Here is a 121,896-nt window from a genome sequence, read left to right on the forward strand (position 1 = left end):
GCATCCCGAATGCAAAATTAAATCCATGATGGATACAATAGACCACCTCCTTAACAGCTTCTGATGTTGACTAAGTCTTTGACCCTACCTTGCAAACACAAGAACTTCTGCAGAATGAGCAAGAATACACTGTGCTCAGTTACATTTTGCCTCTTGAACAGTATGATTGCATAATATATTCTGACGGTTCAGCTCAGCCTGCCATAGGCAAAAGCAACGGTGCTCTGTGGCTTGTGCCACTGTTCAAGGATTCATGAAAAATGGAGAATTCCATCAACAAAAGCAACAATGCTCTGTGGCTTTTGCCATGACTGTTCACGGAATCATGAAAAATGGGGAATTCCATCAACAAAACGTGTTTAGACAATACTTAGGAAGTTAGCTTATTTTTCTCACCTGAAAAATACGGATCCTAAATACCACACACTTATAGTGTGTGATTCATAATATTGTGTTAAATCCTTTAATGGACATTTACATTATTGAAGCTTGAATACATTCAAAGATTCGAAAGGAAAAACCATCAATAATAAATTGCTTTGGGCAAGGTGAGATATCTGAAAGAACGTTTGCCATGGGCTCATGTAATTCATACATATAGACACCAGCATGTTGGAATAGATGTTGTAGGAAATTCACTGGAAAATGAAGCTGCTAAGTCAGCAGTTAGGCCTGCTGTTGTTGCAATTACTAGTTCTGATGTGAGTGTGGATGAAGACATCATGGCTGCTGTTGGAAATTGTTTTATTAGTAGTGATAAGTAGGGACCTACCACTTGGTAACTGGCTGTAAGCAGGTAGACTTAACTTAGGAGACAGGTGTGTAAAGTATTTTTAAAAAACAATCCATCAAATAAGTAAGACACAACACACAATAAATATCCAACACCAGTTCATTAACAAGAACCGGAGCTATGAATTTTTAAAGCATAAACACTTTCTAGTGCTCAAAAACCAAAAGCGAAAACTTTGGATATCTAGTCACGCTTGATCGGGACAAAGTCAAAGTCTGAGGCTGACCGCCATGGAGCCCACTTAGGATACACCGAGTGGGAGGCCTTAGCTAAAATGTTACCTACTCACTTAGAAACGTTTTTGGATCTTTTTCTCTTGCCAATGAGCGAGTCTCCTCATCAGGCTGGACTTGCATCAACCTCATCGGCTTGGTCCAGCACAAGCCCTTGGTCAACTCCTGGAAGTCTTGAGCTCTAGAGCATTCATTGAGACACATTTGAAATCTAGGCCAGGTCGTGCTTTGTCGCCAGCAGCTTGTCTCTTGATGATGAGTCGATCACCTTATGAAACTTTTTAACAAAGTTGCTCTAAACTTCTGGAATTTCTTCCTAAAGTTCCTCTTGTGAGTTCAAAGTGTCCAAAACACCAATCCAAGGGTCTAGAAGCTCTGAGATTGTCCTTGTGATATTGGGAATATGTTTTGACAATGCACCTTGCCAAATCCTTAAGATACCACAGGACGCACTTCAGATGTGTTCTTCTTGATGGAGGTGATGCAGGTGGGGATCATTTAACCTGTTGTTCTCAGGGAGTCCATCTTTCCACTTTTGCAGCAAAGCAAAGTCCTTAGGTCTGTAGTTCCAAGTCTGCAACAGGCACAGTCATCCAGCGTGCAATCTTTGGGTACAGGCTAGGGTTCCAGCAGGGCAGTCCTTCTTTTTCTGCAGTGTCAGGCAGGAAACTCTTGGATCTTTTTTGTACCTGTTAGTTTCAGGAAGTCCATCCTTAATCCTTTTTAAGCAAGGCAAAGTCATCAGGGCTGTAGCGCCAATGAGTGCAGCAGGTGCAGTCCTTATGAGTGCAGTCCTCTTGGGGTGCAAACCAGGGCTTCCAGAAAGGCAGTCCTTCTTCTCTCGATTATTTCAAGCAGGGGTCTGATTTGCTATGCAGCTCTCCCATATGTATCCATTGTTCCTGAGTGACAAGCAGGTGGGCATCCCTGATCAATGGGGTACAGGGTGACACCGCAACATATGACTACTTCCTCCAAAGTGTGACATATTCTTATCCCAGAAAGCACCATTCTTTCAAAATCCAAAATGGAGAAACTTTCTCCTGGAGGTTAAGATCTGGCTAAGCCATACCACAAGTGTGGCTAAGTTGCCCTAACATTCTCCTTCCAGCCCCTCTGCTAATATAATTAGAAAGGTTCCTGTCTGGTTGGGGGTGTATGATGTGCGGGTGAGCCTGTGCTGCCCTTTGAAAAACAATTTGGCCACTCCACCCAATCCTGCTTTTTGTTCTGCAGCTTGCAGTTCTCTTTCAACAGGAAATCCCTTGTCTCTAGTCAGGTCACTTCACACCTCATTAAGACAGATTCGCTGAGCCTAGCAGAGGCAAGCCAATCAGAGAAGGGCTCCTGGAAGAATGGATTTGGCTCACAGAAAAGAAAGAAATATATTGTTTTTTCTGTTATAGTTATAACAGATTTAAATGTGGCAAGTTGTTGGATATATCATAACTTTTCTTGTAGGTCCTTGAAATATATTTGTGGCTCAATCCTTTAAATAGATGTACTTTAATAAAGTATTCCCATGTTAACCGATGGAGCCATTGTGCTACAATGTGGAAAAACTAAATTGGCTGTTTATCCCTCACTGGGGCATATGAAACATATTTTATAGTGTCCCTGCTTATAGTTACAAAGTACTTTATCCTTGGGGCACCTAGGGAAGACCTTAGGGGTGAGTTATAGTTAAAAATAAGGTAGTTTGAGACTTTTGGAAGAACCTTTAATTCCAAAGACGAACTCGCATATAAGTTAAGGTTAAAAGCAGCCTGTAAGGCAGGGTTGATTTTAAAATGACAGGAGGAACCACAGTAGTGCACACTTGAGTGCGTTAAATCTACTGGGCCTCTAAACCTACATTCAATACCATATACTAGGGACTCATTTGCAGGTTGTCTGTACCAATTGTAATCATATCCAATTACCATGTACTTTGAATCAGTGCCCTAGGTCTGGTCAGCAGAGCCCAGGGCACAGAGTCTGAAAACCAGCATTTAGTAGTAAAAATGGGGGCAAACAGTAGGGGGACACTGCAAACGGGTCCTGGTTTGTAACAGGTGCTGTCATGTCTATTCAATGGCACTCCATCACCTAAAGATTTTCCAGCAAATTACTCCTACCTACTGAGTACCCAAAACAATCTTTTTGCTCACATTCCTGAGGTGGGTGATTAAGTGATACCCATCCAGGACCGCGGGCTTGAATTAATCATAGCTGCTCATGAAGGTTTAGCATCTGCCCATGCAGGTGTGGCAGATACAGTATATTTGATCTAGAAACGCTACTGGTGGCATGGTCTAGACAGACAGACTAAACAATATGCCCTCAGCTGCAACATTTATCAGCAAATTAGTAGTGCCACAGCAGCTCGCCCATCGGAGTCACCCGCTCATATTTTATCAAAACCTCTTGCCTGTGTATATTTAGATCATATTGGACATCTAAATTCAGATGATGCGTTAAAGTGTATTCTTTTGGCTGTAGATTCATGTTCTAGATTTCTATGTGTGTGGTCACAATGATCAGTTGATGCTCAACCTGGTATTAGGGGCTTCCAAGTCTACAGTGGCAGCATTCCACTTGGACCAAGGCCCTGCGGTTGCCTCTATGGCATACCAGTATGTCATGGGAACCTTGGGTCCTGCTGTGTATTATTCCTCCACTACCATCCTGAGGGAAATTTGATAGTGGAAAGGAAAAACCATGAATTAAAGCAGTCTATAACAGCTAGAGAACTAGGTTCAGGTAATAGTTAGATCCATCATTTAGATGGAGTCCATAGAGCTTTATATAATGTGCCTAGATGAGGCCTGTGTGATCAGACTCCCTATGAATGCCTCTTTGGGGTCCAGATATATGTTTCAGATCTCAACAAACCTGGAGCTGTGGTAGCAGATACGCCTTTTGACATCAATGAACCTTTCACTGTCTAACAGGAACTATAAGACTTCTGAGATGAGCGCTCAAATTAATTTTCCAAATGTTCTGACACCAATGAAGTGAAAGAGCAACCAGAAACTCCTGGCTGGATTCCTAAAGATAGGGATCTAGTATGAGTAAAGATAACAGACCAAAAAGAATTTGGACCATCATACAGAGCACCGGTGCCATTCAATGTACCAGAATTGTTATTTTGCCACCACTTGCTGGCTGTAGAAATAAACGGTCTGTCTTAATTGATTGCATCAAACATCACCATGTGTCAAATCCTGTACAGTTTGCCACGAGGTCTCCTTGGTAGTTACCTGTCTCATCTCTCTACCACACAGGAATTGCCTCTGCAAGCTTTTAAAAATACAACTATTGTTTCTTCCTGGTTGGGGACTTCAGATGCTGAAATGTAACTACTTCCTGTTACTATTATTGATACAGGATGCACATCAGAAGTGAGCTTACAGTTTTCTACTGCTACTCCTAAGAGCAAAGTTTTTTTTAAACAACTTTGGAGGTGTCAACCAGTTCGCCTTCATCACATGCGGTTTCTGTTTTTTCACAGACTGCCTCTGGCTACTTTGTCGACTGATGATTTTTCTTCTGATTCTTCCCACACACAACTACATAGTGCAAGTGCTTTTCTTCTTTAGCTGATATGGACTTATCTGATTTCTCCTTGGTTTTCCACTTCACAGCTTTTCCTTTTCATGTAGATTGGAATTGTTACAGTATTTTCTTGCTTTTAAATGGAAATTACCTCCCAGCAAACTCTGCTGCAGAACTGGTAGTTGAGATATTGAAGCCACATTCTTTTTCACATCAAGTGCAAGGCGAACTGTCCCTTGTGAACACTTCTTCATTTGCTGTCTCCAATGGAATTGTGTGGGATAAGGTCCCATTTGATGATTTTTATCATACAGAAACACTGCAAATTCCTTATGTATTCAAGGTTTCTATGGATGAAGTCCTATGGATGGACGCTGTAAAAAGTAAGCTTTCTGAACTAGAATCTTACACAGTATTCGAAGCTGAAAATGTATACATAGAGCTAGTACTACCACATCCAGTTTATAATTACATACAATGGGAACATTGCCCAATACCACCAGTGGGTTTTCTAAACACAAATTTGAAAAAATGCACATATTTTCTGATCACGATCCTTTAGACCTAGTTTCTAATTATTTAAAGCTTACCCCTACTCCAGCAAAGAAAAGTATGCTGACCAACACAACATGTATCTATTGAGATTAATTAATTTCCCCTTTGGCCATGCGAGGCTATGACTATTGGACCACAAACATTGATTTGAAATCAATTTGGGGAACAAGACACTGGCTAGTACAGGGCATTGACACCTTATTAGAGCTTGTCTAATCTCTAGACAAATGATTTTTCTAAGCAAGACAGTGCAGCAAACCACCTGCCTAGGTTTGGCTAAAATTGAAAATGTGACCACACCTAGCTTTCCTCTATTGCACGTTTTGACAATTGGTAACATCTTGTACATTTTAAAGAAGATCAACTAAATACTATGGTTCAGAATAGTACATATAATTCTTTGGCAGGTTCAAGCAGTTGGTTAGTGTGGCCAATGGACTAATGGTTGTAACGCCCATTTTGAAAAACCCGCCAGGGGGTTTAGTGCATGCAAACCAGGCCCCTTACAGACACAACATTCAGGGGTAGCTGCTACTTATAGCTTAGGAAAGCTATGCCAGCAATGCTGGCAGCATTCCACTCTTTCTTCAGGAAAAGAACATCTTGCTCTCTTTTCTGAAGACATGGATTTACAAGATATTTGGTTGGGACCTAAGTAGCACGTTTGAAATATTTCATTAATGCCACTTCTAATGAGGTGTGGAAAACTTCTCAGCAGAAAGCTGCTAAACATTTAAGACAAATTGATAGGATTACATTGGAAAAGGCTTTGGCTGTTGTGGACAACGGCAAGATTACATTATTGACTCAAATGTATTCTTTGAATAATATTGTGTCATCTGCATTCGATATAAAGCAGAATGACATGTCTCTTCTACAGCATGGGCAAAGTCAGCTGAGATTGATTGTGCAAATGAGTTGAACATTGCAGCTTTTAAAATCAAACCGTGTGCATTGGAAAACCTTGACCTCAACAGAATTGCTTTTACCATAAACTTAACACTTACAGAGAAACGTTTGGAAAAACAAATTTCTCACATACTCTATGCGCAACATTGAGCATTTAGAGAAATTGCCTTTTGCAGAAGCAGAGAACCATCAGCTGTATGACTTATCCATGACTTTATCACACTACCAAGGTCAACGTTTTGTTTCACATCTTGTCTGATGCATTTTTGAATGGGAAGATATTAGGTGTTAGGTTAAAGTTTTGTTCATGAATACTGGATTTTACCTTTCGATTCGAAATATTTGAATTTCGGAAACTGATGTGTTCATTAGTAGAAATGGAAGTCAAACTTCTTTCAGCCATTCATTACTCTGTAAAGTGATGACACTTCATAGAATGTGCAATCTATCCATAGCCAATTTGGCATGTTATCTGAAGGGCGTCCCTGTTCCTTGATTCCGCCAGTGTTCAGGTTGCTTTTAATGGAAGCTACTTGATCTTCAATGACCAAAGTTATGAGATGAAACCGGGTGTGCCGTATGTGGTGATGGTTTCCAGGATCATTACTTGCTGTAACAACATGCTATTTCCTCCAATGCACAAGATTAGAGAAGTTACGGTATGGGCTTCTATTCAAATGTTTTATATGAACTTTTTTTTTTTTTTTTGTTTGTAAATCTTTTTATTAACATTTTCACTTCCAACCTTTACTGCATTACCATATCGTGTTTCACAACGTACATTACATCTTTTGCGATTACATGTGTATTCTACATTAAGGACCCCTGTCAGGTTCTTCATTATCTTGACACCTGTCTCCGTCAACACTCCCCCATCTCCCTCCCCCGATCTCTCTGCACGCTCCCCTACTAGTCGGTAGTGTCTAATTGTGAGTCGTCCTGCGGGTGATCGCAGATGTTGCCCCGATATACATTCCACTTCCCCCATATCTTGTTCCATTTTTTGGGGCAGCCTCTATGTACGTATACTGCTCTTTCGGTGACCATCAGTTCATTCATACCACTGCACCATTTTCGGAGTGTCGGGGCTTGCCTGGCTCCCCACTGCTGCGCTATATCCCTTTTTGCTAAGGCCACCCCTAGTGCTACCCATGTTTGTACTGTCTGAGTAATGTCAGCTGCCTACCAGACATTCAGGATGCAGCCCCGCGGTTCGGGAACCAGGGTTACTCCCGTCACCTACGCCATTGTGCGCACTGTTGCTTTCCAATAGTTCTGGATGGCGACACATTCCCATAGTATGTGCCAGAACGTGCCCTGTTCCCCGCACTGTCTAACGCAAAGCGGCGTATCGGCTCTGTGTAATTTGTGTAGTAGCGTCCTTGTGTAGTAGGTGCGATGCAGTATCTTTAGTTGTATCAGTTTAAATCGGGCCGAAATCGCCACCTCCCTGGGGGACGCTAGCACTTCCTGCCAATCCGCCTCATCCAACTCCCCCACGTCAGTCTCCCATCTAACTTTTAGAGTTTGCGTAGGGTCTGGCTGGTTATTTATGATTTTTTTGTAAGTGAGTGATATGGCTTTCTTAGCCATATGGTCAGTAAGGAGCCTGTCCTCGAGGGGAGAGGATTCAGGTAATTTTGTGCCTTGGGGTATGAGTGCTGTCAATGCATGCCTTATCTGTAAGTATCTGAACTTCTCCGAGTCCGCCAGGCCATAGCTCTCCTGCAGCTGCGTGAATGTGATGATCTCCCCCTTTTTCCATAGGTCCCCCACCCTCGAAATACCGATCAGGTCCCATTGTCGGAAGCCCTTCGTGTTCTTTAGCCTCCCTAGTTTGTTGGTATCCCAGAGCGGTGTAGCCCGCGTGATGACTCCTTCCCACCCCAGAACCCTCTGAGCTTCATGCCAGATCCTGACTGTGTGAGCTGTTGGTCCTATGAGATGTTTGTGTTGATTGGTGTTGTATAGTATCCCCATGAGATTGTCCGCCCCCAGCAAATGTCTATCCATGCGATAGGCCGGGTCTGCCTGGTCCGCGTGGAGCCATTGGTTAATTACCGACAGGTGTGCGGCCCAGTAATAGACCCTAAGGTTGGGGAGCCCTATTCCTCCATCATACCAACCCTTCACTAGTTTGTGCATCGCGATGCGTGTTGCCTTTCCATCCCAGAGCAGCTTGTTAAGCTCATTATTTACCTCTCTGAAGTACGATGGGAGTATCGGAAAGGGTGTGTTTTGCAGGGCGTATAGGAATCTCGGGAGTGCCATCATTTTAAAGAGGGCCGCCCTGCCCAAGAGGGTAAGCGGCAGTGCACGCCAGCCCTGCACATCTCTGCGGAACCGCTCCAGAGGTTTCTTAAGATTTTCAGCTATGAAGTGGGAGTCATGCGCCGTGATATATATGCCCAAATACTTAAACCCATCTGACACTATCTTGGCCGCACAGTTTCGCGGGAGTCGAGGCTGGTCCCCTGAGAGTACGTAAATGAGCGATTTCGTCCAGTTTATTGTGTATCCTGACACCCGGCCGAACACCGCGCAGATATCCATAAGACAGTTGAGCGAACGGGTCGGTGAGGCCAGATAGAGGAGCATGTCGTCTGCATCGAGCGATACTCTGTCCTCCCAGCCCGGCGCCCACTTGAGCCCACGGATCATTTGATCTTGGCGTATCCACGCCACCAAGGGTTCCAGCACAAGTGCGAAGAGAAGCGGCGACAGCGGACATCCCTGCCGCGTCCCCCTGGCCAGGGGAAAAATGCCTGAGATTCTCCCATTGGCCACCACCTGTGCCATAGGTTTCGTATATAGTAGTTCCACCCATTTTATGAAGTTTGGTCCAAACCCCAAGTGGTGAAGTACCGCGAATAAAAATGGCCATTCCACCATATCGAACGCCATTTGTGCGTCCAGGGACAGGATTATAGTATCTTCTTGAATTAGTGATTTGCGTGCCATGACACTATGCACTCGCCGCAGGTTCAGCGCCGTATTCCGGTGCGGCATGAACCCTGATTGATCCGGGTGGACCACCGCCCCCAAATAAGGCTGAAGCCGCATTGCCAGCACCTTGGGTAGGATCTTTGCTTCCGCATTGTTTTATGTTAACTTTGATAAGTTAAGCAGATTGAAAGCATTATTGTTTCAAAAGGACGTTGTCTTAACATCTGCTCAAGATTCGTTTAAAACTCCAAGCGACAAGGTCTTCTTCTGAAGTACAATCACTATTGTGAACAAACCTGCCTGAGCATTTTGGTGTGTAGACAGAATATTTAATTCTTCAAATGCCACAGGTTTGATACACTTTTTTAAAGCGATTGGGTCTGGCTTCCACACTGTATTCCGAGTGGTTCTGTCCTTTTTACACTGGTTGGATTCCAGTGTATTTAGAGGCATACTGCTTCTGTTATTCTTGATCATTGGGGTTTTGGTCTTTATTTTTTGCTGCTCCACAATGGATGTTCCACATCCAGGCCAAATAGTGAAAGACTTACCATAGGTCCTACTGTGTCATGAATGCATGATGCAGTACTTTGGGGTGCACTTACTCCAGGAACTGAACAACAACTGGTCTTTGCCCTTTCAACCTGTGTGGTTCTGCTGCATAATCATAACTCTTGTCAGGGTATACCCTCAAAATCATTAAAAAAAATAGGGAATATTTAAATGAACAAAATGTCACCAAAAAGCGCAAAGGACCAAAGGTAGTCAACAGTTGCAGAAGAACAAGACCTAGGAGAGATTTGAGGACAACCATGTTTGATCCCTGGGCGGATACACCAAGTGGAGTAGTCCTAGTGAAAGTCTTGAAGTCAAAAATTTGAAAAGGTTTAAAGGTCCTCATCCAAAAAGGGACTATGTTATTTTTTTAAGAAAAAGCTGTCTACCCAGTGGACAAAACTAATATTGTAGTCCCCACTGCTAGTCAGATACATGCCTCAGGCTGGTCCTACCTAGGCTCTGGAGCTTTGAGGTTTTTGCTTGACAAATAGAAAATGGCTTTTGTTATTTTTTTAGTGATGCTGGAGACTTTCAGAGGGACATATCTGAAATTCAATTTTATGTTGTGGAACTGCCAGTCAGGTAATTTTAGTTGCAGTTCAACTTGGAACTGGAGCTCTACAGAAAACATTTAGAAAAGTGACCACACTTTTTCCTGGTTCCAGGTAATCACAGGAACACAATTTTAAGCCCCATACATCCTCCGGATTGTGCGTGTGTGTAGGGGTGTGTGTAATAGGACTCTCAGAGTGCCAGGCACAGGCACCAACAAAGTCAAATCCAAATACCTGATGCCTCTAGTCAGCTGGGAATTGTAGAGATAAGGCCATTTGCAGCTGTGTGTGTCCCTGTAGCCACACAGGAGGCAGTCATTGGAGTTCTTTGTTCTGGGTACACGAGGGAGCAGGTCCAGTCCTTGAAAACTCACCACAGGTCACAAAGAGCAAGTCTAGTCCACTTCTCTTCTTCTGTAGGAACACAAAGGTTTCCATCAAGGTACCTTGGGGTGCCATATTTATGCCTGGCATCAGCTAGAGAATGGGGTGACTCCTGGATACTCCCTATCCAATGGAGTAAACGTTTCCAGGGCCAACCCTATGTACATGCTCTCTAATTTTTGCCTCACTACATGCAGGTCCTTTATGTCACATCTCCGGGCATTTTCAAGATGGTGAAAGTCTTCAGTCACACTAAATATGGTTTAATAGGTTGTGCGTGTGTAGGAGAGTGCACTATGGTAACCAATAGTGTCCTTCCAAATCCAATGCAAAAATGCAGTTTGAAGCAGGCACTATACCCACAACAAATCCAGAAATGGTAGTCTGGTAGGGCATAGGAAGGTCCCTTATCAACCATTCCGGTGATACACAAAAATAGTCCTGGTAACCTATTCTCTCCCTTTCAAGTGCATCAGAGTTTTTCATGTCGCTCAACAGATCGGACAGACAGGATACATCACTGAGGCGTAAAACAAGTGCCCTTGGATCCCACCCTCCATATATTATTGAGCTCCAAGAAGTCATCTCTGCCTATTGTTGGATCCTGGGAGGAATTTCACACCTCTTTCTCTTCTCTTGGGCGGTGAAGAGTCTGAGAGTTGCTGGACAATTAATGCAAATTAGACTCCCCGAACTTCAGACAGGGAAACAAAGACAATCTAAAAGTTACTTTTTTAATAGTATTAAAAATTAGACTTCACAGTTGAAAGATTTTTATTACCTATTAAAAATAGTTGTTCAATTATTTTTCTATCTAGTCCTATCCCGGAGGTACAGTATTAATACTTTGATCTGTAGTCTGATTTTTTGCAAAGGACAGCTACGTCCTTGTCTATATGGAGAGTATAAACTGGGGTGGCATTGTGAGCAAAAGAACAATTGATTTAACCCAGATCTCTTGACTGAGGGTGAATGTTTGATTTGGTTCACATTCTGTCCCTCATCTGTGTGTCTTTTGCTTTCTTCCCCTAAGTGCGCTGTGTATGCCCAGGTGGGTCCCGGGCTCACAGTGACACTGGATTGAAGCTAGCCTGGCTGATGAGGGGTGATGCCCCGAAACCGATCTGAGGATGCTTGTTTCTGGTCCAGGGAGGACCTGGCTTGGCAGTTCGTGCCGGACTGTTTCCAAGAGGAGCAGGGTCAAGAAGACTGATTTGCATATGACTGGGTCTAAACTGAGGTGGCATGGTGAGCCAACGAACAATGGATTTAACCCAGATCTCTTGACAGGGAGTGAATGTGTTATTTGTTCTGCATTTCATCCATCATGTGTGTATTTTGCTTTCATGGCCTAAGTGCACCGGGTATGCCCAAATGTGGGCCCCAGGCTCACTGTGCCACTTTATTCAAGCTATCCTGGCTGATGAGGGAGAATACCCCGAAACCAGACCCATGATCCTTGTTTCTGGTCCAGGTAGGACCTGGCTTGGCAGTTCAGGCTGCACTGTTCCTATGAGGAGCAGGGTCAAGACTGATTTGCATATGGCTGAATGTAAACTAGGAGCAAAAGAACAATGGATTTAACCCAGATCTCTTGACTGGGGGTGAACGTTTGATATGTGTCGCATTCCGTTGTTCATTTGTGTGTTTTTTGCTTTCATGCCCTAAGTAAGGAAGGCATGCCCAGCCATGGGCCCTGGACTCATTGTGATACTGGATTCAAGCTAGCCTGGCTAATATGGGGTGATACCCCAAAACCAGTCCCAGGATGCATGTTTCTGGTCCTGGAAGGGCCTGGCTTGACAGTTTGGGCTGGACTGTTCCCATGAGGAGCAGGGTCAAGACTGATTTGCAACTGGCTGGATCTAAACTGGAGTGGCATGGTGAGCAAAAGCACAATGGATATAACCCAGATCTCTTGACTGGGGGTGAATGTTTGATTTTTTCCACTTTGTGGCCATTATTTGTGTGTCTTTTGCTAGATGGAACATAGGTCATGACCAATATGTAATATGCCACATACCAGCATGTATGGCATCCATCTGAGTGCAATGTACTGAATATGGATAGATGTTGGGTGCAATGGGCAATGAATCTAGTTTGTGTTGACAAGCATATACAATTATTAGTAAATAGGTAGCGCACAGATTGTGAAATGAAAATATATCATTATTATGTATTCTAAACTCCTCTCTGGCTGCTCTTTCATGAATATCATTCTTCTAATTTTTTTCAGTCTCTATGAAATTTTTTCCATGTTTTTTTCTCACCCGAACATGACATCGCTTTTACTTTGAAATAATTATCATATTAGTCTCTCTCCTAGCTCCATCTTGTCCTACTTACATCTCTCCCCACCTTTTCTCTATTATCATGCTCTTCTCTATTTCTGCTCACCTTTCGTTCCTCAATATGCCAAATCTTTTGCGGATGCAAATACGGATTTGTGCAGGGATTGCAAAATAAGGAGGCAATCTAAATCGAGGTCTGAATGATGTAAAAAGTCGAGTTTTACTGCTAGGAACCACTTGCTCCTTAAAAATGCAAAGGTCTGAGTTGGGTCTGCAAAACTGAAGCCTAAAATGAAAGTAAAGACACTGGGGATCATATTTGGCAATGAAAGCTATGGATAAACCAATACTCCCGTATCATCCACTAATTACCACTTAAAAATATTGAGATCCAACAGGCTACATCAGGACAAAGAGAGAGCTACAGCAGCCATGATGACCATGAACTTCCCTACTTCTTGTAGCATGGGCAAGTGCAGATCTTACAAAATGCACCAGCAAAGGCAGCAGAAGGGACTGTGATGCCAAACATCAGAGATATACCCTGGCTTCTGTCAAGAACAAGTTTAATTTACTGTCTGTCCGAAAGCATTTGGTTTGGAAATGCTTCAAGCCATCTTTAAACTGATTTCAGCCCTACACACCAGCTAGGACATTGAGTCTGGCACTCACAAGCACGCGACAGATGTCTATTGTACTCAGTGTGAGTTAGAACCCACAGAAGAACTGTTAATCTGGAATGAACTCATAATTCGTATGAGACTAGAAAATGATCTGCCTCGATTCAAGGCAGCCCTAATTATCTACTTAAATAGAATTAGAGTTGAGTCTTTTTTATGTTTTAATGCTCGGATGCCTAAGGGGCTGGAGTGCTTTACAAAAGAGTTCCGTTATTTTTTGTGGCAAAAAAGTGTTGATTGATTTTTTTTACTTACTATCCCTGTGATTCACACGATGGATACAACTCCAATTCTGAAATAGCATAATGCGAGTGAATATAAACATATTAATCTCCATATGCAACTGGTTGGTTCATAGTATGTGCTCGACATAGAGCGTTTACTTGTCTTGGAGATATTTTGTCAATCAGAACTAATATTTTTTTCTGGATGTATTTTGCTGCCAAGTCTCACACAGTGAGTCAGACTCGCCGAGCAGTGGTGCCATTCAACCTTCGCTTGCCCAATTTTTATGTGAGTGTTTTTTGCAACGGGGTTACATAATTCAGGGAATTCTGGCCTATGTAGGCCTCCTTTCTAGGAGGTCTCTTCCAGTGTGGGCCCTGGTTGAAAGCAACAGCACCTCTGTATTCTCTGGTATGGTATGTTATATTGAATTGTGTAGCGCACTAATCACCCGAGGGGATATTCAGGCGCTTGGGCAGGTGTGTAGGTTCGTGGTCCCTGAGGTGCCTATACGATGGTTACACCCCTGAGCACCTGGTGAGGCTTGCTTGTCCAGATGGCTTTACTTGGTTGGAGTTACCTCTCTCAGACTTTGGGCTCCAGATGTGGTGCAAACCCCTTTGAAGCCGGTCTAAATACTGCCTCAGTCGTAATGCATTGCTGATGCTTGTTTATTAACCAGGCTGGGAGCCAGCTTAGGGGGTTTCCTCACTGGCTGCCCTAGGATCACCTATAAGGGAACACATTTTCTGGTTTAAGAAACCAGTGACATACATTTTCTCCAACAACAATGGTGTTCGTCATCTTACTTCATTGGATCCTCATTTGTTTATTTTACACACTTGTGTGAAAGAATGTGGGATGTCAGGCTATTGGAATCTTAGTGGCATGCATGCTGTGTTCTAGCAAGAGAGCTGGGAATCCCAACAACACCCTCAAATATTTCCAATCACCTGCTAGCTCTGATATGTTAATAGAAGGTCTGTCCTTTTTCGGAATGTGTTAGTTAATTCAACCATTAACTTGCTTCATCTCCTACATTTTAAGTCAGAATGCAAAAGCAAACATTTTGTAAGAACAGTGGGGTCAGTAATTGAGTGGTTACGCTTATAAACGAGCTTTTCGCTTAAAGGGGTCTGCCCCCACAAATGGCAGGATGACTTTGACCAGAATGCCCTTGCTCTCGGCAGGACCAATAGAATATCATGTGCTTCTTATTGTTTTTGCAAGAAGCTGTGTAGGCCACCTGGTCGCTGCCCTGACACTCATCCACATTTACGTTTTAAGTGCACTTTGGAAAGAATGTTCGATAAATAACTTGAATTGAGCTTTTGTAGATGGGAGCTGGCATGCTACCACCACGCCAGCACTTGGCCACTGTATTCATCAAACGTAAAGGGGAGGGGGATTCACACAAGTCAACGTCCATCAAAATCCCTGCAGCATGAACCGTGAATGTTTTTCCACAGTGACTTCAGTCTTAGCCGATGATGCTTCCATCTTTGCTGCTGATGCTTCCATAATTGCTGCTGATGCTTCGATCTTTGCTGCTGATGCTTCCATCTTTGCTGCTGATGCATCCGTTTTTGCTGCTGATGCTTCCATCTTTGCTGGTATTGCTTTCCTCTTTGCTACTGATGCTTCTATCTTTGCTGCTGTTGCTTCCATCTTTGCTGCTGATGCTTCCATAATTGCTGCTGATGCTTCGATCTTTGCTGCTGATGCTTCCATCCTTGCTGCTGATGCATCCGTTTTTGCTGCTGATGCTTCCATCTTTGCTGGTATTGCTTTCCTCTTTGATACTGATGCTTCTATCTTTGCTGCTGTTGCTTCCATCTTTGCTGCTGATGCTTTCACTAGAGTGAGCAGACGTCCAGTGTGGTCCTTTGCTTTGTGATAACATTTTGCAGGGTTTGTCATACGGGTCAAATGTGACACAAGCTTAGGACATCTGCTTCTCCACAAGGTACTGCTCTATTAACTGTCCATAGCTCTGGACAGTGCCAGGTTCCAACTTAGTAGGAAACTAAGGGTGAGTGACAGATGCTTCCTGAACCATTATCTAGCCTGCACCCTCTACTTACCCTTAATTAGAGCCATGTCCCGTCTCTTTGTTTCCACTCAGTCATCTCAGACACATACAACAGCCCCCCATATTCATCCACTAATCTGTGGTCAACCATGTTGTTTGTGATAAAAAATAAATAAAGATAGTAAAGATAATTTTAACTGGTGCTCTCAAGAGGAGACTCTTTCTCCCAATTCATCCAGGAAAATGGTCTGCTGGATCACTCTCAGTTTGGCTTCCGTCACGAGCACAGTAGGGAAGCGGCACTCATCAAAGCCACTGAGTAGATCAGGGCGGTGATGGATAGAGGGGGCGCAGCCGCCCTTGTCCTCCTCAACTTATCAGCTACATTTGATACCGTTGATCACATTCTCCTGCAGCAGTGGCTGGAGACACTGGGGGTCAAGGGAGCGGCACTAGCCCTGCTTTCCTCTTTTCTGAATGATAGGAGACTAACAGTAACGGTAGATAGGTATCAATCAGAGCCATATGTCCTCCCGTGCAGAGTTTCTCAGGGATCCTCCCTGAGCCCATCTCTTTTTAATGTCTTTGTCTCTGAACTTACCCCTTAGATCCATGAATTTGGGTTTAGCCTGACGTCTTACGCCGACGATACCCAGATAGTAGTAGTTGCATACCGAAGTCAGGCCTCTCCCGCTCTACAGTTTCAGAACTGTATGAGAGACATAAATAGATGGATGGGAACACATTGTCTTAAACTCAACTCCGAAAAGACCGAGGACATAATCTTCAGTAACCTGCAACCCAGTTGGGACAACCTCTGGTGGAGGGTGGAGATGGGTGACCCACCAAAACCGGCGCAAAAGGCAAAAAATTTGGGAGTGTGGATTGACAACAAACTCGCCCTCTCACACCAGACAAATGCCATCATCTCTGCTTCCCACTTTCTCATAAAGAAAATAAAGAAGATCCTACCTTACATCCCTCCTGACACTAGAAAGATGGTGGTAACAACGCTAATCCAGTCAAAGCTGGATTATTGTAATGGGCTGTACCTGAGCATACGTAAGCAATATCTAAAAAAGCTTCAGACTGTTGAAAACACAGCTGCTCGGCTGTTGGTAAACATTCCTAAGTACAAATCAATTTCCAAAGAGATTCATAGTCTTCACTGGAATAGCACAAAGGATCAAATGTAAAGCCCTATGTTTAGCATACAAGGCACTGAGCCACACAGGACCTTCCTTTCTCAGAAATCTCTTTGTTAGACCTGGCAGCCCTAGGGTGGTCTTTCCCTGTGTTTTTGCCCATGCCTCATTTTTTCCACCCTCTTTTTAGTTGGCCTTAGGTCTCCGAGCGCCTTTCCATTGCTAATCCATGCTAAGGTGCAGGTGCTCTCTTCTCCCAACATGGCTGCCACCGGCCCCTGCTACTGCAGAGTGGTCTTTTTAGTAGCACCCTAATCGCCAGGAGCTGGCTGGGTCCCTACAACATTGTTGCCACACCAGCCGCCATGTTTCCCCATAGTTAGAGTAGGGAAGCTCCTGGAACCTTCTAGAACAAGGGCGGGTTCTGGTTTTGCCACCTTAGAGAGTGGTCACCTGACCTGGGCATACATTAGGGAAGGAGGGAAACTTTTTAGTCAGTTGGGGCGACGCTGACCTGGGGGAACCTACGCAGGAGACTTAGGGGGTAGGGCCTAGTCAGGGACCTATACCACTGGGAGTGACAGGGCTTAGGTGCTGCCTTCCAAGCTGTGTGAGGAATACTGGACTAGCCCACTGATCTGGCCCGGCGGGAGGGGAACCCAGGGACGACCTGCAGAGACTGACTAACCTGCCTTCAGTCACCAACTCAACCCCCCCCCCTCAAGAAACCTTCTACCAAGGGCGCAGGAACCAGCAAGCGCCGAGAAGACCCCATAATTTTCCTCAGGACTGCTGGGGGATCGACCAGGTATTAGCGCTGTGTCACCCCTGCGCTCCCTGACTCTACCTGGGGCCCCCTGAATTGATCTGCCACCAGCGTGTGTGGCCTGTCCTGCCTGGCCTGCCGTGCTATCCTGAGGCGCTGCGAGCCAACTCACCGCCGCAGTCCGGCGCTGCCGACATCTCCAGGGCCTCTTAGGGGTCCGGGGCCCCGGGATCGCCGTCGCAACTGGGGCCCCCCCCCCTGACGTGGACCTCGTGGCTGGTTGTCCCCTGCGACGGCCCTCAGTGAGGAGAGGGCCGCCGGAATCACGAGTAGGCCGCGCTGGGCCCTGAGGCCGTTGCCTGCATCACGTGACGGGGGCGGTCTTCTGGACTCCGCCCCCGCCGCTTGCCGAGTGGATCCTGAGGCCGCGCTGCTGCTGGCGGCTGCGGGCGCGCCTCGACTGTGGCACTTACAATCAGTCCCCGGGCCCCAGGAGCCATCGGAGGGCCTGGGACCGGGCCCTTGTTAGCGCGGGGCTCCCCCAGCTGCCCCCAGGCCCGCCGGAGGCCCCACGAAGCCCTGCTCGTCGCGGGCCCCGCCAGGAAGCCCCCCTCGCAGCCCGGACATTGCCGGGAAGCGCACACGGCTGGCTGGAGGGGCTCTGAGGAGAGCAAGCCCCGTGCCCTGCCTGAAACCGCCGCAAGGGCCCCGAGGAGGCTGAATGAACTGGTAACCCCCGGGGAGGAGGGCGGAAGGCCAGAGAGAGGCCCGGAGCTCGCCCCTCCCCCGGGGAAGGCTATCATTGGGCACTGTTGGCCCCCACATGCACCAGGACCGGGATATTGCTGGCCGAATGAAATACTGTTTGTCCCTGCCACCCAGGCTGCGGGAGAGGTGTATTCTTGCCTGACAGACAGTTAATTCTTACGTAAGGAAATGATGATCAATTGATGCAATGCCATGTTCACCCTTAATGAAACGCTGATCCTTGCTTCATGATCTGCTCATTCTTGCCTCAGGGGATATTGTTGCTAATGCTTAACAGTTGATTAGTTGCTATGTTTAGCGCTCTAGTGAAAATGCCATGTTTAGCGCTCTAATGAAAATGCCATGTTTAGCGCTCTAATGAAATGCCATGTTTAGCGCTCTAATGAAATGCCAGGTTTAATGCTCTAATGAAATGCCATGTTTAGCGCTCTAATGAAATGCCATGTTGAACGCTCTAAGGAAATGCCATGTTTATTTCTAATGAAATGCCATCTTTATTTCTTATGGAATGCTTTGATGAATACCGGGATTGTTGATTACCCTGACTCTGATCTAGATAAAAGCTATTTGATTTTTACTCAAACTCCCTGGTGTGGTGTCAGTCATTGCATGCGTTTCCTGTCTCAGTGGATATGTGTGCTGTATGGTCACTTTACACCTAAGCTTTCGGGTGCCTACCTGCTCGCGCCAAGCTACCCCCCTGGGGAGCTGGTGACCCCAGTTCCTACATTGGTGGCAGCGGTGCGATCAGGACCTGTGGCTATACAGCACCCTCCAGGGAGACGGTGGGCGCCGCAATTGGACGCCTATTGTGTATGCGAGCTGTATCAATTGATCCCCCCACTGTCTAAATTGAGTGTGCGGAGTCCGGTTTTAACCCGATACTGTTGCCTACGTCCTAGTGTCTTTCCCTTTGATATCTGGGTCCTCACCTGTCAAAATAGAGTTCCAGCTAGCCAACCTTGAAGAGTATACAGTGAGGCAACTGAGAGAATTCTGTCAGGAGACGGGGGTGCCTGGTGGGCGGTGAGCCAAAGGAGAGGAGCTCCGTGCAGCCTTGAGGGCATGGGTAGAGGCCCACTCAGAGGGGAGAGGGGAGAGGGGATGGGGGACAGGAGGGGCAGGGCACACCGCAGGAGGCGGGCGCACAGCAAGAGATAGACCTACTGCATATTGATGTTACTGAAAACTTGCTACCAGGGAGACGTTCCGGGGCAGGCAGTAGTGTAGGGTCTAGGAGGAGTGCGTCGACAGAAGAACATGAGGACAGGAGGGAGGAGAGGCAATTGAAGTAGGAGCTTGCCAAGCTGGGCCACGAAAAGTGATCTGGACGGCTGCTTGCCAAGAGGCATTCCAGACCCTGAAGCACGCGATGGGCACCGCTCCGGTGCTTGCAACACCTGACTTCACAAAGGAATTAATTGTGCAGACGGACGCCTCTGTGCAGGGCATAGGCGCTGTGCTCTCGCAACTGAACAATGACGGCCAAGACCAACCTGTGGCCTTTATCTCTAGAAGACTCCTCCCTCGGGAACAACAGTGGAGTACCATCGAGCGAGAAGCCTTCGCTGTGGTCTGGGCTCTGAAGAAGTTGAGGCCATACCTTTTTGGCTCTCACTTCCTGATTCAGACAGACCACCGACCCCTTCGCTGGCTCATGCAGATGAGAGGCGAAAATCCCAAGTTGCTAAGGTGGTCCATTTCCCTACAGGGGATGGACTTTCGGGTGGAACATCGGCCCAGAGTTGACCACGCCAATGCTGACGGTCTCTCCCGGTATTTCCGCCTTAGCGACGAGAACTCCCTAGAGGTTGGGTAGCTCTCCCCACTTTCGGCTGGGGGGGACGTGTGTTAAACCTGTCAGCCCTAGGGTGGTCTTTCCCTGTGTTTTTGCCCATGCCTCATTTTTTCCACCCTCTTTTTAGTTGGCCTTAGGTCTCCGAGCGCTTTCCCATTGCTAATCCATGCTAAGGTGCAGGTGCCCTCTTCTCCCAACTTGGCTGCCACAGGCCCCTGCTACTGCAGAGTGGTCTTTTTAGTAGCACCCTAGTCGCCAGGACCTGGCTGGGTCCCTACAACATTGTTGCCACACCAGCCGCCTTGTTTCCCCATAGGTAGAGTAGGGAAGCTCCTGGAACCTTCTAGAACAAGGGAGGGGTCTGGTTTTGCCACCTTAGAGAGTGGTCACCTGACCTGGGCATACATAAGGGAAGGAGGGAAACTTTTTAGTCAGTTGGGGCGACGCTGACCTGGGGGAACCTACGCAGGAGACTTAGGCGGTAGGGCCTAGTCAGGGACCTATACCACTGGGAGTGACAGGGCTTAGGTGCTGCCTTCCAAGCTGTGTGAGGAACACTGGACTACCCCACTGAACCAGCAAGCGCCGAGAAGACCCCGTAATTTTCCTCAGGGCTGCTGGGGGATCGACCAGGTATTAGCGCTGTGTCACCCCTGCGCTCCCTGACTCTACCTGGGGCCCCCTGAACTGATCTGCCACCAGCGTGTGTGGCCTGTCCTGCCTAACTTGCCCTGCTATCCTGAGGCGCTGCGAGCCAACTCACTGCCGCAGCCCGGCGCCGCCGACATCTCCAGGGCCTCTGAGGGGTCCTGGGCCCCGCGATCGCTGTCGCGACTGGGGCGCCCCCCCCCGACGTGGGCCTCGTGGCTGGTTGTCCGCTGCGACGGCCCTCGGTGAGGAGAGGGCCGCCGGAATCACGAGTAGGCCGCGCTGGTCCCTGAGGCCGTTGCCTGCATCACGTGACGGGGTGGTCTCCTGGACTCCGCCCCCGCTGCTTGCCGAGTGGATCCTGAGGCGGCGCCCCGCAGGCCGCGCTGCTGCTGGCGGCTGTGGGCGTGCCTCGACAGTGGCCCTTACAATCGGTCCCCGGGCCCCAGGAGCCATCGGAGGGTCCGGGACCGGGCCCTTGTTAGCGCGGGGCTCCCCCGGCCGCCCCCAGGCCCACCGGAGGCCCCACGAAGCCCTGCTCGTCGCGGGCCCCGCCAGGAAGCCCCCCTCGCAGCCGGGACATCGCCGGGAAGCGCACACGGCTGGCGGGAGGGGCTCCGAGGAGAGTGAGCACCCCGCCCTGCCTGAAACTGCCGCAATGGAATGTAATTTTATATGCATCTTTTATGGTTCTAAATGAATCGAAATAAAGAATTTTTTTATTTGATATGGGGCGGGGCCCAAGGACAGCTGTGAGATAAGGTGCAGAGGAGAGGGATAGTAGAAAAGTGGATAATCGGCCCTGGCCTGTTGGGATTTGAGAGTTTGCACTGAGGTCGAGACATTGCTCTTACTTTCAAATAACTCCCCACATGCTCTGTATACACACAAAATTGATCCGTTGTATCATGGTGACTATTTGCAAGTAGATATGATGTAATCTAGGGCTTGTGGGCTACTACAAGAAGCGACAAATTGGGCCCGCAGTGGCCCACCCAAATGCTCACTTGGCCCACCCAAATAATAATTCCTGGAGCCGGGCATGCCCCCATCTCTCATGCACGGGAGCACAGTTCCTGCCCAGTTTCACCTTAGAATTTGCACTTCACATCGCACGGGTTTTAGCTTCGATACATTTTTTTGGGGGGGGGGAGTATTTAAGGTAGATGTATTGTTCTCCGGAAAGCCCTTTTTCATCTCTGCAAAACGGAGAGAAATTCCAAAAACGTTTAAATGCTCTCGTGTTTGTCCTGTGCATGAACAGACGAAAAAGCAGCGAACATGAAAATGATGCCTGGAATTAGTCTGTCCACAGTGTCACTATAATAAATGCCTGAAATAAATGTGGACTACCCTGCCAAGGGAATAAAGTCATTTTTGGATTAATGTATCGAATCTTTTTGCAAATAAAGGTAATAAACGAGGGAAGGTGCATTAAAGAGTTATTCATCAAAATAAAAAACATTCGGGAAAGCTTTGTCTCCCATTGTTTTCAACACCATCAACTCTCTTGGATTACCTCTCGACAGATTAGTTCCAGAGATTCTCGTACATGTTTCTTTTCATTCCTCGTCCGTGTAGAGTAGTTTTGAAAGACATGAGCTCTAAGTTTAAAATGGACACTGTTGGGATTTCAGCCTGGCTGGCAAGATGCCCACGTTTTCTACATTTAGTTAAGGTGCAGGTAACTGTTTACCAGACCACATCTGTATCCTATTTGGGGAGTCTTCTGTGCTACTGGAATTCACTTAAAACAGCAGCTTGGCTTCGGAGTCTTAGTCTGTAATCACTTGTGTGGAAATTCCTAGGAAAGTAGGACATATTTGCCTTTGGGGGACATGATGAAGAATTCTCCCCAAAGACGATGCCACGAAGCCACTTTGAAAGGGGCAGATGGGGCACCCTTTACCCGTCACATGTTCTGTAGGTGTGTTATAATTGGTTTGTGTAAGCTATAAAATTTTGTCCAAATCCCAGATGTGGTAGGAAGATAAACAAAAGTTTACCAGATATACTGACAAAGGCCTTCTCAGGGGCTATTAACATGAGCACTAGTGGCGACTGCAGTGATTAGCCATTGCCGTGGTGTTGTATACTCTCCTAATTCTGGGCCCGATTCACAGAACTAACTTAAGACAAAATCCTAAACTTACTACCATTTTCGTATTCACAGAAGGCACTTACTCATTTTGGTATTCACAGAAGACACTTACTCACTTCGGTATTCACAGAAGTTAGGAGTCCTAACTTTAGGACTCCTAAATGCCTTCTGTGAATCGCGAAAGTCTTAAAATTAGGATTTTTCTCAGTTAGGAGTCCTAAAGTTAGGACTCCTAACTTTACTATTACTAAACTGAGAAAAATCATGATTTTAAGGCTTTCGGTATTCACAGAAGGCATTTAGGAGTCCTAAAGTTAGGAGTCCTAACTTCTGTGAATACCGAAAAGAGTAAGTGCCTTCTGTGAATACTAAAATGAGTAAGTTCCATTCTGTGAATACCAAAATGGTAGTAAGTTTAGGATTTTGTCTTAAGTTAGTTCTGTGAATCGGGCCCGCTGTGTCTAGCAGATCTATTAGGCATGAATCCACTTTCGTCTATACTTATGAGGACTGGTATTATTTTGATTTGTCTGTAAGCGAGAACTTTGGGCAGCAGTGTTTTGGTTTCACTATCAATAAGGAAATGGTTCACTAGGAGGTGCATTGGTCTGCAGGTTTCTCCAGCTTCTGGGTCGGTAATGTGTGCGTCTCTTCTAGGCTCATAGGGAGTTTCCCATATTTTTTTGCCATTGTAAGTAAGTCAGGGACGTGTTGTGTTAGAAGTGTTGAAAAGGCCTTGAAGAAATCAATTGGAAGGCCCATTGGGCCTGACATTTTGCAAAATGTCCACCCTTGTTTTATCTATGGCAAGGGCGCCTTGAGGTTATTGCATTGTTGCACAGTAAGACTCCAGGGGTGAGCCTTGTTGAGGTAATGAAGAACACCCACCCCAGTGAAAATGTTAATGTTAATGTTGTAGACTTGTAAAGCGCACAGCTACCCCAGCAACGGGGCGTCCCGGCGCTGTAGACTGCTGGGGAACCCGTCCTGGCTATCCCTGTGAGATGGTCCCTTTCTGGGTATCTCCAAGGTGAAACCAGGCATCCCCGGCGTCTCTGGGGGGCCGTTGTAGAGATGAGGCAAGCTTAATGCCCAGAGTCGCCGAGTGGGTTCCTGGTTAGAGTAGGTACCGAGGCGAGAATTATCGAGTCCGTTTTGACCCTGGTCCACGACCCTGCCGCGTCGGGAATTGAACCCTGGTCCCTGGCCGATTCTCTGCTTACGGGTCTGCCGCCTCTAACCAGTGAGCCACACCTCTCCAAGGGGGCAGTTAGTGTGCAGGGATTCATACTAGTGTGCAAAAGCATTGGTGCCATCTATAGCGAGCATGTAGGCATCACCTGCATGATCTCTAATACATGGTGTGTGACGATGTTCCTCTTCTGTCTGTCTCTGCCATTGGATTAAGTATGAATGAAGGAAAACAACCAATGTCGTAGAAATCTTTCTGGATCTCTTCCTTCACCACCCTTTGGTAAACCAACAAATGTGAAGTATGTTCGCAATGGACCCTCTGAGTCTTCTGCAAACTGAATGAACTCTTTGGAGGGTGTCATCAGCTGGATCATAATGGATAGGAGTTTTTAATTGCATTCTCCAGCTCTGAGAGGTGCCCTTCTGCTTCAGTGACCCTCTCAAACTGTTTTATAGGTCTTTTCTGTAAGAGTCACGTCCGCTCCCACAGTCTGGGCTTCAAGGGCTGTTTTGGAATTTTGTATAGTAGGCTTAGGCCTTTAGAAGTAGACAAATGATCTTGTCTCCATATGGTCCAAGGCTGTAAACATTGCTATATTTTCCTTGTTTCTGTGTTGGATTGGTCTTGTCTTTAGCCATGATTCTATTGGCAGATCTGATATTCATTTTCGTAGCTGGCAAAATTATTAGGTCTCAGTGTTCAGGCTTTGTGTTCTATCATCTGTCAGTCCTGGGAAAGGTAGATCTGTCCCTGGCGTCGTTATGGTCGGTTCGCCCACCCGATTGTCCTCTATCTGGTAAGGTGTGACCAGGGGGTTTGAGGAAGAAACATGGAAGAGGGGGCTACAGCTACATGTGTATAACTCTGGGGTACAAGGATGGGCCTTTGCTGGAGCAGAGTTTTCTGTTGAAAATCTATTGGGTTTTTAAGCTCCGGTTTGTCTATATGTCGAAAATTTAAAAAATATTAATTTGTAACGTTAATTATTTGTTTTGTGTGAACATTCTGATTAATCAACACGAACTAACAAGAGAAAACTACACGTGGGGATGCATTCATGTTGCTTAATAATAATGTGCATGTTTAATTAAATGGATGTTGCTAAGTGCTGTTTGTTTAAAGCACAAAACGCTTTTGAAATAATGTGTACTAATGCTTTACTGTGTTGCAAAGGCTAGATAATTACATACACATAAGGGTATTAGTGGGGTTAACACTGTTAATCACTATGCTGTGGTAACGTTGTTTTTGTCTCTTTTAATTAAGATGGTCTGTTTTGGCCTATCGTAAAAAGGCTGCCGTTTAAAGCCTGCGCTCGAGTGATCGAATTTTGATGAGAGGGCCTTGCTGAACATGGTCGAGAGTCATCTGACCACAGTCTTCGCCTGGTTTAAAAGTTTTCCGTGAGGACAGCAGCTCTGGGCGAGAGTCCAAGTGTCCTTGGAGGACAAGGGAGCCACAATGAACTTTGTGATTACAATGCTGGTTCTGAGGAAATGTGAACGTGAAAGAAACATTTGCAAAACTCGAGTTTCCTTCTTCCGTCTTTTTATTTTTGTGATTTTTCTGAGCGGAGATTTTTCCAAATGTAGCGATGCTACATCCTTTCCTGCTCGCTCTGCTCAGCGGTTCAGCGGATATTTAGAACATTTTATGTTTCTTTAATTTGCAAGATTTACTATAAGTATTGTTAGCCTAGAGAGGGTCTAAGGCCTCTTCTTCCCAAACCTGCGTTGGTGAGGATCGATGCTGTGAGGACGGCGACTTGGGAGACTTCTACTGAGAGACCTGTCCTGACCCATTTATGACATTTAGCTAGAATAGGTAATTATGAGAATAATGATTTACTTTGATTGAATTTCTTTGAACTAATTTTAGATAAAGTACCATTATTTTAAATACAGTGTTGGTGGTTATTTCTTGTCAATTATTGAGTACTCTATTTTGATTATTGTTGTTTAGATTGTTTAGATCATGACTCAGGACAGTATCAAACTGATCCTATTGGCCTCAGTGTAGATACAGGGTGTTTAGGAGTTTTCTCTCCACAGGTTCAGTGCTAATAGAGTAATTGAGTATATGTTAGTGAAATGGGCCCAAGTGTATGATGAGTGCATGTGCGTGTATCTGTGAAATTACTCTATCCGTGGAAGTAGGGAGAATTTGTATGCCCTGATCTGCACCAATTTCCTGGTAGCAGAATTTGATGGTTTTGATTATTGTCTTGATCTGATTAGATTGCTTGTACATTGGCTTTTTGATTATTGATTATTGATTGATGTTGGTATATGTACTAATACTATATGTTGGAGTCGTCGTATTGAGTTATATGTAGTGCTTCTGGAACTTGGGAGCTAGTAGCAGTTCCGTAGTAGGGCAGAGGGAAGTATATACTGCTCTCGGGAAAGACGGGATTGTTGGTCCTGTATGTATGCAGGAAAAACGTGTGACAATTGAAGTTGCGCGTCACATTGTCTGGGTTCGGAATCAGTGACATTGTTGTGTGTTACTAGTAGAAATATATTTCTGGTATAAAAGGAGTGCGTATGGTAGCGAAGGTTATCTGTGAAACTCTGGTCTTAAGTCCCAGGGATCCGTAAGGTTCACCGTTAAAGCTTATCGCGGGAGAAGTAATAGGTATTCTCTGAGCTTGTTTGAAGGACAGGGCAGAGGTAAGCTGCTTGGTTAACGTGTGTTATAATTCTGTAGCGGGACAGATTGTTCGCTGTTCTCGGGAAGGATTCTGTGTGTATGTATTACATTTTTCTTGTATGAATGTGCGTGAATGTATGAGCATTTAGTTGATTGTAAGACTCTTTGGAGTAGTCCTAGAGGAAACAGTTAATGAATGCATGATAGAAGGGCAGAGTAGAGGGATGTGCTACTGTGTCAACGAGAGTATTAATTCCGTACTGGAACAGAAGTGAGTGAAAGACGGGATTCTTGTGAAAATAGATTTTCTTTACTATTCTTTGGTTAGCGAAGCAGACAATGGAGATGTTTATATGTTGTAACTAATAGATTTTGTAGAATTTGACATGAAGTCTACTGAGAAGTTTTGTAAAGGAGGGGTAGACGAGTGACAGGAGACAAGAGTAGGAGCGACTGCAGCGACTGCTGACGTCAAACAGACCGCGCTCTGATTGGATATTGGATTAGAACAGTGTTCGCGCTGGGATTGGTGCGTTGGCGTGAGCCGCGCAAGGATTGGAAGGGGTACAGGGTGACGTAGACGCTCCAGGATTGGTGCGTTGGTGTGAGTCGCGCTGTTATTGGATGAAAAATCGTACTGTACAGTTGTATTACGGAAGGGATTAGAAAGTTTTGGTAAACGTTAAAATGTATTACCAAGAAGAGAAAAAGAAAAAATCATTGTTTGGAAAAATAAAACGATGGTTTGACAAGGATAAAGATGTTAAAACAAGAGAAGGTGAATTGTTACCTCCAACGAAAACGCCTGCATCCTTCATGGCTGCGAGATATGGGTATCATACCTGTATATGGTTGGAGAATTGGGTTAGGTATACTAAGGAAGATGGTGTCCTAGCATTCCCAGAACATGGTTCATTTAATCTGGCCGTGTTGAGAAATTTACGGGAAAAGATGTTGTGTCTTGACCCAAGACCAAGGCCGACACAGTTTGAGGCTTTAGTGGAATGGGAAGAGGAAGTACATGAGCGAGAAAAACAGAGGTCTGGAGGCAACTACAGATACATGTTTGGGAGGAAACATGATCGTGAAACTCATCATGATCGAATGAAGAGATGGCGAGATGCTAGCATGTCAGAGGGATTATATCCTATGAGAACAGTTGACCAGAGAGAAGAAAAGAAGGGTGCGGAAAGGGTTCCTGAGGCAGAAGTGAAAAGATATGGAGTTAATGAGTATGAGGATGAGGTCTTGAATGACATGATTTACAAGAGACCACCTCCATATAGACCAGAACCAGAAGAGAGCACACCAGTTGTTTCTCCGATAAGAGACACATTGCGTATCATTGAGACAGAAATTGTGACACCTGAGTTAAGAAGTGGTAATCCTTTCAGGGAGAGAGAGAATCGATGTGGTGACGAGAATACGAGAGAATTAGCCAGAACTACATCAGAGCTGACTGAAAAGATTAGAGAACTGACAAAGAATCTAGAAGCTGTTACGGTGCCTGTAACCATAGGTCCGGTTATGCCGATTTTTGATAAGCAGAGGACAGGTGAAAATGGTTTGGTGGTTCCATATGTTGGGAATAGGATAACAAGTTTGGCTGGTCCCTCAGGAGACTCAGGAAAAAGGACAGAAAATAGTGATCTGAGACAATCCAGACATGACACATGTAGTGAAGGATTAGAGGTACAGTCTAATTCGAGATTGGATGCTAGTGAAGCTAGTTGTTCAGGGATGCCAATTTTAGAACCACAGAAGAAAGTGGTTCCAGTGAGAAAAACTACTGAAATAACAGCTGAAGATTTGAATGATTGGATGAGAGTCCTTCAAAAGAGGGATAAAGATTCACAGGCAATTGATGTGGCCAGGTTACGTGTAGAATTAGAGGAGCTTGTTGCAGGAACAATTCCTACAGAAATTCTAAAAAACCATCATGATGGCGAACTATTATTTATGTGCAAAAACATCACCTGGAGAGCAAGAAATACACATGACAGGTTAAGAGCAGTAGCGAATGAGCAGGGAGTTGACATTGATAAGGTGAAAGCCTTGCAGAAGTCTTACAGGATGGATTTCATAGACAAAGATATTGAAAATCTGAATGGTGCTGGTAGAACAGGACAGATTAAGGAAATGGTGGCATTGTTGCGAAAATGGGGTGATGTAGAGAAGTGGAAGGATAGGTGGTACAAGAAAAGGGAAGAATCAGTGGACAGGACTTATTCAGCATTTCCTGTGAGAGAAAAAGAGAAAACAGTGGATGCTTATCCTATCAGAGAAATACCTGGAGGAGGATATGTAAATGTTCCATGGACCAGACAGGATATTTTATCATTTACGATTGATTTCCCTCGACTGAGAGAAAAGCCCGTCGAGTGGTATAGGCAGGTAGACAGGTTTGTGAAATTGTCAAAAGTGCTGTGGATTGACCTGAATAGTCTGTTTGATATAATTGTTCCAGCAGACTTGTGGGCTGAGTGTAAAATAGTTGTAAGTTGGCCTACTGAGGAATATCCAAGAGATCAGAGAACAGGAGCACCAGATCCAGAGATAATGAGGAAGTATGATCAGGTGATTGTATACCTGAAAAGTAAAGTACCTCCAAAAGAGACAGACTGGGTTAAGATAGATCGAACACATCAGGAAGCAAAAGAATCAGTTCATGCTTTTTACGAGAGGCTGATACTGGCTTTTAAACAATTCAGCGGGGATGAGCACCTGGGTGACAAAGATTTGAGTCATTTTGTATACAGATTTGTATATGGCCTGAGACCTGAGATTAGTGAGAGAATTCGTGAGCATACAGTGGACTGGCAGAGTAAGAAAATAGATGAGATTCTGAGACATGCAAAATACTTCAGTGATGAAATTGAAGCAAAACAAAGAAAGCTGAACGAAAAGGCAATGTAGGCACAAGTGAAAGTTGCGGAAAGACAAGAAGCACAGATGGTGGAACAGGCAAATAATGCAGGGAATAATGCAGGGAATAGGCCCAGATATGCAGGAAAAGGAAAGGGGAATCTTGAGGAAGCAAAAAAGAAGTTTCCTTGTCACAATTGTGGCCAACTGGGACATTGGAGATCTGAATGTACCAATCCACCATTAGCGAATAATGAGAGTAAAACCTTAAATCAACAGGTGCAGAACGAGGGGAATATTCAACAGCAGCAACAACAGAAGGTTGTGAGACAGCAGAGCCAAGAGCCAAAACCGCCCTTGCCGCAGAATAGAGGGTCACAAAAGTACAATCAGGATTCAGGATTCTACAATGATGAGCAGGTAAACAAACGAAGGCGTTCTAACCAGGTACAACAGTATTTGTTAAAGAATGAAGGGAGTGAGTCTGAAGGTGACTATTGACGGTGCCGAAGAGAGGAGGAAGAGTGCATACTTGGTGCAACTCTAGAAATAGACCAGGCAGGACCATTTGTAGATGGGAAAATAAATGAAGAAAGTGTTACTTTTTTAGTAGACACAGGTGCGACAAGATCAACTGTCAGGTCAGCAGATGTTAAAAATCTTCCTCTCTCGGATGAAGCAATCCAAGTAGTTGGTGTAGCAAATACACAAATCAAGACACGTCTTACCGAACCAGTAAGGGTAAGAATAGGGAAATTTTCAGACATGCACAGATTTATTGTCTGTGACACTAGTCCAGTGAACTTGTTAGGCTGGGACCTGCTATGTAAAATGAACTGTACAATTTTTTGTACGCCGGATGGAATAGCTTTTGAGACACCAGATGAGGATGTTTTGTACCGAATGACTCTAGGAAATAGAGAGAGTGAAATGGTTGTTGCATATGCTGTGTTTAATCCGGAGGATTTGCCTCAAGAGCTGAGAGACACAGTGAAAAGGACAGTTTGGGATTTTACCGGAGAGGATGTGGGATTGATGAATAATGTAGATCCTGTGAAAATTTCAGTGAAAGAGGGAATTACTTATCCTAACATTCCTAAATACAAAATGACACCAGAAATAATTGAAGGAATAACTCCTATAATTGAGAAAATGATTCAGCAGGAGTTTTGAGAGAACTACTGAGTAGCCCGTGTAACTCACCGATAATGGGGCTAAAGAAGCCTAATGGGAAGTTCAGGATTGTACAAGATTTGAGAAAAGTTAACAAAATTGTGGTGGCATGTTGTCCCATTGTGCCAAATCCGTCAGTGATTTTGTATCAGATTCCACATGATGCTGAGTGGTACACAGTGATTGATTTGTGTCATGCTTTCTTTTCAATTCCATTGCATCATGACAGCCAGCCGATTTTTGCATTTAGGTTTGGCCAGCGTATTTTAGCATGGTGTCGAATCCCACAGGGATATACAGAGAGTCCTTCGATATTCAAACAGTTATTGAAAAAATCATTGGAGAGTTTGATCATGCCTGAAAACTCAGTACTAGTGCAGTATATTGATGACCTACTTGTGGCATCAAAGACACGTGAAGCTTGTGAAGTAGATACCATAGCTTTACTGAATCATCTGGCAGATGGAGGGTTAAAAGTATCTCCAGCCAAATTGCAATTTTGCAAGAAAGAGGTGCATTATCTTGGACACAATATTGAAAAGGGTCTGAGAAAGGTGACTGATGACAGGATCAAAATTATCAGGGGAATGAAGGCCCCAAGGACCCAGAGGGAAGTGAGAATGTTCCTGGGGATGGTAGGTTATTGTCGTCAGTGGATTAGTAACTTCTCTCTGATAGCAAGACCACTGATTAAGCTGACAAAGAGTGAGGTAAAAGACCCATTGGAACTAGATGGAGAACAAATGGCAGCATTTGAAGAGCTGAAGAGCAGAATGTGTGAAGCACCTGCTTTGGGTATGCCAGACTATGAAAAAGAGTTTGAGTTGTACTGCAGTGAGAGAAATGGATGTGCACTTTCAGTGTTAATTCAGAAGCATGGACAGCTGAGGAGGCCTATTGCGTACTTCTCATCGACACTTGACCCTGTAGCTGTAGGTTTACCAGGTTGTGGCTGCAACATGCAGAAGTCTGGAACAGAGTGAGGGAATCATAATGGGATATCCTGTAAGGGTATTCGTACCTCATAATGTGGCAATTCTTTTGACAAGAAGCAGAACCCAGTATATGTCACATAGTCGGCTGACTAAATATGAGAAAGTCATTCTGGGCGCATCAAATGTGACTCTTGAGAGATGTGTGAATGTGAATCCAGCAACATTGTTACCAGATATTGAAAATGTGGGTGTGAAGACAGAAGATGATCAAAATTGTTTGGATGTGCTTGATTACTGTACAAAACCGAGACCAGACATAAGAGATCTTCCATTGCTTGAGAGTGATCATGTGTTGTTTGTGGATGGATCATGTCTGAGGAATGATGAAGGTGTGCTGAGTGCAGCATATGCAGTGTGCAAGGTTTCAGAAGTTATGGAAGCATCACCATTGAAAGGAGTGAAATCTGCTCAAGTTGCTGAATTGGTGGCATTGACAAAAGCTTGCAAAATTGGAGAGAATCTGAGAGTGACTGTGATGACTGATAGTCAGTATGGATTTGGAGTTGTGCATGATTTTGGCCAGCTTTGGCTACAGAGAGGTTTCTTGACGTCGAGTGGGACTCCAATAAAGAATGCTGAAGTGATTTGAAAATTACTTGAGGCGATACAGCTGCCTAAAGAATTAGCAGTTGTGAAATGTGCTGCTCCTGGACAAGGAGATGATTTTGTAACACTTGGAAACAGGTTTGCAAATGACATTGCACAGTATTGTGCGAAAAATAATCACTCGATTAATAGGGAACGAGAAGGGGAAATGTCTTTTTGTTCTGTGATGTTTACTAATGTCCTAGAGACGTGGGATGAGGTGAAACAGTTGCAGGATGAGACAGGAAAGGAAGAAAAGAAAGACTGGATCAAGGCAGGTTGTGCCCCTAGAGAAACAGACCATGTTTGGGTCTATAGAGATGGTAGACCAGTCATGCCTAACTCTATGTTGTCAACAATGGCAAGGATGTATCATGGCCAGGGACATTTGGGAAGGGATGCGATGATCAGGTCTTTTAAGCAGACTTGGTACAATGCAAAGTTCAGGACAATTGCAGAGAGCATCTGTCAGAGATGTTTGATTTGCCAACAATTTAACACTGGGAAAAAGACAGTGGTGAGTCTGGGAACGATAGGCAGAGAAGGTGGTCCTTTCACAAGAATGCAGATTGATTTCATTGAAATGCCCCAAGTGAACAGATTGAGGTATGTTCTAGTGGTAGTCTGCTTGTTCTCAAGATGGGTGGAGGCTTATCCGACTAGGAGAAATGATGGAGTAACGGTGGCAAAGTTACTGTTAAGGGAGTTGATTCCTAGGTACGGGTTTCCAGTAACGATTGAGTCTGATAGAGGTGGACACTTCTATAATGAGCTCATGAGTTTGATTTGTGAAGCATTGAGCATACAGCAGAAGCTACATTGTGCATACAGGCCAGAGGCTTCTGGTGTGGTGGAGCAGATGAACGGCACGATCAAGAACAGGATTGGTAAGATGTGTTTAGCCACTGGAATGAAATGGCCTGATGTCTTGCCTCTAGTGCTAATGACTATTAGATCTACTCCAGATAGAACTACTGGTTTGAGTCCACATGAGATTTTGATGGGACGTGCAATGCGTCATGCATTTGTACCTGTCAATAAGTTGATGACAATAACTGATGACATGATTTTGGATTACTGTAAAGGCCTGGCTGACACAGTTCATTCTGTGTTTCACCAGGTTGGAGAAGACGCTACCACACTTGAGAAGAAGCAAGCTCATGATCTGAGTCCAGGGAAATGGGTGAGGATTAAAGTACACAGAAGAAGAAATTGCTTGGTTCCAAGGTGGCGAAGGCCAAGACAAGTCATTCTGACTACGACAACTGCAGTGAAGTGTGCTGGTGTGAAAAACTGGTTACATGCAAGTCATACTCTGAGAGTTCCTGGTAAGGAGTATTTTGAAGAGTCAGATTCCAGTGATGATGAAGACACAGAACCAGTGAGGAAAAATCGAAGTTCAGAAAGAGAATCAGGGGAGGCTTCAAGAGAACCATTGAGAGTCTCAGAAGGGAGATCAGATTCTGTAAGAGAGCCTGAAGTTCCAAAAAGCAGTGGAGGAAAAAGAAGAGAAAAGAGCAATCCCACAGAGACTACTCCTGAATCAGAAGAGGAGATTGAAGAACCACTTCAGATTATACCTGAAGAAGCAGGGTCAGAAGAAGATAGAGAGGGACAGATTGCGGAAGACCCCCGAGGAGGTGTAGGGAACATTCTTGATAAGCTAGGTGAAGGGACAAGTAGACAGCAAGAAGATTGCGTGTCGGAGACCCGAGGAGGGACAGAAATAGGGAAGTCTCAAACAGTGGTGGAAAAGACTGTGGAGCGAAAGAAAACTGCTGAAGAACAAGAGGCATTTGAAACAGAATCGGATGAAAGTGAAAATGAGAAATCAGAGGGTCGAGTTCTGAGAAAGAGAACTTGGATTGGAGAAAGAAATAATAAAGAAACAAGACCAAAAAAGGTTATAAGAGGAGATCTTTGGCCTAACAACAGAATAAAGAGGCTGAGATACAGACTAATACGAGCAAATACCTCGAAAGCTGAACAAGTGAATGAGGTGTCGAGTCAGAATCCAGCAAAAGGTGAAAAGCGAAAAGAGTCGAAAGAACCAGAGGAGATCAAAAGGATAAGAAAACCTAACCAGAAGTATAGGTCGCCGGAATGGACGTACGTGGCACTGTCTGAAGGTGAAGAGGCAGAAAGTCAAGGAAATCCAGAGGAGACCGTACGAGAGGTGGTTGAGGAAGATACAGGTGAAATCCTGAAAGTTATCTTGACTGACATTGATGAAAAGTCGGATACTGAGGATATTGTTGGAGATTTAATACAATTTGATGTTGAAGAAGATGAAGTAAAGAGTGATGAGTATCCAAACTGAGTGAACAGAAGAAATCACTTGGAGAAAAGTGAAAAGAAGAAAGACTGAAAATTAGTTGTTTGAAATAATCCAGAGTTTTAGAAATTCCAGTAGTGGAGTAGTAGAGTAGTAGAGGCTAAGTCAAAAGACACGGTCAAAGTAGTAAAATGGCTAACATAGAGAATAACCAAAGTAGATGTGCCTTCTTAAAAAGATGGTGTAAAATGTGCTGCTGCTGTACTGGATTATTAATGCTACTATGGGGTGTATTAGCTTTATTAGTTACTTTTAGAGTTACAATAGGTACATTTGAGATACATACTGAGAATGTGACTAATGCAGAGAAGAGTTCACAAAAAGTAGTTCCAATTAGAATTAGTAATACTTACATACATAAAGATAGGTCAATTAATGATTTTTCTAGCAATGTTTTTTCAAAGTTGTTGTACGAATATGTGAAGACAATGGAAGTTAGGGATTGCTACGTATGTATGCAGTTACCTGCATCCGTTTCAGAGGGTGTTACTTATCACCATTTACCAGCTACGTATGGAATTTCTTGTAGTGTGTTAAGTAGTGTTTTTTATTTGTTAGGGAAAATAGATTATGAGATGTCTAACAAAGATAACATTTTTGGGCAATTGCCTATGAACAAAAAGCTGAATCCAGCTAAAGAAGCTAACATTTTTGGTGAGATTTTTATTGAAAAAGAAGAATTAACATTAGATTACATTTTTAAGAACAATTTAACTTGCAGTTTGAAAGAAGAGGAGAGGGCTTTCCTAAACATGGTGGAGGAAAGGAGAATGAGCATGCATGAAAAGGCAGGGAAATATAAAGTGAGTGAGACAATTTGGGACATTGAGATGGGAAAAGAATTGAGAAGTGGGGCTAGTCCAACTTTAGCTCTAGATGCACCACAGAAGGGTAAGCTGTGCATTACAAGAAGGAAATCCCAATATGATACATATTTTGTTGGGACTAGTGAGTGTCATGATACATACTTCATTGCAACAGGATGGGGATTCAAGGGAGGAGAAGATCCAGTTTTCCCAGGAGTGTATTATGTTTGTGGGAACAAGGCTTATTACAGGTTGCCTGACCATTGGTATGGCACGTGTTATGTGGGCCTGGTCTTTCCAAAGATCTTTCATATAGATAGAATAGAAGATGTAGAACATACTAATTTACTAACACGTTTTAAGAGAGAAACTTGGTCTGAAATTGTAGGTGATATTTTTGGAGCTTTAATTCCAGCAGTGGGAATTTCTTTGAATGCTTATGGAATTCGGAAACTGTCAACAGTGGTGGATCGCTTATCGACAAATACCGCTGGAGGGTTTCTTTTGGTGAATACGGAGATGATTGCCGTACGTGCCATGTCTATGCAAAATCGACTTGCCCTTGATATTCTATTGGCCAAGGAGGGTGGAGTCTGTGGAATGCTGAAAGTTCAACATTGTTGCACTTACATTCCAGACGAAAGCAAAGACCTGAAGGTCTATATCAAAAATATTACTGATTTGCATGAAGAATTAGTACCACTAGAAGCTGAAAGTATTTGGACCAAAATAGCTAATAAAATAGTTGCTGTTAAGAGTTTTATTGCAAAAATAGGTAGTACTATTATAGGTAAGATATTATTTCCTTTGACTTGTATAATTGTTGCTTTATTGATACTAAGATTGGTGTGTTTGTGTTGTAAAAACAGTGGAGGGAAAAAGAAATTAATCAAAAGAAATATTGAAAAGAGAAATAAAAGGTCAAAAAGAGAACCACAAGAAATAGAATTAGAAGAATTGAGGGAGAGTGTTTACTTGGAAACAAAGAGGGATGATGAAAGGGAGTCTGGTGTGTAGTGTTGTGTAAGGAGAAAAAGACATTTCCAATTTCTCCTAAAATGGGACTAAATTTTTACTAAATTTTTTTTTGGGGTTGTTTATTTGGTGATAATATCACCAAAGGGGGGATTGCTGGAGCAGAGTTTTCTGTTGAAAATCTATTGGGTTTTTAAGCTCCGGTTTGTCTATATGTCGAAAATTTAAAAAATATCAATTTGTAACGTTAATTATTTGTTTTGTGTGAACATTCTGATTAATCAACACGAACTAACAAGAGAAAACTACACGTGGGGATGCATTCATGTTGCTTAATAATAATGTGCATGTTTAATTAAATGGATGTTGCTAAGTGCTGTTTGTTTAAAGCACAAAACGCTTTTGAAATAACGTGTACTAATGCTTTACTGTGTTGCAAAGGCTAGATAATTACATACACATAAGGGTATTAGTGGGGTTAACACTGTTTAATCACTATGCTGTGGTAACGTTGTTTTTGTCTCTTTTAATTAAGATGGTCTGTTTTGGCCTATCGTAAAATGGCTGCCGTTTAAAGCCTGCGCTCGAGTGATCGAATTTTGATGAGAGGGCCTTGCTGAACATGGTCGAGAGTCATCTGACCACAGTCTTCGCCTGGTTTAAAAGTTTTCCGTGAGGACAGCAGCTCTGGGCGAGAGTCCAAGTATCCTTGGAGGACAAGGGAGCCACAATGAACTTTGTGATTACAATGCTGGTTCTGAGGAAATGTGAACGTGAAAGAAACATTTGCAAAACTCGAGTTTCCTTCTTCCGTCTTTTTATTTTTGTGATTTTTCTGAGCGGAGATTTTTCCAAATGTAGCGATGCTACATCCTTTCCTGCTCGCTCTGCTCAGCGGTTCAGCGGATATTTAGAACATTTTATGTTTCTTTAATTTGCAAGATTTACTATAAGTATTGTTAGCCTAGAGAGGGTCTAAGGCCACTTCTTCCCAAACCTGCGTTGGTGAGGATCGATGCTGTGAGGACGGCGACTTGGGAGACTTCTACTGAGAGACCTGTCCTGACCCATTTATGACATTTAGCTAGAATAGGTAATTATGAGAATAATGATTTACTTTGATTGAATTTCTTTGAACTAATTTTAGATAAAGTACCATTATTTTAAATACAGTGTTGGTTGTTATTTCTTGTCAATTATTGAGTACTCTATTTTGATTATTGTTGTTTAGATTGTTTAGATCATGACTCAGGACAGTATCAAACTGATCCTATTGGCCTCAGTGTAGATACAGGGTGTTTAGGAGTTTTCTCTCCACAGGTTCAGTGCTGATAGAGTAATTGAGCATATGTTAGTGAAATGGGCCCAAGTGTATGATGAGTGCATGTGCGTGTATCTGTGAAATTACTCTATCCGTGGAAGTAGGGAGAATTTGTATGCCCTGATCTGCACCACCTTCACCCACAATAATCTTTCAGCCTTTCTTCACGGGGTCGATCTCCAGTTTGCCAGGCCTGGGTTCACAGGGAGGCAAGCAGTCATGGACTGCCTCCAGGAGATGAGGAGTCTCTCCGAATCGCTCCTACACAGTGACCCAACTCTAAACAGGCACCCTACCAATCCCCCCCAAACCCCCTCCCCTCCCACAGGTAGGCCTCTTCTGAGGACGTGACCTGTCCAGCCCGTATCAGTCGAGATTTGTACCCCCGCATGGAGCGGTATCCCTCTGCTTCGCTTGGGCTGCTTGCCCAGCCTCTACGGCTTGAGCTCTGTGGTGGGGCAGCATGAGTGGGGGCCAAGAATCTCCTATGTTGTGGGGCTTGGTGAGGCTTCGCATATCAGCAGGTTTGTGGAAGACTTCCCCCACAGGATCAGCACTGTTCGACCAAGGTGCCCTGTAATTATTGTCTGGCCGATAACATCTACTACACAGGGGTGGGATGAGCCACCCCCACCACAGATGGATTGGTGTACTGTTCCCAGTCTGGTCACATTCCCTGCATACAGGCACTGTACAGCTGCGTCAGTCCTACCCGTGTGCTCACTTGGCTGATGCTCTCCCATGGCAGTCTTTGTGGGTGCAGGCCCTGTCCCCAGCAGCCGGACAGGCTTCCCCTCCTCCTCTATGGTTCCCAAGTGAGCCACACCGCACACTTCAGACACCAAGTATTTTAGGGCCTCGTCGTTGGCTGCCATCTTCGGAGCCCTGGTGGGGATCATCACGGGCCTCGCTGATGTCCCTCGCTTATTTGTTCGTTTGAAGAGGCTTACTGCCATTAAAGTCGCTCAGACAATGTGCCCCCACCCTCCGGGAGCTGAGCTCTTCATGCCCCATCCCTGCCCACCATATTGTCTTTCTAACACCTCTGCACTGTACTTGTCGCTGCATCCCAGGCACCAGTCTCGAGCAGAGTCCAAATGGTTAATGAGTCTAGAAACCAAGTCTTATCAGTAATACATAGTCTCTCAGCAACCGGGAGATAACCCTGCCTCACCCACGGGTGTCTCAACCGCGCCCCTCCCTTCCTACTGTCTCCTCGGGTATCCCTACCTCCTTCCTCCTTTATATTCCGCCGCACCCATAGGTGCTCTCAGAGACTGCTCTTATGAGACTGTTCTGTGGACTAGTGAGATTTTACCCATTTTCTGTGGATGTTCGTATTTGTGGAGACGTGTGTGGGTGATTGAAGATTCATGAGTAATCTGTGTCCGTGTGTCTGTGTGTGTGTGTGTGGATAGCAGAATATGTGCATGGGGGTTGTGCTCTGTATGTGGGAGGTTGCGTGTGCATTGAGAGCATTTGCATATGAGAGGGAATTCGATTTATGCTTTTTTGCATAAATACTTGTGGATTCTAAGAGTCTCGATGGTCTCTGGATTGAGGCCAGTGTTGCCACCATGATGGGCCTCCAGCAGACTGCCCGCCAGCGGAGAGGCAAGTGTGGACTATCAACACTTGTACGGTCCATGCCGCAGATGACCAGGACGCACCTCAACAAGGGCAACGGTGGGTTAGAATTGCTTGGCATATTGCAGTTTTCTTTCAGGACTTGAACAGATCTCCTGATATTTGAAATAAGTCCCTCAATAGCTTGTAATTAGTATGTTTTTCAGGCAATCTGTGTAACACTAGTGCCTTGACTCAAGTGTTTAATGGGTAACCTTGAGCTTCATCATGCTTACAAAACGGAAGGGTACTTGGTCCTTCAGGCTGTTTATGGGTGAAATGCCCCTAATACTTTTTTTGAAAGGAAACTGACCCTGTGATTGGCCCATGTGCGGTGACGACACTTATGTGTAGCAGCATGTGGCTCTTCCATTGGCTGCGATTGTCTTATAAGGAGCTTAATGGTTAGGTAGACATCTTTGTGTGCAGTGGTGTTTGCTGTGTGTTGGTGAATAGGTATATCTGTGTGTTGGCTGAAAGATATCCAGGCTGTGGTTACTTGGTGGCAGAGTTTTGTATTATGGCCTGATGTTTTGGGTGGTAGTAACCAAGTTGTTTTTCATTTCTCTAGCGGTGTAATCGGCAGTGATCTGTGTGTCTTCTCACGCTTTCCGATCTTGGACACGTTTCAGTACCGCTTCTCTCAACGGGTAACCTTACATGGTGAGTATGTAGCAAAGCTTAGGATGTGATATGCACTTAAAAACTTGGGTCCTCTACTCATGGAAAGTTCCAACTGGGCTCTGAAACAGAACATCGCTTCCAATGAAGTGTCTCCCATTTCTAGTTCATTTGATTTAGCTCTCTTTTCCACTTCCATTTCATTGGCTCTTTCCTCTGCTGCCTTCCCATCTCTCTTTGTCATGCACTGACTCCCATAGCTGTTCTCCCCATTCTCCTCTCTTGCCTTCGCTTCTTCTTCAACTCTTTCCTTATCTCTTTCTTCTAAAAATCAAAACTGGCCTCTCTATGCCACCCTTTTACTGTTCTTGCTTCTTTACCTCTGTAACTCCTTTCTCTTTCATTCTCTCTTGTTCTCTTCCTTGATATATCTTCCTCTGCATCCCGTTCACCATGGAAACCTTTCTGATTAATTGAAGGACTAAACCTTTAGCTATTCTACATTGTCCCCCACTTTCTGTACCTCTCTGTTTCACGTTTATTTTGTGTATCGCGTACACTTTAAAACATGGTTGCTTCTAAGCACTCGAGCATGGAATCAGCATACATAATAAAAGTAATTACATTTGATTGGCACTCAACTGTTCAGTTTTAGTTACATTGGCTTTGTCTATTTGTCTCAACATGACAGTCCTACATATGGACAGGCCAGGTTATATGGTCAGTTTAGATATGGATGGATTAATGGTGTTAGAAAGGTTTGTCTTAAGTGTTGCTCTGAATTGCATTATTGATTGGGCCTTGCTAGTACTTTGTTTTTCTTTCCTTTGTTGCTTTCTCCCCCTCCTTCTCTTGCTCTCATACCTTCACTACGATTCTTCCACTTGTGCCTTTCTTTTTCCTGGAGTTTCTGGTCACTCTATCTCACTGCCATCTCTTTTTCTCTTCCTGTACTGTAGATCCAACATGGCGACTGGTTCTGTGGTAAATCGGTTGGACTGGTCTCTCTAAGCATCAGTGGAGTTCTCTGCATTGTCTATATGACACATGTGAGTTACCTCAAGGCCTTGTTGAACAGAGAGAGCAAGGAGAGTGTCCAGGTGTGTAAACACAGACGGAGTCCATCCCAGGACACTAATTAGGGTCGCTGCCGTTTGTTAAAGCCAGATGCATGCAGGGCTACTTTGAGACAAAAAACATGTATACCCTTACAGAGCATTATAGGTTCTGTGTGGCTTCAACAAATATGTATTTGTACATGAACACAACATAGTTTATAAATGGTAGGCCGTCCCCCTGTCCTGAACAGATCACCCAAACCCAATCTGTTCTGATCAGCCAACCTGCGAACGGGTTAGAGAGACCAGGCGTGAGCTCAGTGAAAAATGCCCTTTCACAGGAGTCCTCATTAAACCTCTTATGTGTTCTTCCGAGAATGCATAACAGAGATGTCTTGTGCCTCTATGCTAATAGCCAAAGCAGAGCATGGAGCATCAGTTCCTGCTTCCTTTACCAAGATGGGACCCTCCTTTCACACAGTGATGTCAGGGTCTGGCACCGCTCCCTGCAGCCTTTGGTCAACAACCAAGTTACCAGCGTTGACGGTGACGCAGAAAAAGACCCATCAGATGACAGTCTGAGGAGGCGATTCTTGCTTTTACTCAGGGCAGATACGAATATTAACTCTTTTCTTTGCCCAGTGCACAGGTCACGCTGTTTCCCTTTTACCTCCCTAGAGCCATTCTTAAGCTATAGCTTGCACGCGCTGTCCTTATTCCATTGCGACCCAGCAGAATCATTTTGAATATAATGTACTTATATTTTCTATTCAACAGAGTGACATCTTCATTAAGATTTGAATTGAGCTGCTGCACATATAAGCCCTTTCTTTCCTGGAGACCCTCACATCAGCCTATTGAACTCTATGCTCTCCTTTTGTTAGAGGGCTCTGCATGACCTCTTTTAAAACATTTTTTTTTAATTTAAGTTTTAAATCCGAACTTGGAAAAACAAATATTGACATTACATCAAACAATGTTATAACCGTAGGGGCACAGTATTCATTAATGACGGTCAACCTTTGTATCGCATGCAGAAATCGCAGGAGCCATATGGCACACGATATACATCACAGGAAAGTCCAAGCTCAACCCTGCTACCAGAACATTAGTATAGGGCGCATAACGGTGTGGGTTCATTATCAAACTTCACGCTAAGATCACTGGCTTTTGAAAGTACAGGTAAATATGTTCCTGTAAGCTCATTGCTGCCACTACCATCCATACTCTCTATCCATGACAGTTCCTTCAATCCCCCCCTCCCCCGCAGAGAGTGAGTGAATGGGTTGCCCCACCACGCTGTATCATCTGGTGCCGCCTCATCTTTTTTTTTATTTTATTGAATTTTGCAATAAACATACATAATGGTCGTCTCATTCAGGACAGCTGCCGCCTCATCTTTATTGAGATCTTTATGTCGTTCCTCTGAGGCCGCCTTGATGACAGCCAGTGAGTTGCAATTCTTCACTTACTCACCGATAAACCCACGGTGACAACTTATGAGACATTCTGTTTCGCTTGGGTGTGGGGGAATAATACCTCACACATGTTTTAATGAAACATCAATATTCATTTCAGTCACTCTCTGCAGTATCGCAACCATGCCTTCCCAGTAGCGTAATATAGACCTATATTCCCACAATATACACAAGAGCGTTGCATTGCTCTATGTGCATCTGGGGCACGCAGTGGCTTTATTGTTAAGTATCTTGTGGGGTCTCATAGGGGTAAGGTAAGTGGGGTGCTGGGAGTGAAAATGCAACAGAATAAATTGGCATTACTGCCTTTCAGCTGTCCCTGACCTCATGGTGTTGCCCAGGCATTGCCCGAGAGGGGTTTCTGGAGCTCAGTTGATCGTTGCTGTCTGACCATAAGGGGGTTGGCGGTTCAACCTGTCTTTCTGAAGGGCTTTATATAAGCGCAGTATCAGTTTCCTCCCGAGTCCTTTCTCCAACAGCACCTCAAGCGTAGCAGACACAGGTGGTATCGCAAGGAAGTCTGTCCATATCTCTCTAAAAGTATTGGTTGGTTTTGCCAATTGAAGTAAGTGTTCATGACTACCCACCAACGTGTTGCGTGCCTATTCAAATGTAATGAATTCCTCAGCCGGATACAGGTAGCCCATCTCAGTACATCCTCCGTCTTTCCATTGTGACATAGACATGTTTAATGTCATGTTGCAGAATGGTTTCAAACACCATATCAACAATGACCTTGAAAAAGGGGGACGTTATAGGGTACATTTTATAGTCCATTCCCATCGAGATGCCGCAGATCGCACCATAAACGCAGAATACGATGGTGCTGGGAACTGGGATGTATTAAGGGTGTCCTGCAGCAAATCCTTTCCCCAGTTACTACCGTCTTTACACCACTGGGCTTCCTGTTGAAGCTGAGCAGCTGTATAATACGGGTCCCAGTCTGGCAATCCTAGGCCTCAATTCTATCGCTCTTCAAATGAGCCAACTGTACCCTGCTCCTCTTCCCAGCCCACACCAGCGAAATCAACAGCCTATGCAGTGCCTTCAATGTCGACCACATAGATTTCTGTAGGGTGCACAAGCTGTGTGGGGGAATCCCCATATTGGCCAGGGCACCCCTACCCATCACTGAGAATGGCAGGGTGTTCCAAAACTGCACTGAGGTGCGCAGCCCAGAGGATCCGCCCCATGTTGTAATTGTATAGTTTGTCAGCAGTGTGGGCGATCTGCCTACCAAAGTAGCAACATTTCTGTTTCCCATTAAATACCCAAGTTAGGTAAAGCGTAAGGCAGCAGTCTCACATGCTCAGCCGGTGGAAACAGAGCTGTTTTATGTTTCTTTATAGACAGGCCTGAAATATTATCAGGTTTAGTTACTGTCTCAAACAATATGGTTATCTGAAGTTGTTTTAGGAATAGCAAAGTATCATCGGCATACATTGATACGACATGTGTTGTGTTCCCTATGGAAATCCCCCAATCCTTTCAGGTACTCATGAAGGTGTACTGCTATGGGTTCCACCTCCAGGGCAAACAACAAGGGTGAGAGTGGGCATTCATACCTTGCAACCCAGCTATTTGAAATCAGGCCACCCAGCACACCCTTGCAGACAGTTTCATATACAGGAGCATGACCCAGCTTAGGTCAGAACCCAATTTTTTCTGACGGTCATATATTTCAAATCCAACATGTCAAATGCTTTTTCTGTGTCCAGGGCCACCTTGGGGCCCTCCAAATTCTACTGAGCCATCATATGTTGCACATGGTTCATGCGTCTCAAGTTCATAAACGTTTTAAGGCCGGGAATAAAGCTGCATTGGTTGGGGAGTATCAACTTAGCAATCCATGACAACAGTCTGTTGGCTAGAATTTTAGCCAGGTGTTTGGCATCGGTGCTAATCATGGACAGGGGTCTGTAAGACCTCAGCGGCTCTGGGTCTCAGTCTGGCTTCAACATCGCGAGGAAAGTGACCTCCCTCATAATATTAGACAGTCCACCCAGTCGTCGGTATTCCTCATAAACTTCCAAGAGTTGTATACCAAATGTCCCCGAATCATTTCCATAGGCAGACCATCTACCCCTGGGGTCTTTCCCGCAGGTGTGTCCTTGATTTCCACCAGTAACTAATCTTTGCTTTGGTCTCGTTCCAGAATAACTATCTGATCTTGAGTGAGTTGCGCTAGCTGAAGGTTCACCAGGAACCAAGAACCACCGTCTCTGACAGCAGAGACGTTCAAGCATACATCATTGCTGAATATTGTGATAACTTCTTATTTATGGTTGTTTAGGTCACTAAGTTATTACATCCCAGAGTTCTTAATGATAATATAATGAGAAGAGGCCGCTCTAGCGTAAGTAACCATGGTAACATTTTGCTTGATTTGTCGCCCTCACTATGTCATTTTTAGGTCTCGCCTGACCCAGCACTTGCGCTGGTCTGGCGAGACCTTAAGTAAGGGCTTCAAAAAATGCTACCGCCGGCTACAGCTTGCAGTGCATGTGCGCGGGCTTGAGCAGAGGCACCATATGGCATTCCTCATGCTCATCAAGCGCATTGCTCGCCGAGCGCTTGATCGCAATCACTTTCACTTTAGCGTCGCGCAACGGCCGCACGCGCACCACTCCCTTTCTACTCTTTCTAGTTTAGAACAGCACCAAATAAAATATTAGCAAATGCTGTAGAAAGAATACAACTGAAGCAGCACTCCATTTCCAGTACATTATGTGAGCAGCTTACCCAACTGCAAATGCAGCAGTTCCACTACGCTCACCACAGCCCATATTTATATTTACCACATCATGCTTTGGCATAGAAAGGGCGTTTCATGGTGTTAATTAAGCCTAACATAAAAATAAAGTTCCCTTTCATCAGAAAGACGACTCTGCATGTTTGACTCGCTCGGGTTGCAATCGTTGTTCATTGATCAGAAGGTTCATTTTGCGAGAACTGGCAAAGTATAAATCAATAAATAGGGGAAATGGCAAGTGACCCATGTTTCTCAGAATCTCACTATCTGCAGGGAGCTGCGTTGTTTTCAAGAGGTCCTTTTAAAAACAGCTGAACGGAAAGAATTTGCACTTTCGCAGCAGCCTTTCGTCAGTAAGCCTGCTGGGTGCCGAGCGCGCGCTCCGTCACCTCCTCGCGCAGGGAGCGCGTTTCGTATATGTAACCCATTTGTTTGAAGCCATGGCTTCCCTAATTAGCCTTCCACGTATTGGAAGTGCACTGCGGGAGTTATTGACCACGTCCTTGTTCTTTCCAGTGCTGTCAGTGCCCTTTGTACCTTTCGCAAATTGGCAGCCATGCCAGTTCTATAAAATGTTTCCTTCCAGGTGGCTTGCTTACCACATTTATTTCTCGTCAGAAACCTTTAGCGGTTGATTCAACGTGGCCGGCTAGCATCTCACACGCGGGCTGCTTGTTTGTCAACCTACATCATGGTTTTTCCCCCAACTACTAGATATACATTTTTTTTTTATTGATAATCCAATTGGATACGTGAGAACAGCAGCCTCGCCTTTACATTTGTTTTTCTTTTATTAAGTCCTATGGGTGCCCTGGCTACTTAATGGTGGCAGCTCTGCTCTAAAGAGTTATGTTGGGAAACCGAAAATGCTATTTGGGAGTGCTTCTCTCTGCAAACTATCGTGAGATCTTGAAAAACAAGCATTGGCATAGCCAATAGGTCTTGCATTTGGGACCTTATAAGTGTTTAGCCATGCAACAGTTAATGTTGTTGCAGTAAGGATATTGTGCTGCATAACTAAACACTTATAAGGTCCCAAAAGCGAGACATATTGGCTATGCCAATGCTTGTTGTCTATAGTGTCTATGGCTGAATTTATCAAGTGCATCCCAGTTTTCACCATGTCTACATTTTGCAATAGTTAGGGAATTAATTAGTCCTGGGAAGGCCATGCAGAATGTGAACCTCCATCCGAGTCAGCTCCCTTTCTGCCTGTTTTAAGTTATGCTGGAATAGTTGCCTGATTCCGTGTTGCATACATTTCCCGCACACACGACTTTCAATGCCTCCGAATCATTAGCTACAAACTGCATTGACTCGTAGTTGTGTTCAAAGTACATGCTAATTGTGGAGTCAATCCCCATTTTAAATGTGATGCTGAGAGCTTCCAGGCTTAAGCGACACTTTAGTACTAGCACCTGGTGTTTCTCTGTTATACCCTATCAGGAGTGGGGAGTGATCAGACTGCGTGTAACTAATATATGGCCTAATCTGCTGTGTGTGTGCCACGTTATAATAATAATATTCTCTATAGTTAGCAAGCAATATTCTCCTTACGTTGACAGTCCAGATTATAAATGTAGTCTATTAGCGCCTCGGTCATGCCCAGTTAAGTGAGGAGCCTTGATGGACGTCATCCTGAACACAGTTAGTCCCCTGCCTAAATTATTGGGCTATCTGTATATGGTGTAATTGTGTCATACAATGTGCAGAAAAATGTCTGTCATCCATATTAGGGGCATATGTGTTCATCAGGCACTTTTCTGTGCCATCCAGCAGCCCATACACCGGTATGGACCTGCACTCTATATCAGAGCTTGAATAACGATGCTGGAATCCAACCCCCCAGGCCACCCATATCATTACTCTTTCGGAATATGAGGATTACGTTGTGGCAGACACCTGTCCCCTCCATTTCTTTTACAGCCTAAGGACCTCCTCCTCCATTAAGGCGTTTCTTGAAGAAATGCAAACTGAGCCGAGTGGCATTTAATGAAGGTGGACTCTGTATCATTTAATGTAGCCTGTAACGCCACAAACATTTCATGGAAGGAGTTTCACACTTGTTCCGGTTGCCATCTTTGGTACGTAAATGGGACTAAGGGATTCTGGGGTAGTTGGGCCTAAAAGTGGTCTATGCACATACTCATCCCCATCTTTCTTGACTTGTGCTGTGACAAGACCGTCGGTGCTGCGATACATTCGGCCAATTTGATGGAATACCTGTGACACTGCGTATAGAAAAACAATGTTCCCCAAACCCCCTGGTAAACACGAATATCAACTAAAAAGCGTGTCTCCCCATGATCCCCATGCAGCAATAACAACCTGTGCCTGGTGAAGAACACATGGAAGAAAAAAAAGTGGGAAAGGAATCCGAAGAGTTAACAATTCAGCACTAAACTTAATCTACTTAGCGGGGAGGTACAGATCCAGGGGCTCCCGCCGTCCCAACAGGAGTCTCAAGGAGAGATTGAGGTCGAGTCCACAGCACTCCTAACCAAATGTAGGGCGTGATCGTCACTACGAAAACCCCTCACCATGGGTAATTCAGGGATGGAGATCCAAATGTGAGCTAGTATTGTCTAGTCCCGCAGGACCCCCATGCAGTAATTGTAGCATGAACACTGGTCCAGGGCAAATTTCTCACCTACGAGTGTCCACCCGTGACGTACATTGTATGAACACAGTTATACTGAAAGTCTCAGCAGGCTTTGGATTTGACATTTCAGTAGGAAAACAAAAGAGGACAAAGGGGGTGCGGAGCACAGTTCTCATGACGAGGCAGTCTCGGGCTGATTGTTCTCCACTTCTCCATCAGAAGCGCCAAACCCCTCCATTGGCACCTCCACAGGTTATCTCACCAATTCCAAGGCGTCTTCCGAACAATCACCACCTTCTCTCCGCCTGATGTGGAGTGTTCGGCTACCACTTCTTGGCCATCCACTGTGCCAACGACATACTGCCATGGCCCGAGTGGGCTGACATGATCCAAAGCCCGCTCCAGCGCTGCCCTCATCCTCCAACCACTCTCAAACGTCCCCAGTCTGTATTATCAAACGCCTTGCCTGTTACAAAAATATGTATTGACAGCTCTCAACTTTTGCTTTACTGAAACAAGATTTTTCTCAGGGTTTGTACTTTTTCTGGGTAATCGTGAAAGATTTTGATTGTCCCATTTCCGTACCCAGGTTCTGGGCACATGCGCATACTGAGAAGGTTTTGCTGTAGCACGATCCAGGCAGTATTCCTTATATTATTCAGGCGCAATATCAGTCACAAGATTGTCTTTCCTGTCTTTTTCTCTAAACCTTGCACATTTCAGCTGAGCATACATTATATAATTTAGATTTAGATGTTACACTACTTTTTTAAACCTCTAAAGCGCCTTATTCCCTGCATACCAATCAGTTGGTCTGACAAGTACCATTCACATTCATTGCGGTTTTTATTCATCTTGCTTTATGTGACAACATACAGTCTATTCAAAACCTTGGTTGTTCTGTATTTACAGGGTACTCGTAGTTTATTTAAGAGGAGAACACTTTCTTTAGGCGTCTTTATTTGCAATTCACGGAAAATATTATTACAGGGAAAATGTTGTTGAAGGAAAATGCTTCTTTTTCCTGATCATTTCCATTATCAATGTCTCTTATTAGTTTCTTTCCAACATGGCGCCTCGTGTGTGATGGTTGGCATACTTCGGCCATATATTGCTTAGCTGGCCTCCTCAGGACAAGTTTCATGGACTTCCATGTGTTATAAAATCACAGAGTATTTGAGGGCTTTGAAATCTAAATACCAAAGTCATTGAAAATTGAGAATCGTGAACTATTTTTTCATTACATCTTCCTAGTACATGACTCTGTCGTTACTACTGCACGCGCATTTTCAGATTTGGGCGTTTTGAAATGATTCTTAATAAACACACCAAACAAAAACTGTATCACGGATATCATGAAATACTGTAACTATTAGCAAATCTAAATTTATAGATAGGATAAAGTTTGTTGCTTGGCCCGTTATATAGTATTAACGTGGATCATTGCTTTTTTTTTAGTATAGGCGCCAGCCTTTCCATTTTCTTACAGTCCATTGCATAGCCAATGTGCGGACCTGTGTTTTATTCTGCATGTAGGCCCAGCCTTTCTCTTTTCTTATAGCCCAGGGGGATCTTCTATACATAGGATTAAATTACAAACATTAACTCCGTCTTGTTTTTATCACAAATCGCTGGGACCCTGATTTTTTTAGGAAACCCTCAAGGTTCGGTATATTTCTCCACAGGTTAAAGCTCCAACTCCACGACCAATCATGTATGCTGTTATGGTATGTACAGAGTGCAAGCCTTATAATTGAGGCTATCGACTCAAGTTCACCTATTCACATCTTATTGGATGTATATTTAATTATGCAGCCTATATTTGTTTCCACGTCAGTATAAAACACGTGAATCCAGTTGATCTGCAGAATAGTACATACAGTTTTGTTTTTGGATAAGGAGCTGGGTAAACTGTGCTAAGGCTTATGTCCTGTAGTGATCAATTATGCGGATTACCTGTTGCTGATCTGTTTGCTTCTTATACCGCTTCTTAAGTGGCAATCATTGCCATTGTAGGCCCATAGCATAGGCACTTTCTTGCTTTCAGGAAATGAGCATTCAATGCAACAGTTTGGAATTGGTCTGCCCCATATTATTGCTCAATCCGTATCTGCCATTTATGGCTGCAACTCAGCACGTGGCGTATCAAACTGCGGCAATCCTTGTTCTTAAAATATCCCATTGTGAAGTGATTGCATACCATGAATACTTCAGCACTGCCTCGGGGTCACCTTTCCTGGAGAGGGGTGCACTCCTGGAACAGAGGCAGGACAGCATACTCTATCACCATACACTCGGCAGGCACCAAATCAATGTTTAATAAACTATTTTACCTAATTACTGGCAACACTGTCTGTTTTCACCTATGCTACATTGATTATTTACTGTACCGCTTTACCTGGAACCTCTGGCCTGATGACAAGTGCAGGGCTAAATTCCGACCCCCGCTCAAACACATGTTTGCACAGGGATTGGAATTATGAGCTGTGTATGAATGATATGTAGGTGTGGTAAATATCTCACCTATTCCGCCTACCGTTTGCTTTTGCTGCTGTTGATTGGTGCAGGCGGATTGACTGAGTATTTAGATCAAGGGTTGGATCTTGAATTCAAGACAGTCATATGGTCGGGATGATCGTACCTAATCCCTCAACCCTTTTTTGGGCCTTTAACTCTTTAGTCAGGCTGACCCAACCTATGTAATCTCCAGACCCAACCACACGTGCTACAATGTGGCAGGTTTCTCTCTGATCTGAGAAAAGATACATCTGAACACAATGCTTGCTCTTAAGAGGCATGTTTCCTCTCTCCTGAACAGATCAGGAACATTGCAAACTGCAGCCCTCTCCTGGTCCAGTTCTGCCTGTTTCACCGCTCAAAACAGATCTATTTCTCCGCCACTGCTAGGACTTATTCTGTATGCTACCTGTCTTGTTCTTATTACTAGTCTTACACATGTACGCCCGCAGACATGTTTTGTGTAGGCGTTCTAGTTGCACTTCCTTTGCATCCTGTGTGGGTAAGGGAAGCGTGCAGTGCTTCATCCGTGTCAGGAAAATGATACTGTTGCACTAGTGCCGCCTGTGCTGAGCCTGCTTGCATACATGTATGTGTAGCTTGCAGACTGCGGTTGACTGCCGTACTGAATTTTGCTTGCTCAGACAGTATATATTTCGCACCCTCATGTCACTTTTTTATCCTCTCCGAGCTGCATTGAGAGTACTGCCGCGAGAAGGACACGCCTTCCTCACAGAGTTCTGCAGGCCTGGGAGCCGGCACAGTTCATAAAGTGAGCACAGAGGAGCCATCAACTCATGCAGATCTTCGGGGCGGCCCAAGGTTTCCACATACCAAGTCCCTCTGCGGCACTGGGACTTGCCCACTGGGACTTGCCACAGGGTCAAGGCATTGCCTCATAGGTGCTCATTGGAGCTCTTCCTAATGCAATGTGTAAGTGAGTGTTTAATGGTAAAAGAACTGGCTGAAGTGATGCGCTTGGACCAGGGACTAGCCCAGAGTAATGGTTTACACCAGAGTTAGGGCAATATTAATATGTAGGGTAGGATATGGTGTGGTGTGATCTTTGGGTTATTGTTAGGATTAGATAAAGGATTTGGGACAGGACAACGTTTAAAACATGAGCTAGGGATGGCAATAAGGACAGGTCCACTCCAGATAAACTACGTGGAAATAGTGAAAAAAAATGCTGTGAGATTCTTTGCAAAACTGGTTAATAAAAATAGGTCCCTAGGATTGTTCCAATCAATATAACTCGCAAAATAATCTCAACGTTTTATTTTTTTCACCTGAAAAAAAAGTACAAGAAACTGTAAGGGGAGAAGGTGTGGAAGTTGTAAGATGACTGGCTGTCACAGACAGCAAGACTGTTGACTCCAACAAAGGTGTCAGAGTTCAGGCTGGTCATATGCTGTAAGAGTGTTTTTTATTTTAGTTATTTAATAATATTATTTTAAAAACCTTTATGGACATTTGAAAGTACAGAAATTCTGGCAAACAGTTATGTGCAATGCAAAGTTGAAACATAATAGAAAGAAACAGAGCTCTTAAGTCTAGAGCACCACCAGGCTCCTGCTGAAAGCCAGCCTAGGTGTGGTGCACTTCCAGATATCTTCTGCTTTAAGATTCTTTAAGGTTCTTTAGCAGGTATGTGTAGAAGTCTGACCCAATATTTTATGGTCTATCAGTCTGGTCTGTATGATGAGCATTCTATACGTTTCCTTCAGATAAACTATATTCCTGAGCCAATCGGAATACTTGTGAACAGGACCCTGAAGCTAACCCATCACTGTACGTCTCTTAGTTATTTGTGTCTTAACTCAATAATCTCTTTCTACGGCCAGTGTGTACTTCAAATAACATGATGTTAATTAAGGATGTTAGCCTTGACAAGTGCAAGCCCTGACATATTAACTGGCTGACTGTATAAGTGTGCTTTCTGTGGGAGTGAGTGCAACACTGCGGTGGGTTAGCTCAGAAAGTGATCATTAACATGCGCACGTTGTGGGAGAGGTATGCAAGTTGTACTGCCAATAGTGGAATAGTAGATTGTATTGTAAGAGTTTGTGCCGTAGGCGTACACCCTATGAGAGCATACGGTTAGATGGATGGTCGGTATGAATTGTTGCAGGAGCTCAGGCTGGGCCACAGGTTCACTGACTGTTGTGGGTGATTGTGGTATTCAGGCTGCAGGAGATGAGATCGGTTCTCTGGATGGAGGAGGTGGTGCAAGTAAGCAGGCTGTATACCCAGAGTTGGCATGCTGCTTGTAGCTTATGGATTGTTGCAGGAGCTCAGGCTGGGTCATAGGATCACTGACTGTTGTGGGTGATGTAGGTATTCAGGCTGCAGGAAATGAGATCGGTTCTCTGGATGGAGGAGGTGGTGCAAGTAAGCAGGCTGTATACCCAGAGTTGGCATGCTGCTTGTAGCTTATGGATTGTTGCAGGAGCTCAGGCTGGGTCATAGGATCACTGACTGTTGTGGGTGATGTAGGTATTCAGGCTGCAGGAAATGAGATCGGTTCTCTGGATGGAGGAGGTGGTGCAAGTAAGCAGGCTGTATACCCAGAGTTGGCATGCTGCTTGTAGCTTATGGATTGTTGCAGGAGCTCAGGCTGGGCCATAGGATCACTGACTGTTGTGGGTGATGTGGGTATTCAGGCTGCAGGAAATGAGATCGGATCTCTGGATGGAGGAGGTGGTGCAAGTAAGCAGGCTTTATACCCAGAGTAGGCATGCTGCTTGTAGCTTATGGATTGTTGCAGGAGCTCAGGCTGGGCCACAGGTTCACTGACTGTTGTGGGTGATGTAGGTATTCAGGCTGCAGGAGAGGAGATCGGTTCTCTGGATGGAGGAGGTGGTGCAAGTAAGCAGGCTGTATACCCAGAGTTGGCATGCTGCTTGTAGCTTATGGATTGTTGCAGGAGCTCAGGCTGGGCCATAGGATCACTGACTGTTGTGGGTGATGTGGGTATTCAGGCTGCAGGAAATGAGATCGGATCTCTGGATGGAGGAGGTGGTGCAAGTAAGCAGGCTGTATACCCAGAGTTGGCATGCTGCTTGTAGCTTATGGATTGTTGCAGGAGCTCAGGCTGGGCCACAGGTTCACTGACTGTTGTGGGTGATGTGGGTATGCAGGCTGCAGGAAATGAGATCGGATCTCTGGATGGAGGAGGTGGTGCAAGTAAGCAGGCTTTATACCCAGAGTTGGCATGCTGCTTGTAGCTTATGGATTGTTGCAGGAGCTCAGGCTGGGCCATATGTTCACTGACTGTTGTGGGTGATGTAGGTATTCAGGCTGCAGGAGATGAGATCGGTTCTCTGGATGGAGGAGGTGGTGCAAGTAAGCAGGCTGTGTACCCAGAGTTGGCATGCTGCTTGTAGCTTATGGATTGTTGCAGGAGCTCAGGCTGGGCCATATGTTCACTGACTGTTGTGGGTGATGTAGGTATTCAGGCTGCAGGAGATGAGATCGGTTCTCTGGATGGAGGAGGTGGTGCAAGTAAGCAGGCTGTATACCCAGAGTTGGCATGCTGCTTGTAGCTTATGGATTGTTGCAGGAGCTCAGGCTGGGCCACAGGTTCACTGACTGTTGTGGGTGATGTGGGTATTCAGGCTGCAGGAAATGAGATCGGTTCTCTGGATGGAGGAGGTGGTGCAAGTAAGCAGGCTGTATACCCAGAGTTGGCATGCTGCTTGTAGCTTATGGATTGTTGCAGGAGCTCAGGCTGGGCCATAGGTTCACTGACTGTGTGGGTGATGTAGGTATTCAGGCTGCAGGAAATGAGATCGGTTCTCTGGATGGAGGAGGTGGTGCAAGTAAGCAGGCTGTATACCCAGAGTTGGCATGCTGCTTGTAGCTTATGGATTGTTGCAGGAGCTCAGGCTGGGTCATAGGATCACTGACTGTTGTGGGTGATGTAGGTATTCAGGCTGCAGGAAATGAGATCGGTTCTCTGGATGGAGGAGGTGGTGCAAGTAAGCAGGCTGTATACCCAGAGTTGGCATGCTGCTTGTAGCTTATGGATTGTTGCAGGAGCTCAGGCTGGGCCATAGGTTCACTGACTGTGTGGGTGATGTAGGTATTCAGGCTGCAGGAAATGAGATCGGTTCTCTGGATGGAGGAGGTGGTGCAAGTAAGCAGGCTGTATACCCAGAGTTGGCATGCTGCTTGTAGCTTATGGATTGTTGCAGGAGCTCAGGCTGGGTCATAGGATCACTGACTGTTGTGGGTGATGTAGGTATTCAGGCTGCAGGAAATGAGATCGGTTCTCTGGATGGAGGAGGTGGTGCAAGTAAGCAGGCTGTGTACCCAGAGTTGGCATGCTGCTTGTAGCTTATGGATTGTTGCAGGAGCTCAGGCTGGGCCATATGTTCACTGACTGTTGTGGGTGATGTAGGTATTCAGGCTGCAGGAAATGAGATCGGTTCTCTGGATGGGGGAGGAGGTGCAAGTAAGCAGGCTTGATACCCAGAGTTGGCATGCTGCTTGTAGCTTATGGATTGTTGCAGGAGCTCAGGCTGGGTCATAGGATCACTGACTGTTGTGGGTGATGTAGGTATTCAGGCTGCAGGAAATGAGATCGGTTCTCTGGATGGAGGAGGTGGTGCAAGTAAGCAGGCTTTATACCCAGAGTTGGCATGCTGCTTGTAGCTTATGGTTAGTTTGTAATGATTGTAGCAGGTGAACCAAGATTATTTGGAGGAGTTCCAAGAGCAGTAACTGTGCTGGTATGGTGCAGCTAAGGCGTTTGGTGCTGTTCAAGTCTGTGCCCGTGTGAAATTTTAAAGTAAGATTTGTGTGTTGTTGTGAGGAATTTTCTGGGTATGGGTATGATGGTAAAGTGTTATTTGTTACAGATTCTGGTGCATTTTTAAAAAGGTTTCGCTGATATAAAGACACAGGCCCATCAGCTGCAGTTCTTTCTGGCGCGGTGGTGAGAAAGCTGATATTAGTGGCAGAACTCACAGCATATGCACAAAGAAGGCAGTTTGGGCCAGATCAGTGCTGCTTTTGGGGAATCGGGAGTTGGCGTTGCCTATGACATGGTGTAGAAGTATCGATTCTGGGGCACAGCGTGGGTTTTCCAACTGACGGCTGCTGTGAGAATACTGGCAATCTATGCAAGTGTACAACTGTGCCTTCTTTTGCTGGTACTGAATGTTGTTCTTCTGGTTCACAACATCTTGTTGGGGCGACCTTTCACCCCAGCTCCAATGGCACTGCCCAAACTGCATTTGCACTTCTTTTTCCAATGTTTTCTAAATCTGTCCAATTTATTCTTTTAATTTTTCCTTTCTTTTTAAACTCGTAACACTGTTCAAGTCTGCATGCAAGGTACGCATTTTCCTGGGTTTCTCATGTTGAAAATGGGCCATCCGAGCCTCTTACTTAAAACACGAACAAGCGCCAAGTTCAACGTAAGCAGTTTATTTAACCCCTTCCCCGCTCATGACGGAACCGCTCTGTCATGAGCCACGGTTGCCGTGTGCTCATGACGGAACGGTTCCATCATGACACGACCGTTGGCGGCCGCTCCGCCCACGCGGCGCTGTTTCCCCGCCTGTGCGGGGGGACAACGCAACTGGGCGGAGTCATGATGGAACCGTTCCGTCATGAGCACAGCTCAACTGTGGCTCATGACGGAGCGGCTCCGTCATGAGCACCGGGCCACCGCGCTGCCCCCCCCGCACCCCGGCGGAATTCCCGCCGCGGCGAAAGGGTTAAAAACCCAAAGCATTTCAGTCCATGATGTTCTTCTGTTTCAGCCACACTTCGAAGGGAGCGGATGTGCTAATACTAGGAGGAGACCTGAATATGCATCCCATGGATGTTGGTTTAAGGCTTCTGCTAGAATGGACCAGACTACTTGACTCCTTTGTAGCGGCGGACTCATTTGAGGTACTTCAACAGATGTGTGTCATAAGAACACCCACACTGCGAGGACTGACTAAGGGAACTGCAAGGAATGGTGTAGGAGTGCTTCTTGTTTGAGTGTGGTGGCTGGTGGTTTTTAATGGAGGAGAACTGTTCTTCATGGGGGAGATGCAAGTTGGAGTTCACAAGTGCTGTCTATGGTGGGGAATAAAATAGGAACACTCATTGTGGATGAGCTGTAAGGACTGGTGTAGGAGTGCTTCTTGTTTGAGTGTGGTGGCTGGTGGTTTTTAATGGAGGAGCACTGTTCTTCATGGGGGGAGATGCAAGTTGGAGTTCACAAGTGCTGTCTATGGTGGGGAATAAAATAGGAACACTCCTTGTGGATGAGCTGTAAGGACTGGTGTAGGAGCGCTGGTTTTTGAGATTGCACAGAATGGTGTAGGAGTACCAGATCTAGGGAATTGTAGGAAAGTAGGAGCGCTGACTGTTGACAACTGTAGGGGATAGAATTGGATGGCAGGGAGCAACGGAGAATATAGTTCTTCCATTGTTTTTGTTTCAGTTCTTAAGTGCGAGACGAAAAATGATCTCGATGCTGTCACTTTAAAAAAAATTCAGATGGACCCAGTGCAAGAATTCTACTCCTTGCCCTTAGAATTCTCCCCCTAATTGTGTGTTTCCAAATGTCTCTGCAGAGCTGTTGTTTTTCTTTTTCTTCAAGTTTTGGACTCAACAAGGGGAAATGGCTTCTCCGGACCCTCCATCTTTTTGAGTGATTTTGTGGTTCCACTTCCATTACAAAGGTGTTTTTCATTCTATTTATTAAAAAAAAATCTATTTTGTTACTTCAGTCATAAATATGACTCCCAATTCAACTGAACAAGTTCAAGCTTTGCGTATGGTGCAGCAGTTTCTTGGCAGCTGATCCACACCACGTATATGTTTGTCCTGCATGAGAAGTTTATATTAGGCGAGTGCCTGTCCTTCTTGTGCGGGAGTCCTGCAATGTCGTTGAAGGCGAGATTCCTCTTCATATCAAAGGGAGATATGCTTCCATAGGAGATCATCGACTTCATGACTGCACTGCACCTATCACATTTATTGGGAAGAATGCGTGACCGGGCGCCTTCGCTTTGCTACTTACTGTACCTACTTTGGCATTTCTTAGCAGTGACAGTTCATATTTATTTGTGCTTCTACCTGTACTACTAAATAAACAACAAAAATAAGACAGTTTGATGGCCACCTTCTCTGTTATAAGCCTGCATCTAGTCATTAAGGGGGAAAGCCCTCTGCATGTATGCGCTCGGCAGTACTTTTTTTGGAAAAGCACCCACTCGCAAGATTTAGAGTGCAGCCATATCAGACAACCAAGATGATCATGACCACTGTTGAGTACTCCTGCTGAACATTCCTAGAGCACTCTGGGATTGATCATGCTTCCCAAACAGATCCACCAGAAGCTCAATTGGCCCTGTGCTACATCCCTTCAATAGGAAGTTAAGTTGAACTCATTCCTGAGTCCTCTAGCTGTTCCTGGTTGCAAAAACAATTCAAACCTCATAAGAGTGACAAATAACAGAGAGGAAGGTGCTATTGAATCGGCCTTTCTTTGAACGATCGATTATTCATAAGAAACCTAAGAAAAAGGCATGTGAGAGGGTTGAAAGCTTAAAAGAAAAGTGTTCAGCATTGGTATCAGTACCTTTGGTCTTGGTCGAGTTTGAGCTTAAAATTAAACCACCTGCACATATTGGCCACTCGGTCCAAGAGTTTGAATCCTCGCACTACTTTGCAGTATCCCCTGAGGATTGTGTTTTAATCCCACGAGGGTTGCCTCATACTCCATCGTCTGCCTTTTATACAAATTAAGTACGTTTACCAGAGTATTCTTGCACTGCTCTTCCCAGAGCTCCTCCTTTTCCCATATTTTTTAACATTAGGCTCCAGAGACATGCAGTGGTAAATGCGTATACTCGTACTGCAAACGTAAGTCTTTCTCACCTATTTACCTGTAGTCTCAAAGAAGAATTCTGTCACTTAACCAAAGGCTGCTGAGAAGGAGCCTGTGCCAGCGATGCAAATAAATAAACTCAGTGGTGAAATCTATTACATCAGATTTTCTCCTCAGTGTTTTAGCAAAGCAAATCTAGGCAAAGATAAGAACGCAAAAAATTGACACCTAAAATATTGGATCCTCCACCTTTACCAACAGAGCAGCTCTGCACAAAGGAATACTCCTCCAAAAAAACTAGTAATGACACACAGTCTCATTCTGCAACAGTGGATAAGCAGTGCAGACAGCATCCATGTGGAAAATTGCATTTTGTAATGTTCAAGTCATGCAGGCTGTGGATATGGTCTACTTCCTAAACCTGTTTATTGCAGCCAGTTTTTTAGGATTGCACCTTTAGTTTGAAAAGATAAAGTTTATTGAAAAAGAAAAGGGAAAGGATAAAAAAAGGGGAGAAAATAAAATAAAATACATAAATGATACCAATGAGTACTTCAAATAATACATAGATGAAAGATCATACATCAATACAACAGAGTAAATACTAATGTACTAAACATCTGGTCAAATAATAGGACAATGTATAAAATACAATGAAAAAACAATACTGAGAACAAAAATGAAAATAAGAACAAATGGGAATGTCATGGGGGTTTTAACACTTCTTGGTTCGAAACTTGAAGTACAGAAAAAACCATAGCATGACGGTCATTGAAATCAGTAACTGGAGACCACATAAACAAGCGCTTGCGAGCTAAGGAAGTTGGGAATATATACGCAGTATCTAACCTATGATTATGACACACAGCATACCACCAGGCCTGGAAGGATAACTCAGCTAAGTTTTTCCAGTGTTTGGTGATTTGTTGAAAAGCTACCCCCAAGAGCAAATCCAAAATGTGTAATGGCAAAGAACAGCTCGAGCAATCATCAGATAGAGAGCCTAAGAAAATATTAGTAAATGAAAAAGGAACCGTCAAAAAATTTGAGTAATTTGATTCCACACATTCTGCCAGAAATCTTGAACGAAAGGACATAAAAAAAGCAAGTGATTTAAATCAGCATTATTGGAGGAACATGACCAACAAATATCAGGAAATTCAGCATTAAACTTATGTAAAAGAGAGGGAGAGAGAAATAATATATTGTAAATAAAAAAAGTGCCTGCGTGGTATTAGCTGCTCTGGATGTTTTCCTTATTTTATTATTATTATTATTATTATTATTAAATTTTATAGAGCGCGTAGTCACCCGTGAGTATCCCAGCGCTAAGATCGGTACACCTGGGGGTAGTGGGGGCAAGGGGGGGAGGTTAGGAGTTAAGGGAAGAGGTGGGTTTTCAGTCGCTTTCTGAAACGCAGATAGTTAGGTTCTGTTCTCAGGTCGCGTGGTAAGGCGTTCCAGAGGCATGCGGTATGAACCGAGAAGCGTCTTCCACCAGTGCGTGCCTTCTTGACTCTGGGAGTGATGATGAGGTGTTCCTGATCGGATCGAAGGGATCTTGGGGCTTTATAAGGATTGATAAATTTTCCTAGGATCGGGGGACCTTTGTTTTGCAACAGTCTGTGAGCCAGGCAGAGGGCTTTGAACTTCACTCATTCTCTAACCGGGAGCCAATGAAGGAGCTTCAGAGCTGGTTTGGCCGAGGCTCTGGCAGGAGTGTTGGTGAGGATCCGGGCAGCCGCATTTTGGATCCTCTGTAGCCTGTTCATGGTTGCCTCAGGAGCGCCCAGATAGATGGAATTACTGTAGTCGATCCTGGATAATATTAGGCCTTGGATCAGCAGTTCTTTTGCGGTAGGAGGAAGTAAGGGCAAGATCTTTCGGATTGATTTGAGGAGCCCGAAGCAAGTCCCGGCTACTTTTTTTGCCTGTGTTGCAAACGATAGATCTTTATCGAGCCAGACGCCCAGGCTCTTAACCTCGGGTTTCGGGTCAGGAGGCGGGCCTAAACAGGGTGGCCAGATGTTCTGTGACAGGGAGAGTCCCTTCTGGCCCAGGAGGAGAATGTCAGTCTTTGAACCGTTGAGTTTCAGATAGGACCGGTTCATCCATCCTTGTATCTGCGTAAGACAGTTGTAAAGGTCCGCAGGTTGTTGGCTTGGGTGAGATAGGGATACCACTAGTTGGGTGTCGTCGGCGTAGCTGACGATACTCACTCCGAACGGGATGACAACCTCCTCCAATGGGGACATGTAGATATTAAACAATGTGGGACTCAGTGAGGAGCCCTGAGGTACACCACATTGGAGGGGAATTTCGGAGGAGCGGGTGTTGTTCTCCCAGATCTGAAAGGACCGGTGACCCAGAAAGGACGATAGCCAGTGTAGTGCTTTTCCTTCTACACCGACACTCCTGAGTCGGTGGATAAGGAGTTGGTGATTGACGGTGTCGAAGGCCGCACTGAGGTCGAGGAGGATCACTGCCACTGATCCTCCAGCGTCAAGAAGTGCTCTGGCCTCCTCCAGCGCCGCAAGGAGGGCGATGTCGGTGCCCTGCCCTGGGTGGAATCCCGTCTGCGAGCTTTTCAGCCGATCATTAGTTTCCAGAAATTGTGAAAGTTTTCTGTTCACCAGCTTTTCGGCGACCTTACTAGTTCCTGGGAGGAGGGAAATTGGTCTGTAATTGGCCAAATCCGCAGGGTCAAGGGAAGGTTTTTTCAATAACGCCTTGACAACTGCCGCCTTCCAGCTAGAGGGGACGACTCCCTGTTGCAGGGAAACGTTGATAAGCTGGGTAAGGGGGGGGGGGATGATCGTGGGTGCTACTCTCTTGAGGATACGTAACGGGGTCCCTGGGGGAACCGCTTTTGATGTTATTAAGCGTGCTTTCGACCTCCTCGGCAGTCACTTGTCCCCAAGAGGTGAAACAGGGGGAAATAGGAGTGTTATTGATCTCTTTTTCCTCGCTCGAGTTAGTGGTAAAAGATTCCTTGCTTGAGCACGCGGAATTTTCTATTCTTTCTTGGAAGAATAGACTTTTGGTCTTTCGAAGGGTAATTTTATAAGTTTGTAGTGCGGTGTGGTACGCGTCCTTTTTTTCCTTAGACTTATCCTTCCTCCAGGAACGTTCCGTTTTCTTACATTCCTGTCGTAGGGACTTAAGCTCTGTAGTATACCAGGGAGCGGGGGTCACCCGTTTGGTATGTTTAAGAGTAGTAGTTTTGGGAAGAAGTTGGGATCCAATGAAGATGTGACCCAGAAATTAAACTGTTCATCGGCAATGACAGGATCGGCGGAGAGAGTGGGTCTGGAATTTGAAAGGGTAGTGGCCCATTCCTCTGGGACAAGCTTGTGCCAGCGACGATCGGTGACCCGAGTTTTGGAGGGTTGGGAGGGGGCTATGAATAGATGACAGGAGATAGGGATTAGGAAATGATCTGTCCATGGAAGAGGAAGGGGGGAACCAGTAGTAATGTCCGCGATATTAGTCAGGACGGGGTCCAGGAGATGTCCCTTGTCGTGGGTGGGTCCATTATTGACCAGCCGAATGTTAAATGACCTCAGGTCATACAAGAGGTCAAGTGCTATGGAATCTGTGGGGTCTGTGAGGTGGAGATTGAGGTCGCCCACTAAGAGGAAGTTAGAGGCGGAAGAAGCTAGTTGTGCCACCGTTTCGGTGAGAGCGTTAATGAATTTCCCTGGTGTACCCGGAGGTCGATAGATCAACAGTCCTGTTATGGAGTGTGCCGGGGAGGTTTGGAGAGCGAAATTGCAGCTTTCGCAGCCTTCAATGTGAGCCAAATGCGATTCCAAAGTGATATAGGCCAATTGGTCTGAAGGTCACGCTCCCAATCCAATTCCGTTTCAGTTTTTTCTCTAGGAGAGATTGATGTATGTAAGTATTTATAAATTGCTGAGTCTTTGGGACCCGTATTTAAAAACATGAAAGCGTTAAGGAAAGGTCTGTCATCTGACCCAAGGGAGGGATACATTTCTGAATAGCTGTGTTTAAAGCATGTTGTAAGAGAGTATATTTAGTAGAAAAAAATGTAGGGAAGTTAAACAACCGTTTAGCTTGGGAAAAAGATAAAATCATATCATTTTGAAAGAGCTGATGAACCCAGAAGAGACCTTTTTGACTCCAAGATTTCCAATAAATGGATCTGTTACTGATCAATATACGATGATTATGCCAAATTGAGGAATTAAGGGAGTCAATTTCAGAAGAGCCTTTTAATAAGAAAGGATCTAATAATGTATGTGTGAGTTTGATAATGGGTCTAATTAATTTTTGAGGTTTCTTGGAAAAAGAAAGAAATTATGAGAAGGAGAAGGGAGCAATAAAGGAATGTTCAAGTAATTCCCAAAGGGGAGAGATCGCAGAGGGGTTATTAAGCCAATGAGAAGATTGTCGAAGAATAAAGGCTTTGTGATAAGAAGGAAAATCAGTGAAATTAACCCCGCCGTCTGTTTTAGGGCGCCAAAGTTTTGCTAATGACAGTCGGGCCTTCTTCCCACCCCAAAGAAAGGAAGATAATAAAGAGTTAATTTTTTAAAAGTATTTTTGAGGTATAGTAATAGGAATATTAGAAATAGTGAATAAGACAATAGGGGATAACATAATTTTAATGGTGTCCAACCTCTCCCACCAAGATAGATAAAGGATTCCATCTATCAATAAGAGAAGAAATGTTTGAACAACAATTATCTAAATTAATAGAGATTGAAGAATGAACAGAAGGGGAAAAATAAGTTCCTAGGTATTTTATATGATTTGTGTTCCAAGAAAAATATGTTAATTTAAAATCATCTTTAAAGGTGTATTTAGTTAGGGGTAAAATTTCGCATTTATCATTGTTTAATTTGTAACCAGAGACTAAAGAATAAGATCGTATTTCAGATAGAAATGCAGGTAATGAAGAAGAGGGATTAGAGACAACCACTAAAATGTCATCAGCATAAGCTGCTAATTTAACATGTGAATCGCCAGAAATGAAACCTTGAAAAATGCGTATTTTGACGAAGTCTACACAAAAAGGGTTCCAAAGCTAGGTTAAAAAGAAAAGGGGGTAACAGAAAACCTTGACGAACACCTCTGCCTAAGGTAAAGTTCGAGGAGGTAAGGCCATTAACAAATATAGCAGCTTTAGGGTCCGAGTATAAAAGAGATATCAGAGAGATAATTTTAGGACCAAAGCCAAACCATTTGAGGGATGAAAAAATAAAAGGCCAGTAGACTCTGTCAAACGCCTTTTCTGCATCTAATGCAATAGCCGCTAAAAGAATCAGAAAAATGATTTTGAAAGAATGTAAAAAAACAAGCAAGTATTATCCATAAGAAAACGACCCTTCACAAAACCCGATTGTTCTTTACCTAGGAGATCCGGAAGAAAAGATTCTAAGCGTAAAGCCAGTGATTTAGATTTTTTTTTATAATCAATGTTAACCAAGGAGATTGGTCTGTAATTTTTGCAGAAACGAGGATCTTTATTATCTTTAGGGATAAGACAAATGAGAGCTTCCAAGAAGGAACCTGAAGCAGAACCAGATTGTGAAAAAAAAGATAAAAGTTAATGTAATTTAGGAAGAAGAAGTTGGGAAAAATGAGAAAAAAACTAAATGGTGAATCCATCGGGACCTGGAGCTTTGTCCTTTTTAAGGGTATTTAAGCATTTTGAGGTTCTTTCAGTGAAATATCAATTTCTAAAGGTTGAAAATCAATATCCCAGTCCGAGGTAGTTGGGGCATAAACATTAAATAATGTAAGGGGTTCTTTTTCACCACTAGTTCTGTAAGAAGCCAGCGACCCATGTCATCAGTCTCTTGAGAAATAGGTTTAGCCTGAAGAGACTTGTGACAGAGGGTAGCAACGCCATTACGTTTGCCATCACCCGGGGAAAAAAAAAATCTCTCAAACCCAGTCTCTCTGCAACGTCAGGGATTCAGATTCATTGAGATGAGTTTCTTGAATCATGGCTATATCAACGTTCAATATAGTAAGATGTGTAAGAACACGTTGTCTTTTAATAGGGGGGTGTAAACCCCAGACATTCCATGTAACATTAAGAAGATAAATAGGATAAGACCAGATGAAACATTGCATTTGTCAAACAATAACCTTAATTGTAAGCGAGTGACAAAGTATGTTAACAATTGAACAGCAATTAATATATTTAAACAAATTAAAAAAAATTCAAATAAAAAAGTAAGAAACAGTTAAGAAGAATAATAGAGAGGAAAGAAAAAGAAAACAAATCAGATTGTGAAACTGAGTTGAGAATAAAAAAGAGAAGTTAAAGGATAGAATATAACAAGTGGAATTCAATGTATAAAGAGGACACAGGGAAAATGAATAATAAGAATGAGAAAACAAAAGGAAAAGAATAAAAAATAGTGGGTAGAACCACAGGAAGACAAAATATATGAATAGTGTAAGATTAAAAAAAGAAAAAGAGAACCAATACCATATTTTGCATCATACACAAAAGCACATACAAAAAATACTAAATCAAGGACTATGTGAAGAATTAAAAAGGAAGATTTAAGAAGTTCAAAAATATTAATGAGCAAAATCAAATAAAAGAAAGAAACAGGACAGAATGATAGAAGAGAAAAAAGTAGGAAAAAAGATGCAAGAAGAAACGAGATATGAAAAACGAGAAGTGAAACATTGGTACACAAGAAAAAGGAATAAAAAAAACACAACATATTATCCTTGGCGAGTACCATAAAAAACAATAAAGTTAAAAAAAACACTTACAAAGGGGTCAAAACACTGAAGAACACTGAAGAAGGTGTGGTGGGGGGGGGGGGGAAGGACCACATGGAACAATAGCACGTCCAGACTCCATGGGTTAGGGGAGGGGAAGACCTCGGGTTGTAAACAACATGTATACAAAGTCGATGAATAGATTGAAATAGAACCTGTAATAAGAAAAGTAGTGATTAGCATTGGTAAACAGAGAACAACTAACTGTGGATTGAAACTTGGAATATAGGATAACAGACTAAAGACTAAAATAATGAATTAAGACAAATTATCTAAATAATGTTGAAGAAGAGAATTTTCTAGTTGGCGTTAGGAACAGTATATCCATTTAAAGAAATGCAGAAATATGAAAAGCATAAGTAAATTCATTTAAAGCGAGCATTAGAAGTATCCATCTGATCTGGGCATTGCGCATTAAGGAAGCTTCGCAACTGGAGTGGGTCATCGTAGGTCTTGGTACTGTTATTATGAGTGACCTTAAACAAGCATGGATGTAAAAGACCAAATCTAGCTCCAATAGAACGAAGTGCAGGCCTCATAGCAAGACGTTCTTTTCGATGGTCCGCTGTTGGTTTAGCATAGTCCTGTGAAAAGAGCTTGGCTGCCTGTAGAACCTTAAGAAGATCAGTGTATTCAAGAAAGTACAATATGCAACCTCTAGGTTTCTTCATGTTTGAAGCTGATGAGCGCATTGGACCCAAACGATGAGCTCTTTGGATATTTAAGATGGCACCTTCAGGCAAGTTAAGAACTGGTGGTATGAATTTTCGAAAGAAAGAGATGGGATCCGGGCCCTCTGAACCCTCTGCCAGACCATAAATGCGAAGGTTACTCCTTCGATTTCTGTTTTCCAAATTTTCAACTTGCTTTTGGAGATTCGTAACCTGTGATTGGAGAGCCATCGTAGTAGTAACAGAGGAATTGAGCGTCGCAATGAATTGCTCAGCTATAGTGACTCTGTCTTCTAAATCTTTCCAGCCATCTGTAAGGACCTGGATTTTAGAATTTGTTTCTTCCACAAATGGTCTCAAAGCTCGAATTTCCTCTAACAAAAGATCCATGGAAACAGAAGAAGATTGCTTCGGTGGAGATGGAGGGTTTATTTTCAAACGTTTCGGTGTAGTTTTAGTACCTACTGATGAACCATTTGTCACAGCTTAGGCCACCGGTTTAGGAGATGAACTTGGTGCTGGTTCCATTTTGGCGGAATAAGTACGGATTTTGGTACGTATCAAAATCTGGCGTTTAGAGTTTGATTTCACAGAAAAGTCTTTTTTCAGTCTGCCCATATAAAAAGGTGGGAAGAAAAGCTGATGTAGTGCCAGTAAAAAGCGCCAAAACCCACCACTCAGAGATAGGTATTAAACTATCAGATAAAATGCGTGGCAACAATAGCGGATTAGCAGGACTCAAAGCAATAACATTCACATGCTGCAAGAGATCAAGCTATCCGCTAAAACAGACAATTGAAGGTGGCTTAAAATCTAATAAACAGCAATACAAAACTGATTAATTCAAAATATGTATGAGAAAACAAAGCCCTAAAGCATTCTGGAATGTTAATCAGTCAATAAAGCACATTGTAGAGAAACCAAAGCATTTCCAATAAAGTGTAGAATCAGTTGCTTTGTGACCATAAATGTATTTACGTGGTGCCGAGCATTACGCTCCAATCCACAGGCCAATAATGAATGAAACGCTGTAAGAGCAAGATGCACAGTCCATTAATTAAATGCCATCACCAGGTGATTTGAAAGCGGAGTGTTAAGCGCCTGAGGTAAACGTAGACTGTAGAGAAATCACCTCATATAACACTCTTACACAGGACTGAGAACAGTGCCAAAGTTATTAAATCCTGTGAAAGGTAAGCGGATTTACTTGGAGAGGCACTGTGTACTCGAAGTGGATTTTGTCGCTTGAAGAGAAATACCTGAAGCGGGTTGCGCTTCACCGGCTCCTCAAAGAACGTGCTCGGTGATAAAATGGCAGACGCTCCGGCGAAAACAAAGATAATCAGAGATTCACCTTAAGGTGCGCTGTAAAAATGCCGAAAAGCGTGTCGCGTTATGCCCCATAGGTTCCGACAGGCATAAGCTCAAGCTGGTGTCGACATGTCTCGTTTTGAGGGAGAAACGCCTTCCGTCACCCAGTCACCCTCACGGGAGCTACAGGCACGCTGCCATCTTCTACAGCCGCAAGCCAACCCCCCAGGTTTGCACCTTCAGATTATTCAAAACCCATTGTGTCTGTAGTGCAGTTTGTAACTGAACAGCTGTGAGAAGTTGGCCTGGCATATGCTGGTCACTAGTTATAGTGGCCACCTTGCACCAGTCCAATTCAACTCTTATTGATGATAGGTAAAGACAACCTTTTAAAGAAAGCTATCCTAGTGATAGCTGTGGAGAGCAGCCTTCAGGCTAAGCCTTGAAGGAGTGTTAAGCTTATTGTTTTACCATAGATAACCTCTTGAATGACCAAATGACAGAGTAGTCCACACAGGTATATATATAAAATATATGTATTTATTCTAAACAGTATCCCACAAGTCTCTTTATGAGGCTAGAGGCAAAAGTACATTTCAAACAAGCATTGATAGATACAATAGTTAGCAATGGAATCAATGGGCCCCAGGGTGGGACCAAACCATATATTAAAAAAGTGGTACAAGAACTACGACAATTCTCCAGACAATGCCTAGGGCATTCAGTATCGCTTGCCCCTTTAGAATCCACCCACAGTTATGAGGAAGGGGACCCACGGGAGGCGCGTGCAGTGCAAAGAGCTGCTATCGGGACCGCAATGATAGTCTACGGAGAATGTTGCGGTTTGCTTTTTAAAGATAAAGGACACTTCTAGCAGTAGTACAAAGTTAAAACTTTAGAGTTAGGCCTTTGGAGAGCCCACCAACTCGAGAGTACCGTAGTACCACCTTTACCAGCCCCAGGGAAGCCGGGTGCATAGGTCGATTCTGGTGTCGGGTCGCGGGCTGATTTTCAATGGAAAATGAGGCAAAACTGCTGCTAGCCAAAAGCGTCGATGATGTCGTGAAGATCTAAGATGTAGAAGATGAAGAGAAGAACCTGAAAGCAGAGGGGACAGAGTCTGGGTCATGGCACAGTGACCAGGAGGCTCAAAGGAAAGAGCCCTTCGATGTCGGGTGCTTCAGGTGATGAAAGGTGCAGCTTGGCTCTGCAGTCACGGGCTCCGGGAGGCTTCAAGGAAGGCCAGCTTCTGGAGGGCAACTGTCCCACGTCGGATGAGGGTCGCAGCGGTGTTAGTGTCCGGATTGGGTCCACTAAGCCTTGGCCACCGCAACCCACGCAAGATGTACAAAGCAGCTGCTGGTGCAGACCCACGAGGTCTGAGGGTGCTCTCCTTTGGAGAGAGCGTAGAGCAGGCCTGGAGCAACCAGGGGAACTCTTAGATGTCGAGATTGTCCTCCGCCAGGGCCCACAAGTCGAGAGACAAGGGACCGCAGAAGGCAGCAAAATGGAGTGCGTAAAAGGGTGCCCACGGGTCACCGGAGTGGGCTAGGACACTGGTCTTCGGCAAAAATGCTGCTTAGTGGTTGGCTCAATAATGAGCCAAAGCACAACTTCCCCACTGGTCAGGGTCGTGTGCTAGGCAAGAGGTGGCCGGTGCATCGGGGTATTCGGGAATCTCGGCACCCACGTGGTCCACTGTGCTCAGACTTGCTGGGCACACTCACAGGACTCTGGGATGCTAAGGAAACCCACCTCAAGGTTGCTGGAAGTCGTCGAAGTCCATTGGAGCAGGGAAGTTCCAACCGGGTCACTTGCAGTGTTTCAGGTGCCTGCCAAGCAGGGGGATAACTCCTTTATCCCAAGGGAGATTTCTTCAGTCAGCTGGGCAGCAGCTCGTCGAAGGTCAGTTCTTTGAAGTTCTGGATTAATCTGAGGCTCTGGGGACACAGTATTCACTTATATCTCCAAGATTAGGGGATGGTCCAGATCAGAGCCTACCAATCAGGGTAGAGGCGGGAAAGGGTGGCTACACCCACTCCCCTTTGTGTGTTTCCCACCTGGGCGAGGGGCAGGATGCCCCTATACCGGTTCCAGGCGGTGTATGCAGAATTAGGGCTCTGCAGCTTGCCTACGTGCAACTCTGAAAGGACATTTGGTGCACCCACCCTGTTCCAATCCACATATCCTGTCTGGGGAGGTGAGCACCTCCCTGCCACAGGAACCCTATTGTCCAGCTGGCTAGGCTGGGATTTTCCCCAGCAACAGCCAGCCAGAATCGTGTAGGTGGCGGACAGTAGCCATTTTGTGGTACATGTGCACTTTTAAATTGGTGTCTAAATTCTGCCGCTTTTCCCATATCGCCCCTCTAGCAGGGGGGAATCGTGCCCTCATGCCAATGGCTGGACTGGGGGTATGATTCCTACATGTTTGACACCAAACACGATATGGTTCTGTGTAGCCCTTCTCAAGTTATCGCGATATCGAGATAGACTTATAATGCGGTTAAGAGTATATGGCATGGCTACACTACAAACAACCCAGTAATGATTTTACGAAGGTTGCAGAGAGGCCCTACTCATGTAGGGGTCCCCCCTCACACATATCTCAGCACCCTGCCCTGTAGGATTACCAGGGCCTGCCATAGGGGTGACCTGTGAGAGTACATGTGTTGTAATGGTGTGGGATACAGGGTACCTATATCCCTGTAAGGGGTACTAGCACCACCTTACCCAGACTACAATAGTGGTCTGGTGGTGTCAGTTTGGGTGGCTGTCCCAGGGTGGCACAATAAGTGCTGCAGCCCTGGTAGGCCTACTGGGGGACCCATGCCCTGGGTACCTAGGGTACCATCTACAAGGGACTGGTAGGGCATGCCCAGCATCCAATTAGGTTTGTACCTAGGGTACTCACATTGTTTAATAGAGGAAGCAGAGAGGCTGGGGTCCTGGATAGCAGGGCCACAGCCTGGCTAGGGTCACAAAACAGTCAAAACATCAGCAAAAAGTTGGGGGCAACTATGCAGTCGATGCCACTCTCCTACATAACCCCCCCCCCCCCCAACGCAGGGACATTAAACTAACCTTGACCAGTTGAGTCTTCATGTTCTAAGTGGAAATATCTGGAGAGGCCATCTGAATTGGCATGGTTGCTCCCAGGTCTATGTTCCACTCTATAGTCCATACCCTGTAGGGAAATGGACCACCTGAGCAGTTTGGGGTTTTCGCCTTTCATCTGTTTTAGCCATAGGAGGGGCTTATGGTCTGTCTGAACTATGAAGTGAGTTCCAAACAAGTATGGCCTCAGCTTCTTCAGGGCCCAGACCACAGCAAAGGCCTCCCTCTCTATGGCTGACCAACGTTTCTCTCTAGGGGTCAACCTTCTGCTTATAAAAGCTACTGGTTGGTCCTGGCCCTCCTCATTTAGTTGTGATAACACAGCACCTACCCCCACCTCTGAAGCATCAGTTTGAACTATGAATTCTTTGGAGTAGTTGGGGCTTTGGAGCACTGGAGCAGAGCACATTGCCTGTTTTAGGTCATCAAAAGCTTTCTGACAGCTGACAGTCCACTGAACATTTTTTGGCATCCTCTTAGAGGTGAGGTCATTCAAGGGGGTCACTATGGACCCATAGCCCTTTACAAACCTCCTATAATAACCAGTCAGGCCCAAGAAAGCTCGAACCTGAGTCTGGGTGGTTGGAGCAACCCAGTCCATTATGGTCTGGATTTTGCTCTGTAGAGGTTGAACCTGGCCTCCACCCACAAGCTGGCCCAGGTACACAACCTGACTCTGCCCTATCTGGCACTTAGTAGCCTTGATAGTGAGCCCAGCCTTCTGCAGGGCTTCTAAAAAATTCCTCAGGTGGATCAGGTGATCCTCCCAGGTGGAGCTGAAGACAGCAATATCATCTAGATATGCTGCACTAAAGTCTTCCAGGCCTGAGAGAACTTGGTTCACCAACCTTTGAAAAGTGACAGGTGCACTCTTCAAACCAAAGGGCATCACAATAAATTGATAATGCACACTAGGGGTAGAGAATGCAGTTTTGGCTTTTGCAGATTCAGCTAACCTTATCTGCCAGTAGCCTGCTGTCAGATCAAACGTGCTCAGATACTTGGCTGAGGCCAATCTATCTATGAGCTCATCTGCTCTGGGAATTGGGTGTGCATCTGTCTTAGTGACTGCATTGAGTCCCCTGTAGTCAACACAAAACCTCATCTCTCTCTTACCATCTTGGGTGTGGGGTTTTGGCACCAGGACTACTGGGCTAGCCCAAGGGCTATCTGAGGGCTCAATTACACCTAATTCCAACATCTTTTGGACTTCTGTATGTATGCAGTCCCTGACATGGTCAGGTTGCCTGTAGATTTTATTCTTGACAGGCAGACTGTCCCCAGTGTCCACTTCGTGAGTGCACCAGGTGGTCTGACTAGGAGTCAGAGAAAACATATGTCTGTAAGACTGCAGAACCTGTCTACAGTCCACTTGTTGCTGATCAGTGAGGCTGCCTGCCAAGGCTACTCCATCAACTGACCCATCATCAGGGTTCTGAGAGAGCAGGTCTGGGAGAGGGTCACTCTCTTCCTCCTGTCCCTCATCTGTTGCCATGAGCAAGCCCATGTCAGCCCTGTCCACATATGGTTTCAACCGATTCACATGAAGTACCCTATTGGGACTTCTGGGAGTGCCAAGGTCTACCAGATAGGTAACCTCTCCCTTTTTCTCCAAAATGGTATGGGGTCCACTCCACTTATCTTGGAGAGCTGCTGGGGCCACTGGCTCCAACACCCATACCTTCTGCCCTGGTTGGTACACCACCAGGACAGCCTTTTGGTCATGCCAGGCTTTCTGTAATTCCTGACTTGCATCCAGGTTTTTATTTGCCTTCTTCATGTACTCGGCCATCTGGGAGCGGAGACCAAGTACATAGTCCACAATATCCTGTTTAGGGGGTTTGAGAGGTAACTCCCATCCCTCCTTCACTAGACAAAGTGGCCCTCTAACAGGATGGCCAAACAAAAGTTCAAAAGGGCTGTAACCAACCCCCTTCTGTGGCACCTCTCTGTATGCAAAGAGAAGGGAGGGCAGAAGAACATCCCATTGTCGCCTAAGCTTTTCTGGTAGTCCTTTAATCATACCCTTTAAGGTCTTGTTGAATCTCTCAACAAGTCCATTGCATTGAGGATGGTAAGGGGTGGTGAACTTGTAGTTAACCCCACACTCCTTCCACATTGCCTTCAGGTAACTACTCATAAAGTGTGTACCTCTGTCAGACAGCACCTCCTTAGGAAACCCCACCCTGGAAAAGACTCCCAGGAGGGCTCTTGCCACCACAGGTGCTGTGATGGTCCTAAGTGGAATGGCTTCTGGGTTTCTGGTGGCATGATCCACTACCACCAGAATGAACCTGTGCCCAGATGCTGTAGGCGGGTCTAGGGGACCAACGATATCAATCCCCACCCTTTCAAAGGGCACCCCCACCACAGGTAATGGTTTCAGTGGGGCCTTTGTGGACCTACCTGCCTTGCCACTGGCTTGACAGGTAATGCAAGAGCTGCAAAAGCTCTTACAGTCCTCGCTCATTTGGGGCCAATGAAAGTGAGGGACAATTCTGTCCCAAGTCTTGTTCTGGCCCAGGTGTCCTGCTAAGGGAATATCATGGGCCAGTGTGAGTAGGAAGCCCCTAAACTTCTGAGGTATGACCAACCTCCTGGCTGCACCAGGCTTGGGGTCTCGACCCTCAGAGTAAAGGAGCCCATCATCCCAATAAATCTTATGGGTCCCACTGGCATTCCCTGCAGCCTCAGCAGCAGCTTGCTGTCTGAGGGGTTCAAGAGTGGGGCAGCTCTGCTGCTCCAGGCTTAAGTCTTCCCTAGAAGGTCCCCCTGCCCCCAAGAACTCAACCTGATCGGGTTCCAGTTCCTCTGAGGCAGTTCCTTCTTCAGGAGCTAGATCCTCTTCTGGGGGGAAGGCTCAGCCTTACCCCTGCTACTCCTCCTCTTGGAAGGTCCTTTGTCCATACTTTCAGGATCCAAGGCCTGTTCAGTTCCTATCAGCTTTGCATTTGACCTTGTCCGGGCAAACACTTCTGCTGGGATACCCAGCATTGCTGCATGGGTACTTAGCTCCACCTCAGCCCATGCTGAGGTCTCCAAATCATTCCCTAGTAAACATTCCACAGGTAGGTCTGCACTCACCACAACTTTCTTTGGGCCAGTTACCCCTCCCCAGGAGAAGTTCACAACAGCTAGAGCATGGTCTGTACTAACGTTGCTAGCATTGGTCACTTGGTATATCTCTCCAAGTATGATCTGGCTAGGGTCAACAAGGTCCTTAGCCACCATGGTGACACTGGCCCCTGTATCCCTACAAGCTAGTGACTCCCTTCCATTTATGGTTGGCTGTTGTCTGTATTTGCCCAGACCACTGGGGCTCACAAACAGGGACAAGTACCCATCACAAACTAGAACAGCCTGAGTAGGAGATCTAACTAGGCCAGAGTCCTCTCCAGATCCCAGGGTCAACCCTACTATGCCCTTGTTCTGTGCACCAGCACCTATAACTGTACTAGGGGGAACAGGAGCCTTAGGGGCAGGTGTGGTGCTTTTGGAGTCTTTGGCCTTATTACAATCTGAAGTCAAATGGGTTTTCTGTTTACAGGTTTTACACCATGGCTTCCTTGGTTGTTTGGGTTTGTTGTTTTGGGTATTATCAGATGCAGATTTTTGGGGGCCTGTTGAAGACTGCTGGTCTTTTCCCTTTTCCCCACCCTTCTCAGAGTTCTTGGCATCTTCCTTTTTAGTTGCACCCCCTAAGGGCTGGACCTTCTGCTTAATCCTGGTTCTGACCCATTTGTCTGCCTTCTTTCCCAATTCTTGGGGAGAGGTCAGATCAAAGTCAACCAGGTGCTGATGTAAGAGCTGATTCTAACAATTATTAAGGATCTGCTCCCTCATTATGAGATTGTATAATCCTGTATAATCATTTACTTTACTGCCAGTTAACCAACCTTCCAGTGCCTTGGTTGCACAATCCACAAAGTCTACCGAGTCTTGATTCTGTGCTTTTTGGGTGTCTCTGAACTTAAGTCTGTACTGATCAGTGGTTAAGCCAAACCCATCTATTAAAGCATCTCTCAAGACATAATAATCATCTGCATCCTCTTCTCTTACAGAGAGGAGCTTGTCTCTACCTTTGTCTGCAAAGGAGAGACACAAGATTGCTGCCCACTGCTCTACTGGGACCCTCTGTACTTTACAGGCCCTCTCAAGAGCAGAAATCCATTTGTGGATGTCATCCCCTGTATGATAGGAAGGCACAATCTTATGGAGGTTCCTATTGTCAGGGACTTTCTCTCTAACTCTAGGGGTTTCATTACTGCCACCAGGGATCTCTAGACCCCATTTTCTTGAAGCCTTCTGAAGCTCCAGGGACTCCCTATCCAATGCTAACTGGTCTCTCCTGAGCTGAAGCTTTGCCTGCTCATACTGGATCAGTCTGCATTTCCTCTCTTGGGAGGATTCTCTCCTCTGAGGAGAGGCCGAGGTCCTTTTGGATCTCCTAGAATGGTTGGACCCCTCTGAGGGGGATCTGTTCCTTGTACTTGGATCCACCATTCTCCCTTTAGGGATGGGGAGAGTGCCTCTTGGGCCTTCACCTCCATGTTGTGAATGGTCTTGGTCTTCCAGGTCAGGATCATTATCCTCTTCCTGGTCCTCATCAGAGTCCACTCTGGGAGTGTCCTCTTCAGAGGGATGCCCACCCAACCTACCTACCCCATCAAACATTAAAGCCTGCTTGAAGTCTTCTATGAGCAGGATTTCCCTGAGGCGTTGAGTATTGGCACCTTTGTTTGTCTTAAGTTTCCTAATGGTGCACATCTCCCTAAGCTCAGCAAATGAGAGATCATCATATTTGTCCATTGGAACCCTTTGGGGTCCCTCCAGAGCCTTATGGGCACCTGAAGCTAAAGATATGACTAGTGTAGTGGTAGTGGTGTATCTACCTACACTAAGTGTGGCCTACTGAACCCTTTCTTGAGTTGTAGTCAAGGTTTGCTAAACCCTCTACACACAACTCCTAAGTTCAGTAGAACTTATTATATTCTAAGGTTGAATTTATATGTACCTTTGGTACCAAGTGGCTTTCACTTTAGAAATTCAATTTGTTATCTGGTAAAACAATGGCAAGCTTGAATCCAACCGCTGCACACCAATGTGAGAAGTTGGCCTGGCATATGCTGGTCACTAGTTATAGTGGCCACCTTGCACCAGTCCAATTCGACTCTTATTGATGATAGGTAAAGACAACCTTTTAAATAAAGCTATCCTAGTGGTAGCTGTGGAGAGCAGCCTTCAGGCTAAGTCTTGAAGGAGTGTTAAGCTTATTGTTTTACCATAGATAACCCATTTGGTTATCTTTATTTCGGTCGTTGAGACCATAAAAGAATGCATCAAAATATAATAAAACACATTACAATATAAAAACATTGCACAATTTAGAATGAAATAAGTCAGCTCATTAGATCATCTCTGCTTGAGATTATTTTGAGAAGACGTAGGCGTGTAAACCACATAGACGTTAAAAATTTGGCAACAACAAAGGCGATTGGGGGCGAAAGGTCAGTCTTCAGTATTCTAAAAGCGGGGGAGTATTGTTTAAAACCCATATTTCTAAGTAGGGGGCAGAGCCAGTACTTCCTTGCTCTTCGGTACACCGGACAAAAAAATAGAATATGCAAATCTGTCTCTTGTGTCTGCTTGCAAGAAGGGCATAAAGCCGTATGATCCGAGTGTAGCCAAAGTGCAGTATATATATATATAGATAACCTCTTGAATGACCAAATGAAAGAGTAGTCCACACAGGTATATATATAAAATATATGTATTTATTCTAAACAGAATCCCACAAGTCTCTTTATGAGGCTAGAGGCAAAAGTACATTTCAAACAAGCATTGATAGATACAATAGTTAGCAATGGAATCAATGGGCCCCGGGGGGGACCAAACCATACATTAAAAAAGTGGTATAAGAAGCACGACAATTCTCCAGACAATGCCTAGGGCATTCAGGATCGCTTGCCCCTTTAGAATCCACCCACAGTTATGAGGAAGGGGACCCACGGGAGGCGCGTGCAGTGCAAAGAGCTGCTATCGGGATCGCAATGATAGTCTATGGAGAATGTCGCGGTTTGCTTTTTAAAGATAAAGGACACTTCTAGCAGTAGTACAAAGTTAAAACTTTAGAGTTAGGCCTTTGGAGAGCCCACCACCTCGAGAGTACCGCAGTACCACCTTTACCTGCCCCAGGGAAGCCGGGTGCATAGGTCGATTCTGGTGTCGGGTCGCGGGCTGATTTTCAATGGAAAATGAGGCAAAACTGCTGCTAGCCAAAAGCGTTGATGATGTCGTGAAGATCTAAGATGTAGAAGATGAAGAGAAGAACCTGAAAGCAGAGGGGACAGAGTCTGGGTCACGGCACAGTGACCAGGAGGCTCAAAGGAAAGAGCCCTTCGATGTCGGGTGCTTCAGGTGATGAAAGATGCAGCTTGGCTCTGCAGTCACGGGCTCCGGGAGGCTTCAAGGAAGGCCAGCTTCTGGAGGGCAACTGTCCCACGTCGGATGAGTGTCGCAGCGGTGTTAGTGTCCGGATTGGGTCCACTAATCCTTGGCCACCGTAACCCACGCAAGATGTACAAAGCAGCTGCTGGTGCAGACCCACGAGGTCTGAGGGTGCTCTCCTTTGGAGAGAGCGTAGAGCTGGCCTGGAGTAACCAGGGAAACTCTTAGATGTCGAGATTGTCCTCCGCCAAGGCCCACAAGTCGAGAGACAAGGGACCGCGGAAGGCAGCAAAATGGAGTGCGTAAAAGGGTGCCCACGGGCCACCGGAGTGGGCTAGGGCACTGGTCTTCGGCACAAATGCTGCTTAGTGGTTGGCTCAATAATGAGCCAAAGCACAACTTCCCCACTGGTCAGGGTCGTGTGCTAGGCAAGAGGTGGCTGGTGTCTCGGGGTATTCGGGAATCTCGGCACCCACGTGGTCCACAGTGCTCAGACTTGCTGGGCACACTCACAGGACTCTGGGATGCTAAGGAAACTGCAGTATCTTCATGTAAGATAAATACTGTTCTCCTGTATCTTGTAAATAGCTGCTCAGCCAGTGTGAGAGTTCCATATGGAATGTTGATGTGACTGGAATGTTGGAGGTTGGTGTGGTGTGAGACAGTTAAGAGGATGGGCTGAGCAGCTAGCAGGCTGCTCCTGGTGGGGCTATTCTATGGACTTAATTAACTTAATAAATATACTAAAGATCTATCTTGCCTACGTCTGCTGTGTCACATCAACTTATGGAACCAGGTCACTTCAATTGGCGACGATTTGGACTAAAGAAACCGTGCGTGTAACCTGAACAGACTGGTGTGACTTGAAGAAAGTTGTCTTAAAGAAAAGAAACTCCTCATTTGGCGATTCTACCTGGCAACGTGAGCCCCACCAGTGACCACAACACCGGTCGCCCAAACCTCTGTGTGCCAGGTGGAGTGAGAAGTGGAGCTGCAAGTTGTTTCCTAGTGCAGCACTGAAGTTTGCCTCAGTCCAGTGTCTACTTCGAGGTGTTGTGTCCCTGAGCCGTTTGCTGGATGTCTTCGCTACCAAGATCGGTGTCTTTGGAAGGATGCTGGCCCCTGTGACAGTCGTGTAAGAGAAGTGCTAGCTGTCTCTTTGTGTTGGACCTTGGAGGGCCACTTGACGGTTGTGAAGTGGGTTTTTGGGGAGTTGTCACCAGAAGAGGTGTCTCTGGTGAGGAGTGCTACTAACCCCAGATCCCTGAGTGGTACTGTCAATCCGGTTTACAAGCTGGAGAAGAAACTGTGCCACAACAAAAGTTTACAGTGCCATCTAATGTCGAATGTGCCACAGGAAATAAATACAGTGCCTGCAAAAGCAAGATTTTTCCTCCAGTGCGAAGTGCAGTGTTTCTAGTGACAGTAAGGCTCATTCATGACTGTTTTACGGTGTTATATCTTGCCTTGCTGAGGGATTGGATCTGTGACATTTTTAACGTTTCTACTGCCAGCGCTGCACCGGTGTGTATGCTGTTTTAATTTTTGAAATTCGGGCACTTTGGTGTTTCTGGGGGATATCCTTGCCTACTTTCAGTGTGAGAACTACACGGTGAGGAAACACTATGTTAAAATTTGTTTTTATTGGTGTTTGCTGTTCCTATTATGTGGCGAGTAAAAATTATAGTTGCGCATCTTTTAAATATTCAAAATTGCCAGGCGCAGCTTACCTTAAGCACAATGCCACGTGGATCCGCTTGAAAGCCATTCATGACGTCTTTGTTACCTGTTGAACGGAGCCCTTTGTGATGTCCGACTTCGAAGCTGACATGGGACGGTTTAAAGCAGGAGCGTGCCAGGAGCCACCCGGCATACATCTCCTGTGCGTGCCGCCATCTTAAGGTTCACTACGTTTCCTGCTGCAGACCGCGATGTATTCCTCTGTATCTTGCCAACCACGATTAGTTTCCTGCCAACCTTTGTTCAGTCAGTAAAGTTCATTATCCTGGTTGAATTCACTTCTGCCGCGTCGCATCTTGGAGACATCTCTTATCAACTTGATTTTAGTTTTGTTTCTCTCAAGTGTCCGTCTTTTCTATTCATCGTTCGGGCAGTGAGTCTTTCAACCCTAGTCACTGGACACTCGTCACCAGTTTCTCTTCAATGTGCCCCTTCAGTTTCAACGTTTGGGGAAAGTTTTTCGTTTCATGTCACCGGACATCCGGACTATGGTTCTAATTCCTGCGGTGAGTTGTTTCTCTAGTACCACGTTTCATCTCCATCTTCTATAGGCATGTTGTCTTCTTCAAAGTACTTTGGTCTGCTGTCAAGTACTCAGTTTCTGTTGGCATAGTATCTGTTGCAGAGTACCATTTTGCACGTTTTCAAGAACTGTTGCAAGCCTCGCCTGTCTATCATCTCGGTGACAGGCACACCTATGTCTGTTTTCATACGATTAGCTTGTTGTGTTGTTTTACAGTACATTTAAAATGTTAGTGTTTGCGCACATTCAGAAAACGCCGTGAATTCTAAAGTCATGTTATGCTTACGCATTTCCTCGTTTTAGATTTTGTATCCCTGTCTTGGGATGGGAGTGGGTTCTCAGTCCCATTTTCCCTCGTCACAGATAGATTTCCCTGTCTAGGGATGGGAGTGGGTTTTAGTCCCATGATCCCACATTCACAGTTATTTTTGGGATGGGTTTCAGCCCCATTTCTAAGTCATTAGTCCCATTTACCCAGTTATGGGGGGGGGTGAGAGTTCCATCTATGTTACTTGTAATGGGTGTCAGTCCCATTTACTCAGTTTTGGGGGGGGTGAGAGTCCCACTTATGTTAGTAGTAATGGGTGTCAGTCCCTTTTACTCAGTTATAGAGGGTGAGAGTCCCACTTATTATATTCTTTTTATGGGTGTTAGTGTTTAGGGGGTGTTAGTCCCACCTATTAATTTAGTGATGGGTGTTAGTCCCATACACCTAGTGTCTAGGGGGTGTTAGTCCCACCTAGGTCATTGTTAATGGGTGTTATTCTGATATACTAAGGGTTTAGGGGGTGCTAGTCCCATCACATATATTCAGTGTTTAGGGGGTAATAGTCCCATCTACGTTTTAGGATTGGGTTAATCCCATTTACTACTCAGTGTATAGGGGGGAAGTTGGATCCACCTATGTAAGTCGTATTGGGTTCCAATACATTTTATAGTTTGTTTTAGGGATTTTCTCCTTTATGTATCTTATGTGGTGTCTTTTCAATTTCTGTTTGGTAGTTTGATATTATTTTCGCGTTTTATTAAAAGAGGAGGTTGGTGTTAGTGAGTGAGTTTAATGTTTTTTCTATCTTATTATAAGAGGAGGATGGTGATAGTTCATTCTTATCTTTTCATCCTTTTTCTTATCTTTGTCTGCCGTTTATAGTCTGGGTCCCTTTCGTGGTATAGTTTATTTATATTACCCTTGGGCTTTGGACTATTTATCTTTTGTTTATATTTTGGGTATAGTTGCTTTTAATTTTTAGTATTGTTTGTTGTATTTTCAATTGTAAAGAAGGGAGATATTGTAGTATCTTCATGTAAGATAAATACTGTTCTCCTGTATCTTGTAAATAGCTGCTCAGCCAGTGTGAGAGTTCCATATGGAATGTTGATGTGACTGGAATGTTGGAGGTTGGTGTGGTGTGAGACAGTTGAGAGGATGGGCTGAGCAGCTAGCAGGCTGCTCCTGGTGGGGCTATTCTATGGACTTAATTAACTTAATAAATATACTAAAGATCTATCTTGCCTACGTCTGCTGTGTCACATCAATTTATGGAACCAGGTCACATCAGAAACCCACCTCAAGGTTGCTGGAAGTCGTCGAAGTCCGTTGGAGCAGCGAAGTTTCAACCGGGTCACTTGCAGTGTTTCAGGTGCCTGCCAAGCAGGGGGATAACTCCTTTATCCCAAGGGAAATGTCTTCAGTCAGCTGGGCAGCAGCTCGTCGAAGTTCAGTTCTTTGAAGTTCTGGATTAATCTGAGGCTCTGGGGACACAGTATTCACTTATATCTCCAAGATTAGGGGATGGTCCAGATCAGAGCCTACCAATCAGAGTAGAGGCGGAAAAGGGTGGCTACACCCACTCCCCTTTGTGTGTTTCCTGCCTGGGCGAGGGGTAGGATGCCCCTGAACCGGTTCCAGGCGGTGTATGCAGAATTAGGGCTCTGCAGCTTGCCTACGTGCAACTCTGAAAGGACATTTGGTGCACCCACCCTGTTCCAATCCACATATCCTGTCTGGGGAGGTGCTAGCACCTCCCTGCCACAGGAACCCTATTGTCCAGCTGGCGAGGCTGGGATTTTCCCCAGCAACAGCCAGCCAGAATCGTGAAGGTGGCAGACAGAAGCCATTTTGTGGTACATGTGCACTTTTAAATTGGTGTCTAAATTCTGCCGCTTTTTCCATATCGCCCCTCTAGCAGGGGGGAATCATGCCCTCATGCCCATGGCTGGACTGGGGGTATGATTCCTACATGTTTGACACCAAACACAATATGGTTCTGTGTAGCCCTTCTCAAGTTATCGCGATATCGAGATAGACTTATAATGCGGTTAAGAGTATATGGTATGGCTACACTACAAACAACCCAGTAATGATTTTACGAAGGTTGCAGAGAGGCCCTACTCACGTAGGGGTCCCCCCTCACACATATCTCAGCACCCTGCCCTGTAGGATTACCAGGGCCTGCCATTGGGGTGACCTGTGAGAGTACATGTGTTGTAATGGTGTGTGATACAGGGTACCTATATCCCTGTAAGGGGTGCCATCACCACCTTACCCAGACTACAGTAGTGGTCTGGTGGTGTCAGTTTGGGTGGCTGTCCCAGGGTGGCACAATAAGTGCTGCAGCCCTGGTAGGCCTACTGGGGGACCCATGCCCTGGGTACCTAAGGTACCATCTACAAGGTAATGGTAGGGCATGCCCAGCATCCAATTAGGTTTGTACCTAGGGTACTCACATTGTTTAATAGAGGAAGCAGAGAGGCTGGGGTCCTGGATAGCAGGGCCACAGCCTGGCTAGGGTCACAAAACAGTCAAAACATCAGCAAAAAGTTGGGGGCAACTATGCAGTCGATGCCACTCTCCTACAACAGCTGAATGGGACTGCATTCAGAGTCAGCAGTGCTGCAGGCTGTTGTTATGAAGTAGTGTGCTCTGAAGGATGGTCCGTTTATTTTAATGGGAAACCTTATGCAGCAGTAGTTATTAGATCTTGCATCAAAGTAAAGGTCCTCTTACCTCCTAAAAGAAATTGGGTTATTAGTTTTTTTTTTTTTTTTAATCCTCATTAGCCTCAGACCGCAATTGACAGAAAGTAGGATGTCCATACCGTAACTCGATACCAGGAGACGTAAGCACTAGGATTGAAGGGGCCCGAGGACAATGCCCACCTGCCGATATCTGACTAACCCACAAAAAGTCGCATGCCCCTTTCCTAGAAAAGGGGTTGTCTCACTCTCTTGTAATGGAAGATAACCAATGACTGTTGGTCCAGGTTCGTATAGGATGGTAACTTGATCGCCCAACAAGACCCGACCCAGTCTGAGAGTATAATCATAGGACCAAAAATGATGTTTTAAGCTCAAACACATGACCAACATAAGCCCTATATCCTGAAATGTTAACCCCAAAATAACTTTCCTCTTACTATTCTGTAATCTGCCCAAATCTATCTTAGAAATCTTATAAAGCGAGGATAACCATTCTGAATGAGTTGGGGTGTGACCTCTACCCATCTCCTACAAATCTCTCTCCTAGCTAGAAGGATTGAATAAAAAAGGAACCCCCTTGCGGGACCTGAAACTTAGCTGGTTATGCCAAAGATGATTAGGGCGAGAGAGATTTTGACTGGGATGCCTATAATATCAGCTAGGGTTGCCACTATGCTCTCCCAGAATTCTGTTATCCGTGGGCACTCTTTAAACATATGTATATCCGTGGCGTTTGCCAAATCACATTTCTTCCACCTAACTGGGGGACCCTTTGCTATTTTCGAAAGTCTAGCTGGAGATAAATAGGCCCTATGTGTAGTGAAGTAGTGGTTCCTCCGCAGCCAGGCGGGTTTTACAATAGAGAATAGTGTCTGAAAGGAAGTCAGCCACCCCTCCTCCCAGCACACATCTGGCATAGAAGCTCCCCACAATTCCTCTGCCAATTTAAAATCTCCATCAATGGTTTCAACTATGGACCAATAGAAAAAAAGAATCTTCTTTCCCCCCAGCAGGCCTGAAAACCAATTGATCTTCCAGAGTGTTTCCTATACCTATCGGCTTTTTAAGATTCTGTGACCAGCTCAGCAACTGTATATACTTGAACCTGGACATATCGTTCTCTAGCCTGTTGTGAAAAAACTCCCAGGGGAGAAGGGAAGCTTCAGAAGTCAGATCTTTCCATACTATTAGCCCTGCTGTTCTAAGTGGAATTGCTAGTTTAACCTTTAATCATTCCGGGGCTCCCGGAGAGTCCCAAAGAGGAGCTAGGCTAGAGTAATAATTAAGCCCAGTACTCTGCTTGATTCTAAGCCACATTCATGCTGCGGCTAAAAGGACCTTCAACCTGATTTTCTTGAAGTACTTTTGGTCCCCAAATTTAAAAAGGAAACCCTCAGGCGGTAATCCCACCCCCTTCAACATGGCAGAAAACATAATACCTCTTTCAGAATCATCTGGGGATTTTAACATCATCCTAGAGTGCGATAATTGAAAGGCCCAAGCATAGTACTGAAGGTCGGGGAGCGTAAAACTGCCCTTCTCCCTCCTGCACCTTAGCTTCTTTCACGCTATCCTTGTAGATTTATATGCCCAGGCAAATTAGTTAATAGCTTGTTGTAGTTTATCTATTGCCTGTTTTTCAAAATGCTAGGGAATAGTGTTAAAAAGGAAAGTGATTTTCGGTAGTATGATCATTTTAATGCGGTTAATTCTGCCAAAAATAGTCAGGGGGAGATGTGCCCAAGATTTCATGAGCTTCTGGCAATCTCTGGTAATATTTGCGATATTAGTTCCTGCTATCTTATCTACGTTCTGTATGATCCTAACACCTAAATATCTCATGTCACCCTTGGTCTGGTACCTACTCTCTGGCAAATTCCATGCCATGATCTCTGTTTTCTCGGCATTTATCTCGTAGCCAGACACCCAACCAAAATCTTGTGCCAACCTAATGACCTGGGGGAAAGACGTCTTCAACTCTGATGACAAGATCAAAATATCATCTGCATACAGGGCGACCTTCCTCTCCCACGGTCCAAACTTGAATGACGTGATACTTAGTTCATCTGTCAGGCGCTGAGCAAAAGGCTCAATATAGAAATCAAAAAGGAGCGGTGAGAGTGGGTAGGCTTGTATGGTTCCCCTTGTGATCTTAAAATAATTAGTCAGTTTCCCGTTGACTAGGAGTCTTGCAGTGGGATCTTGATATAAAAGCTGTATAGCACAGCAACATTTCTCTCCTAAATTAAACCTTTCCATTGCTGCGGTTAGGTATATCCAGTTGACTCTGTCGAACGCCTTAGTGGCATCCAATGTCATTGCTGCCAAAGGTAGAGAGAAGGTTGTGGCCAGGTCAATCGCACCTATAAGATCATGAGTTAGATCGAAAAGGTTTCTTCCCCTTACAAAGCCCTTTTGGTCTGAATGTAGCATACTGCCTGCTACTGCTCCCAGCCTATCTGCCAAGATCCTTGTGAATATTTTATAGTCTGTGTTGAGGAGGGAAATAGGTCTATAGGACCCACAACTTGCCGGATTATTTCCTGTTTTCAGAATTAGTGAGATAGTAGCTTGACCCCAAGAGGCAGGGGGTCTGATACCCTCAGATAGTATATTATTAAAAAGTTCTGTCATAATGGGTATTATTACCTCTCCCAGAAATCTATACAGTTCCGCTGGGAGCCCATCGGGCCCAGCTGCCTTACTCCCCTTGCAGGCGGCAATGGCCTTCCTAACCTCCTGCTGGGATATATCCTGCTCCAAATTATCTCACTGGGAGGAGTTTAGGGAAGTTAACATACATTTCTCTAACCAATCCTCATTATCTTCCTTATATAACGCCTGAAAGAAGGCGAAGAAAGCCTCTCCAATTTCTTCATCCGTAGATACTGAAGAGGAATTGTCCTCACTCTCAATCCGTTTTATTAAGTTCTGTGTCCTATCCGACTTGACCTTCCAAGCCAGAAGTTTGCTGGCTCCCTCTCCATATTCAAAATGAGCCATTTTACTGGCTTCCCATCTTTTTGTGATCCTGTACTGGATGATGGTATCAAGTTGGTCTTTCAAGGTTTGTAGTTCTGATATAAGATCCTGTCTCTTCTCGATATCTAACTCCCTATTCAACCTGACCTCGACCGCCTTCATAACAGACTCCATTTGTGTCACCTCTTCTCTATATTGCCTATTCTTGTGGCATATCCTACTTGTGACAATCCCACTCAAGAAAGCCTTCCAGGCGTCCCAAACCATTGAAATCTCCACAGAGCCGATGTTCAACTTAAAAAACCATTCTGTTTCTTGAGACAGGTGTTTAACCTCCAAATTATCTAAAAATAATACGCAGTCAAATGTCCATTTCTGTAAATATTCTTCCCCTGCCCAGCATAGGTCCATCCACACCGTTGCATGATCAGACAGGTGCGGTGTCAAATAACCTATATTCTTGATCTTGCCCCTAAGATCATGGCTGGCCAGGATATAATCTATCCTTGATTTTTGGCCATATTTGTTATTATAGAAAGACACACCTAGCTGTGTACCCGACCTTTCCCTCCATACGTCACGCAGACCCATCGGTGTCATCATGTTTTGAAGATATGTCCGTGATTTAGACAATGTATTCGCTCTACTATTAGGAGATTTATCTAACAAGGGGTCCAAATCTATATTGAAATCACCCGCCAAAATCATGGGCTCTGGGAATTTCAACAGATTAGAAAAAATAGTTTTCAAGGAAGAGGGGTAATCCTGCTTAGGACCGTAATAGCCTATTACTGTAAGGAGGGAACCTTGAATTTATAGTTGTGCAATCCTGCCTTCCGGATCGGTCATTGATTCTAGAACACGAGCATTAGCTTGCTTTTTGACCAAGATAGCTACTTCTCTAATATTGCACTCTGATTAGTGCCAATTAAATGTTCCATCCATTTTAGTTTACTAAAAATCTCGACCAATTCTCCGCTTAAAAGATGCGTTTCTTGCAATATAATAATCTGTGCAAGTGAGTTTCTGATATACTGCAGAATTTTTGCCCTCCTTGTCTTTACTCGTAGGCCATTAATATTCCAAGATAAAAACTGAATAACAGTCATGGCGGACTAAACAACAGAGACTGAGATCTAAACAACAGAGGCTTGAATGCACAGAGGTACCAGGCCCAGACCAAGGGTAAACAATACAAGTATATGCGACTAAAAGGCGTATGAGGACATTTTTTCTTCTTTTTTGGGGTTATTAGTTGTGAGGGGTGGGTGCCCCACCCAAATAATAAAGACAATCCTTGTCAGGTGGATCCACGAAAAGTCACTAAATTAACTTGTGCTTAACCCTCTGGTAGCTTGACACAAAAGCAGTGAGGCTTAACATGGAGGCATGAGTAAAGTATTAATGGAGCATTCAAACAGTAATAAGTAAAAACACAACACAAGAATCATTTCAATCCAATTTAGAAAATTAAAGTACATTTTAATAAATAAAATGATACCATAACAAATTTGCAATCAGTAGAACCGGAGAGAGTGATTTTTACTTTTTTGTGTGAAAAATAGTGCCAAGAAGCAGAAAGCGCCACTTATGGTTTGCTGGTTGTCCTAGACCGGGGGAAAGTTATACATTCAGGCTGACCACAATGGAACGCTGGTGGGATACAGGAATGCGTTTAGTCCCACTGAAGTTACCTTCTCAAGCCAAGTGCAAAGAGTTCAGTTCGCTTTGGAAGAGGCTGTGAAGGGCAAGCTTTCAGCACAAAGAGCAGGTTGAGCGTCATGGACCGTTGTAGCTGTAGTGCGAAGATCCAGTTGTTGCTGGAGCTTTGTGGTTGTGGATCATCATGGACGGTTCCTGTCAAGTGCGAAGTGCATGACTCAGTGGAACTTTCACGTTGGCTGTCATCATTTGTGGCAGAGTATTGGGACAAAAGGACCCATCTGCGATCACGAGGAGCTCTAAATTTCAGGATTTTCACCTTTACTTCTGAAGGTGTACATTCAAAGGACTAGCACCTCTTCCGGATCAGGACTCACTCCAGGCAGAGCCAGCAGCAGGGCTCAAGCAGATCCAATTGGTGCTGATCAGCTGGGCAGTTGCAGGGAGGTCTCTGGAAGCTTGTTGTGTCCCTATAGCTCACTCGTGAGGCCACTCTGGTGGCCCGGAGTTTAAGTGGTCAGGTCCAGTCTTCTTTCCTCAGACAGCAGGTCAGCCAGACAGACCTAACAGCACGGCAGTCATTCATCTGAATGTTACACAGGTTCTAGCGTGATCTGAAATGGGGTCCGAATGCGTCACTTTTTATCGCGAATGCCAGCTTCTGCGTGGGGGCCAACCCCAGGCCCACTACCAAACTAGTGCTCACCAGTTCCCTGTCCTTCCTGGGTTTGGCTCCTTCCTGTCTAGGGTGACAAAAGGCTGGTATAAGCTTCCTTTGTGGGTGCTGAAGACAAAGCCTTTTAAATTGTCAGTGGGGTTGCGTGCAGCCTCTCCACAGTCATCCTGAAAGAATGGCCCATCCTGTCCACAGCCAAGCCCACTTTGTCCCCATGTCTGGAAGAATTCACATCCCACAGTAGTAGAGCGTTTTCACAGGCATGTGACTCAAATCACTGTCAGAAAGGCATATTAGGTTAGGGCAGAAAAATGCCAACTTTCTAAAAGGCAAAAAAAACAATGGACGGAATGCTGGACAATGCACACATTCACCCCCAGCCACAAGGATCTTGGTCAAATCCATCATTCTTTTGCTCACCACACCACCCCAGTTTAGACCCAGCCATATGCAAATCAGTCTTGACCCTGTTCCTTGTGGGGACAGTCCAACCCGAACTGCCAAGCCAGGTCCTCCCTGTACCGGAAAAAAGCATCCTGGGACCGGTTTCAGGGCATCACCCTTCATCAGCCAGGGAAACCTTCAGGGAGCATTGATGGGGCCATAGCTGTGAGAGTGTTTGATGCATGCTTCCATGACTGGTACATGCCTCTGAGGCAAAGGAGTTTCTGTCTTGCTTGGGACTATGGCCTGAATAGCTGAAATGTTTTGCGTTTGTATGCTTCCATGACATTTGAGTGTTTTACTGATTTTTGCATTCTTCTATACAGGGTTCAGAAAATGGTTGTACCTTGCTACCCAACAACTGCTTTACTAATCCAAAGGAGCTGGAGCCTTTTCCTCATGGAATCCGTATTGATTACATCCTTTATAAGGTAGGGGTAGGAGAAAGTTGGAGGCAGTTTAAAGGGCGACTGGTGGGTATTGCAAGAGATGGAATATTTCTTACTTAGTTCATTGACCAGCTTTGTGAAAAAAGCTGGTGTATTGTGTCAGCATCTATTTGTGTGTTGTGCGTGGCAGACTGGGGATTCGGAACAGCAGAAGTGGGACTAGTAGATTAAAAGCACTCTATGGTCGTAAGCTGTTATAGTCTGCTGAACTTTATTGATTAAAACCAGTGCCTTTAAAATGTATGTAATTCAATAAACTATCTGTTGTCTACATATTAAAAGGGTTCATCTTTGTTACAAGCTCTTAAAAGAAAATTCTAATGCACAAGGTCTCCTGGTGGAATTAATTCATCTTGTGTTAGTTCTCGTTTTAATGTCACGTCTTTAACATTTTTTTAACCTTTCTCCCTCTTCCCATGTGGAAAGGTATAAACATCCATGGGGACAGATAAAAACAGTAGAGGAAAGCTCACTGGTTGCTCTTGTCTTCTGGATATTACGTATTTTCTATAAAATATCCTTCTTAGTATTGTATGATGTAATTTAAGTCATTGTCAAGTTTTACAAAATCAGCTTTTATCAACCAGTATTTTCATGGGATGGATTTTAGAGTCACTGTGCAAACGTGTGGGCCAGTTGAAGCCCAATTCCACCTCAGGAGCAACAGAACTGCTAGTGGCCTTCTGATAGATACTTCTAACCACAGATTCCTCATCAATAGAATATCCTAAGGCTCCAGACTAGCGTTGGAAAATTTCAGCAACAATACTCCTGCGCCCTTACAGGTGGCATTGTGTGGCTCCACATTGGCTTTGTATCAACCCAAAAGTGATGGAGCGGAGCCACACAAGTGCCACCTGTGTGTGCTGCGGTAAGTTCTTTTCTTTGCATGCCATCCCTCACAGGCCCAAAGCTCCAATTGCAAATGTTATCACTCTTACGGCAATTCCATACCTTTTAAAGAGTGTGCTAAAGAATCATGTCACCACTTCAAACTGTGCCAGATCTGCTGGACACAGATGGCAGTCATAGACCACACAAGGTGTACCTTTGGTGCAGGGCTCCAGCTTTGAATCTTAAGGCATGCTACATGGGTGTCCTCGTGCACCCAGAAGCGATCCAGGACCTGGAGGCAAAGCTCTACATCGCAGAACACAAGAAGTGGTTGTTGTTGAAGCTTGGGTAATGCTCCAAGTTGCAGGCCCAATTTTGTTTTCGTTCATGAGGCTTTTCTTGGGAGCAATCCATGTCCTGTTTGAAGTGTTCTGGTTAGCCAAAGTTAAAATACTAACACAAAAAAGACAAAACTGAACTCACCCCATTCTGCTGCTCTAGCTCGGTAAAGAAGATGCTTTGAATGAAGTTTCCTTCAAAGTCACTGGTTTCAGAACAGATTCCTTACCTGGTCCTGACGTGCTCCTAGTTTCCTGGGTCATTGTTGACCAGCAGCAGATAACTGTCTACAGGAAGGCCATTATGCATATCTTTAGTGCTATTCTGGCCCCATCTGTGCACCTTTAAGCCCCACGGAACACAGGAAAGCTCCAGTCGAAGTACCACTGGTGGTTCTTTTCCCGAAGCCATCTGTTCCCTTGGGACCCATTACCCACACTGACTCTGGTTCAGACTTCCATCACACTGATTATGACTCCACCAAGGATGACGGAAGATTCAGTGCTGCCGAAATGTCGGACTGCAAGCGGACAGCCCGAGCTAGACCAATGTCGCGCTACGAGACAACAAAAGCTCAACCTGTCATTATGCCGCCTAATCAGGTACCTCTGCTGCAATTTAGTATCAAAAGGGGGCGGTGATGGACGGAGCATCAGAACCAATCAAACACTCACACCCAGTCAACAGATCTGGGTTTGATCCATCACCGTTCTTTAGCCCACTCTGCCACCCCAGTTCAGACATGGCCATATGCAAATTAGTCTGACCCTGTGCCTCATGGGAAAAGTCCAGCCCGAACTGCCAAGCCATGCCTTCCTGGACCGGAAACAGGCTTCCTAGGACCGGTTTCTGGCATTCCAGCCGTCTTCAGCCAGGCTTGCTTGAATCCAGTGGCAAAGTGAGCAAGGGACTCACGTCTGAGCATACCCTGCCAACTTATGGCGAACAAAGCGGTATAAAAGGGGGCCGGCCCTAGGATGATTGATTCCGGTCCAGGGAAGACATGGCTTGGCAGTTTGGGCTGGACTGTTCCCATTAGGCACAGGGTCAAGACTGATTTGCATATGGCCATGTCTGAACTGGGGTGGCGTGGTGAGCAAATTAACGATGGATTAAACCCAGATCTGTGACTGGGGTTGAATGTTTTGCCATTGTGCAACATTCCGTCCATCATCTTGTGTGTTTTGCTGTTCACCCTATGTGGGAAGGGTATGCCCAGACATGGGTCCCGTGCTCACTACACCACTGGAGTCAAGCTATCCTGGCTGATGACAGCTGATAGCCAGAAACCGGTCCTAGGATGCTTGATTCCGGTCCAGGGAAGACATGGCTTGGCAGTTCGGGCTGGACTGTTCCCATGAGGCACAGGGTCAAGACTGATTTGCATATGGCCATGTCTGAACTGGGGTGGCGTGGTGAGCAAAATAACGATGGATTAAACCCAGATCTGTGACTGGGGGTGAATGTTTTGCCATTGTGCAACATTCCGTCCATCATCTTGTGTGTTTTGCTGTTCACCCTATGTGGGAAGGGTATGCCTAGACGTGGGTCCGGTGCTCACTACGCCACTGGATCAAGCTATCCTGGCTGATAGCCAGAAACCGGTCCTAGGATGCTTGATTCCGGTCCAGGGAAGACATGGCTTGGCAGTTCGGGCTGGACTGTTCCCATGAGGCACAGGGTCAAGACTGATTTGCATATGGCCATGTCTGAACTGGGGTGGCGTGGTGAGCAAAATAACGATGGATTAAACCCAGATCTGTGACTGGGGGTGAATATTTTGCCATTGTGCAACATTCCGTCCATCATCTTGTGTGTTTTGTTGTTCACTCAGTGTGGCAAGGGTCTGCCCAGACGTGGGTCCCGTGCTCACTACGCCACTGGAGTCAAGCTATCCTGGCTGATGACGGCTGATAGCCAGAAACCGGTCCTAGGATGCTTGATTCCGGTCCAGGGAAGACATGGCTTGGCAGTTTGGGCTGGACTGTTCCCATGAGGCACAGGGTAAAGACTGATTTGCATATGGCCATGTCTGAACTGGGGTGGCGTGGTGAGCAAAATAACGATGGATTAAACCCAGATCTGTGACTGGGGGTGAATGTTTTGCCATTGTGCAACATTCCGTCCATCATCTTGTGTGTTTTGCTGTTCACCCTATGTGGGAAACGTATGCCCAGACGTGGGTCCCGTGCTCACTACGCCACTGGAGTCAAGCTATCCTGGCTGATGACGGCTGATAGCCCGAAACCGGTCCTAGGATGCTTGATTCCGGTCCAGGGAAGACATGGCTTGGCAGTTCGGGCTGGACTGTTCCCATGAGGCACAGGGTCAAGACTGATTTGCATATGGCCATGTCTGAACTGGGGTGGCGTGGCGAGCAAAATAACGATGGATTAAACCCAGATCTGTGACATGGTTAATGCCTGGAGCTTACCAGCAATCTTCCTAATATTCCACCAACAGCTCCTCAAACAAGAGGTAAAAGCTCTTATAACAAAAGAAGCTATAGAAACAGTTCCATTACAACATCAAGGATCAGGAGTTTACTCACTTTACTTCCTAATCCTCAAAAAGGACAGGGCTTTAAGACCAATCTCAGAATGTTAAACCTATACATACTGTCAGAACACTTCCATATGGTTACCCTTCAACAAGTGCTTCCACTTCGTCAACAAAGCGACTTTATGTCCACACTAGATAAACTTAAAGGACGCATACTTCCATATTACTGTACACCCAGCACGTCGCAAATATTGCAGATTTGAGACAGCAGGAAATTACTATCAGTTCAAAGTACTCCCATTCGGAGTGACTCTTGCACCCAGAGTATTTACAAAATGTCTGGCAGTAGTAGTAGCACATTTAAGAAGACACCAAATTCATTTCTTTCCATATCTGGACGATTGGCTCATCAAAGCCAACACACAGCAAAGGTTTCTACAGCACACTCAATCCACCATAAACATCCTTCCTCATTGGGATTTACAGACAATGCACAAAAGTCCCATCTCCAACCTTCATAACTGCAAGCATATCTGGGAGCAATGATAAACACACAGCTCTAGCCTTTCCCAGTACAGCCAGAATTCAAAACTGTCCAACTTTACCACTATAGTTTCAAAACAATCAATAACTAACCGTCAACATTTTCATGCAGTTGTTAGGGGTGATGACATCATGCATTGTAATAGTGCCTCATGCAAGATTACACATGCGTCCTCTACAGGAATTCTTAGCAAGTCAGTAGATTCAATCACAGGGTCAATTAACAGATCTAGTGTTGGTAGACAGCTGCATTCATCGCTCTCTGCAGTGGTGGAACACACAAAACCAAAAGGGTGGCCCTTCATCGACCCGATTCCACAAGTTGTACTAACAGCACATGCATCTGTCACAGGTTGGGGTACCCATCTTCAGCATTTAACAATTCAGGGTTTATGGAATGCCAAGCACAAAAGTCTCCACATCGATCACTTGAAATTTCTAGCGATTTATGTAGCTCTAAAAGCTTTTCAGCCTCATCTTGTAGGGAAAGTTGTCTTAGTCCGGGCGGACAATATGACAGCTATGTACAAAAACAGGGGGTGCACACTCTCTACAGTTGTCACGCCTCTCTCAGACCATTTGGCATTGGCAATATATCACAAAATTCATCTTCTGGCAGAACACCGTCTAGGCATGAACAACCAATTTGCAGATCTCAGCAGGACGCGGCAACAAGTATATAAATAGGAACTCCATCTCCAAGTTCTCCTTCCATACTTCCAAAAATGGGGGTTTCCACAAATAGATCTCTTCGTCACACTAGAGAACTCAAAATGCCCAAACTTCGCCTCCAGATTCCCACACCATCTATCCAAAGGCGATGCCCTATGGATGAACTGGTCAGGGATATTTGCTTACGCTTTTCCGCCTCTCCCCCTCCTTCCACTTCTGGTTTGGAAACTCAAGCACACATCTCTTAACCTGATTCTAGTGGCTCCCACGTAGGCTCATCAACCATGGTTCACCACACTACTAGAACTGTCAGTGGTTCCACACCAAAAGCTGCACCTCACTTCTAACTCTCTCACACAGAACCACGAAACAATCAGACATCCAAACCGTAAGGAGCCCAATCTAGCGATCTGGCTCCTGAAGTCATAGAATTTGGTTACCTAAATCTACGACCATATTGTATGACAATTCGTAAAGAAGCAAGGAAACCTACCACTAGAGCATGTTATGCAGCAAAGTGGAAAGGGTTTGTTATATTTTGTAATAATGTAATAAAAGAGCCATTTTTGTATTCTGACACCCTATGATGACCTCGAACCACCACCATTTAAACTGATTTTAGTGTGTTATGCTACCCTAGGCTTAATGTAGGATGGCCCTACATATGCCTTGTTCTCTTTTATTCTGTAATCTTGTTGTCTTTTAGTGGGAGCTGTTATGGAGTAGAATAGTCTTGCCAAGAACAGAAGGTGTGGGATGTCGAGGTGCAGTGTTGTGGGTGGTGGTGCACACATGTGCTCAATGTTGTATACTGAGGGATAAAGTCTATAATGTTATTTGGGTTAGGTGAATTATGACTTTGAAGTACTGCCTTTGACATGGCCGCATGTCATTCTGTTTTCTGACTTTACCTTGCTTTATGGCAGTGCTTACTATTGGCTTTGACATGGTTTCCTGTCATTCTTGCTTTCTGATTCCATCTTGCTTTGGGCCTTTCTGTGTGCATGGCTTAACTAACTCCATTTTCTTGACTGAAGCTATATTCTGTGCTTGCACGTAGTTGCAAAGTGGGGAGGACATGTTCAGCTCCTCACTTGTTTTTCACACTTTACCGACTGGAGAAAACCGGATTTTATCAGCGGAATGTGCGTACTCTGTCTCGAAGCCATAGCAGAAGCCTGGCCAGCGTATGCTGTGCCCTTGGTGCAGACTGGTACAGAATCTCATGATAAAAAGGGGCAAGGCTTGCTAGAAGCTTCGCTATGTTTTAACTTGTATTTAAGCAAAGCTCTTGCTGAGCTCGGTGGAAGTTCACGCCGTGGAGCAGACGTGTTGTCACGGAAGAGTGGAGGCTGGTGTTACCTCTGAGCTTTCACCCGGTTCAAGCAATGGACTCTCCTTGAGTGAAGTGGGGTGAAATGATGAAGCAGTAGGTGAGGTGTCTCTGCTACTAACTGTCTCTTGATTCTTTACTGATTCTTTCCTTTCCTTCTTATTTTCTGATTCTAATATCCATACATCTATATTTCTACATATATATTTGCTTTAATTGTGTATATCAATCGGTTATTTGATATGTGATGTAGTCTGCCATGATCAATATATATTCGGCCTGCCCGTGAGTGAAGTATTGTGTTAATAAATGTATATATTCCATATGTTTGAATTCGTCTTCTTGTCGTAGGAGGTGATGAGTGTGCCCTCCTGGCAAGTGATGTGAAAGTATATCTCGCTCTAGAGAAGTGTTGCGTGTGTTTCCTTGGTCTAGAGGAGACTCATGTGATATTGTTGCCTTGCCTTGCCTTTGGGGGAGTGTTGAAAGTTTGCCCACCTTAGGAAGTGCTGTGCATATGTTATATTCCATAAGTTAGGACCTGATATTCTCGCCCTGGGGAAGTGAAGGTACATACCTTGGTCCAGGGGAGATCTAAGACCTTTCATTACATTTGGCGTCATGACTCACAGGGTCGAAGAGGTGGAATTAAGGCGAAGAAATGTCTTGTTTTCCAGAAATTGAAAGCGAACTCTCAGATACCAATTGATTAATTTGAAGGGGGGTAGCCCATATGGTGTGCTGGCTCGTGAGGTGAGCTAATATTGCTGGGTTGAGTGAGAATTGGTGTGTGTGTTTAGGTGTATTTTGTAAAAAGTGCTTATAAATAGCTTGCTACATTAGGCAGAAAGGGCTGGATCCCTTTCAAGTGTTTATTAAGGAATGCATACAAAATGTTTTCAGTTGCAAAGTGAATGTAAAACATCAGAGTATAACCCTGAAACGTGGGATGAAAATGTTTGGGATTCCTTTGAGGTTACAGACTCGGGAGAAAAGTTTATTCAAGCTGGCAGACAGAGGGATGCGATGGACAGAATGAAGGGTTTTATTCAACAGGAGATTAATGACATTTTAGACAGAGACAGCGGTGTTATTATGAATGCTCTGTTTAACATGTATCATTTGCAAAAAGAACGCAGTGAGCTGAAGTATGTAAGCTCAGAGAACGCAGTTGGGCTACAGTCTGCACAGACAGTTTTAATTAATTTTTCCAAAGAGATTTTTCAGCCAGAAAGTAATGTACAGGGAGATAAACAGACCAGTGTTTTAGACTTAACAATCACCGGTTGCGGATATAAATTAGACATTACAGTGAATGATACATTTTGCTTCAAAATAGAAATACAAGAATATAATTTTGAATGTGAACAACAGCAGATTCTGTACAATAATTCTGATATGTGGTTAATTCAGAAATATGAAAATGTATTTTGTGAGTTAATTCAAGAGCAATGTGTGCTTTTTAGTTACAGGGAAGTGCAGGGAAAGAAGAGGTCACTATTAAATTCAGATGCTGGACAAATGCAGAGGATTCTGTGCTTTTGCGCACTAAAAGATACTGGACAGAACAGCGTTAGAGAAAATGTGATTTGCCTATGGGAGATTGCAATGGTTATTATATGGCCTATATAGACAGAAAAGCAGTTTGTGCAGGACTTGATAGAGGTAGGTTTGGTGACCCCAATCACTAATGATTAAAATGATTTTGTGTAGCTGGTGCGCAAATGTGATAATTCTTGGCGCATGACAGTTGATTATTGCGAATTGGACAAACATACACCTTCTTTGACTGATGCTGTCCCAGATATTTTTACAGAAGTACCATGGGACTTGGTATTCGACTTTTGATATTGCCAATGTTTTTTTTCTTTTTGATACCAATAGCCCCTGAGTGCAAGAATAGTTCAGTTTCTTTTTTTTTTCATGTGGTGGTAGACAGATGATAGTTTAGAATTTGCCTGAAAGGGACCTGCATAGTCCCCTGATCTGTCACCGGATGGTGGCAGAGTAATTAGATGAGGTGTCAGTTATTCCTGGAGTGCAGTTCTGTCATTACATTGATAATGTGATGATATAGGGAGAGACACGAGAAGGGGTACAGACTCAGACAGAATTGTTGAGCATTTTCAGATTAAAAAATGTGAAGTCTTACTGGAGGTCAGGAGAGGTTAAAGCTGTTTTTTGTCTGAGACATGAAGAGTTCTGGGACTGTGTGACATATATTTCTTTAAAAAAATGTGCATGCAGAAATGTGCTTTTCCCTTCTAAGAGAAAAGGGGAGAAAAAAGAAAAAAAAAAGAGGCAGGAGTTTTAGACAGAGAAAGTGTGGTTGAATTTAGACGTGAGCTGCTTAGTGGGTTGTTTTAGTTGAATTTTGTGTATTTCATTTCAGAAAAGATAGTTTCACAGCTCTGGGCTGTGAGCATTTAGCTAGAAAGAGATTTGCAAAGTTAGGAAAAATACTACATGTGGATTGAGCTGTAGCTGGCTTGCCCTAACCTTGGTGTGATAAGATGGCATTCCACAGAGTCTGCAGAAGCTTTGTAAAGGAAGGGTTAGTGCAAGGAGCAGAGAAGTTTCTGCTTGTTATTTTTGGCAAGGGACCCGTTAGGGTCCGCAGAAATTTTGTGAAGGCGGGGCAGCGCCTGTGAGGGGTGCAGTGAGTGAAGGAGACTGCCCCAGCCCTTCTTGCTGTGTAGAGAAAAATTTAGATTTTACCAAGAATTCAGAGGCTAAAGTTTGGGTAGAATTCTTAGACAATTCCCCAGAGCTAGAGGAGAGCTATGCAGACAGAAATTAAAATATTGTACTTTCAGAAATGCAAGACAGAAAACGTGTGCTTTTGAAAACAAATTCTTTGCAAGAAAAGTGATGCTTGTTTCTTTTTTCAGATTATTGTACTGCGGTGCCTTGGTGTGCGTGGTGCCCAGTCCCTGTATGAGTGGGTTCCCCTCCCCCTTCCCCCCCAAGCCTGGAGTGATTGCCAGACCAGACGATGGCAGCTGATGTCATGTGGCTGATGGAGGCTGATGTCCTGTGGCTGACCGAACTGGATGGGGTCCTCCCTTGTCAAGGAGATACAGATGAAGATAGATGCAGGAGAGCTGTGTCCTACACAGATGGACTGCTTCTTTCCAAGCGAGGAGGGATCAGCAGAGTGTGCTGCGATTGGAACTGTTTCCTTCATGTGAGGCTGACTGTACATGCATGAGGGCTGTGTGTCTTTCACACAAGGGAACTGCTTGTGTAAAAGTGAAGAAGAGGCAACTACAGGATGTGCTTTGCTGGAACTGTGAACTGTTTTATCAACATGGAGTTCAGACCAGACAAGAGAAGGCTGTGTGTGTTTTCTTTTGCACAGTGAGGAACTTTTTTTTTTAGGGATGGAATAATAGAGACGCTTTGCTGCAATTAGAGTAGATATTTTCTGAGTTAGAGACTGAAGAGAAACACCTGTTGCTACAATATAGGAGTTTGGCAGTAGAGTTTCCAGTTTAACCATTAGAGGCATTAGGAGCATTCAAAAAGCTTGATTCATTTATTTTGTGTATCCATTCAACATATATCCAGATATCTGTGTGCTATTTCTAGATGCACCTGAGTTATTACTTTTACATATAATTAGGTAATGCAGTCTTTGCTTGCTCTACAGTGATTATCATATCTTTTGCTATGTTTTTCAGTTATGTGATGTAGTTTTTTAAACATAGTTATGATTTGCTTTGAATTATGTAGTCACTTCAGCACAAGAGTCGCTGTTTCAACATGTGCTTTATTAGTAGTTGTGTTTTTGATTGTGAAATGAGGTTTTTCATTTGTAGGTATGCTTTTAATTACGACATGCAGTTTGGTGTCTTTTAATTAAGAAATGTAGTTTTAAATGGTTTTGCTTTCAATTGCGACATGCAGTGCTTCAATGATAGTTTTGTTTCTCAGTTATGAAAGGCAGTGTTTTTCATACATAGTTGTGCATTTAGTTAAGTGATTTGTTTTTCATATATGTGAATGGTGTTGGTCGAAGGTCATGGGGTGGAAAGTAATAAAAGAGCCATTTTTGTATTTGGACACCCTATGATGACCTTCAACCACCACCATTTTAACTGATTTTAGTGTGTTATGCTACCCTAGCCTTAATGTAGGATGGCCCTACATATGCCTCGTTCTCTTTTATTCCGTAATCTTGTTGTCTTTTAGTGGGAGCTGTTATGGAGTAGAATAGTCTTGCCAAGAATAGAAGGTGTGGGATGTCGAGGTGGTGTTGTGGGTGGTGGTGCACACATGTGCTCAATGTTGTATACTGAGGGACAAAGTCTATAATGTTATTTGGGTTATGTGAATTATGACTTTGAAGTACTGCCTTTGACATGGCCTCATGTCATTCTGTTTCTGACTTTACCTTGCTTTATGGCAGTGCCTGATATTGGCTTTGACATGGTTTCATGTCATTCTTGCTTTCTGCTTCCATCTTGCTTTGGGCCTTTCTGTGTGCATGGCTTAACTAACTCCATTTTCTTGACTGAAGCTATATTCTGTGCTTGCACGTAGTTGCAAAGTGGGGAGGGCATGTTCAGCTCCTCACTTGTTTTTCACACTTTACCAACTGGAGAAAAACTGATATTATCAGAGGAATGTGCGTACTCGGTCTCGAAGCCATAGCAGAAGCCTGGCCAGCAGATGCTGTGCCCTTGGTGCAGACTGGTACAGGATCTCATGAGAAAAAGGGGCAAGGCTTGCTAGAACCTTCGCTATGTTTTAACTTGTATTTAAGCAAAGCACTTGCTGAGCTCGGTGGAAGTTCACACCGTGGATCAGACGTGTTGTCACAAAAGAGTGGGGGCTGGTGTCACCTCTGAGCTTTCACCCGGTTCAAGCAATGGACTCCCCTTGAGCGAAGTGGGGTGAAATGATAAAGCAGTAGGTGATGTGTCTCTGCTACTAACTGTCTCTTGATTCTTTACGGATTCTTTCCTTTCCTTCTTATTTTCTGATTCTTATATCCATACATATATATTTCTACATATATATGTGCTTTCATTGTGTATATCAATCGGTTATTTGATATGTGAGAGTCTGCCATGATCAATATATATTCGGCCTGCCCATGTTTGAAGTATTGCGTTAATAAATTTATATATTCCATATGTTTGAATTAGTCTTTTCCTTGTTGTAGGAGGTGATGAGTGTGCCCTCCTGGCAAGTGATGTGCAAAGTATATCTCGCTTTAGAGAAGTGTTGTCTGTGTTTCCTTGGTCTAGAGGAGACTCATGTGATATTGTTTCCTTGCCTTGCATTGGGGGGAGTGTTGAAAGTTTGCCCACCTTAGGAAGTGGTGTGTATATGTTATATTCCATAAGTTTGGAACTGATATTCTCGCCCTGGGGAAGTAAAGATACATACCTTGGTCCAGGGGAGATCTAAGACCTTTCATTACAAATAACACAATTGATCCGTTAAATGCATCTATACAAAATATTATTTGTTACCTTTCGCATCTACAGCGAGTTGGCTTTGCCTACACATCTATTCCCCTAAACCTTGCGGCAGTAGCTGCATATCTGCAAAACAGACATTTATCCTTATTTAAAGTTCCAGTAATTAAAGCCTTTATGGAAGGCCTTAAAATATTAATACCACCTGCACCTGTCTGGAACCTTACCATTGTTCTCACAAGGCTTATAGGGCCACCTTTTAAGCCATTACACAATTGTAAATTACAATTTCTTTCTTGGAAGGTTACCTTTCTGATTGCTATCACTTCATTAAGGCGTGTTGGGGAGCTACAGATATAAACCTTTGAAGAACCTTTCTTTCAACTTCATAAAGATAAGAGTGGTTCTTCGTACAAATCCAAAATGCCTCCCAAAAGTAGTTTCTGCTTTCCATATTAACCAATCAGTTGAGTTACCGGTGTTCTTCCCTCAACCTAATTCAGTAGCAGAAATGTAAATGTCTTGGTACTTATATAGCGCACGACTCACCCCCAGAGGTATCTCGGCACTGTACTCATACCGCTGTAGGAACCCTTTCTGGCTTTTCACTGTGAAGTGTCCACTCCTCGGCACCCCCATGGTGAAGCCAGGCATCCCAGCGCTGTTGGGGCCGTTGTGGAGATTAAGCAAGCTATTGCCCAGAGTTGCAGCGTGGGACCCATGATTAGAATAGGCACTGAGGCGAGAACACCAGGTCCGAGGAATTATTAGCCCGAGACCACGCCGAGGTGGGAATCGAACCCTGGTCCCGGACCAGAGCTCTGCATCAAGGTCTGCCGCTCTAACCATTGAGCCACACTTCTCCACGAAGAAAGGGCTCTACACACACTTGATGTCAAAAGAGCACTATTATACTATTTCGATAGTACAAAAAATTTTTGCAAACCAAGTTTTTGTTGCATTTGCTCCACCTCATAAAGGAAATCCTATCTCTTTTTTTTTTTTTTTTTGAAACCGTTTATTGCATTTTGAAAAAGTTACAGGTATGGGCCTACAACCACCCGGCCGGCCGCTAGAGTGACAAAAGCATATGACATACATACAGTAAGAGTCTCTTGGCGGTGCAGATTGGTAAAGCAGGAGACATTAATAGCGCAGGCCGCCTAACCCCAAGCCCACAATACGGTTTCCTTTTATCAAAACAGAACAACACAAAAAAACCACACCCGCAAGGCAACCCGCAATCCAAAGTGACGGCACGTGCTCCGTAAGTGGGGGATCCCAACCAGCAGCAAAACTCTGAAGAGGGGAATGGGAGTAGATCAGGGACTGGGGAACCACGTGCCCACGGCTGAGAGAGGGGGGTCGGCTAGGGGGACGGAGCTGGTGAGGCAGCCGGTAGCAGTGGCGGCTCACAAATACCCCCACGGTAGGCGTTCCAGGGGCCCCAGATTTTCACCCACGCCCCAGGCTTACCCCTCGCCACATACACCACCTTTTCACGAAACATGCACCAATCCATATGTTCTTTCCAGGCCAACACTGCCGGGGGCCTCTGGGATCCCCACAATTGAGCAATGTCACGCTTAGCTATCATGTATCCCAGAGTCACCCACCGCGTCTGCGGGACCGAATAGTCATTTGGTTCCCACACATTCAGCAAGCATCTCCTCGCTTCAGGCAACAGCGCGACACGCGTAACCACACGCAGATCCTCATGCACACCACGCCAGAATCGCTCCACCTTTGGGCACTCCCACAGTATATGCATGAAGGTTGCCAAAGCACCACAGCCACGCTTACACAATCCGTCACCAGCAAAGCCCATACGTAGAAGCCTTGGCCCCGTCACGTAAACCCGGTGAAGGATCTTAAGCTGGACGAAGCGAAGGCGAGCCGGGATGGCCACCTCCTTCGGAGAGGCCACCGCGGAAATCCAATCCTCGTCGTCCAGTTCCAGCCCGTCGGCAACCCAGGCCTCGCGGAGACTAGTCAGCAGGCACGATCTGTCGTTGATCAGTTTTTTATATATCAGGGAGATTGTGCTGTCTGGGACATGGCCATCCAGCACTCTGTCCTCCAGGGGGGGAAGACTCCGGAATGGACGCGACATCCGGAAAGACGGAGCCCAGCGCATGGCGGACTTGTAGGTACCGAAAGTACTCACTGCCTTGCAGCTGAAACTCCGTCTGCAGCGTCTCAAAAGTTTTGAATCCCCCCCTCGTCCAGAGATCTCCCACCGTGCTGATTCCGATCGTGTCCCACTTCTCGAAGCCCTTCGATGTCCACAGGGAGCCCAACCTCTCAGACGCATATAGCGGTGACGCCCGGGTCAAACGGTCCTTCCACCCCATAGCTGCATTAGCCGCGTGCCAGACACGCACCATGACACGCGTCGGTCCCGTCAGACGGGAGTCGGGCGCGCCAGAGTAGAGCGCTCGATTGTAATCGCCACCGGGCAGGAGCATCTTGTCCATTTCAAATGCCGGGTTCAAGGCGGGCCCGTAAAGGCCATGATTAATTGCAGCTAGTTGGGAGGCCCAGTAATACCGTTTAACGTCCGGGAGGGCGACCCCCCCATCGTACCACGGGAGCGTCAATTTAGCCAGAGCAATGCGCGGCCTCCCGTCCCAGAACAGGTGCCGCTGGAGGCTCTCCACCTCACGGAAGTAGCGCGCCGGAACCAAGTCCATAGTGTTCTGGAGGGCGTACAGAAAGCGCGGCAAGGACATCATCTTAAACAAGGCCGCTCGGCCAAGCGGCGAAAGCGGAAGACGCCGCCAACGCGCAACGTCCTCCTTCAAGCGCTGGAGGGGGGGTAGCAAGTTCCGCTCATAGCGGGCCTCCGGGTCTAGAGTAATATATATACCCAGGTACCGGAACCCCTGGGGGGCAATCTGGATCGGGCAGTCCCGTGGTAGGGCCGGAGCCTCCCCGGAAAGCACATATACGCAGGATTTCGCCCAGTTGATGACGAGGCCCGAGTTACGACCGAAGGAGCGCAAAACATCAACCAGGACAATCAGCGATTTACGCGGGGAGGCGAGATACAAAAGGATATCATCGGCGTAGAGGGACACGCGGTCCTCATGCTCGGGGGTCCAGCGGAGACCACGGATAGAAGGGTGCCACCGTAGCCACTCCGCCAAGGGCTCCAAGGCCAGTGCAAACAGGAGCGGCGACAAGGGGCAACCCTGACGCGTGCCCCGCCCCAGCGCGAATGGGGCCGAGACTCGCCCATTCACCACCACCTGCGCCAATGGGCCCGAATACAACAATTTGACCCAGCTGATGAATCCCGGTCCAAATCCAAATTTCGCCAGCATCGCCCAGATGTATGGCCATTCCAGCGTGTCAAACGCCATGGTGGCGTCTAAGGACGCCAAGATGGCCGGCTCCCGCACAAACGGGACACGCGCGAGCACCCCGTGCAAGCGTCGCAGATTAAGAGCCGTGTTGCGATGGGGTATAAAGCCAGATTGGTCTTGGTGGACCAGATCGCCCACCACGCCGACCAACCGGTTGGCCAACACCTTGGCAAGGATTTTGGGCTCCGCGTTCAAGAGCGAGATCGGCCTATAGGATGTGACCCGCTCACGGGGTCTCCCCTCCTTGTGGATCACCACGATTGTAGCCAGACGCTGGTCCGGCTGGAGGGAACCCTGCGAGTGGGCCGCCAGGAACATCGCGCGCAGGTGGTGCGCTAGTACATCCGGGCGTAGCTTGTAAAGCTCGATGGGGATACCATTGGGGCCCATGGCCTTGCCGGATGCAACCGAGCGAATAGCCAGGGCTATTTCGTCCGAGGTGGGAGGAGCGTCCAGCAAATCCCTGTCCTCCACTGTAAGGGAGGGCAGCGCGATGTCCCGAAGCAGGGCATGGGAGTCTTCCTCCGAGCAGGGGGAAACCGGGGAGTACACCTCGCGGAAGTAATCCGCGAAGCAGGAGACAATGGCTTCCGGCTCGGTGACACACGCACCATCCATCCTCTCAATCAAAGGAACCACACGACTCGCTCTCTCCCTCTTGTCCAACCACGCAATCAATTTGCCAGCCTTATCACCCACGTCATACAATCGCCCCTGCTGCTCTCTACTGAGGCCCCTGGCCGCCTCCGTGACGAGGGCCCTATAGGCCGCCTGCTTGAGGTGTAGAACATGCAGCTTGGCATCCGTTACCCCGCTCCCCAGGTCACCCTCCAGTTCCGCAATCTCGGCCTCCACCCGGGTCACTTCCTCCCGCTCGCGCCTCCGGGCATGGGAGATAGAGGAGAGAGCCTCCCCTCTGAGAACTACCTTAAAAGCCTCCCACAGGGAGATGGCCGAAGGGACAGACCCCACATTCTCGTCAAAATATCGCTGTAAGGCTTTGATCAAGTCGGCACGAATGGTGGGGTCGCGCAAATACCATGCATTGATTGGAGCCACCCTGCCCTCCCCCCTCGGGAAGACATCGAAATGTAACAGCAATGGGGAGTGATCTGAAATACCCCGCGCCAGATGGCACACCTCCCCCACCCTCCCAGCATAGGCCGCCGGGACAAGGATGTAATCAAGCCGCGAGAGGCTACCATGGGCACCCGAGTGGAAGGTGTATTGCAGCTGTGCGGGATGCTTTAGTCGCCAGCAATCCACCAGGCCCAGTGTGTCTAAAAGGCCGGACAGCCACGCCTGTGCCCGGGGGAGGTCCCTAGGGGGATGACGATCCATAGACCCAGAAGCTACCGCATTAAAGTCCCCCCCAACCACCAGCAGGCCACCCGGAAGGTCCAGGAGGAGGCGCCCCAGGTCCGCAAATGTAGTGGCTTGTAACCCAGGCGGGACGTACACTGATATAAAAATAAACACTCTACCCTCCATTCTACCCACCAGGACAGTGTAGCGTCCCCTCTCATCATGGCGCACCTCATCGATCTCCAACGGGAGCGAGTTCTTGATCATGATACCCACCCCCCGCGAGCCCGAAGTGAAGCCCGAATGGGCCACCAAACGATAGCCCCGCCGATTCATAGCCTGAAAGGAGTTACCTATAAGGTGTGTCTCCTGCAGGAAGACAACATCTGGTGAAATACGTTTCAAGAACTGCAGGACCACACCACGCTTAATCCTATCCCCCAGGCCGTTGACATTCCATGACAACACAGTCAAATCCATACCCCCCATCGTGCGTAGAAACAATCAGTCGTCCCCCACAGAGCATCTTGAGAGCAACAATACAGTAGCGGGTTTGCCTTGCGGTGCAAACAAACAACACACCCCCCCCACCCCCCCATCCCAACAGAACTCCCCCCTCCCTGCACCCCTGCATGAGCCCAGACAGCCCCCCCAAAGTGCAGTGTGCCTGTCGCCCCATAGATGAAAACTAACTAGTCCCCCAGAGGAGGAGGGAAGCCCCCAACAGACCCCGAACGACCTCCATAGGAGGGGAACATATACGATCAATAAATGGTAAAGGAATGTTGTCCAGAGCAAGGCCTATTATTCACCCCTCAATTCTGATCCGGCGGGCCCTCCCCGCTGACCGCACCCCCCCCCCACCCCCTCGGCCCCGATCTCCAGGCAGAGTGTCCAACCAGTCCCCAGCCGCCTCGGGCCGGTCAAAGAAGTGCGTGCGACCATCGACCTCCACCCTCAGCTTAGCTGGAAAAAGCATTGAGTACTTAAGGTTCAGGTCCCGTAAGCGACGTTTAACACCGAGAAAACTCAGTCTCTGCTTTTGGACCGCCGGAGTAAAGTCTGGGTAGAAATGCACATCCATGTTATCAAGCTTGACCGGTCCCTGTTGCCTGGAGGTCTGCAGGATAGCGTCTCTGTCCCGAAAGTTAAAAATCCGGGCAATGAGAGGCCGTGGCGGGGCACCGGCCTTAGGTCTGCCTCCAGGGACCCGGTGAGCACGTTCCACCGCAAAAAGCTTACTCAGCCCCCGGGGCTGGAGATGGGTAAGGATCAATTCTTCCACAAAAAGATCTGCCGCCTCCGCCTCTCGTCCCTCCGGCACCCCCACAATACGAACATTATTCCTCCGGGCCCGACCCTCGGAATCCTCCAGTCGCCGGTCCATCAGGGCGCTCGCCTGGCCGAGCCGGCGCACCTCCTTCTGGAGGGCCACCACATCCGTCGTGAGGGTCGTTGTGGTGTGGGTCAGGGAATCGACCCGGTCGTTCGTTTTGGACAAGTCAGCCCTCACGAGGCTCACATCCACGAGGACCGAGTCTATTTTTTGCGCTAGGGTGTCGAAGCGCTGGTCCACCGAGGCCTTCATCTCTGCGATGGCGCCCATGACGTCCCGGAGGGTCAGATCCACCGGCTGAGCAGATGCCTCCGTCGGGCCCGCCGGGGATGTGCGCGATGTCTCCGGAGATCCCTTCTGGAGAGTGTAGCGGTCCATACTGTTGGATTGGTGCGCCGGGCCACGGCGGGTCGTCTTCACCTTCGCCCGGTCGCCATCTTGTTTGGTGGACATGCTTGCTCTCCCACCGTCGTGCCAATCTCCTCGAACGGGCCGATAAACCAGTTCACGGGTTCCGGGGGGGGGGGGGAGGGCGACCACTGGACCGCAGGACGACCCACAGCCGGCGGGTCAGCCGGGCACCTGGACAAGGCCACACCACCGCACCCCGCTCCGCAACCCTACCTCGCTTGAGGGCAAGGAGGGCGCGAAAGCGAAAGTGAAAGCGCGGGGTACGGGAGTCGCCCAGCCCTGCCCGCCGCTGTTGTTCACTTTGTCCCCGGATCGCCCCACTACTCCAATCCGGGGGGCCGGCGCGGAGAAGGCCGCAACCTTCGATCGGTGCTCCCACCGGTGTCCGGGGTCCAATTCGAACCCGAAAAACGGGTGGCGCCTCAGCTCGGGTTCACCGACACAGTCCCCTCGACAAGGACAGGATATCACCAGGATTAATTCAGGAGGTCGCGGAGGTCCTCGGGAGCCTCGCACCTACGCGGCCATCTTGGTTGCGCGCTAGGCTCCTCCTCCGAAATCCTATCTCTTAATCCGATATTTCTAGATGAATTGTTAAATGTATTCAAACTTGTTATGTTAAAGCTAAAAGAACTTTAACTATACCTCCTTGAGCATATTCTACTCACAAAATAGGAGCATCTATGGCCTTTTTAGGTAACATTCCCACCGCTGACATATGTAGAGTAGCTACATGAGCTACACCACATACAATTTACCAAACATTATTGTGTGGATGTATTAGCAGGTCAACAAGCTAATGTAGGACAAGCAGTGCTAAAAACACTTTTTCAAACAACTGCAACACCCACTGGTTAGCCTTATGCAAAGCATGCGTATCTACAACACACAAGCCTCGAACGGATTATGTTACCCTGTAAGCATCTGTTCTTGATGGAGCTGTAGATTCACATGCACCCTCCCTCCTCCCCGGACGCCTATGGTTTTTGCAGTTCTTATTATTTACATTACATACGCATGGACATCTCTGTACTACACTTACTCCATTCTCAACCTCACCTCACCGCATGACAGGAAAAGACTTCTTCGATTAAAAAAACAACTTGCAAACATACAGACCCAACAATAGATGGCAGGAGTATGCAAAGCATGTGAATCTACTGCTCTACATGCCAAGAACAGATGCTTAAAGGGTAAAATAATCCTATCATAAAGGTGAGAGATTTGAGTATGGTTGGCCAGAATATATTCACGGGGAGTGTTTTGAATGATTTGCATGGTTGGAGGTGAGTGATAAGTTTTGTGTGCAGGTTGTATGGAAGTGAGAGATTGGTATGGTGATGGAGGTGTGAGATTTAATGTTGCTGAATAGTTTGGGTGCAGCCAATCTTTGTAATAGTAGGCGAGATGAGGGCTGGAGTTCTGGGTTGAAAATGAGTGTCTGTGAATGGATTGTGTGTGACAGAAATTTGAGCATTGAAATCTCGGTTGATACCTTTATGGGATTCTGGTGTTAGCATGCACACTGGTTGCAATTGTGTTTACATAATTAAGTATTCGTTTTGCATAGTAATATATGTATCCCGCTGTATTGTACTGTAAGATAATACTGCTCTACTATATGCAACTTATATGTACACACTAGCTGTGCATTTTTATTGGACGGTAATATTACGTTGGAATTGTATAGTACAACTGTATTGTACTACTTTAAGGCTACCAAATCTTACAAAATGTTAACAATTGCTCCTAAATATCCTGAAGACGTATTTATGTTAATAATGAAATATGCACAGGGAAGAACAAATCCTATACAATATGTTCTCACCCTTCCATAGTGTCCCTAAAATCGCTTAATCGGAAGTGTAATAACTGCACGTAACTGGTTGTTCAATGATGTCCTGCGAAGACTTCCTCGAATGCTGTTTCTGACTTCTGCCATAGGGATTGTCGAACTTCACCATGAAATGTGTGAAGCTGAGGACCACAGAAGGAACTGCTCATGGGAAGGCAATTCCGTACTCTGACCATGAGGCTGTAATGGCAAAGTTGCATGTGGAGCAGCAAGCTAGACCCACATCCACTGGTGAGACACCGGGTGTCCATCCACCAGTGCCTGATACTTCTAGTCCATGATTGGCAGGGCTTCATATGTTTTGAAGATCCTTCTGTAAAGATAGCTGCTTTGTTATAGTAAGAAGGAACGTTTATTTCAGACAGCTAAGTCTCCATTTTTCTTTCCAGAACCAAACCCAGAACTGGTGAACATCATGAACGAGGCTCAGACAGAGGTAATGGTGGGACTACACAGTGCCATACACCAGCGCTTCTCAACTGGTCGCATGTCCATACTGGGGATGCTCCTTTTGCTGCTACAAGTCGTTATGGGTGTGGTGTCACTGATGTGGCTGCATACAGATCAAGCGTTCCCCAAGCTTTCCTACTACCTCCTGGGGTTTTTAGCCTTCACAGTGCTGCTTGTAGCTGGCCTCTGCCACATCTTCTACATCATTGAGGTGCGTTTGCTGCAGGAGGCTCAGGAACCCTACAGGACAGACTGGGCAGCACCCAGTAACCACGTTTACATGGTTGGGCATTGTAAGGGACCACAGGCTTGGAGGACTCGAGGAGCATTCGAGGATTCTTCTTGCCAAGGATCTCTTGACTCTAGCTTTAGCTCCACTCTCTTTAGAACTGATCTTCCTGGCACCAGGCGACCACGTCACTCTAAACTGTATATATATATATATAGCCACAAAAATGGGAATAGCCTGTACAGCCCTGAGTCATCCTAACCCAACCTCCGTTATTTGTGGACCAATCAATATCCTCTTGTAGTAATTGATTTTACACACACCCTGAGCAGGGTGGAAACAAAGGTCTGAGGGGACATAATGTTGCCGCAGAGTATGTCCTTGATAATGATGATACTGCACCCCGAGTTATGAAGGTTTTCAGCAACAGGAAGAAGACCACAACAACATTTGTGCATTTTTTTCTAATCTTTTGAATAGATTGCATGCATCTGTTTATTCAGGAATGCTTTACGTGAGCCAAGATATGGTTAGAGTTGGGGACCACAGAAACCAAGTGGGGCTTTAACAACTTTAGAGCAATTGTAGACACATTGTGTCTCCATGCATTCCCCTGTTAATGTGAAATGTTAGCAAGTTAGGAATATTTGAACATTGTCGCCATTCCCTAAAAACACTCCACGGTGCTTGAAGCAGAAACCAAGATATGGATATTCCATCATGCATCTGTTCTTGGCATGTAGAGCTGCAGTATGACATTCTTGTGCATAGATCGCCATCTGGTGTTGGGCTCGGATGATTGCAGTTTGTTGTGGTCTTGGAAGAAGTCTTTGTAGTCACGAGATAGGTGACTCCTCCCTTGGACGATAGCGCGCAATGGCATCGACTCCATCTTCAGATTGTTTTTTTCTTCCATCGGGTTCGGATGTTACTCCGGCACTCCGGTTCGGTACAGTGTTTCCAAACCTTTTCGACGCGCAAACCATCACCACTCGACGGTATTGTTTTCGTTTGCGTGCCATTCGACGCGCTAACTCTCAATCCTCGATTCCGGTCGTCGTTGACGCGGGCCGCTGGGCCTATCGGAGCCATTCAGGCCTGCGGCTAATGGAAAGGACTCCATTTAAAAAATGCCGTCAGTGTGAAGCTAAATTTCCACACAGTGACCACCACAAGGTCTGCAACCTTTGCCTCTGACACGAGGAAAAGGATTGCCAAGCCTGCACCACTTTTCGATCCAAAAAGATAATTCGTGATTGCCGGGCTCGACGACACGTTATGGCTCAACAAGCTGCTCCGGTGCCAGACAACATTTTCGATGAAGGCCCGACATTCCAGAGGCAGAGGATTCGGAGGAGCTCGACATCGTCTCCGAAGCTGATGACTGACTCCGATGACCACACCACTCCAGGTCAATGAGTGAGTATAAATGCCCCTGCCCCACCCGGAAAAAAAAGGCTCTGGTCAAAACTTTGCCTGAAGGCCTTAGTTGAGACCAAAAGAAAACTTCAGAAGCCCCGCCTCCAGGCCCGTCGCAGCTCGGGACCGAGCAAGCCGCATATCAGTATCCAAAAAACACCCACCGTATGTACCGAAATTGGGAATACATCCTACTCCTGTTACGTCCAAAAAAGACTCGGCAACGAGCTCTTCGGCACCGAAAGACCACAAGGCCTCGGATCCCAACAAACCCGGAAAAACTTTGGATCCGAAAAAGATTTCCGACTCGACATCGAAGCCAAAGGAGCACAAAACCCCTCCCACAGCTCCAGAGCAAAAATCCAAACCACGTTCAGAACCGAAAAAAAATGGCACCGAAAGGAGTCAACAACCAGGAAGAACTGTTTAAACCAGACCCTATCGATCCAAAACAAAAGACATTGCATGTGGACCCTAAAACAGGCCATATTGTTAGTCTCCCAACAAAGAAGAGGACATTAGATACCTCACACTCTGCTGAGGGGCCTGTGAAGAAAAGAGACTTTGCAACTTCACCCCTAAGACCCTCTTCTCCTGTTCTTCTACTAAGCCTTTGTCTCCTACGAAGTCTCCCATACACTCTCCATGCTCACCCTTACCACCACAGGATGACAATGACCTAGGGGACGGGGGTGGGCACCATAATGACCCTTTAGATGACCCTGATGATGACACTGCTATACCACAGGATACATGGGCAGATTACAATGATCCTTCAGATCCTCCAGACCTTCCTGATCCAGATGCATACTCAACAAGGCCATCTCCCCCAGATGACAATATTGGGTTTAGTCAGCTTAATAATATGGCTGCGCAATATCATGGCGTAAATTACATTCAGACCTCATGGAAGACTTCCTGTTAGATACTTTTGCCCAGTCACAAAAGACAATACATACATTGCCCATTCTCAAAGATGTCATTAAACATGCACCAGACGTCTTTAAAGACCCTGTCAGGACCAGGATTCTCAATCCTATCATTGCTAAAAAAATATAAACCTGCCCCCAACGATCCCACCTACATTAAAGGACAACTCCCTTTAGATTCTCTGGTAGTGTCTAATGCAAGAAAACATGCTAATTTACAAACCTCTGGTGATGCTCCACCTAAACTGCTAGACGCATCGGGCAAACAAGTTGCCTCCCAAGCAGCTAATCACTGGAGGATAGCTAATGAAGAAGCACTACTTGCCAGATATGACAGGGCTCACTACGATGAGGACCTAATTCAACATTTGCCTGACCAATACTAGGCCAAAGCCAATAATCTGCTCCAGGAGGGCAAGTTAATTACAAATGCATCCATCAAATGTGCCCTTGATGCAGCAGACACCGCATCTAGATCTGTTAACACCAGTGTCTTACTACATAGACATGCATGGTTGGGCATTTTTGGTTTTAAACAGGAGGTGCAAACAACTATCTTAAATCAGATGTTCGATCAAGTAAACCTGTTTGGCCTAGCTGTAAACACAGCTTAAGAAAAAATGTAAAAAGATAGACACTGCAAAATCTATGGGAGCATTACAATCTCAAACAACACGAGGTTCCTTTCATCGCTCCTTTTATAGGGGCACATCCAAAAACATCGGTACAGACACCCCTTTCTCCTCCTACAAAAGCCCCACACAAACATCCCCCAACAAGGGATATTTTAGAGGTGGGTACAGGGGAAACAAAGGGAGAGGCCGAGGTAACAACAATCAAACCTCCCCCACTACCAAACAATGACTTCCCTCCTCTCCCTCCAGACCATTACACTCCGGTCGGAGGAAGACTCTCACAGTTCCTACCTGTCTGGAACTCCTTCACTACAGACAGGTGGGTAAGACAAATTATCCAGTATGGTTTCTGCCTGGAACTTACCGCAACTCCCCCTAACATACCGCCCAAACAACATCCAATGTCCACGGAACATCTAACGCTCCTCAAACAGAAAGTTCTCTCACTGCTTCAAAAACATGCAATAGAACCAGTTCCCCTCCATTATCAAGGGACAGGGGTTTACTCACTTTACTATGTCATCCCCAAAAAGGACGGTACTCTCAGACCGATACTGGACCTCAGACCTCTTAATATCTACATACAGTCAGATCACTTTCACAAGATCACTCTTCAACAGGTCCTTCCACTGCTTCAACAAGGCGACTTCCTTACCACTCTAGATCTCAAGGACGCCTACTTCCATATTCCTATAAACCCTGCTCACAGGAAATATCTAAGGTTCACAGTGGACGGACAACACTATCAGTTCAAGGTCCTCCCATTCGGAGTAACCACAGCACCCAGAGTCTTCACCAAGTGTCTTGCGGTAGGAGCCGCAGAATTGCGGAGACAACAAATTCATGTGTTTCCATACCTGGACGACTGGCTGATAAAAGCCAAGTCATACAGCCAGTGTGTTCACCACACTTTCCAAACAATTCAGCTGCTCCACGACTTGGGGTTCACAATAAACCTCAACAAGTCACATCTCCAGCCCTCCTACATACATCAGTATCTAGGGGTCACAATAGACACTGCCAAAGCTCTTGCATACCCCAATCCAGCCAGGATAGCCAGTATGCAAACCCTCATCACAAAATTTCAACCCCAACACTCACTACCGGCTCGAGTGTTCATACAGCTCGTAGGAATGATGGCCTCTTGCATTTTCATAGTACCTCATGTAAGACTTCAGATGCGCCCCTTACAGGAATGCTTAGCACGTCAGTGGAACCAGGCTCAAGGTCAACTTACAGATCTGGTGTTGGTGGACAGCAGCACACATCGCACTCTGCAGTGGTGGAACACACAAAACCTTTCCAAAGGAAGGCCGTTCCTAGACCCAGTTCCACAAATAGTGCTAACAGGGAAACATTACTCACCGGCTGAGAAGCCCATCTCCTAAACCACACAATTCAGGGCAGGTGGACCACTCAACAAAAAGTGCTCCACATCAATCACCTAGAATTACTGGCAGTATTTCTAGCATTGAAATCATTCCAAATACATCTCATCAATAAAACTGTCCTTGTCGGCATGGACAATATGAGAGCAATGTATTATATACAGAAACAAGGAGGAACACATTCTTTGCAGCTCTCTCAACTAGCGCAAAGCATATGGATGTGGGCCTTCCCACAAAACATATATCTTCTACTAGAACATCTTCCAGAAGTACACAATCGGATTGCGGATCTGCTAAGTTGTCAAACACAACAGATACACGAATGGAAACTTCATCCTCAAGTTCTTCATCTATTTTTTCAGATGTGGAGCCACCCACATATAGATCTGTTTGCCACACAAGCAAACGCAAAATGTCCATCCCTTCGCCGCCAGGTTACCACACCCATTTTCCAAGGGCAATGCGATATGGATGAACTGGTCAGGCAGATTTGTGTACGCTTTTCCGCCACTCCCGCTCATTCCATTAGTAGTGCGCAAGCTCAAACAGTCTCTCAAGATGATCCTAGTTGCTCCAACATGGACCCGGCAACCATGGTTCACAACACTCCTGGAACTTTCAGTAGTTCCACACCAAAGCTGCTTACACAGAACCATGGAGAGATAAGGCATCCAGATCCAGCTCAACTGAACCTGGCCATCTGGCTCCTGAAATCCTAGAATTCGGTTACCTAAACCTCCCACCAGATTGTATGATTATTAAAGAAGCGATGGCCCTACTGCTAGAGCTTTGTATGCAGCCAAATGGAAAAGATTTGTCATTTACTGCAATAATAACAAAATTGACCCACTAGATGCTTCAATTCAAAACATTATTAGCTATTTACTGCATCTACAAAGATGTAATCTAGCATATACATCCATTGGATCACATCTTGCTGCCCTTGCCGCTTACCTGCAAAACAGACAATATTTGTCATTGTTTAGGGTACCTGCCATCAAAGTATTCATGGAAGGCCTTAAAAGGATAATTCCTCCCACAATCCCACCCTCTCCAGTGTGGAATTTAAACATTGTCCGTACAAGGCTCATGAGTCCTCCGTGTGAACCTTTACACAAACGCGAACAGCAGTTCCTTACATGGAAAGTAGCTTTCCTAGTTGCAATCACCTCTCTCAGGAGAGTATGTGAGATCCAGGCTTTAACCATACAAGAACCATTCTTACAAATACATCATAACAAGGTGGTTCTTAGAACAAATCCAAAATTCTTTCCCAAAGTAATCTCTGCTTTCTATCTTAATCAATCTGTGGAATTACCAGTTTTTTCCCCAAAACCAGATTCTGTAGCAGAGAGAGCTCTTCACACACTTGATGTCAAAAGAGCTATACTTTATTACATTGATGGACCTAAACCTTTTAGAAAGACAAACCAACTATTTGTAGCTTTCTCTCCACCTCATAAAGGAAACCTCATTTCCAAAGCTGGAATTGCCAGGTGGATAGTCAAATGCATTCAAATATGCTACCAGAAAGCAAAACGCACATTAACAATTCCCCCTAGAGCGCACTCAACATGCAAACTAGGGGCTTCCATGGCATTCTTAGTGAACATTCTCTTAGATGACATTTGTAAGGCAGCAACATGGTCTATGCCACACACCTTCACCAAACACTATTGTGTAGACATGCAGGCAAAACAACAGGCTTCTCTAGGCCAGGCTGCTCTTAAAACACTTTTCCAGATCACTGCAACAGATACAGGTGACCAACGTTGGGGGAAAGCACCGCTATACAGTCTATGCACAAGTATGTATTCTGCAGCTCATATGCCTCGAACGGAAAATGCTACTTACCATTATGCATCTGTTATTGGCATATAGAGCTGTAGAATGACATACGCCCACCCGCCTCCCTGGAACCTCCATCTGTTCCAGTGTTACCTTACTTAATTGCATTACACATGGGCATCTTTTCTGTTTCTTACAAACTCCATTATTTCCCATCATGGCGAAAAACAATCTGAAGATGGAGTCGATGCCCATGCGCACTTTCGTCCAAGGGAGGAGTCCCCTATCTTGTGACTACAAAGACTTCTTCCAAGACAACAACAAACTGCAATCATCCGAGCCCAACACCAGATGGCGATCTATGCACAAGAATGTCATACTGCAGCTCTACATGCCAAGAACAGATGCATACTGGTAAATAGCATTTTCCTTACAGCCCAAATTTAGGAAAAATTCATGCAACGCAGCAACAAAAGTTGCAGCACTTTGTTGCGTGAAAGGGAGAGGGCAGAACCGTACCATAGCTAGTAAGATATGGTGCTGCTTTCCTCTCTCCGTGCGCTGGTGCTTTTTAGACTGTTAATCACCAGTGCACGCATCCTTCCCTTATAGTGCAAGGGGGTGGGGGGGTCTGTTCTAGCTTTGTACATGTAATGTACAATGCAGGAAGCAACAGATTTTGGCACAAATTCCTGTTGTATGAATAGTTGTAGATTGGGATTTGCAGGTGGCTTTATGGAACGTGCAAGCAGGGCATTTGTGCTGGATAGTAAATCTCAGCATAAATCTTCGTAAATCCGAGCCGGAGTCTTTAGAAGACATTTGTGTCTGCTCAACCTTGAGATGGCCTTCTTCTTACTTAGATGTTTAGTAGAGGACAGTCCATAACCTTTTTCATCAGTCTCTCTTCCTTAAAACAGGAAGTTTACCAACAGACTGGTGGAGCTGGAGCTTTTTGGAACAAAAGTCTTCTACATGGCTTGGAAACGCATCGTATTTTTCTGGCCTGCTGTATGTAATTTGTTCACTGAAGACAGCAATCTTTATGTGTACTGGAGATACACTACATTCTTACTGGTCATTGCAGTGTCTGAGTCGGTGCATGTTGCTGGAAGCAATGTGATTATTTTCCAGTGGTTCACACACCTTTATCGGTACCACTGTGGGAAGAATGCCTCCTAGCTTTTAATGTTAGTTGGCTCCATTTCATGTATTCTCTCCCTCGCTTTCTTTCCATTAGTGAAACTCATCCAATTCCCCTCTTCCTTTCCAGTTGTCCAGTTGTCACCATCAACTGTGGGCTTCTCTTGGGCTGTGTGCATGACAGTACACCTTACAAATCCCAACAGGACAACATGGGATTGTCTGCTCAGGAAGCCTGCAAAAAACACGATACAGAGAAGGACAATGTACTTCTCCTTTATTTTGAATAGCCTTTGAATAAAGGAGAAATTTGGTGTGCTCTGGCCACCAGGTTTTGATAAATATTTGCCCCTTCTTTTTTCTTATTTTGTATAATGCCCAAAAAAAACATGGATCCCAAACATACTGTAGTGTTTATGAACAAAATTGTTCATAAACACCACCTTGGGTTTTCAGACAACACTCCTACTCAGGAACCGAACTTGAACAGAAAAAAAGAGAGTAAACAAGCAGTGCACAACTAATGCCTCAACCCTCCCCTTCTCGCCCCATTCTAATCAGTGAGAAATACAAAGTAAACTACCCCCTTGTAGTGTTGTGGAGAGTATCCCAAAGTAATGGAAGAAATAGAAAGAAAAGTGAAAAATGGGTGAACAAGACATCATTCACCTCCACCCCAGACAGCCAGTGTTTAGGAGCTAACCATAGGTAAATAAGCAACCCTGCTCACCCATTTGTCTGATTAAAACCACAGCACTTCATTTATCAATCATTCCTTAATGTGACTTGGCTTCATACAATACCAACCATCAAAGGTGTGACCAACGGGTCTGGCACATCTGTGCTGCTGTGATCATTTGACTACTCATAGTGGGTATCTGAGCAACACCCTTGGAGATAGCTTCCATTTCCTCAACTTCCTTTTGATTCCAGATTGGCCTTCAAGATCAACCCGCACACCAACTGTTCTGGTAATGTGAGATTTTAGCTTTGATTGCATGTTTCTCCAGCTTGATTCCATCCAGTCCCTTGCCAAATCAGTTAACTGGTAAAGGAAACATCTTGAACATGAACCAAGGCTCCTAAGGACAGAATTTCTGGGCTTGGGTTGCTCCTTGGTCTGCTGCAGCCCAAAGAACAAGTTACTTATCTTACCTAACACTCTTTCTGAGGGGTGCTCTAATTTAATCACAGATTCCTCACCTTTTGAATACTCCCCAGGTGCCAGAAAATATCTGGAAAACTTCACAGTGCTCCAGCAGTGCTCCTGCCAGGTGGCATTATGCAGCTCTGCATTGGCTCTGCACCATCCGTGAAGTGACAGAGCAAACCTGCATATAAGCACCTCCCCTGGACACTGACATCAGTTTCTTTTCTCTTTTCCATGCCTTCAGAAGCCGAGCACAGTGCAATTGTTGGTGACGGTGTGATTATCTCAAACTAGGAACTTTTTAGATGTTAAAGAGGCTACTCCACAAATCGGGGCTAGGGAGTACATTGAGGAATCTGAAGTTTGAGTATCCCATACAAAGAATATTACTGAAGCAAAGTAACTTGAGCTTCTTATGGATATTTCTAATTGCAGATTCCTTACTTTTAGAAAAGATATCAAATCATTGTCTCCCCAGGAGGGTCTGTGGAGTGGGCTTAAATCAAAAAGTGCTGCAAGATTGAGTGGACAAAGTGACCTTACCTTAAGGCCTGACTGCTGAGGCATTAGTGCTTCATGAATATATGTTTCTCACAGAGACCTTAAACCGCAGATGCCTCATCTTTTGAATATTCCCCAAGCATCAGCCTAGATCTGGAAACCTTTTTCAGTAGTACCTCTGCACGCTGGTAGGTGGTTCCGTGCAACTCTGCACTGATGCCATTCTGCTCCAGGACTAGCGCGGCTTATAAATGTGCCATTCCTGCATGATGACATCAGTTCCTTTCTATCTGTGCCACCACATGCGGATCCGGAGCTTTCTCTCATCACTTCCAGAAACACCTTTACCTCAAAAATTGTAATTCAATGTGCAATTGAAATATCAACTCCCAAAACTGCAGGGCAAAATCTTTTAGGGACTGTTGCAAGCAAATGTCTGTGACAGATCCTCATCAGGTTTGTCTGTGGAACGTGGGGTAGAGTCTCAACTCTGAGGTTTATTTACCTGAAGGCCATACTTGACCACGAGGAAAAGCTGTATGTTATCAAGCACCGAAAGACTCCTCGTGGAGATCAGCCCAATTCCAAAGGTTGGTCTTTATCCCATTCCTGGTCAGAGGTCACAGAAGTCGGTCCATAGGTAGATAAAAAATCATGCTCCAAACTTTTGGGTAAGTCGAAGTAAAACAAAAAAAAAATCCAAGTGGGTCTCAATCCCTTTTGGCATTCTTGAACTTTTGCGAAGGGGGCATCATTCCTCTTGTTCTCGCTTCCAGTCGGTTGACTTGGAGCCGATCCTGCAACTTGTCCAGGCTCGACCAGAATTTCCCTGGCCATCTGCGACAGCAACAGATCCAAAAATTCCACGAGGTCATGCTCTGGGTATTCGGATCCCTTCCAACTCCCTCTGGCATGCCTGTGGGCCCCAAAGAGCCAAGACGCTCTCTAGCTTGAGTAGTGGCAGCGGGTTGGCCCTCAGGTGCAGTTGGACCCTCTGATACCACAACTAGGCCTCCCCAGCTCCTCTGTCTGCTCTGGCTCTATATTCCATGATGTTTCACAGAGCAGTGATGCCGAAAGACGAAGTGCCCATTGTGCTTTCCAACTTGGAGTCAGCGCCACTCTGTTTTCGCTCTATTTCAAACAAACTGCACCGCATGATGTCCCTCCGCCACAATGAAGAACCCATTCACTACATTCCCTGTTTAGTACAGATTCTGACATTGGTTATCAGGCAGGTGATGAAATCATCCAACCCTTCAATGAGGAGAATTGGTTTGATGATATCGAAGAGGCCAGTGGACTTAACACCTCCCCTGATTGATTCACTCATACCTCCAGGTCCTGCGACTGAAGAGAGTGCATCTGTTGCAGTGGTCATGCAGAAGGCGGCCGAAGTTCTCGACCTCCATCTTCCCACCTTAGGTCAAAACCAATGTCCTGACAAGTCCTCCAGCCGGGCAAACCACCACTGAGCCCCTACTCCCTTTTAATGAGGCACTCACGGATACTCTCCTTGGAGTCTTGGTCAAACCTTGGTCTGCCCATCAAACTCCCTCCTCAAATCATCAAAATGCCACCGTCCTGCTCCAGCCAACCCTGCATTTTTGTCCCAGTACCCTTCGCCCAAGAGCTTAGTGACAGGACTTTCTGGTTTGTGAACAATAATTCAGAAAAGCTACAGGGCACACAGTACTCCAAGGAACAAGGGTAGTCCATGCAGATAGAACAGTGTTCCCCCTGTCAATCATTCCATCCATGACTGGTACATGATATACCTGACCCAAGACAGTCTAACAATCAATAATACGGGTGAAGCCCAGACAGCCTTTATCATTGGGTTTTCAATAAATATTGCTGTGTTCTGTGGGCGGGGACCCTTTGTATATATTGTAAATATTGTCAGATATATGTTTGTATGGCTCACCTTTTTGCACTTACACTGCGATGTCACTTGGAGCACCTGCATTGGTTTAATTATCTATTGGACTTATGTTGTGATACTTGAATATAAAGCATCAATCATTATTTGTGTTGATTCATTTTATTATGTATGTATGTATGATGTGTTGGGCCAATTATATCATGTACCAGTCATGGATTGAATGATTCCTACGGGAATACTATTCTATATATGTTTGTGGACATGGCAGATTTTGCTCTGGAGTGGTTCAAAGAGAGCAGGGCGACATCATGCTCCGGTTTGCTCTGCTTACTTTTGGTCTAACTACCGCCACTCTGGTTTTCAAGAAGGTGATGGTAGAAGCACACCTTCAGCGGTGGGGTCCCAGTCTTCCCCCACTTTGGCTATTGAAGGCAGGCTCCCCCCATGCAGTTGTCAACCAACTGCAGACTATCTGAAAGAAACAGTTAGTTATAGATTCCTTACCTTAGAATTACCCCCAGGCGTCAGACTGGATCCGGAAAGTTTTTCGTCAGCACTACCCCTGTGCAGCGGTATGTGGCGTCGGTCGACTCCGCGTCCGTCATCGGCATCATGGTCGCCGGAATGACGTCACAGAAGTTACTTAGACGCTGCCCTCATGCGCTGATGTCAGTTCTTTCTTTTTCCGCGCCAGCAAGAGCAGACAGAGCGGTACCCCCAGTCACTTTTTGACTGATTTTTTGCGAATTTTGTTGACTTCTTTTCAAGTCTTACATCGATTCCTGGTGCACGAGGGATGCCCGGTTTCAAGGCCTGCGGTTCCTGTTCTCGACTGATGTCAGTGAAGGATCCGCACCACCTGTGTGTCTACTGCCTGGAGCGTGACCACAACCCTAAGTCGTGCTCCGACTGCCATACCATGGCCCCAAAGTCTTTGCATGAGCGGTCCCGAAAGCTACTCGAGGCCGGGCAGTCGGCTCCATGTTGTTCAAGCTCCCGGTCGCATGGGAGGTCGAGGGACAGATGGTGGCACCATCATCACTCCTCGTCTAAGTCTTCGCACTTGGGGTTGGGTGAGTCGAAGCACAAGAAGAAGTCGAAGAAGCATCGTCGCTCTTAAACTTCCTCTTGTACGTTGGACAATACGACGAAGGGCGCTGGTGGTGCCACTCCCGTGGCTCCACGTGCAGAGCCTTCAGGGTCTCTCCTCCCTTCCCGGGACCGTGAGCTACCCCTGCCCAGCTTTGTCAGTTCTACGAAGCGATGCATGCCATCTTTGGGCAGCCCGACTCCGCCGGTGCGCCTTTGGGCCCAGCGGACTGACAGGGACTCCTTGGATCCAGGTCTGGATCGGCACCGGACGACCTCGTAACACCTCCACCGGCACCGATTCCACCGGCACCATGTCCGCAGGCAGCGCAGGCTGGACCTCCAGCCGGCGTCGACCCCGGCTTCCACCTCGATGTGGATACAGAGCCGGGCTGGCGTCGATGGGTACTTTTGTGCCTGCATTCCACACTGGCCATTTTCAGCCAGTTTGGCAGTCAGAAGAGGATGAGGAAGACTGGGAGGGGTCTGAGGACCCTCTCACTGCTCAGCTGGAATACGATCAGGACTGGAGGGGGACCTGGGGGATTCCTGTGGTCTGGCCACCTCACCAGACCTTGGCATGTTGTCTGCTCCTACCATGGCTACGGAGGAGGGAGCGTCTTACGAAGTGGTGTTGCGTAGGGCGGCCGAGGCTCTACACCTCGAGCTACCTACTGTGGCATTCAATTCTTACCTCCTGACAGGTGCTTCAACCGGCAGCGAGCCCTTCTGAGCCCCTGCTGCCGTTTAATGAAGCCCTCACAGACATCCTTTTGGGCACCTGGTCCATGCCCACCACAGGGGCGCCTGTGGATAGGATGGTTGCCCGACTCCACTGCCTGGCTCCGGACCACTTTCCTCTCCCAACACCCCTCTCCCGAGAGCTTGGTAGTTCAAGCCTCAGCTTCCCAAAGCGCATTCACTACCTCACCACGGGACAGGGAATCCAAGAAGCTGGATCAGTTTGGGAAGTTGTTTTCTTCCTTCAGCTTAGGGCTGCGGTTGGTCAACACCGCATGCCTCTTGGGCCGTTATTCCCACTCCGTGTGGAATACGGTGGCGCAAGTTCGCCATCCGCTGTGGACTGAACACTGCCGACTCATTGGGTAGGACCATTTCAACATTGGTGGTGCTTCGCCGTCACGCCTGGTTGAGGAAGACTGGCTTTTCTGGGGATGTCCAGAACACTGTGATGGACATGCCCTTTGATGGCCGTCGCCTGTTCGGTGACAAGGCAGACCGTTTGCTAGAGCGCATCAAGGGCTCTCGGGCTACA

At 45.6% G+C, this 121,896-nt stretch overlaps 1 protein-coding gene and 1 long non-coding RNA gene across 2 annotated transcripts; both read left to right on the top strand.

Moving 5' to 3' along the window:
- Positions 1–16,431: 16,431 nt before the first annotated feature.
- SMPD2 (sphingomyelin phosphodiesterase 2) lies at positions 16,432–116,285 on the top strand. Its single transcript, XM_085637207.1, is given in 11 exon segments — positions 16,432–16,889; positions 40,023–40,091; positions 40,093–40,114; positions 41,032–41,121; positions 51,171–51,202; positions 51,204–51,251; positions 56,251–56,383; positions 87,965–88,069; positions 108,104–108,245; positions 108,404–108,752; positions 116,126–116,285. Coding segments are annotated over 11 exon segments (1,608 nt in total).
- LOC146782721 (uncharacterized) lies at positions 94,285–99,451 on the top strand. Its single transcript, XR_014971913.1, has 2 exons — positions 94,285–94,410; positions 97,202–99,451. It is a non-coding gene; the product is annotated as an uncharacterized LOC146782721 (long non-coding RNA).
- Positions 116,286–121,896: the final 5,611 nt, after the last annotated feature.

The sequence above is a fragment of the Triturus cristatus genome, chromosome 12 (assembly GCF_964204655.1).
Source record: "Triturus cristatus chromosome 12, aTriCri1.1, whole genome shotgun sequence".
Taxonomy (NCBI): domain Eukaryota; kingdom Metazoa; phylum Chordata; class Amphibia; order Caudata; family Salamandridae; genus Triturus; species Triturus cristatus.